The 106,103-nt window shown below is 42.4% G+C and overlaps 2 protein-coding genes across 2 annotated transcripts; both read left to right on the top strand.

Annotated features, from left to right (window-relative positions):
* The first annotated feature begins 23,423 nt into the window (after window positions 1–23,423).
* Window positions 23,424–60,470, top strand: YJEFN3 (YjeF N-terminal domain containing 3). Its single transcript, XM_034437670.3, has 6 exons — window positions 23,424–23,753; window positions 36,045–36,153; window positions 41,211–41,321; window positions 44,839–44,952; window positions 52,414–52,564; window positions 58,387–60,470. Exons 1-6 carry the CDS (start codon window positions 23,425–23,427, stop codon window positions 58,584–58,586), a joined length of 1,014 nt encoding a protein of 337 aa, XP_034293561.2. The 5' UTR covers window position 23,424; the 3' UTR covers window positions 58,587–60,470.
* Window positions 60,471–62,973: 2,503 nt separating this feature from the next.
* On the top strand, window positions 62,974–96,402 carry LOC117677469 (cartilage intermediate layer protein 2). The gene is made up of 9 exons (XM_034437671.3): window positions 62,974–63,150; window positions 72,621–72,722; window positions 74,524–74,787; window positions 77,128–77,319; window positions 82,771–82,929; window positions 85,818–86,132; window positions 88,086–88,194; window positions 91,233–91,390; window positions 92,351–96,402. The coding sequence occupies exons 1-9, from the start codon at window positions 63,087–63,089 to the stop codon at window positions 94,738–94,740; spliced, it is 3,753 nt and encodes a 1,250-aa protein (XP_034293562.2). The 5' UTR covers window positions 62,974–63,086; the 3' UTR covers window positions 94,741–96,402.
* The last annotated feature ends 9,701 nt before the right edge of the window (window positions 96,403–106,103 follow it).

Raw genomic sequence — 106,103 nt, 5'->3', positions numbered from 1 at the left:
GAGAAACATTGGTTTAATTCATCCTTGATCTACTGTTACAAAAAGGAGTTTGAACCCAGATGAAACCTCTCTCCATTGTCTGATATTCAGTTGTATCGAATCTGTTCGCCTTTCTGCAAGTAAATGATTGACCACTTTTTCAGAAGCTAGCTACTTGTTGATATCACAGGGGTGATGCTGGATTAGAATTTTTTCTTACTGTTTTTTATACTGGAAAACTAACAATATGTAGAAATCGGTCTTCATCATTTTAAAGATTTGATTCTGCAAGGGTCACTGTTACTCAAGCTACATCCATAGGGATGTAGAGATTTCATGTTGCAAGGATGGGGGTATCTAACCTGTAGAGGACTAGGAGCTTGAAAAAAAGCCTTCAGAAGTCAAGTCCTATTTTTCTCCTCTGGCCCTTCCTCAGTTTGATAGGGCTTAATATTCCTTTTTTTTCCCCCTGCTGCTATACAACGGATCAAGGGACCATGACTAAAATAAAGCTTTTAAGTCTAGGTACCTGGATACTACATAAAGGTCTTAGGGACTAGATACTTAGGGACTAATACATTTAAACATTGCTTTTTCAGACATTGGATAGTCGCCTTAATTTTTTTATATGCTGGGGAAAAAAAGAAATCATGATTTCTTTGCCATGCTAGCTTTCTTAGCAGAAATGAATGTTTCATTACTGTATTAGGTAACACTATCCATGCTGCCTAGCATGGATGATGTTACCTAGTAGGGTAATGAAACGTCTGCAGAAAACCCCACCAAGCTCAGAGAGCACCCAGGATCCCACAGTTCAACCCTGAGCTACAAATACTATTGCTTTCCAGCTGATGTGTCGGTCAAGAAGTAGAGATAGCTCTAATTTGCACACCCTTGTATTAGAAAATTTAGACTTTCAGGATGCCACAAAGCTTTTGACTGTGGACAATGTTTCTGTATGAATCGTCTCTGGCATTTTGACTTGCCCAGGGGTGCATTTTGTGAATGAAGGTATTTAAATCTCTTAAAAGCCTGTATTTTTAACCCAGCTTCCCTCTATTTTAATAATCAATGTTCTTTCTTTTAAATAAAAAAAACTGGATCTGCTCTTCTGTAACGACATAGATTGAGCTACAGTACAAACATTTCTCTGGCAGAGAAGCCGACGCAGAACGCATGCTGTCTTATCTTAGAAATAGTGGTAGGACTGATGGACAAAATGTGAACCTGCAATATTTGAATTTAAATAAAAGGGCTTCAAAAGCAAAAACACGTGTACATTTGTGGGGGTTTGTTTTCCTGTGGGATCCAAAATTAAGCAAACCAACAGAAAGGTATGCAGGGATTTATTTTTAAGAAATAAAGTTGTTTGTTGTAGGTATACGAAGTCCCATCTCTTTTCACCTGTGCCATAAAAAAGGAGGCACAGTTTGCGTTGTGTAGTTGCAGTTGCCAATGTGATTTTTTTTTTTTTTGACAGCTCCCACAAACAGCAGAGAGGTTCAGGGGTGAAATGCTCCAAGTTCGGACCAGATCTCTGGATCCGGTAGCAATGGCGGCGGGTGGTTCGGAGAACCGGTAGCAAAAATCCCTCCGCCCCCCCCCCCCATGCCCAGCTGAGCTGTGCGATCATCAGAGGCTGGTTTTTTTTACTTTTAAAAGCATTTTTTCTACAACCTCTTCAGCCGAAAAAATGCTTTTAAAAGAAAAAAAAAAGCCTCTGATGATCGTGCGGCTCAGCTGGGATCGCCAGAGGCTTTTAAAAACATTTTTTCTGCAACCTCTTCGGCCAAAGGGTTGTAGAGGGTTGTAGAGAAAAAATGCTTTTAAAAGCCTCTGACGATCCCAGCTGAGTTGCCTGATCGTCAGAGGCTTCTAAAAGCATTTTTTTCTGCAACCTGAAATCAAATAAAATAAATAAACCTCTTCGGCTAAAGAGGTTGTAGAAAAAATGCTTTTAAAAGTTAAAAAAAAAAAAAATTGGCCACGCCCACCCAGTCACATTACCCCACCACCAAGCACGCCCACTAGTAACAAATTTTAGATTTCACCCCTGGAGAGGTGGTTTTGTATGGGGATGTGAAAAAAGTACGCCCTATAACATTTCCTTTTGTAAGTCAGGCAGTTTCGTTCTGTGAGAGCAGAGCAGCTGAGAAAAATCTTGTGTTCATGACAACATGATAAGCAAAACACCAAACATCATATTGACTCAATATGAGTCAAATTATGAAAATCACAAAACACAGCCTTTACCTTTTAAGCTTCAATGAAATTTAAAACCCATGACTGAGCACAAAAGCAGTCCTGGTAGCAATCACAATGCTACACGGATAATCCTGATTTATGATCACAAGATGAACTAGAATTTCATTTGCTAAACAAAGATGCTATTAAGTGAATCACACTGGATTTTACAAACTTTTTTGCCACCATTCTTAAGTGAATCATTCAGCTGTTGAGCAAATCCGGCTTCCCTCACTAACTTTGCTTGTCGGAAGTCACACATGGCAATAGCAATAGCAACTTAGAGACTTATATACCGCTTCATAGTGCTTTACAGTCCTCTCTAAGCAGTTTACAGAATCAGCATGTTGCCCCCAACAATCTGGGTCCTCGTTTACTGACTTCAGAAGAATGGAAGGCTGAGTCAACCTTGAGCCGATGAGAATCGAACTGCTGGCAGTCGGCAGAATTACCCTGCAGTACTGCTAACGTCTGCCCCACCACAGCGATCACATAACTCTGGGAATCTACATCTATTGTAATTACATGCCGGTTGCCAAGCACCTGAATTTTCATTACCTGACCATGGGGATGCTGCATTGACCATAAGTGCAAGAACCAATTGCAAGTCACTTTTTCAGTGTTGTAACTTTGTGCAGTCACTAAACAAATGGTTGCAAGTCAAGGACTGCCTGTTGTATGCCACTTACCATACTTGATTTACTTAACCAGGGCTTATTCAATAATCCATTATGGAGCCTCCACCCAAACCCATCAATCATGGTTTACAACCCTAGCAGCTAAATTCCCAAAGCTTCTGAAGCCAAAAAACTGAACTGCATGATGTTTTGGACTGTCTTTCCTTCCGATGTTGCCGAACTACAGTTCTTGCTGTTTTATCTTGAGGAGCTTGGCAAGCTACAGCTGCCTGTTCCCTGCTTAAAAGTAGGGCAAGGCTTCGGGCAAGGCTCCAGCTTAATTGTGCCAGCAACTCCACCCTTTCAAATTTTAACAGGAGAAGCATCTGTCTCATAATTTGCAGCCGAGAAAGCAGGTATTGGAAGCTGTTCACCTGGGAGTGTTTTTCAGCAGCTCTATATTGAAGCAGCAGAGAGATTCTGGTTAACAACTGGGGGTTACTCCTGCTACATTTGTCTAACATGCTGGGCTAAATGATGGTTTGCTTGTTCGTGGCACTCTCTGCTTGATAAGCTTCACCATGCTAACAGCGCAATTTCTTAGCTTTCAACAGCACAAAACCATAAATTAATCACCCAGGCTGGGTTTCCAGAACACCCTGGGCTAAAGTATGCTTGGGAAGTTTCTGTGTTATGCAAAGACAGTGTTGTGTTGCATGAGCTCAGCCAAGTTGATTAAATCGGTAGACTTGTAACAATGCTTGTAAACTTTAGTTGCTGGACTGTGTTCACAAATTCAGCCAAGTGTCAGGCTTCGATGCTATCTCAAAATAAATGAATTTCAATTCATTTGAATTGAATTCATTTCAATTCAATGAATCGGTCAAGTTAACTGAGGAGGGGGGGTTCCCTTTGGTACTCTGGCATGGGGACAAAATCCATACCACTCACTATCTTAAATGGGGTTAGTCCTGTGGTACTGTGGATAGCATTGTTATATGCGACCTCCGCAAAGGATAGGAGGTCCGCCCAGTTCGATTGTTGGTAATCAATGTAGCACCTCAGGTACCGCTCTATCATGGCATTTAATCTCTCCGCCCCCCCATTGGTGCTCGGGTGAAATGCTGAGCTGAGGCCTTGGGATGATCCTATGGATCGGAGGAATTCCCTCCAGAATTTCGCTGTAAACTGGACACCTCGATCGGAGATGATTCTTCTGGGTACTCCGTGTAGGCGGTAGATGTGTTTCACGAACAGTTTGGTCAACTGGCGGGCTGAGGGTAGTCCCAGTGCGTCCCAACACTGACACCAAGTACATTTGAGTTTACTGAACGGACTCGGCCTTGGTGGTGGTTTATGGTCCAATGTGTTGTGCAAATCACACATCTGATTCAATCTATGAAAATAGACTGAGTCAGCCTTATCTCATGGAAAACAATGTGTTTATAAAACTGCAGGTTAGAAGGGACTTTGCAGATCATCCTTGCACTGTGCAGGAAATTTGTGTTGTATAAACACAGTCTTAATCCAGTGCGGAACAGTCTACTGGTATTTAGGGAGGTCTAGGGTTGCCAACTTTGCAAAGTAGTCCAGACAAGAAGCACACCCAGAATTACTAGCACTCTTTATTGGTACATTGATAATTAATGCACATTCTGTACATTAACATAATCTAGCAAACCTGTAAGTACATCTCTTCCCCCCTCACTTTTATAGTCCAAGAAACCAGGGAGGGTCTCTCATGAGATGTTTGCCATACCCTCATTCCTTTTGGGGACTCAGCCTTCATTTATCAGACTATTGTGCAATCTACAAGACTTCCATCAATCTCCTAAAATCATTTTCCACATACCATTACAGGTAATCCTCAATTTACAACCACAATTGAGCCCAACATTTCTGTTGTTAAGCGAGACCTTTGTTAAGCGAGTTTTGCCCCAGTTTACGACCTTTCTTGCCACCGTTGCTAAATGAATCATTACAATTGTTAAGTTAGTAATATGGTTGTTAAATGAAACTGGTTTGCCCATTGATTTCGCTTGCCACAAGGTTGCAAATGGGTGATCTCATGACCCCAGGACACTGCAACAGCCATCATAAATATCAGTCAGTTGGCAAGCATCTGAATTTTGAATGAAGTTTGTACAAAACTTAAATTTACTCAGTCTTTTCCAAACAAAGGCTCTTAATAAACTTCCTTAACAGCCTACAAGAAAACAAAGATAAAGTAATCACAATCTTACTAAGGTTGGCAGAAAGCCCAGAAACAATTTGCAGAGATACAGACGTGAAGGAGAATGAACTAAAGATGTTCCCTACAACTTGCTTCAGTCAGCGTTCCTCCTTAAATAGGCTAAGGGAGTGGCCAATTAGCCCCAAGCCTTACTCTCAAGGAGACTTCCTCCTGAGGAGCCACTCCTGCTTTTTGGCAGCTCTCCGTGCCCATGCATCGAGAAGAGGCTCCTCCTCTTCGTCCTCTTCACTTAAAGGAGCTTCTGGAGGTTCTGAAGGCCCTGGCTGAATCCCCGCCTCTGGCACCACATCTTCTCCAGCCTCCTCATTGTCTGACTCGGGTGCCAGCTGCACAGGCTACTGGCGCAACGCCACACCAGCCTCCTCACTGTCAGAATCAGCTACAATCCGCACAGGCCGCTGACGGGCCACAACAGTGTTCTCTGTCTCTGTAGGTTTTTAAAAAGAAGCTGGACCGCCATCTGTTATGGGTGGTTTAAATGATTTTCCTGCATATTGCAGAGGGTTGGATTAGATTAGTGTTTCTCAACTTTGACAAGCTGTGTAGACCAACTCCCAGAATTCCCAGCTTGCTGGCAGAGGAATTGTGGGAGTTGAAATCCGCACATCTGAAGTTGACAAGGTTCAGAAATACTGTTCTACATTATCATCTGGCTCTTTCAGCTCTTCAGCTCTTAAAACAGGGGTGTCAAACTCGTGGCTTGCGGGCCATATGTATCATGTGCTGGCCACCTCCACCCCCAGTTTAGCGAAGGGGGAAAAGTTGTGATATGTCACACGACAACAACGTGACGCCATGAGTTTGACACCTCTGCCTTAAAACATCTATTTTTGAGAGAAAAAATACTGAGTACAGATGTTATTGTATTAAAGTAATGTGTTGTTAGAATCCAGACATTGCTGATAAGCCATGGCTTATTACTTTCCATATTAAGCAAACCCAATCAGCAATCATGGGTGATAAACTAGGATTAAACAAACCATTGTTTAATAGTATGGGTGAATACCCTCAAAAAGAAGGACATACTTGAGCTTATTACAAATGTTTTACCAAGCTCTTTACCTCAAAAATCTTTCAGAAGAAAGTTTTCCATTACCATTTGTTGTTTACAACTCCTCTCAGAGATAAAAAGACTTTGGCCACTCTCTGCTTTTGAGACTTGGTGATAATGCAAATTAAAAAAAAACCACATGAAAATAAATATAATTTGGATGCTGTGCCTACGTTTGAGTCATGACTGGGCTCTGTTGATACATGAATCATGACAAAAGAGAGAAAAGAGAGAAAAATGAAGAAAAAAACAACATGGGGCACTTAGATATATTTTTATACCCAGATTTTTGCAGTGTTTGTATATTATTATACAAAACACATAAAGTCTTCAAACCACCAGCTGTGAATTCTCGAGCCATGACAATTTTCAATGGCTGGAGCCTTGTGGTTACTATATTGCCTATCAAACAATTGAACAAACCATCTATTGAACAATTAATCAGCGGAACAGCTTGCCTTCAGAAGTTGTGGGCGCCCCAGTGCTGGAGGCTTTTAAGAAGAGACTGGACAGCCATTTGTCTGAAGGGTCTACTGCTCTAGCAGAGGGTTGGACTAGAAGATCTCCAAGGTCCCTTCCAACTCTGCTATTTTATGTTCTTTTTTTTTTATTAAAAATTTATAAACTTTATTAACAAATAAATAAAACACGCACAAAACATATATAACAAAGCACAACAAAAAAAGTACATTATACAATAAAACAATTATATATATTCAATCATTTGAAGCGTCTGTTTCGTAGTGATGTATCCAATTACACAATTATACATATTCCCATAAATCTTAACTCACTGATTCCTTTTTACCTCTTTACCCTCTCCTCTCTTCTGCTCTCTAAGATTTCTTTATTTTTGTTCTGTATATTACCTTCACTTTCTGAGTTTCTCTCTAAATATTTTACCGCCCATAAGGAGGTGGTTACATGCACAATTATAGTTTTATTCTATCTGCTATTTTATGTTCTATTGGTCAAGTTCATATATCATGTAGGGTCATTGTTCAATCGTTGTTTAGAGAACAAACATAATTGCTTGGGTTAGTACAACATGCTAATCAATCAGTCAGCCCCAATAGCTCATTACATAGATATTCATGTTAAAACAAACTATACCTTACTAGATATGAGTCTGGTAATTTATAGTGTGTTTTAACATGAATATCTATTTAATCGCAAATGGTCCAATTGCATCTTTTAACTTAGCGTATTATAGGAACCTAACTGTCTTTTTAGTTTATGCTTTGGTGTGGGATGCAACCTGTGATTTAATTACAGGGGTGAAATCCAGCAGGTTCTGACAGGTTCTGGAGAACTGGTAGCGGAAATTTTGAGCAGTTTGGAGAACCGGTAGCGGAAATTTTGAGCAGTTTGGAGAACCGGGAAATACCACCTCTGGCTGGCCCCAGAGTGGGTGGGAATGAGGATTTTGCAGTATCCTTCCCCTGGAGTGGGGGGGAAATGGAGATTTTGCGGTATCCTTCCCCTGCCACGCCCACCAAGCCATACCACGCCCACCAAGCCACGCCCACAGAACCGGTAGTAAAAAAAATTGGATTTCACCACTGCTTAATTGGGTACATTATGATTAACTATGGAAATGTATTAATGTGCCTTGGTGGCACAGCAGACTAAAGTGCTGTTAAGTAGCACCAGCTGCCTGCAATTACTGCAAGTTCAAATTTCACCAGGCTCAAGGTTGACTCAGCCTTCCATCCTTTGAAGGTAGGTAAAATGAGGACCCGGATTGTGGGGGCAATAAGCTGACTTTGTATAAAAAGAACACCGCTGGGGGGGGGGACGAAAGCCCTACTAAGCAGGTATATACAAAAGTATGAAGGCTATTGCTTAATGCATTGTAAGCTGCCCTGAGTCTCCGGAGAAGGGCGGCATATAAATCGAACCAATAAATAAAATAAATAAATAAATAAAATCTAAGTGCAGCTGCTATGGCCTGATTCACATAACATGCTATGTCAAATATATACAACCCTACACAAGTCATGTGTGAATACAGTACAGCCTTGAGTCTTCTGGTTGAAGATGGGGTGGGAAAAAAGAAAGGATCTCGTTTGCAGATTTTTTAAAATTATACTTTACTAAATGTATACAGGTGCCCAATTCAGCATCACACCATTAAAATGAATTTCAACCAATTAAGCTTTTGAAAAGGCAAGGTAGGTGAGTCCTTTCATACAAATCTAGGTGTTTTTTTTTTTTTACTCTGCTGTGTTGGTCTTTTATTCGACTCAGCAACAATATGAAAAGGCTGGTTATCCTTTAACAGCAGAAATCGATTTGCATGCTTTGAATCAACTCTGCATTTTGGATCACACCTTCAAACATTCCTGATCGGCTTGTGTGTGAGAACTGGAAAGTTGCGTGCTTGATCATCCTTAAGGGTTTAGAGATATAAGTTGCTATTCCACATTCCAGTTCCTGCAAATCCAAAATGGTAATATACACATAAGCTTAGAACTTGATTAAAAACTCATTTAAACAAGAACTTGACTTTCTGTCTACGACAATGTTTCTCAATCTTGGCAACGTTAAGATTTCTGGACTTCAACTCCCAGAATCCCACAGCCAGCAGCTTTTAAAACTGCCAAAGCTGAAAAACATTGATCTGCAATGTAAAATGTAGGGTCTTAAAATCTGGGTTGCAAAGGTATCTAGTTGAGTAATAACATGCCTGCCAGAAAACAATCAAACTCAGAGAACATCAATAGGATTCTATATCGATTGCCATTAGAGGGCAGCACAGCAACAAATTAGAATTTTCTATATCACTTTGCTGCCCTTTAGTGGTCATTCAGATTGTTGCAGCCCAGACAGGACAGGTCTAAAATCATATACAACAATAAATGGGAACAACCTTGTGATTTAGCAACGTGTGAATCTAGCTCAGGAGTAGCATAATCTTTTCAAGCCTAGTACCAGTTGCTCCGCCATGCAACTTCCAGAATTCCCAGTCAGGTTTAGTCCCCATGCTTCTGGAAGACATTATGCTGAGAAACACCAGTTGAAAATAGTTCAAATATTTAATTACAAGATTACAAGTAGTCCTCAACTTACAACAGTTCATTTGGTGACCGTTTGAAGTTACGAAATCACTGAAAAAAAGACTTATTACCGTTTTTCACACTTATGACCGTTGCAGCATCTCCTTGGTCATGCGATCAAAGTTCAGATGCTTGGGCAACTGGTTCATATTTATGACAGTTGCAGTGTCCCAGTATCACGTGATCCCCTTTTGCGACCTTCTGACAAGCCAAGTCAATAGGGAAGCCGGATTCACTTAACGATAATGTTGTTAACTTAAGAACTTAACAACTGTGGCAAGAAAGGTCATAAAATGGGGCAAAACTCACTTAACAAATGTTTCACTTAGCAACATAAATTTGGGGCTCAATTGTGGTCGTAAGTGGAGGACTACCTGTATACCAACAGTGGCTGTATTGCGCACTAGTTACGAGCAGGGGTGGGTTCTACTTACCTTTACCACCGGTTTGTAACATGATCGCACACACGCACTCACTTTGCTCGTGTGTGCGCCTTGCTTCTGCGATGCACAGATCACTGATGATGACATCCGGGGAGGTGGGCGGGGCCTCCCACTGGTTTTACTACCGGTTCTTGTGAACCAGTCCGAACCGGGGGCAACCCACCACTGGTTACGGGCTATATCCGCAACTAACACGAGCACAGTTTTAAAGTCTTCTCCTTCTCCAAAAAGGGACAACACTAGGATAGCATCTCAGGATGGTCAGCAGAGGCATATTACTGCTGACATTTTAACAGCCTTCCAAAAACACAGAGAAGCAGATAAGATCAGTGTATTGCAATCATGCCTGTGCAAAGCATGATGAACACAGATCCATGCCTGGGAAACGCATCTAAAAACACCGAGATTCTAATCAGCAGGAATCCTATGTTGTCATTACCAAATGAATGGCTTTTCTGCAGCACTCAGGATATGGTGCACCTTTTTCCAAGTTTTTGTACACTTGGAAGGACAATTCACTTTTCCTGCTGATTGGGTGTGGGGAAGGGTTTCCTGTTTGCAGAGACACAACCCAGGGGGAAATAGTATTTCCTTTGTTTAAACACAGGCAAGGAGGTGGATTTTCCCATCAACTGTACTTGGTTGCTACCCTTTAATTATGGCAGAATGCCTCTACCATGGTTTCGCATAACAACCCAGAATAGGCTTTTGGTTACAGCACACGGTTATCATAGACAAGATCAGGGCAGGGGTGAAATCCAGTAGGTTCTGACAGGTTCTGGAGAACCGGTAGCAGAAATTTTGAGTAGTTCAGAGAACTGGGAAATATCACCTCTGGCTTGCCCCAGAGTGGGATGGGAATGGAGATTTTGCAATATCCTTCCCCCAGGAGTGGGGTGGGAATGTAGATTTTGCAGTATCCTTCCCCTGCCACGTCTACCAAGCCACGCCCACCAAGCTGCACCACGCCTACCAAGCCACGCCCACCAAGCTGCACCATGCCTACCAAGCCACGGCCACAGAATCGATAGTAAAAAAAATTGGATTTCACCACTGGATCAGGGGTCTCCAAACTTGGCCACTTACCTACTTATTTTACAGTGATCTTGGAGACTTAAGGGCCACAAGAGCTATCAAAATCTTATGGGGCTCAACAGTACCAACTGGGAGCTCAGCTAATTCCTGAGCAGTTCCTCCTTCTTCCTCCCTGGTGCCTCATTGCTTATCTTTATTGCACCGATGCGTCATTCTACTTTACCCTCAAAGTAGATTATATTCCCCAATGCTTGTTCTTTGACTTTTTTTTCCCTTTTACTAAAGGAAGTTAAGACATGTAGTGTTCTTGCTGTGCTTTACTAATGAAAGAGAAGATGAAAGGGCATTTTGTACAATATACGGGGACCCAGTTATATGAGGGCGACATCTGGAATTTGTCACGATACACTTATCTTTTCTGTATACTTTCTTTTTACTTCAAAGACTGTCTTCTGAGAGATTCAGCAGATGTTATCCAACGCTTTCGAATATACTTACACCCATGAGACCTCAGAAACTAGGATGTTTCTTTCAAAGAAATCCTGCGCTGACATAATACACTTGGTGGAATTGTTAATACAGAGAGTTATTAATGCCAGAGTTTACTGGCAAAACTCAATGTATTATAGCTGAGGAGATGCTTTTGACCCATTTTTAACTATTTGGGGGCATGTGTTGTAAGGCAGTATAACTTCTATATATAATAATAATGTAACGCACAAAATCCACCCATGCCTTCTATAATTTTGGAAACAACAAACTTAAAGACTCGAGATCCATCCCATCCCTAAAAGGACCAAACAACAAAGACTGTATTGACGAAACCGTTAAAGCCAATCTCTTTAACACGTTCTTTGGCTCAGTCTTTGTAAACAGAAACAACACATACCCAATATTTCTCAGTTGTACTACAGACAATTACAACAATTACGGTGATCTTATACATATCAATTTTACAGAAGACAACGTTGAAAAGGCACTACACAATCTGAAACCATCTCTATCTATTGGACCTGATGGACTATGTGCATACTTCTTAAAAAAGCTTTCCACTGCAATTGCAGAACCTCTAAGCATAATTTTTGAAAAATCTTTCAGTACCAGCTCCTTGCCCCACCAATGGTCACAAGCTATGGTCATTCCTATTTTCAAAAAGGGAGACCCTATCCTAGTTGAAAATTACAGACCAATCTCTTTATGTTGTGTCACCTGCAAAGTCATGGAATCAATCATTAACCAATCTATTACCCTCCACCTAGAGACAAACAACCTACTCTCCAACAAACAATTTGGTTTCAGAAAAAAATTATCCTGTAATCTGCAACTCCTACACTGCAAAAACATATGGACTACACATCTCAATTACGGCAAAGCAATAGATGCAATTTACATAGACTTCTGTAAAGCTTTTGATTCAGTGGTACACAACAAATTACTTCTAAAACTAAAATTCTATGGCATTTCTGGACTCCTACATAAATGGAAAGCTGCCTCCCTGTCAAACAGACAACAAATGGTCAAAATAGGAAGCGCTCTATCAAATCCTGTATCTGTTAATAGTGGTGTTCCCCAAGGCAGTGTTTTAGGTCCAACACTCTTCATACTTTACATAAATGACCTTTGCGATCATATTAAAAGCAACTGCGTTCTCTTCACTGATGATGTTAAACTATTCAACACCATTGACAATGCAACTACCCTACAAAAAGACCTTGATTATATGTCAGATAGGTCTAACAAGTGACAACTTCAAATCTCAACCAACAAATGCTCTGTCTTGCACATTGGCAAAAATCAAAACATAAAATACAAATTAGATGGACACGACCTAGCAGACGACCCTCACTCTGTCAAGGACCTTGGAGTACTCATTTCTAAAGATCTAAGTGCCAGAGCCCACTGTAACAACATTGCCAAAAAGGCATTAAGGCAGGGGTGAAATCTAAAATTTTTCCCTACTGGTTCTGTGGGCGTGGCTTGGTGGTGGGGGGTGTCCTGTGACTGAGTGGGCATGGCCAACTCGATGTCACTCACAGCCACGCCCACTCAGTCACAAGACCCCCTCCCACCAAGCCACGCCCACAGAACCCAGGAGGGAAAAAAAAATTAAATTTCTATTCTGCCGGTGTGTCCTTACCTTTCTCCTGCGGGTCCGCCCACCTGCCCCATTCCCCGGAGTCAGGGAATGCACCATTCCCCGACTCCGGCCTTTCCGCGGAGCCACTGCCTGCTCGCCCTTCGCCACGTGGCTCCGCCCACCCGCCCCATTCCCCGGAGTCGGGGAATACACCATTCCCCGACTCCTACTGCTCACCTTTCTCCCGTGGCTGGCTGTCAGGGAAGGCAAGCGCCTGAAAGATATCAAAGTCGCTCACTCTCCTTCTTGAATGAGCCGCTCTGGTCCATGCGCCCGCTGCGCAAGCGCACACCCAACCTGCCGCTGAATTAAATAAACGGTGCATGCTTGCACAGTCGGTGCGTGGACCAGAGCGGCTCATTCAAGAAGGAGAGTTTGATGATTGTGCGGCTCAGCTGGGCATGGTGGGGAGGGCAGGGATTTTTGCTACCAGTTCTCCAAACCACCCGCCGCCATTGTTACAGGATCGGGCGATCTGGTCTGAACCAGGAGCATTTCACCCCTGGTCTGTAAGGGGCGTGCATAAGTGCACCAGCGTGCCTACCATCCCTGTCCTAGTGTTCCTTTTTACTTACTCTTTTCATGTATTCAAATTATGTTTATACTTTTACTTGTTATCTTATATATGCTTGACAAATTAAATAAATAAATACAATAAAAATAAATATGGAATAATTGGGTTTTGATAGTGGTCAGAGTTTTATTCAGCAAAGTCTGGATTGGACTGCATATTCAGCAAAGTTGGACTGGGCTGGGCCTCAGCTTAATCATACCCTTATTTTTAGGAACAGTGTAGACACTTTCGAACTTTGGTGTTGGACAAGTCTCCTGAGAATATCATGGACCGCCATGAAAACAAATCATTGAACAAATCAACTCAAGAGTTCTCATTTAGAGGCACAAATGACCAGACTCAAAATTGTTCTACTTCAGACACATTATGCAAAGACTTAGGTCTCTGGAGAAGTCTATTCTATTGGGGAAAAGGAAGGAAAGAATGAGGCTAACCAGCAGCAAGCAGGAATGGAAATTGATTATAGGAGCAGTCGATGCATTACTGAAAGTTGGACCATAAGAAAGGCTGAGTGCCAAAGAATTGAGGCCTTTGAACTCTGGTGCTGGAGAAGACTCCTGCGAGTCCCTTGGGCTGCAAGGCAATCAAACCCGTCAGACCTAGAGGAGATCAACTCTGACTGCTCTTTAGAAGGCCAGATCCTGAAGATGAAACTCAAATACTTTGGCCACCTAATGAGAAGGAAGGACTCATGGGAGAAGAACCTAATGCTGGGAACGATTGAGGGCAAAAGAAGAATGGGACAGCAGAGAATGAGGTGGCTGGATGGAGTCACTGAAGCAGTAGGTGTGAGCTTAAATGGACTCCAGAGAATGGTAGAGGACAGGAAGGCCTGGAGGAACATTGTCCATGGGGTCACAATGGGTCGGACATGACTTTGCAACTAACAACAACAACAACAAAGATGCATTACTGGGAGACCTGAAGGACAGATTGGGAATAAATTATCCTATCTACAATCATATGAAAAAGAAAGTAAACCCTCTTTTAAATTCTATGCAGAGTGGATTTGATTTAAATCGAGTTGATTTAAATCACAATTTAAATCATGATTTAAATCACTAGTAAAAAGGCTTGATTTAAATCAACTCGATTTAAATCATAATTTTTAAAGAGCAACTGTCATCTCTGCTACTCCTTTGACCCACTGTTGACTCACCGATAGTCCCAGTGTTGCAGAATATACAGCCTCATGCTACATAACTAAGCTCCATTTCATGCTGAATAAACTAAATTATTTATGTATCTTAAATAAACTAAATTATTTATGTATCTTAAATTAAGATTTATGTATCTTACGATAGATTTTTACCCCAAAAGTTTTTTATTAAAATAAATTTGATAAAAATAAAAAAAATCCGATTTAAATCAAAAAAATCTGATTTAAATAAAAAAAATCTGATTTTTTTGATTTTTTAAAAAAAATCATTGATTTTTATCCACCCTGGTTCTATGGTTTTATGTATTAGGACACAGTAAAAATTACCAGGTCTTTAGCAGTTCTTAAAAGTAGGTAGATACAACCTCAGATACACAACAACACATGACATATGTCATCATTTACTTTACAACAAGAAAACTTGACAATGACTGTATGTGATTGCTAGGAGTCAACTTAGACTTGATATTCAAAAGCACTCAAGAGTTTGTTTGGACCCACTGTGTGGTGGGGCAGAATTTTCTTGCCATTCCTAGATTAGAGATCTTGAAAAGCCATTCCTGAATTGAGGATCTGGGAATACTTTCTACACCTTTTCTGAAGTGTCAACTCTCACAGACTGAAGGAATGGTTAGGTTCATGTGTTAGGCAAAACTATTATTTCTATTAGCCAGGGTATATTTGGCAAATCATAATGGATCTGATTCACACATAATACTAAGATGTACAGTAGTGTTGGAAGAAATGTCCATCTTGGTTCAGATCCAAGTGGGGAGAAAGACACTGGAAACATGGTGGCTGATTGGAAAGAAGGTTTTTAATGGTGGCCAGGATCACATGGTTTGAGATCCTGGGCAGAAAAAGGAAGAGATGCTGAGAGTGCCTGGATTTTATGCCCTCTCTGGGCTTTTGAATTTGAGCTTGCATTCTGATTGGTTGTCAAACTCCCATGGGGCCATGCAGGGATAACTTTGTAGGCTGTGTTTTTTGAGTCCCAAGCTTGGTTGAGCCTTGCTGGGTGATGATGTAATGAAAGGGCTTTGGGATTTCTATTATGGCTCTGCCTGAAGGAGGTAAATCTTTGTTATGTAGAATAGACTGGCCCAGGCCTTAATGGCCCATTGACAAAGGTGGGTGGGGGGGCTGAGTTTCTGCCTCCCTTTTAGGGAAAATATTCTGCCCTTTTAATATTTCCTAAAATATCTTATTTTCTTAGGAAAAGAGTTGATGCTAACTACCTAAATACAATACAATCTTGTTTGGAAATCAAACAAGGTACATGATGGGTTAAGCACAATATCTGAAGATAAGAAAAAGTCTAAGATAAATATGGGCTAATCCTATACCTGTTGGTGTATCCTATACACATATGGTGACCGTGGATAATTCTTGCTCGTGTACATCAGCATCAAGGAATTTAATCTGAGGAGAAAATAATAATAAAAAAACCAAAGAGAAATCATAATTGCAGCAAGGTGTATTATTTAATGCATTAAAGATCAGAACAGGCTCCGACAAGTATGTATTTTAGACAGTTAAGTCGAGATAATAATTGTCTATTTAGAGTGTAGGAAGTTAGCACCCACCCCTTTCCTAGAGGAATGAAATATTTTGGGAAATATTAAAAAGGCAGAATATTATGTTTCCCTGGATAAGAAATGGAGAAGCATGTTTTAAAGACGAAGCAACTCCCATCTTCCTGCCCCCATCCTTTGTCAATGGGCCAGAGGCAGAAACTCAATCTTTGTCAATGGACCATCATCTGCAACACAATAGGACCCATCTAGCAACAGAAACTCACCACATGGCACCTGGGAAGATTACATAAGCCAGCAAGGCTAGCTGAGACCCCAACCCCCTGGGAGTCTGACAACCAATCAGGATACTCTTTCTGGGCTCCAGGAAGTTCACTCACCCTCACCCTCTGCCTCTGTTGGATCACCCGGTCGCCGTTCGCTTACCGCGCCCACTCCCAATCTATTGCTGCCTCCGGAGTCCCAGCTGATGGGTAGAGGGAAAAAAACCTTTAAATTCTTGCCGCGGGGCTTCAAAGAACTAGCTGCAAAGAGGTAAATTCCTGGAGCAAGTTTTTTTCCCCCTAGCTATGCTGAAAAGAGAAAGCGAAAGCAGGGTCTTAGCTGCAACGTGACAAAATGAGGCAGAGATATTTCTTTTTCTTTTTCTTTTTCCTCACCAAAAAAGGTAGGTACAAAACTGAAAACAATGGGAAATTTAGGGCAAGAGGAGGTTCAAGATTTTAAAACACAAAAGAAAAAAAGCTCTATTTAATTAGGGAATTGTAATAATTGAGATACTATTAATTGTATATTGAATATTGTATATTGTGTTGAAAGCAGAAACGGTTAAGTTGTGGTTTGGAAGAATATATGGGGGAAATTATTTGGTTTATTATTATTGGTAAATATAATTAATTGATTTGTAAGAAATTGGATTGCATGGAAATAATTGGAATATTCATGTTCATATTGATTAATATACAAAAAAAGATAGTTATATAACTAATTGATTTATATTAAAATGTTGAATTTGTATTAAACAACTGTATTACATAATTAACCAATGTGAGGATGGATATGAAAATAGATGACAATGCGAAAGGGTATAATATAGAATAGAAGGGAAAAATTGAATTTGATTAAGATTAGAGATGAGGATGAAAAGGAAATATAGAAATTGTAAATTTAATTGAAATGACTAAATACTGTGTTGGAAGAAATATCCTTTTGGGTTCTGCTCCAAGTGGGGAAAAAGACACTGGAAACATGGAGACTGTTTGGAAAGATGTTTTAATGGTGGACAGGATCACATGGCTTGATGGGGCCCATTGTGTTAGTTTCTGTTGCTATTGTGTTGCAAATGTCCTTTGACAAAGGATTGACTTTCTGCCTCTGGCACATTAACAAAGGGTAGGGGGCAGGAAGGTGGGAGCTGCTTTGTCTGTAAAATATGCTTCTCCATTTCTCATCCAGGGAAATATAATATTCTGCCTTTTTAATATTTCCCAAAATATTTCATTCTTCTAGGAAAGGGGTAGGTGCTAACCTCCTACAACTGTTTAAATTTGTGGACCGGCCAAATACTCTGTTCAAAGAAAATACGTTGTATGTTTGTATGTGTGTTTCTAATTATTGCTATTTATTCCTATTTGTTCTCTTTTATTCTTTAAAGTTTAACAATTCATTCTTTATCTTAATATCTTTATATTTGTTTGGGGTTGGCTTTCTTCCCTTTCATCTTTTTTATTGTACAGCAATCTTTCTCCTCAAACCTACCACCTCTCTCTTTTCTTTCCTTCTTACTTTCTCTTCCTCCCCCTCTTCTTCTCCTCCCTACTTCCTCTTCCTTTCTCCTTCTCCTCCTCTCTTCCTCCCTCTCTTACCCTCCCTCCTACTCTAATTTCCCTTCCCTTCCTTCATCCCTCTCTATTGCTGTATCCTTTTATGCATATGGACTACTCAGAGGGCTGAAAAAGTTATTTTTGACTGGTCCCCGCACTTTTGACCAGTCCTCGAACTTACGACTGTCCTCACAATTTATGTTTGTGCCCTATCTTGTCACCATGGTGAAGAGAAGCAGTTGTGAAATGAGTGACACGGTTGTTAAGAATGGTACAATGGGCATAAATGATGACCAGTTATAACTGCGAAGACCGGTCAAAAGTGCGAGGACCTGTCAGAAATCACATTTTTCAGTCCTCTGGGTAGTCCTTTTGTGCACAGGGACTACTCAGAGGGCTGAAAAAGTTATTTTTGACTGGTCCTCGCACTTTTGACCAGTCCTCGAATTTACGACTGTCCTCACATTTTATGTTTTTTGCCCTATCTTATACCATGTTGAAGAGAAGCAGTTGTGAAATGAGTGACATGGTTGTTAAGAATGCTGCACAGGCATAAATGTGAGGATGGTCATAAGTGTGAGGACCAGGCAAAAGTGCGAGGACCTGTCAGAAATGACTTTTTTCAGCCCTCTGAGTAATCCCTATACACATAGCCATGGCCACCTGGTCACATGACCAGCTAGCCATGCCCACCCAGTCACATGACCTCCAAGCCACGCCCACAAAATAAGCCACACCCACAGAACCGGTAGTAAAAAAAATTTAGAACCCACCCCTGGTTGGGGGTCACCACAACATGAGGAACTGTATTAAAGGGTCGCGGCATTAGGAAGGTTGAGAACCACTGTTCTAACATATGTTCTTTGTGTGTTGTTTGTGACCTTGATAAGGGAGCTTATCTTGGTCCTCCTGTCTGGCTCCAGACAACACAGGTGGCTGATTTGCACAGAGACCATCATTGTTTCCTGCAGACACAGGGAGAGGTGGCCAAAATAGGCACAGATTGCAAAAGCTTTGCAACAGTAAAAGCAGATTACTTGCGAAGTCATGTCCGACCCATTGCGACCCCATGGACAATGTTCCTCCAGGCCTTCCTGTCCTCTACCATTCCCTGGAGTCCATTTAAGCTCACGCCTACTGCTTCAGTGACTCCATCCAGCCACCTTATTCTCTGTCATCCCCTTCTTCTTTTGCCCTCCATCTTTCCCAGCATTAGGCTCTTCTCCAGTGAGTCCTTCCTTCTCATTAGGTGGCCAAAGTATTTTGAGTTTCATCTTCAGGATCTGGCCTTCTAAAGAGCAATCAGGGTTGATCTCCTCTAGGACTAACCGGTTTGATTGCCTTGCAGTCCAAGGGACTCGCAGGAGTCTTCTCCAGCACCAGAGTTCAAAGGCCTCAATTCTTTGGCGCTCAGCCTTTCTTACCTGCTTACTTACTTACTTGCTTGCTTTCTTACTTACTTACTTGCAGATTACTAAAATAGCTTTTATGCAGAGAAAGGCTCGGATAAAGAACATGAAAGGTTTTGTGGGGAGATTTTTCCCCTCTCTGCATCTATGTATATTCTGAGACCTTTTGCAAACTGCCTACATGCAACAGATAGCAAGAGTGGGGTGGGTGACTGGGGAAGCTGAAGTGCGCACATCTCTTCAAAGAAATTATTTCTAAAGCTTTTCTCGTGCGCAAATGATCTTGTTTCCTTCCACCAGGAGTCACTCTCCATTCACAATTCTTTCTCCGCGGGTAGCGACTCATTGTCTGTGTCTCTCCTCTGAGCTGGGACTCAGCTGGAAAGAACAGGTTTGCAAGCGTTGCTCGTGCGGACAGAGTTGAGATTTTTCTGAATAAAATCCTGCAATGCTGTTGATGATTACCCTCACCTTTCTATTTTTAGGAAGTCCCTCTCCTTTTTAAAGTCCTAGCCGGCAACCTGTTGTAGGAACTGCCTAACAATGCCCCTCATTCATTGAATTTTAGAGAAGCGAAAAACCAGATTTCTCAGTTTGGAATAAATGCAAATGTATATTGCTGAACAAGAGCCCTAATTTATGAAGATTTCCCATGTTTTGAGCATGGGAAAAAGGTAAGCCATGTATTTTGATAGCAGTGTTCCAATATCTCAGGGGCTGCCACAAAGAAGAGGGAGTCAAACTATTCTCCAAAGCACCTGAGGGTAGGACAAGAAGCAATGGGTGGAAACTAATCAAGGAGAGAAGCAACTTAGAACTAAGGAGAAATTTCCTGACAGTTAGAACAATTAATCAGTGGGATGAACTCGCCTCCAGAAGTTGTGAATGCTCCAACACTGGAAGTTTTTAAGAAGTGGTTGGATAACCATTTGTCTGAAGTGGTGCAGGGTTTCCTGCCTAAGCAGGGGATTGGACTAGAAGACCTCCAAGGTCCCTCCCAACTCTTGTTATTCTCTATTTTGAAGCAAGAACATGTTCTGCTCAGCTCTGATTGGCATGGACCTCTGATGCCATTCATCCTTTTTTTAATCTTGCAGATTGTTTTTTGAGGCAAGTTGGCCCTTAAAAATACATTTTTGTTCAAGAAAGGAAGGAAGGAAGGAAAGGAAGGGAAAGGGAAGGGAAGGGAAGGGAAGGGAAGGGAAGGAAAGGAAGAAAGGAAAGGAAAGGAAGGGAAGGGAAAGGGAAGGGAAGGGAAGGAAAGGAAGGGAAGGGAAAGGGAAGGGAAGGGAAGGGAAAGGAAGGGAAGGAAAGGAAAGGAAAGGAAAGGGAAGGGAAGGGAAGGGAAGGGAAGGGAAGGAAAGGAAAGGAAAGGAAAGGAAGGGAAAGGAAGGGAAGGGAAGGGAAGGGAAGGGAAGGGAAGGGAAGGGAAGGAAAGGAAAGGAAAGGAAAGGAAAGGAAAGGAAAGGAAAGGAAGGGAAAGGGAAAGGGAAAGGGAAAGGGAAGGGAAGGGAAGGGAAGGAAAGGAAAGGAAAGGAAAGGAAAGGAAAGGAAAGGAAAGGAAAGGAAAGGAAAGGAAAGGAAAGGAAAGGAAAGATGATAAGCACTTTAAGTGGAAAGAACACATAAGGGATACCTGTAGATGGTGGGAATGGAGAAAAAAGTTTACCAATTGTACCAGCAGATAATTTACAAGTGAACCAAGTTAGATTAAAATATAAAAATTTGCTTCGGTGTCACATAGTTAGGCCAGGTGAATTGTGGACCATGTTCCATAACATTAATTTTCCATAACAGTTAATTTTCCTCCAGATTTATACAGACTGAGGAACACTTATACAGATATATAAAGACTGCCACATTCCCACCCACCCATCCTCATCACCACCCATGGTCATTGCATTTGGGGCATTTTACAGCAGACTCCTCTTTATGGCCGATTGCATTTAACGACCACCGCAAAAGAAAGTCAAAAAAGTGGATCCAGTAACATGATGCCTCATCTTAACAACTGCAAAGGCTTACATCTGTAATTCTGGGCTCAGTAATGGTCATGAGTTGAGGATTGTCTGTAACACGATCTCTGTTTGATGATTTTTGCAGTTGGTGACTGTGGGTGGTTGACCCGAATCTTTCTCTTTGCTTGGCTTCCCTGTTTTACTCCCTGTTGCAATGTTACATCATTCTTTTCCTTGAATCTTCTGACTAAGCAACGAGTTGGTTAAAAACTCCGCAGCAGAAACAAGAACAATACTTGTGATGACAAAGGTTGATGTTATAAACGAGCGTCTATTTACTTATTCTAATTTATTAACAATACAGTGGCATAGGAACAGAAGCACAATACATTCAGGGTTATTTAATTAATGGTCTTCTGGGTGTGCTTCAAGGTGTTGGTTATCACCTTTAAAGCGCTCCATGGCATAGGGCCTAGCTATCTTCGAGACCGCCTGCTGCCACCGACGATCTCCCATCGACCCGTGCGCTCCCACAGAGAGGGCCTCCTCGGGGTGCCATCAGCCAAACAGTGCAGGCTGGTGACCCCCAGGGGGAGGGCCTTCTCTGTGGGGGCTCCCACCCTCTGGAATCAGTTGCCCCCTGAGATAAGGAGAATCCATGACCTCAGTGCCTTCCGCCGTGCCCTTAAAACTTTCTTTTTTCAACAAGCCGGGCTGGCTTAATTTCTTTTTAAGGGTTTTTTTTTTAATTGTTTTGTTTGTTTATCGTTTTAATTAATGGGGCCAAATCTATATATATATTTTAACTGTGTTTTAATATTTGTATTTGATGTTTTTATTTGGCTGTTCACCGCCCTGAGTCCTCAGGGAGAAGGGCGGTATACAAATTCAAAAATAAAAAATAAAAAATAAAATTAGACTGACTATGTCGAATGTGGAACACCCAAACATTATGTCTTTGTTTACTGTAAATAAGTTTAAACCAGGTGAAGTAAAAAAATACGTTATCAAAAATTTCCATTTGGTGGGGGGTGTCAGTTTTTCCATTAGCACACTAGCCACACCTTATGGTGATATTCAAATCATTTCCTAGGTTCTTGCTGCAGCCGATCAGGTTGCCCCTAATTTAAAAAAAATCCTATCGATTCTTTATGTCTCAAAAATGCCATTTGGGTTACCAAGAAACCCTAGGCCAGTGACTCTCAACCTTCCTAATGCTGCGACCCTTTAATACAGTTCCTCATGTTGTGGTGACCCCCAACAATAAAATTATTCCTAAAACCATTGAAAATATATGTGTTTTCTGATGGTCTTAGGCGACCCCTGTGAAAGGGTCGTTCGACCCTCAAAGGGGTCCCGACCCACAGGTTAAGAACCACTGCCCTAGGCCAACGTAGGATTCAATATAATGGTCTAAGTGGCGCTTGGTATCTTATTTTCATTAAAAAAAAAAGTTATGGTTTGAAAAACCTGGACAACTTTCCAAGACTTTGATAGACAACTTTCTAAGAGCCTTGATAGTACAGTGGTTTAGTGCACCCTGTTATTAACACAGCTGCCTGCAATTTCTGCTGGTTCGAATCTCTCCAAGGCTCAAGGTTGACTCAGCCTTCCATCCTTTCTAAGGTAGGTGAAATGAGGACCCAGTTTGTGGGGGCAATAAGCTGACTTTGTATAAAATATACAAAAGAATGAAGGCTATTGCTTAACGCATTGTAAGCCGCCCTGAGTCTCCGGAGAAGGGCGGCATATAAATCAAATTAAAAAAAAAAAAAAAGACCACCCCATAAACTAGAGGTCTTCTGGGCATCTGCTATTCCACCTTCTCTTCCAAATCTTCCTTGCCAGCCTGAGTCAGAGAGCAGAGGATATAGAACAGTATTTCTCAACCTTGGTAGCTTGAAGATGGGTGGACGTCAACTCCCAGAATCCCCCAGCCAGCAGCGCTGGCTGGGGGTTTCTGGGAGTTGACGTCCACCCATCTTCAAGCTTCCAAGGTTGAGAAACACTGGTGTAGAAGATAAACCACCCTAATCCCCTCTCCTTTGAGAACAGAAAGAGTTAACCGCTCCTTCCCCCCCCCAGCTCTGCTTTTCCATTGGGTGACTGCAAATCTTTCTCTCTCCCCCCCCTCCCCTCTGTGATTTATGTTCTTTGGAAGAGCCAACCAATCAAGCTTCATCGTGCTCCTGGGGTGCCCACATTGGCGAAACTGCCAGCTGGGGAAAAATTGTTACCGCTGCCCATTTCATTTAATCTCTTCTCATTACTTCTCTCCCATCTTCTGTCAGCCCAAGAGGAGAGACAGGAGGAAGCTGTGTGGAGGGTCTTTTTGGGGGTGGGGGGTGGGAAAGCAGGGTCCCCCAGGTGTAAACTTGGTAAACCAGCCTCTCTTCCCTCCCTTCCTTGCCATGGAGAAACCCACTTGCAATTCGACGCACAGCAAGAAGGCGATCCAACCCCTTCATTATCTTAGGTAAGTGGCTGGGCACTGAAAAGGGGGTGAACCATTGCCATGTCTTCCCCTCCTGGCAGGACTCCTGTGCCTGCTGGGATGGGGGGCAGAGGTGAGTCACCCCTGTGCCCGTTTTTTTTTTCTGAGTTGAAAGGAACAGCCTTAGTTTGGATGCTAATTGTCCCAGGCAAAGCCAGTGTGGGAGAATCCTAGCTAGGAAGGAGCGTTCAGACACCAACTGGGTTATTGAGTTGCCAACTGATGGAAACAAGAGTTGGGCCAAAGAGGGAAACCCAGCCTGTGAACGTTGCACCCTATTTGCATAGGGGGGAAAGAATGTTATTTTGGGGGGGTTGCTGAGCAAGGATGGATAATATAGCTTGGGGTTTTAAATTGGGAGGCCGATTAATTTAATTTATTTTTAGTTATCTTAACTTTTATATTGTATGTTATTTTAATTTTCGGCTGTTCACCGCCCTGAGTCCCTTCGGGGAGAAGGGCGGGATATAAATTCAATAAATAATAATAATAAAAAAAATAATGCAGTGGCTGAGATGAACGAAGAGCGAAATTGTTGCTAGCTCCTCCAATACAAATGAGCAAATCAGAAAAACATGCTAGTACTAGTGCTGACCCACCCTTCTTTTCCCCCACCAACCCACCGCCCAACTTCCCCCCTCCCCACATGCAGTTGCATGCTGCAAGTGTCATTATTGTACAGCGTATAACATTTTCGAGTAGGACCGGGGAGATCCCTGCTTACCCCCTAAGTTTGTTGTTGAGTTTGGGGACCATCCCCACCTGACAGAGTAGAAAGGAAGGATGGGGACTAAAAATAAACCAGTTAAGTCTCTTTTGCACACCTGATACACATTTTGGCTGCACCTTCATGAGCGCCGCACGGCGCAGAGCAGAAGGATGCAGCGGTCGCTGTTTGCAAGTTTTCTTTCTCTGCCTCGGTCCACAAGCACATTCTCAAAAAACTCTAACCCCCCCCCCCAGCAGTGAGAAGAGGAGGTGGGGGTTTTAACACCCCTTCCTTTCCCCATTTCCTGGAGCAGGAATGGCAACCAAAATTGTTCCACCCTCTTTGCAATTTGACAGTGGAGTTGTGTGAATAGCTTGGTGTACCCCTTTGCCACCGATCACCATAGTGACCATCAGGGAGCCGCGTTCATGAGTGAAATGTGGGTGGTGAGGTGTGCAAGGAAGGGAGGGCATTTTCCTTCCCACGGTTAACGGTTTGATTGCTGGCAAAGGCTGGCGTCCTTCTGAATCCAAGCTTATAACGTCGGTTTTAATTTGACTGCTGGCTAGAATTTTAGTCTTCCACGGATTTCCCAGAATAAGAGGTTTCAAACCAGGAAGGAAAAAAAAAACCTGTAACGAGGGGAAAAAAACTGAAAAGAAAAGATCTTCCAAGGGAGGAGAAAAAAGGATGGATGCCCCAAAGCACATGCATTTATATAGAATAGGGCCAATGCACTTTCATGCATTTAGAAATCTCTAGGTTCTTTGCAGGACTGCCGTTTGCAAGAGGGCACAGCCGACTCTAAAGAATTCTCTGCCACTGAATCGTCTTGACAACAAAGCGTGAGGAAGATTCCTTTTTAGGAGAATTTATAAGATAGGATTCCCTGCTTTTGCTCCAAAATGGGGGTGGGGGGGTAAGAAACCCACTCGATATATACTCACAATCCTACAAAATAGCTTCTAGGGCTCAGGAAAGGAGACAATGTGGTGGAAGTTTTCTTTTTTAAAAATAAAAATGAAGTGTTGCCATTATGATGAGCAGCACGGGGATTAAATATCCAGAGGTAGAGAGAACCAGTGGCTTTAGGGCAAACAGAAGTCACCAGGATCTGCTTGTGCGCTGCTGTATTGTTTGAATCAGATTAGTTCTCTTGAACAAAATCCTCCTGTTTCCCCGTTACTGTAGCAACAGATCCAAAGGATCCATCAAGCTGGGAAGCTTGTTTTTTGGGGAGTCTCTTTCAGAAAGAAAAAGAGGGGGAAAAGTCTCTGGAAGTGCTTTCCAGCAAAGTGCCAACAATTCTTTTCCAATTGCATAGGCCGGGGATTATGGGAATGAAAGTCAGATAAGGGAAAACGGTGTAAAAATGAACATTAATGCAAGTAGGCTTTCATTCATGATCACAATTGGGACCAGAATTTCTGTTGATAAGCAAAGCAGTTGTTAAGTGAGTCGCAGCTGATTTTACCATCTTTTTTTGTCAGTGTTGTTAAGTGAATCTGGTGGTAGTTAAGCAAATCCAGGTTTTCCCATTGACCTTGCTTGTCAGAAGCTGGCTGGAAAAGTCATAAATGGTGATCATGTGACCCCCCCCCAGCCCCGAGACATTGCAACCATTGTAAGTACATGCCAATTGCCAAGCACCTGAATTTTGGTCACCTGACCTTGGGGATGTTGCAACTGTCATAAGTACGAGGAGCAGTCATAAGTCACTTTTTCCTTGCTGTTGTAACTTTGAATCATTACTAACTGAATTAGAGGTGGGACTGGAGAACCGGTAGCAGAAATTTTGAGTAGTTCGGAGAACCGGTAGTCAAAATTCTGACTGGCCCCGCCCCCATCTATTCTCTGCCTCCCGAGTCCCAGCTGATCGGGAGGAAATGGGGATTTTACAGTATCCTTCCCCTGGAGTGGGGTGGCAATGGAGATTTTGCAGTATCCATCCCCTGGAGTGGGGTAGGAATGGAGATTTTACAGTATCCTTCCCCTGCCATGTCCACCAAGCCATACCACACCCACCAAGCCACACCCACAGAACCGGTAGTAAAAATTTTTGAAACCCACCACTGAACTGAATGGTTAAAAGTCTGTAGAGATTCTCAGTCATTCAGGTCATGGTTATCCCCAAAGTGCTTTTTTTCAGGAGGCTGCTGGACTTTCTTGTTTTTTCTTTGAAGATCTTTCGTTTCTCATCCAAGAAGCTTCTTCAGCTCTGACTGGATGGTGGGGAATGGAAGGATTCGAAAAGGATTCAAAGAAAAAACAAGAAAGCCCAGTTGCCTCCTAAAAAAGGACCTTTGGGACAACAATGATCTGGATGACTGAGAATCTCTACAGACTTTCATATCATACATGGACTAACTAGATTTCTCCTAGATAAATAAAACACAATTAAATATGAATGTTAAAAGTATCTCTGTTAAAATACCAATGTCTAGGCCCGTGATGGCAAACCTATGGCACGCGTGCCACAGGTGGCACGTGGAGCCATATCTGTGGGAACGTGAGCATTGCCCTAGCTCAGCTCCAGCGTGTATGTGCGTGCCGGCCAGCTGACTTTTGGGCCTTCCGGTCCCACCGGAAGTTGGGAAATGGGCTGTTTCCGACCTCAGAAGGGCCTCCAAGGGGGTGGGGAAGGCTGTTTTTGCTCTCCCCACCTTTGGCGCCTCAGGAGAGTGAAAAACGGGCCTACCGGGCCCACCGGGCCATCACATGCCAAAAGCGGAGGGAGTGGGGTGTGTGTCATGCATGCATTGTATTATGGGTGTGGGCACACGCATGCGTGATCCCTCTGTGCTCCCCCCGCTTTTGGCACACGACGGCAAAAAGGTTAGCCATCCCTGGTCTAGGCCATCTAACCATTGAAGCGCAGCATTGTTTATATGAAAAAAAAATCAGATACTAGACCAGTATATGCCCTCAGCTTACAGCCAGTCATAATGTGATCTACAGCAGTGCCCCCCCCCAACCATTTGGGTCCCAGGGACGGGTTCTGTGGAAGGTGGTTTTTCTGTGGACTGGGGTGTGTGGGGGTTTTTTGTGCTGCCTGGATCCCACGCCTGCATGAATGGGGCTTTGCTTGCTTGTGCAGCCTGGTTCCTAGTGGGCCATGGACCAATGCCGGTCCATGCACGGGGGTTGGAGACTCCGATCTACAGTTGGCGTGGGACCCCACAGTCACACTAAGAGGATACTGTGCCCCATTTATACAGGGGGTCCTGGCAGACGCTGTGTGAGGTGCATATACAGGTACATATTATTATTATTATTATTATTATTATTATTATTATTATTATTATTATTATTATTATTAATTGGTTAATCTTTAGTGAGATTCACAGCCTTTGAGGCTGGTTAATAGCTCAGCAGCTCGAGTCCTAACCAAGGACCTAGGAACTGTTAAGGTATCGTCGGAGGATGTAAGCTGTTCCGAGTAAGGTGGTTTTTTTGTAGAGTCAAAATGTTCAAGTCCGGCAAATTTAGAATTTCTAAATAGCGGGGTAGCCCTTTGGGTATTGCTCCAAGGGCTCCAATTACAATCGGGACAACACACGATTTCTTTTTCCACAGTCGCTCAACTTCAATTTGCAAATCCCGGTACTTTGTGATTTTTTCTTGCTGCTTATCTTCAATCCGTGCATCACCAGGTATTGCAATGTCAATGAACCATACTTTTTTCTTTTCAACTATTGTTATGTCAGGTGTGTTGTGGACCAAGTGCCTGTCAGTCTGAATCCTAAAGTCCCACAAGATCTTGAGTTTCTCATTCTCTAAAACTTTCTCAACCTGATGTTCCCAGTGGTTTTTGCTGTACTCAAATCCAAACTTCTGGAACAATTTCCAGTGAATGATTTTAGCAACACGGTCATGGCGTTGTAGGTAGTCAGTTTGTGAAATTTTGCTGCACCCACTGATCAGGTGGTCAACTGTCTCTTCTTTTTCATTGCAGAGGCGGCATTTGCTGTTGGTGGTAACATGTTGAATTTTTGCCTTCATACAGTTTGTGGCTAGGGCTTGTTCTTGAGCTGCCAAAATAAAGCTTTCTGTTTCTTTTTTCAGTACTCCTGATCTTAACCAGTTCCAAGTTAGTTTCTGGTCAGCTTTGCCTTCAATACTTTTCAAGTATTGGCCATGCAGAGCTTTGTGTTTCCAATTTTCAGCTCGCTGCTCAGTTATTATTACATATTATTATTATTATTATTATTATTATTATTATTATTATTATTATTTATTGGTTAATCTTTAGTGAGATTCACAGCCTTTGAGGCTGGTTAATAGCTCAGCAGCTCGAGTCCTAACCAAGGACCTAGGAACTGTTAAGGTATCGTCGGAGGATGTAAGCTGTTCCGAGTAAGGTGGTTTTTTGTAGAGTCAAAATGTTCAAGTCCGGCAAATTTAGAATTTCTAAATAGCGGGGTAACCCTTTGGGGGTTGTTGTTGTTGTTGTTGTTGTTGTTATTATTATTATTATTATTATTATTATTATTATTATTAGTTGAATTTATATGCCGCCCTTCTCCGGAGACTCAGGGCGGCTTACAATGTGTTAAGCAATAGCCTTCATACTTTTGTATATACCTGCTTAGTAGGGCTTTTGCCCCCCCCCCCAGCAGTGTTCTTTTTTATACAAAGTCAGCTTATTGCCCCCACAATCCGGGTCTTCATTTTACCTACCTCGAAAGGGTGGAAGGCTGAGTCAATCTTGATCCTGGTGAGATTTGAACTTGCAGTAATTGCAGGCAGCTGGTGCTAGTTAACAGCACTTTAGTCTGCCGCGCCACCAAGGCTCTTACTGTCTGTCAAATTTCAGCTTACTATTTCTTGCAAAGTTCTGTAAGCTCCCAAGGCTTTTTAATTAGAAATATTAGAGTAGGCGTAATATTGGCTAAATGGCAAACATGCAGTGTGCATAGTCCAACCAACAGCTCTGCACATTCTGTACATTCCCTCCGGCCCTTTATGGGGAATGATAAATATTGTGCATAAAAAAAGAGAAATATGTTTACAGGTAGTCATTGACTTACGACCATTCATTTAAAAACCATTCCAAGTTACGACGGCGTTGAAAAAAGTGACTTGAGACTAGTCCTCACTTGATTGTTGTAGCATGTTTGCAGTAACATCAGTGGTGGGTTTCAAAATTTTTTACTACCGGTTCTGTGGGTATGGCTTGGTGGGAGTGGCATGGCATGGTGACCGTGACCGTGGCTTGGCGAGTGTGGCAGGGGAAGGATACTGTAAAATCTCCATTCTGTCCCCACTCCAGGGGAAGGTTACTGCAAAATCACCACTTCCTCCCGATCAGCTGGGACTTGGGAAGCAGAGAATAGATGGGGGCGGGGCCAGTCAGAATTTTTACTACCAGTTCTCCAAACTACTCAAAATTTCCACTAACAGTTCCCCAGAACCTGCTGAAACCCACCTCTGTGTAACATGGTCAAAATTTGACCACATGAAAACCAGCCTGTATTTAGTACGGTTGTGGCCTCCTGGGGGTCATCTGATCTCCATTTGTGACCTCTCCAGGGAGCTTCCGATGAGTAAAATCAGTGGGGACGCTGGATTTGCTTAACAGCCGTCTGACTTACCTAACAACTGTGGCAAAAAAAAGATTGCAAAATCAGGTGCAGCTCACTTAACAAGCTTAGCAATGGAAGTGCCATCTTAGTTGTGGTCGTAAGTCGAGGACTACCTGTACTTCCCAGTTAACTTCTGTCCCTCTAGGAAGCCTTGATGAATGTGCATATATCTCTGATACATTTTGTCCATAATGCAGGCAGTGTGCAGATTCCCTGGTTAACATATAATCTCCAGGAAATGTAACAACAAATTGCTGCAGGCTGGTTTTTCCGAGAGTGAGCAGGTTATAAATGCAATAAATAAATAATTGGTTTTGCCTCAGGCACAGAAGTAAGAACCACAGTAAACTCTGCAGTCTTTAACCAACCTCCAGCATCTCCTCTACCTCCTCTCATTCAGCTAAATAGCAGAGAAGGAACATCCATGACTACATGTTTCCCCGAAAATAAGACCCTGTCTTATATTTTTTTGAACCCTGAAATAAGCGCTTGGCCTTATTGCCATGCGCTCAAAAGCCCGATTGGGTTTATTATCAGAGGATGCCTTATTTTGGGGGAAACAGGGTAGCACCAGGGGTGAAATGCTCCCGGTTTGGACCGGATTGCCCGATCCGGTAGCGATGGAGGCGGGTGGTTCAGAGAACCGGTAGCAAAAATTCCTGCCCCCCCTCATGCCCAGCTGAGCCGCGCAATCATCAGAGGCTTTTTTTTTTTACTTTTAAAAGCATTTTTTCTACAACCTCTTTGGCCGAAAAGGTTGTAGGAAATAAAATGCCTTTAAAAGCCTCTGACGATCCCAGCTGAGTTGCCTGATCATCAGAGGTTTTTAAAAGCATTCTACAACCTCTTAAGGTTGTAGAAAAAATGCTTTTAAAAGTTAAAAAAATAAAGTTGGCCACGCCCACCCAGTCACATTACCCCCACCACCACCAAGCCAGGCCCACGGAATCGGTAGTAACGAATTTTACATTTCACCACTGGGTAGCACTTTAAAAAAAAAAAACCCTACTGCTTAGGGGTGCCTTGCCTGTCATCTGGACAATGTGCAGAATTTGAACCATCTGAGTGAAGAGATAAGATTTCATCTTTTGTTCCTGAAGCAACAGACCTGATGCTTAGAGGGAGGGGGGACAAGTTTCTTTTTCTGCTCTAATGTCTTAATGTTGTGAAAGGTGGAAGGAAAGATAAGAAGAAGATGACCAGCAGCAATTTGAACGGACTCAGTTACAGTGGCGGCGGGAGCATCGATAAGGGACTAGATCCGTGATGGCGAACCTATGGCACACGTGCCACAGGTGGCACGTGGAGCAATATCTGAGGGCACGCGAGCATTGCCCTAGCTCAGCTCCAGCGCACATGTACGTACCGGCCAGCTAATTTTCTGGCCTTCCGGGCCCACCGTTTCCAGCCTCAGGAGGGCCTCCAGGGGGCTTGGGAAGGCTGTTTTTGCCCTCCCCAGGCTCCAAGAAAGCCTCTGGAGCCTGGGGAGGGCAAAAAACAGGCCTACTGGGCCCATCGTGCCATCGCGTGCCAAAAGTGGGCGGGGCGCGGGGGTGGGGCGCATTGAATTATGGATGTGGGCATGGGAACGCATGACCCCCCCCACTCCCGGCAAACGATGGCAAAAAGATTAGCCATCACTGGCCTAGATAGATCGTCAGGGAGAAAATCTTTCTGTGTGGTTGCTAAGAGTTGGACTGACTTGATGGCACATAATTAATCTGCCAGTCAGTTAGTCAGTCAATCAATTACTCTGCTTAGTTGGTCATCGCAGAAAATAGCTGAGAAGAAGGAGACGGATGGTTTTCATCTGCTGCTTTGCCCCTTTCTTTCCACCTCAGTTGGCCTTTACGGAACAGCTGTGTAGGTGGAAAGAAAGGGGGGGGAAGGAGGAGGATGTGTGTGCCTTTTGTGACTCCATTCTCACACATGCATGCGTGTATCATTTTCATTCAATTCTTTAATATTAATGCACTTCCTACAGCATATCCACTTATTCGCAAACGAGTCAAATTAACCTTGCTCAAAAGCCAGCTCAGCACGCTCTGAAAATCTAGCTGCAAGGTTGGGTTGAGCAACTGGCAATTGCATGTCTTCCCTCCCCCGATGTTGAAGCCATTAGTGTCAGCCTTCCAAGGTAGACCAGACAAGAAACATAACCAGCTGAGGTAATTCTACTTTATTGTAAGGCTATATATTAATGGAATCTTGCAAGTCTGAAAGTACAAATCTCCCAGTGACACTTTTCACAGCCAGATAAGTTTTTTTTAAAAAAATTGATTTATATGCCGCCCTTCTCCGGAGACCCAGGGCGGCTTACAATGCGTTAAGCAATAGCCTTCATACTTTTGTATATTTTTACAAAGTCAGCTTATTGCCCCTACAAACTGGGTCCTCAATTTACCTACCTTAGAAAGGATGGAAGGCTGAGTCAACCTTGAGCCTGGCAAGATTCGAACTTACTAATTGCAGACAGCTGGAGTTAAATTACAACGCATTAGTCTGCTGAGCTATCCATCCAAGTTAGGGAGGATCGTCCCAAAGATGTTTTTCAAAAGGCAACTGGACTTACTTGGTTTTTTTTCCCCCTTGAAAACATTTCCCTTCTCATCCAAGAAGTTTCTTCAGTTCGGTTAGAACTAAAGAAGCTTCCTGGATGAGAAGGGAAATGTTTTCAAGGAAAAAAAACCCAAGGAAGTCCAGTTGCCTTTTGGAAAAGCACCTTTTGGGATAACCATAACTTGGATGATTGAGCATCTCCATAGATTGTTAGGAAGATTCTTTCCGAGTTTCTTTCTCTGTTCATTGTGCAGCTGAGGACTTCCCCACTCTTATCTGTTCATTCCCTAGGCATCATCTCTTTCTCCAACTCCCAAGGTCTTTCCCGCATACCATGACAATTAGAGCTCCCTGAAACCATGATGGCTGAAAACTGACAGCACCACTTTTTATGGTTCTGAATGGAAACTTCATGAAAACTATAGTGTAGACTTAAGAGAGATTTTGAGGTGGAAGTGGGGAAGGGGTGACGTTTAAGGGAGAAGAAGCAATAAACAAGCAGGGCCCTTAACATATTCAGCACCCCAGACACAGGAATATAGCCAGGTTTTTAGGGCCTTCTGAAAGGCTAATAGGATCGTGTCTTTCTGATTTCTGAAGGTTTGGTTAACTTATTCCTAAATAGCTGTTTTTCTTTTTTTTTTTTATTTCGAATTTATATACCGCACCTTCTCCCAAGGGACTCAGGGCAGTGTACAGCCAGATAAAAACATACAATACAAACATTAAAAACAAATAAAAAGATATATATTAATTTGGCCCCAATTTAAAATAACAAACCAATTAAAAATATTTTAAAAATATATTAAATTACCTCATAAATTACCTACATAAATTACCTCAAATACAGATCAACACCCTTTTTTATTTTTAAGCAATATGCACGTGTCTATTCTCTTCTCTGCTTCATTCTACCCACTTCCGTCCTCTTGGCCTTCCACCATCACAATTATGTTACCACTTAATCTCAGCCAGGGTGGATAAAAATCAATGGTGTTTTTAAAAAAAATCAAAAAAATCAGATTTTTTTTATTTAAATCGGATTTTTTTTATTTAAATCAGATTTTTTTGATTTTTATTGAATTTATTTTAATAAAAAACTTTTGAGGTAAAAATCTATCGTAAGATAGTTTTCTATTTAAGATACATAAATAATTTAGTTTATTCAGCATGAAATGGAGCTTAGTTATGTAGCACAAGGCTGTATATTCTGCAACACTGGGACTATCGGTGAGTCAACAGCGGGTCAAAGGAATAGCAGAGATGACAGTTGCTCTTTAAAATGTATGATTTAAATCGAGTTGATTTAAATCAAGTCTTTTTACTAGTTTACATGATTTATATCGACTCAATTTAAATTAAATCCACCCTGATCTCAGCACTTGTCTTCAGGCTAGTAGGCTCCTACCTCTGGCATGGTGGGCTCCTCTTATCTCTTCCTCCTCACAGTCTTTGACTTCTGCATCACTCAGTCTTGGCACCTTTTTGAAAGCTTGTGGTGTCCTCCTTGAGAAGTTCCTCAGTTCCACCACCCCCAAATCTCCCATAGGGAAGATCTATGACCGTGTTTCTCATCCTTGGCCACTTTAAGATGTGCAGACTTCAACTCCCAGAATTCTCCAGGCAGCTGGCTGGGGAACTCTGGGAGCTGAAGTTCGCAGATCTTCAAGTTGCCAAGATTAAGAATTACCAATCTATGCACATGGATGGAATTAGGGCCAGAGGTTTCTCCTACGAGTTCTGGAAGGAAAGCAAACGCAGCCAGCTTGGGGGAATCATATTTTTGAGATCAATGAAGTAATCTTCACTCCCAGATTTCCATTAGATCCTTACATCCAGTAACTTGCACTTATTTAACTACTATGCTGTCTGTTCCCAAAGATTAGAACACCAGGAGCAGATCCTCAAGGCTTCCTCCAGACCCACCTCACTCCACTTTTCCTTTTAACCACCAACAATGGTGGTCAGTAATATGACCTTTTCTCTCTCCTTTTTGATCCCTCGGGTTGAATGAACTGACGTACGTGAACAATTCTTTCCATCCCTCACCCCCGGCCCTCACACCGCCTGCCAGGGCTTTTGGAGGCTGTGAGCCAGAAGTAGAACAATTGGAGCATTGTCTCCATTTTTGCCATGTACAAATTCCTGTCTGTGGCTTCTCTCATTCCAGAATGGAAAGCCCAGAGGTAACTCTAAGGGAAGAAACATGGGGTGAGGGGAACAGTCTGTACCCGTTTTTGTCTGGAAGCCAGATGACCTGATTTTGGCTTGTGCAATTAAAATGAATATATGTATAATGTATTCACACACACATACTGCACGCACACACACATACACAGCCAAACACTTTTTATTGCCTAAATGCAAGCCTAATTAAAAGGTCAGTCTGTACAGGTTGAACAAAGAAACATGACAGATTGAGGGCATGTATATAGGAAGGCAGCCATTGCTGCATTTTCACACAGCGGTAAATGCCCAACTGTTTCAATAAGGGGGGAAAAAGTCTTCGGCTGTGTTATTTTAACATTCACTGAACAAAATTATCTTTGAACTATGGTGCTGGAGAAGACTCCTGCAAGTCCCTTGGACCCCAACGCGATCAAACCGGTCGGTCCTAGAGGAGATCAACCCTGACTGCTCTTTAGAAGGCCAGATCCTGAAGATGAAACTCAAATACTTTGGCCACCTAATGAGAAGGAAGGACTTACTGGAGAAGAGCCTAATGCTGGGAAAGATTGAGGGCAAAAGAAGACGGGGATGACAGAGAATAAGGTGGCTGGATGGAATCACCAAAGCAGTAGGCATGATCTTAAATGGACTCCAGAGGATGGTGGAGGACAGGAAGGCCTTGAGGAACATTGTCCGTGGGGTCGAGATGGGTTGGACACAACTTCACAACTAACAACAACAAAATTATATAGTATTGTATGTGAACATCTGGAGAGCTGGTGTAGAAATAGGTTATATACTGTAGGTAGTCCTCAATTTATCACAATTGAGCCCAACATTTCTCTTTGCTAAGCAAAACAGTTGCTGAGGGAATTTTGCTCCATTTTACGACCTTTCTTGTCACAGTTGTTAAGTAAATCACTGCAGTTCTTAATAGCATGGTTGTAGCAAGTGAATCTGGCTTCCCCGTTGACTTTGCTTGTCAGAAAGTCATAAAAGGTGATGATCACATAACCCCGGGACATTGCAACCGTCATAAATATGAGTCAGTCTAGTTACTGCCTATTATTTGTTCTTGCATCTGGAATTTAGATGTAAACTATAGTACCTCGGAATGTGGACATTCCATCAGGTAATTTGGTAAGAAATTCATCAGCGCTTGGATTACAGCCTAGCTTTTGAAACAACGTGCAAATGGAATTTTCAGGAGAAATGTAACTGTGGTTTCCCCTCCTCTTCCTTTTTCTGCAGCCGAGCGGAAGCCACATCTATTGAGAAGGAGCTGCTAGAAGAGTTTAAATTTGGCCATCAGCAGTTAATTGAGATCTGGGGTCATGCATCTGCCATGGCAGTGACCAAGGTGAGTTCATAGTATCCACGATAGCCAGTGAATGTTTTCCAGATTATCAAATATAATGTAAGGAACCTCATTATCAAGAAACTGCTTCAAAGAATTTCAGTTGGCTGCTGGATAGCTGGACATCTGGATCTAAGTTAGACTTTCCCAACTTCAGCAACTTTAAGATGGGTGGACTTCAACCAGGGGTGGGCTGCTGGGGGGTTCGCAGGGGTTCTGGAGAACCTCTAGCTAAGATTCTGTGCAGTTTGGAGAACCCCCAAATCCCACTCCTGGCTGGCCCCGCCCACCCCTCCCCTCCCAGGAGTCTCCAAATGGCCTGTTTGGATGCAGGTAAGTGCAGGGCGCACACGGAGACTCGGGGAGGGCAAAAAATGGGCCTACCAGAAGTTCGGGAAGGCTGGAAATGGGCCTGTTTCTGGCCTCCAGAGGGCTTCCGGAATCTGGGGAGACCGTTTTTGCCCTCCCGGAGGCTCGAGAAAAACCTCCGGAGCCTGGGGAGGGCAAAAACGCCCCCCCCATGGTGCAGGAGATTGACTAGGCCATGCCCACCATGGCCATGCGCATCCAGCAACCGGGCAGAGAACCCCTTGCTAAAATTTTTGAAGCCCACCCCTGACTTCAACTCCCAGATTTCCCCAGCCAGTCGATCAACTTCCTTTCTGGAAGCTGAAGTCCACATATTTTAAGGGGGAGGTGAGATTGAGAAGCACCAATCAAAGAAACAGCAACAGTGATTTCAGGCCAGGGTGATGGCGGAAATAGCTTTAGGTTTAAGAAGAAAAGTGACTGCATGTAGATAGAAGAGAATATTTGGATTTTTCTGTGGGAATCAATTTTTATTTCTTTACAGGTAGACCTTGACTTATAACCACAATTGGGGTTAGAATTTCCCATTGCTAAGCAAGGCAGTTGTTAATTGAGTTGTTGTGCCTGATTTTACAAGCTTTTTTTGCCAAGATTGTTAAGTGAATCACAGTAGCTGTTAAGTAAATCATGAGATCGTTAAGCAAATCTGTCTTCCCCCATTGACTTTGCTGGTTGGAAGCTGTCTGGGAACGTTACCAATGACAATCATATCCCCAGGATGCAACCATCGTAAATACATGCCATTTCCCAGTGCCCAAATTTTGATCACAAGTCTATGGGAATGCCACAATGGTTGTAAGTGTGAAAACTGGTTGTAAGTCACTTTTTTTTTTTAGTGCTGTTGTAACTTTGAATGGCCATGAAACAAATAGTTGTAAGTTGAGGACTACTTGTGTATCCTCCTAGTTCTGAATCCATGTTCCCTTGCTCTGTGCAATGTTCCTATCCCCTTGGATAAAATGTTCTAAAAATAATCTGAGGACTGGAGGAAACACAAACTGCAATTGCATTTTCCTCAGTTTCATAAAGCAAACAAAGAACACATTAAAAAAGATTTTCAATGACTAATTGAGATTCTAAAACAGGTGCACAAAAAAGGCTTCTGGAATTTTTTTCTGAACCTTTTAGCAGCCGCTGCCGCCGCTGCCGTAAAGAGGCATCTCCAGTTTCCACTGCATTACAAAGCTTCTGCAATCATGTTGCAGTCATGCAATCAAAGCTTCTGCCTACACTTTTCTTTCTAGGATCTAATCAAGGTTTATGCATATACCTTGCCTGTATGTGAGGATCTAATCAAGGCAGGTGTAGCATCAGTGTGGTGTGTGCTTGTGCAATACATGTGCACTGGGAAAGCAAGGTTTGGGCTGCGTTTACTATTTTTTGGTCACATGACTATAAGTGAGAGGGCTTGAAGCGATCAACAAAATCTCAAGCCACTGCTGTCAGAGAGAGGCATTGGTAATTCCTAGACTAGTTCTTAGACTAGTTCTTCCTCAAATTTAGCAACTTTTAAGACCCGTGTCAGGCCTGGAAGCCATCTTTTTTGTTGGATCTTCAGGCCTGCCACCTTTACTACTGTGGGAAACTGGGAGGGAGGAATAGTGTGGAGACAGGGTGATATATAGTCATAATAACATTCCTTTCCAAGAGACTCAAGGACATCTTGCCCTGCACCTGGATGGGTGTGGCTGGGAGGCATCTCCAGTTGGGACGGTGCTCTGATTGGACCATGTGATGGACTTGTGGGTGTTGGGCAGGGACTTGAACTTTCCTTTGGGTGGGGAAAACCTGGAAACTTTCAGATTCGGGTTTTCCCAGATGTGCCAATATGACATCTCTAATAAAATGGAACTTTGAGGAACTTCAGGCCTCGGAGTCTTATTTCGTTGGGCGTGTTTCTTGGAACCCTGACAACATGTGAACTTCAGCTCCCAGAATTCTCCAGCAGGGCATTGACAAGTTGGAGAAACACTGCTCTAGAGCAGGGGTGGGCAACTGTGGCCCTTTTACAACCTGTGGACTTCAACTCCAGAATTCCTGAGACAGCCAAGCTGTCTCAGGAATTCTGGGAGTTGAAGTCCACAGGTTGTAAAAGGGCCACAGTTGCCCACCCCTGCTCTAGACTGATCTACCCCATTTTTAAACTTACTGTTTAAACTGTTTACCCCATTTTTAAACTTACTGTTGCCAGATTTTCCTCCATACAGCAAATCTAGTCCACCTCAGGAGCGGTGGTCAAAAAAGGCAAGATGTCGGTCACAGCAATGTGATGAAGGCCCAGCCCCTTCATATGTTTGCTTGTTTAACCTACTGCACTAGAGAGGTTTTCAGCAGGTTACAATCTGAAGCACAAAACACTGCGAAGAATGTTTATAACCACTGGTAATAATTGAAAGTAAAATCATAATGCAGCCAGTCAAAAAGAAGGTGCCATCTCTAACTCAAAGCGCTTTTTAAAACCTCTGGTTTTTTTTATTTGAGTTTTATTGGGTTTTAACAATTAAACAATTCTTATTCAACTCTTGTGCATGACTGTGACCATTTACATATCATCACACTAATGTTCTCCTATGCTCTATATAATTTTACAAAATCTACTATGTGTTATTTCCCTTTTTTCTATCTTCAATAATACCATTTATCCCATATTACGTAAAAGTCCGAATCCATCTGTCCTTCCAGTTCCAATGTCATTTTTTTTAAAAAATTAGATTTATATGCCGCCCTTCTCCGGAGACTCAGGGCGGCTTACAATGCGCTAAGCAATAGCCTTCATACTTTTGTATATTTTATACAAAGTCAGCTTATTGCCCCCACAAACTGGGTCCTCAATTTACCTACCTTAGAAAGGATGGAAGGCTGAGTCAACCTTGAGCTTGGGGAGATTCGAACTTGCAATAATTGCAGACAGCTGAATGTTAATAACAGGCTTTTAGTCTGTTGAGCTATCCAGGCTCCTAGAGATTTTATCCATCTCGGCGCAATCTAATATCTTTCTAATTATTAAATCTTCGGAGGGTATGTTTGAACTTCTCCAACATTGCGCAAATGTCAATTTTGCCGCCGTTGTCATATGTAGAATAATATATGTTGTTGTTTTTTCATATTTCTTTTTCATTATTCCTAGAAGAAACAATTCTGGTGTATATTATATCTGGAAACCTGTTGCTTCCTGTATCCAACTATGTATTTTCATCCAATATTTTTTTGTTTCGGAGCATAACCACCACGTGTGAAAGAAGATACCTTGCTTTTGTCCACATTTCGAACAATTGGGGTTTAAATATGGATATATTTTTGCCAGTCTAGAGAGTGCCAAGTACCATAAAACCTCTGTTTTTAATCATCTCTTGAAGCCTACAAAGTAAGGGTTATTGGATTTTGGAGGGAGAGGCAGGGAAAGCTGTAGTCTTGACCCTGTCAGAGAATGACAATGTGTTGTTTTTTTCTGTACAGGATACAGAAACTGGGAGAACAAAATTGGAGGATACGTAGCACTGGCAAAATTGTCAGTTTATATATCCATAACAGAAGCTAACTCAATTTAAGCATGAATAGCTCCCATGGATGCAACACAGAGCAAGACAAATTGAGACATTTGGAGCATGATTTCTAGGAAGACAGTCGTGATGAGACCAATAAAAAATAATAGATGACATGATTTAAACAGATATTAGCTGCAACCCACAGCGCTCAATGCCCATTGCAAAGTACAAATATTTAGGTCAGCGGTTGGGAAACAAATGGAAGGGAAGGGAAGACAGCATCACTACAGAAACCTATTTTAAAAAATCAGAAAAAATTGCTGTAATCTTTCAGGGAAAAAAAGATGTATTGGGAAACTGCTACAGGTAGTCCTCTACATACAGTCATTCATATAGTGACCATTCAAAGTCACAACCCCACTGAAGAAAGTGACTTATTACTATTCTTCATATTTTACAACTGTTGCAGCATCCTCATGGTCACGTGATCAAATTCAGTTGCTTGGCAACTGGCATTTATTTATGATGTTCCCAGGATCATGTGATCACTTTTTGGGACCCTCTGACAAGCAAAGTCAATAGGGAAGCAAGATTCACTGTTACTAACTTAACAACTGCAGTGATTCACTTAACAACTGTGGCAAGGAAGGTCGTAAAATGGGGCAAAACGAATTTAACAACTGTCTCACTTAGCAACAGAAATTTGGGGCTCAGTTGTGGTCGTAAGTCAAGCCAAGCGTCCAACTTTTGATCACATAACCGCACAAACACTGCTATGGTTGTAAGTGTGAAAAACAGTCATAAGTCACTTCAAATGGTCGATAAACGAATGGTTATAAATTGAGGATTACCTGGTATCCAGTCAGCATTGCAATAGCATCATCTGTGTAGCCAGGACTGGAGAATGTATAACAGGGTATCATCATTTATTTAATGGCATAATTCAATTTGTTATACTTCCTGATTCCCAACGACACTGGGAGACTTTTTCTCAATTTAATGAACTTCTTTCATCCACTAAGTTGAAGAAATATATTATGTAGTTTGTGTGCTGTGAACTGTGTTGGAATTCTGCCCTCTTCCTGATCTAAGCTTTATTTTTAGGAACACTGTGAACCTGAACAATCTTCTTCTTTTCTTCTTCTTTTTTTTTTTTTTTGCTTGTCCACCTTCACTTGCTAGATTTTGTTTGTTTGTTTGTTTCAGGTTTTCCCCAGGCAGTCTCTCTCAAAGAAGCAGCCGACACTATTGGTGATTTGTGGTTGTGAACAGAATGGGGCAATTGGCCTAGTATGTGCCCGGCATTTGCGTGTATTTGTAAGTATCCAACTAACTCTGAATGCTGTGGGGATGGGCCATCTTTAGATCATGGAACTGATTTATTTATATCTTGCCTTTATTATTTTTATAAATAACTCAAGGTGGCGAACAGACCTATATATTGTCCTCCTTGTTCAGCCCCAACTATGGACCCCAAAGAACGCAGCACACACATAGTCCATACAAACCTTAGTTTACTAATTAAGGACTACTAATGAGCTTTCTTAGTAGTTGTTCGAACACAAGTACAGTTGAAATCAGTCTTTTCTGAACAAGAGCTGTTAATTTAACTTCATTAACAGCCGACAAGCATCCAAAGAATAATAACTCAATTCTGAGGCACAGTATTTCAGATAACAATAATCTTACTGTGGTTGGCAGAATGCCCAGAAGCAATTTGCAGGAAAACTGACAAGAGAGAAATAAGAGCCGATAAAATGTTTCTGGAATCAAAACGCGAAGGAATATAAATGAAGTTGTTTTCTGCAAATTGCATCCTTAAATAGGCTAGGGGAGTGGCCAATTAGCCCCAAGCCTTATTCTTGAGACCTCCTCCTGAGGAGCCACTCCTGCCTTTTAACAGCTTTGCGCGCTCGTGCATCGAGAAGAGGCTCCTCTTCTTCCTCTTCACTTATGGGAGCTTCTGGAGGTTCTGAAGGCCCTGGCTGAATCTCCACCTCTGGCACCACATCTTCTCCAGTCTCCTCATTGTCTGACTCGAGTGCCAGCTGCACAGGCTGCTGGTGCAGCACCACACCAGCCTCCTTGCTGTCGGAATCAGCTACTAGCTGCACAGGCTGCTGATGGGCCACAACACTCCTTCCTCCTGACAAAAACCCTGCAAGGTGGGTCTGAGAGAGAGTGACTGGCCCAAGGTCATCCAGTTGGCTTTCATGCCTAAGACGGAACTAGAACTCACAGTCTCCTGGTGATTGGCCCAAAGGCAGCCAGAAAGCTTTGTTGCCTGAGGTGGTACTAGAACTTACAGTCTCCTGGTTTCTAGCCTGGTTCCTTCATCAATAGACCAGTGAACGAATGGCTGCTGCCAAAGAGCATAGGTCTTGCCTTGCACAAGCTCAGGGAATTGATAGATTGGCTGTCCCCTTTGTAGACTATTTGCAAACAGTTCCCTTGGCCAAGTTTCTGCCCCACTAACTTGAGCTTTTTTAAACACAGATTCTTCCAATCAAGACTCCCTCCAAAGTCCTTTATCTCCAGTTATCTGCATTAAAGGCAACAATGCCACCGAGAAAGCTTGTCCAAGGCTTTCTGAATACTGTAGCAAACTTTGTAACTTGTTCAATGGCAAACATTTCTCACCCATCAGCAGGATTGCTACTATCTTGATGTCCATATACTGTATTCAGGGCCACCAAACATGATACATTCATTTTAATCATACATATTTTTCCTTAAAAACTACTGTATATTTGTACAGTTGCTATTAAGTCAAGAATTGTATCATATAATTCAGTGATTTGGCAATTGAATAGATCACTGTGTTCCCGTGCATTTAGTAACTCCAGAAGTGCAGAATTAGATTTATTTAATAAGAATAAGTATTAAACAAATGTTCCTGCCATCCTTCACAAGATTTAAAAATATATTTTAAACTGACAGATTTACAAAATTTGGATTACAGAATTTCTGAAGAACACCACCAACTTCCAATTGTTGGAAGAAATGTCCATCTGGGTTCAGTTCCAAGTGGGGAAAAAAGACCCTGGATTCATGGAAGTTGCTTGGAAAGAAGGTTTATTGATGAACAGGATCACATGGCTTGAAATCCTGGGCAGAAAAGGGCAGAGATGCTGAGAGTGCCTGGGTTTTATACCCTCTGTTGGGCTTTGAATTTGAGCTTGCATTCTGATTGGTTGTCAGACTCCCATGGGGCCATGCAGGGATAACTTTGTAGGTTGTGTTTTTTGAGTCCCAGGCTTGGTTGACTTTTACTGAGTGATGATATAATGAAAGGGCTTTGGGCAATTCCTACTATGGCTCTGCCTGAAGGAGGTAGGTGTTTGTTATGTAGAATAGACTGGCCCAGGTTTTAATGGCCCATTGACAAAGGTGGAGGGGATGAGTTTCTGCCTCCCTTTTAGGGGAAATATTCTGTCCTTTTAATATTTCCTACAAATATCTCATTTTCCTAGGAGAGGGGTGGGTGCTAACTTCCTACACTAGCTTTAAATGTCTTTACAGAATCTTATTTTCTGAGGTAAAGAGGTCTTCTTCTCTGCATTAAGGACCCAGATATATTTCAGAATCTATCACATAGATTTTGGATCATTGGATTAAAACCAACATGAGATTTTCAGGGTTTTATGTAACTGATAAAAAGTCCTGGAAATGAACTTCTGAACCTCTACCATGCCACCAATTACAAATTTTTAATGTGACACAAAGAAAAAAAAAATACACATGGAAACCAGCGTAAAATAATATCAGTTAAAGCAAATTTTGTTTTTCTTGTGGTCCCCTCTCACTTTCTGCTACTCTTTCTCCAAGTATTAACTAATCCATTTCCTGATTACATTTATGAGATTAGCCCTTCTTACATTTATGACATTAGCATTTAGATCAGTGTTTCCCAACCTTGGTGACTTTAAAACAAATAGAGTTCAACTCCCAGAATACCCTAGCCAACATGGCTGGCTGAGGAATTCTGAAATTCTTGATGTCCGCTAGTCTTAAACTTGCTAAGATTGAAACACCCTGGTTTAGATACTACCACCTACCAGGACTGGCATTCTTAATATATATTTCTATCATCAGAGTATTGATAAACTCATCTATCAACACAAAGCTTTGTTGATAGATAAGCAGTTATTATCAGGGGTGGGCTTCAAAACTTTTAGCAAGGGGATCTCTATTCAGTTGCTAGGTGGGTGTGGCCATGATGGGTGTGGCCTAATCAGCCTCCTGCACCACAGTGGGGCGGGGGGAGGCGTTTTTGCCCTCTCTGGGCTCTAGAGGTTTTTCTCGAGCCTCCGGGAGGGTGAAAATGGCCTCCCCAGGCTCTGGAGCCCCTCTGGAGGCTGGAAATGGGCCCATTTCTGGCCTTCCCAAACTTCCGATAGACCCATTTTTCATCTTCCCGGAGGCTCCACACGCACCCTGCACTTACCTGCATCCAAAACGGGCCGCGTGGGGACTCCTGGGAGGGGAGGGGAGGGGAGGGGTGGGCGGGGCCAGCCAGGAGTGGGATTTGTGGGTTCTCTGAACTGCACAGAATCTTAGCTAGAGGTTCTCCCAAACCCCTGCGAACCCCCAGCAGCCCACCTCTGGTTATTATATCTCTTTGAGATAAACTAAAGAGAATTTCCCAATAGCAGTTTGTAACTCTTCTTTCATTATTTCCTCACCTATGTTCTCTTCCGTGTCCTGCCTCTGGAATTTTAATTTAATTGGAGTGATTTCTGGGATTAAACACATTCACATTAGCTTTGGTTATAAGCAGGGAAGTGATTGCCCTTGATGCTTATCTACAGTCATCTCTTGTTTTCTCTTCCAGGAATACGAGCCGACCATTTTCTATCCCAAAAAGTCGTCTAATCCTCTCTACAGAGATTTCACCACGCAGTGTGAAAAGATCGACATTCCTTTCCTTTCCTACCTGCCAACAGAGGTAAGGCGAGATGCTTAATCGCATTTGGGAAAGGAAGCCGATTACAGTAAAAATCCTTTTATTTCCAGCTTTCACACGTATTAATGTTTCCATCCCACCTTCAGAACTATGTGGGCAGAGACTTATTGTATTTTTCGGACTATAAAACGCACCGGACAGTGGTGGGTTGCCCCCGGTAAAACTGACCGTGACATCATCAGAATCGATCTGTGCATGTGGTCCCGTTGTGAACTGGTAGTAAAGGTAAATAGAACCCACCCCTGGCATCGGAGTATAAGACGCACCAAGATTTTGAAGAGGTAAACAAGAAAAAAAAGTTTTTGCCCTCCTCAGCCCCCAGGAGCACTCTGCAGGCCTCCCATACCCTCTGCGTGTTCCATTTTTGCGAAAAACGGACCCATTTATGGCCTCCCCAACCCCCCATGCATCACGTTTTTGCCCTCCCCGGCCCCCAGGAGCACTCTGCAAGCCTCTCAAACCCTCTGCAGACCCCGTTTTTGCAAAAAACAGGCCTGTTTTTGGCGAAAACGGGACGTGCGGGGTGGGGTTTCAGGAAGCCAAAAATGGCTGTATTTGGTGTATAAGATGCACCAACATTTCCACCCTCTTTTAGGGGGGAAAAGGTGTGTCTTATACTCTGAAAAGCACGGTACATTTTAGCATCTCAGCTAGCACAGGCAGTCTTCGACTTACAAAAATTTGTTTAGGGACCGTTTAGAGCTACAACAGCAATGAAAAAAGATGACTTAACGACCATTTTTCACACCACCGTGGCAGCATCCCCATGGTCACGTGATCAAAATTTGGATGCTTGGCAACTGACTTGTATTTATGACAGTTGCAATGTGCCGTGATCACACGATCACCTTTTGAGACCTGACAAGCAAAGTCCATGGGGAAGCCAGATTCACTTAGCAACCATTTTACTAACTTAAACAACTGCAGTGATTCACTTAACAACTGCGGCAAGAAAAGTTGTAAAACAGGGCACACCTCCGTTAATAATTGTCTTGCTTAGCAACAAAAATTTGGGGCTCAATTGTGGTCATAAGTCAAGGACTACCTATAAAATGATCTAGATGTCTTTTTCAAAAGAACCACAGTTAGCTGCCCTTCTGTTTAGAAGGAGGTTAGGATGGATATCTCACCAGCTTTTGACCTCTGGATGTGTTTGGCTACAGTTCCCATAATCCTGTAGATGAAAGCTATGCAAATAAGCAGGGTGGATTTGATTTAAATCGAGTTGATTTAAATCACTAGTAAAAAGGCTTGATTTAAATCAACTCGATTTAAATCATAATTTTTAAAGAGCAACTGTCATCTCTGCTACTCCTTTGACCCGCTGTTGACTCACCGATAGTCCCAGTGTTGCAGAATATACAGCCTTGTGCTACATAACTAAGCTCCATTTCATGCTGAATAAACTAAATTATTTATGTATCTTAAATAGAAAACTACCTTACGATAGATTTTTAGCCCAAAAGTTTTTTATTAAAATAAATGCGATAAAAATAAAAAAAATCCGATTTAAATAAAAAAAATCCGATTTAAATAAAAAAAATCTGATTTTTTTGATTTTTTTAAAAAAATCATTGATTTTTATCCACCCTGAAAATAAGTCATAGTTGAAACACCAGATTGGGGAGGTACAGTATGTTTCTCTCTTTCTGTGTATAGTAGGAGCTCGTTATCTTAATTATCTATCCTTCCTGAGCCATCATTTCCACCTCTATCTGCAGTTTTCATGTGATTTGAATTTGAGGTTGACTCAAGAGTGTTTTGGTTATATTTTAGCATTGATTGCACATGTTTGATTCCCCCAAAGTATGGTGCCCACCTCAGCGCAATCATTCGTATGATGCCATCGTTGCTGTTTCAATGCATATTTCTGCATCGTTGAATCTATACTGCAGAGCACACTGTGAAATATGGGAGAAATACTTGAAAAGGGATTTCAAGAGAACTCTTAGCTTTCACCTCCATAATTAGTTTTATAAGTATTAAAGGATAAACACAGATAATCTAGTTATTATGATTATTCTGGGTTCTCAGTAATTCATCCGATTAAATCATTCTCAACATTTCTTTCTCTACATTTAATAAGGATATCATTTTACCCTATTAACAATGATAAGTTTATCCTTGTAGTACAGTGGTCTAAAGCACCCTGTTATTAAGACCAGCTGCCTGCAATTACTGCAGGTTCGAATCTCGCCAAGGCTCAAGGTTGACTCAGCCTTCCATCCTTTCTAAGGTAGGTAAAATGAGGACCCAGATTGTAGGGACAATAAGCTGACTTTGTATAAAATATACAAAAAGTATGAAGGCTATTGCTTAGCACATTGTAAGCCGCCCTGAGTCTCCGGAGAAGGGCAGCATATAAATCAAATTTTTTAAAAAAGTTGGCAGAACTTTGGAGGTCTTTGGGGGGGCCCTCGGCAGGCGAGGGATGGGATACGTGATTTAAATTATACATGCTTGGATTATATTTGAATTGTTTTCTTAGGGAAGGCAGTTGCAAATGTTTCTGATGAATTAGAAAAAGGTTTTAATACTTCTGCTAATGGCTTACATGGAGGTTGAAGGCATTGACAGTGCTGGTTGTATGGTTTTGGATGGTTTTCTGGAGTGTGCAATCTAGTAAATTCCTCCTGTTGGGTACAGATGCATGAGGATAATAAGGCTGAAACTGATATTAATATGCTGTTCAGTATACCTACTCTTTTATGCACGACAGCACAACACATCAGCAGTACAAGTACTCCTTATTTAGCAAAGGCCTTGTTTAGTGATTGTTCACAGTTACAACATGATGAAAAATAATTTTGAGACCAGTCCTTGAATGACTACCATTGCAGATCTGTAACGCACCCCTTTTTTTGAACTATTACCATCTGGCAAATGGTACCGGACAATAAAAACAAGGACAAATAGGCTGAAAAACAGCTTCTATCCCAGAGCAGTAACTATATTGAATTCTACTCTATAGTGCAATATTAATGCAAATAACAGGAGTTTTCAATTCAATTGCATAGAATGTGAAGGATGTGTGTTTTTGTTTTATTTTTTTTTTAATGTATAATGCACACTGAAGATGGCATTTAATTTCGTTGTACGAGGTGCAATGACAAAGTAAAGTAAACTACACTAAAGCAAAGGAAAGCTGAAATAAGATCATAAGCACAGTTGGCTTTTTCAAAAGACAACTGGACTGTTTTTTCATGAGGAAGACATTTCGCTTCTCATCCAAGAAGCTTCATTAGTTCTGGCAGGATGGTGGAGGCGATGGAAGGATTAGTTCTATTAAGATGGACCGGGGTAGGGAAAGATCATATTTCTTTGCAGTCATCTGGTTGTTAGTACTCTCCCTGGGAGCTCCTGAGGCAGTCCAGTTGCCTTTTGAAAAAGGACCTTTTAGACATCCTATGACCCGGATGACTGAGAATCTGGTCTACAGACATTAAGCACAGTTGTGGTTTCTCTTCGTGACTGTTTTGCTTAATGATCCAGTTGCCTGTGCCTATTGTGGTTGCTAAATGAGGACTACCTATAATGATTCTGATCTAGCATGATCTAATAATCTATACCTGATTCCTCTTAAAGTTGAAAAATATTTCTTGATACCAGAGTTATCTCTGATTTAGATTTTAATTCCATATATGTATTTTACACGAAGTTCTTTTTGTACCTAAGTTGGTCTCACCTGTAGGTCATCATTGGTCCAGATCTGCTGGGGAAAGGACCATTATAGAAAGCCTTCTTGACGTTAGCATGCCTCTACTTCTTCTTCTTCTTTTTCAAGTTTTTTATTTTATTTTATCCATACCATACATATTTTGTGGGCAGTGTATTGACTGGGTCAATATCCTTTTTAAACAATGTTAACAATAATAATACAAATAAGTATACATAGTCCTAATCTTCCAACTTCACCAATACTATTCTCTCTTTATAATTCTTTATCGTTTTTTCCCATTAATACATTTAAACTTAAATAACATTTCTTTGCACCATTTATTTGTTATCCCCTACTAAGTCACTAATATTTAATATTTAGAAATTACTCATTACTCCACCATAATTTTGATATCCCAAATGTCAAGGACTACTAATAAAGCCAAATATTAACGAAATGTAATCAATCCCAGGATTATGTCTTAAAATCCCCACAATTTCTAATCCTTAAAAGTTTGAATTCACAATATCTTTTAACACACTGTTAATCTCATAAACGTCCATCTTTTAACCTTAGCTTATTTTTAATTATAATATAATGCCTCTACTTCTCATGAACTTGAATTTTATGGGACCAGTAAAAAGAGGGAGAATGTGCTGGAAACAAATGAATATTATACAAATCGTATGGGATTTTAGCAACAGTAGAGAATTTTCATGACCTATTTTGCTCTGAGTAAGCTTTGTATTCTATTGCTCTCTAGATAATTTGTTAATTGCTCTGCATTCTTTGAAGAAATGGATGCCTTTTGTGAGAGGTATCCAGACGTGAGGATGTATAGCAGTTGCTTTCTTATCTTTTCTCTTTCTGCTATTAATTCAGGGTTATTATGTTAGCCTGACTGGTTCCTTTATGCTGCGCTGTGGTTAAGCCAGCACGTTCAATATTTATGCTACTGAAAAGTGTAAAATCGAAACCCATCCATTTTTAATGGGTATTTGTGATATGTGAGCCTATGTCCCTGTATACATTTGTGAGTTATATGATTTATCACTTAATTTTTATTTTTATTTATGTATTTAGAGAATTTACAGTGGTGGCCAAAATTGTGGAAACCTTTTGGGAAAAGTGTATTTTGGAGGTTTGATGGCTAATTACACCACTTTTTTTTTTGGAGTTTCAAGATAATCATATTCCACTGCTGGAATGGCCTGGGAATAGCCCAGACCTTAACCCAATTGAAAATCTATGGAGCTGACTAAAGAAACTTGTTCGTCAGAAGCGACCTAGCAATAAAACCCAGTTAATAGAAGCAATCATTCAATCTTGGTTTCACATTAGAACAGCTGCAGAACTAAAAGACTTGGTTCACTCCATGGGAAGACGTTGTAAGGCCGTAATTCATGCTAAAGGTTACCCAACTATTAACTGACATGATAATTTTTGTATATCTCATTTTTTCTATGGTGATAATTTTTGTATATCTCGATTTTTCTACGTATTTCACTTTTCTTCTTTATATTGTAACTGCTATTCTAATAGCAAATCCTTCATAAAAGTTATTGCATTACATTCTTGATTAAATTATCTTTCCATTAATATATTATTTTATTATACTACTAAAAACAAGTGGTGTTATTAGCTAGTTCTAGAAAATACACTTTTCCCAAAAGGTTTCTACAATTTTGGCCACTGCTGTATATGACCGCCCACTCACTCTCAGTTTTAATGTTGAGTTAATGTGTTTAAAACTTTTTTATGTCTTCTAAGAAATGCACACGGATATAAATCTATGTTATAAACATTGCATTCATTCTGTTATATATTATTTTGCAAGCTATTGTTTTTCCTGATGCTTATTGATTGTTTCCAATAATTGGTAAAATCATGTCCATTTAGGGCCTGAAATTTTATTATGCATCGAAAACAACCAAAACGAGCTAAGGAAATCCTTATCATTTCTTTGCATCTCCGTGCAAATATGGCACTTCCTTGAAAAATTTTGCCTGGGTAACCCAGAGTGGGATGGAGCCCATCAAGTGGCTTGTTTGACTGATTACTATCACCAAGGGGATGGCAGCAGAGGTGGTATTCAGCAGGTTCTGACCAGTTCTGGAGAACCGGTAGCGGAAATTTTGAGTAGTTCGGAGAACCGGTAAATACCACCTCTGACTGGCCCCGTCCCCATCTATTCTCTGCCTCCTGACTCCCAGCTGAACGGGAGGAAATGGGGATTTTGCAGTAACCTTCCCCTGGAGTGGGGAGGGAATGGAGATTTTACAGTATCCTTCCCCTGCCATGCCCACCAAGCCACGCCCACCAAGCCATGCTCACAGAACCGGCAGTATAAAATTTTGAATCCCACCACTGGATGGCAGATTATTGATTTTAAGGTTGCAAACTGGGATTTTATTTTTTGTAAGCTCTCCAGAGTCACCAAGAGTGAGTCGGCTGTGATATAAATTTTCTAAACAAATAAACAATTTTATGTGGCTTTCACTCAATACTTCTATTTCATCTTACAAACAAATCAGAGCCCAACCAGCTTCTTCAAATCATGTTTTCTAATACAGCTGCTCCTGCCTTCTTGGAAAGAAACTTCAGGAGAAATGAGTTTGGCTGGATTTCGGTTGAAGCTTTCCAAAAGCATTATCCTCTAAATTATTCCTGGATTCTAAAGTTTTCCTAATTTCAGTATGGATAGAGGCGGGGGGGGGGGAAGTAATTTTTTAAAAAGGTTTTGGCTTTGCAATTTGACTTCACCTCATGAAATTGAAGTTCCTTTCGTCAATCTTGCGGTATAGAAGCCACCCAGAAGTCAAGTGAAAAACAAAAAGTTTTGTGAGAATACAAAGATCTTAAATAAAAGCTTACAACTGAAACTCTAGTGGTAAATATAAGACGGGGCCATGCAAAACATTTGCTCTGTTTTTACCTCTTTTCCAAAGAGAGCTTCTGCTAAATATCCACGCCATTTAATTTATCACACTGGTTTCACTCATTGACAAGCTACTTTGATTATTATGCATTTCCCTGTTCATTTCTTCATTAGATTTATGTCCAATTTTCCTCTCAAGAGTTCGAAGCAGAGTACAATGACCAAGTTTTTCTGCATGTAAGGCTATTTGAGCTAAGTAATTAATGAAGGGCCTACAACAGCTGTGTTTTTCAACCTGGGCAACTTTAAGATGTACAGACTTCAATTCCCAGAATTCTGGAACTTGAAGTCTATGCATCTTAAAGTTGCCAAAGTTGAAAAACACTGGACACAGAGCTATCCGAGATAATCAGGAATCACAGATGTTCTCTTCATTCAGAGATGCTATTTCCTGCACTTTGTGGATGCATTTGGTCAAGTTACATTTTGTCTTCAGATAGTGCAGAAGAATTCAAGATATTTGGGGTAATGAGCTGTCAGAGTCTCCCTTCCACGGGAGATGTTACAATGCAAATAGTACATATGTGAATACCACAGCCCAAGAGAGAGATTCAGGTTTGGCTTGGTGATGATATCCCTGAGCAAATTAAATCTGATGAAGGCTAAACGGCAATATCAGAATTTATTTGTCACTTAGTTAGTGTAACACAATATAAAGGTAAGGAACAAACAGAAACAGATATTAAGCTTCCTGCGCAAAGGGCTAAATATAAAACTGGATGCATTTTAAAAATTCAAAACCTGCACAATGAATTCTGAGTAAGCTTGTTTCATTTTGGAAATAATAAGGAAACCTTTGGAAAGCTAATATAGCATTGAATGCAATTTTTCCCTTTCCTTCTGGCAGGTTCAGCTAATCAGTGATGCATACAACCTGGTAGTTGACGCCATGCTTGGCGTAGAAGACAGCCTGGGGGAACTGTCAGAGCCCTACTGCACAATCTTGGCAACGCTCAAACAAATTCGGATTCCTCTCGTCAGCCTGGATGTCCCATCAGGTGTGTAGATGAGAACTCTGATCTCCCCTTGCTCCTCTGCCCACACTTGGAATAGTGCATCCAGTTTTGGTCGCCACGATGTAAAAAAGATGTTGAGACTCTAGAAAGAGTGCAGAGAAGAGCAACAAAGATGATTAGGGGACTGGAGGCTAAAACATATGAAGAACTGTTGCAGGAACTGGGTATCTCTAGTTTAATGAAAAGAAGGACTAGGGGAGACATGATAGCAGTGTTCCAATATCTCAGGGGCTGCCACAAAGAAGAGGGAGTCAAGCTATTCTCCAAAGCACCTGAAGGTAGGACAAGAAGCAATGGGTGGAAACTAATCAAGGAGAGAAGCAACTAAGAACTAAGGAGAAATTTCCTGACAGTTAGAACAATTAAGCAGTGGAACTACTTGCCTCCAGAAGTTGTGAATGCTCCAACACTGGAAATTTTAAAGAAGAGGTTGGATAACCATTTGTCTGAAGTGGTGTAGGGTTTCCTGCCTGAACAGGAGGGTTGGACTAGAAGACCTCCAAGGTCCCTTCCAACCTCTATTCTATTCTATTCTATTCTATTCTATTCTATTCTATTCTATTCTATTCTATTCTATTCTATTCTATTCTATTTGCATTGGGCTGACCCTCCCATTAGGTAGAGGGAGGCAGCCACTATCCTAGGAATTGGCTTTTGATGTTGTGAAAGGGCAGCCACTTGCTGGTCATTACATAATGGAGGGGATGGGGGTCCCACTCAGGTACATTTGAGCCCTTTCAGATTCTTGGAGGTCAATTGAGCCTGTCTTTTGGGACGTAGGTGGCTATGTCCCAATTTTCCATCCCTCCCTTTGCTGCGAGATTCCTTCCTTCCTTCCTTCCTTCCTTCCTTCCTTCCTTCCTTCCTTCCTTCCTTCTTTCCTTCCTTCCTTCCTTCCTTCCTTCCTTCCTTCCTTCCTTCCTCCATTCATTTTGCTAGGCTTATGCAGGTAGTCCTCTACTTACATCCATCCTTTTAGTGACCATTTCAACTTACACATTTACGACTGTTGCAGCATCCCCATGGTCACATGATCAAAATCTGGCACTTGGCAACTGGTATTTATTTATAATGGTTGCAGTGTCCTGGAGCCATGTGATTGCCATTTGCAACCTTCCCAGCCTGCTTCTTCTGACAAGCAAGGTTAATGGGGGAAGCCGGATTCACTTAACAACTACTGCATGATTCATTTAACAAGTGCAGGGTTTCATTTAACAACCATGGCAACCACGGTTGTAAAATCAGGCACCAGTCACTTAGTCACTTAATAATTGCCTTGCTTAGCAACAGAAATGAGAACAGAATAGAATAAAAACTTTATTGTCACTTTAAATGTACACTAATCAGCATACATTAACATGCAATTTCGTTGCATTCAGCTCTCAAAAGATAACCATTATGCATGTACACCCCCCTACCACACACATATGACACAGAGAAACATCACAGTCTACTTTGAATGTATACATATACATGGCGGAAAAAAAATGCGAGTTTACCATAAGGAACAAAGCTGTTACAGAATCTAGCAGCCCTGCTATAAATACTTTGAAACCTCCTCCCAGAGGGGAACAACAGAAACAGACCGTGAAGTGAATGTGTGGGGTCTCTAACAATGCTTCAAGCTCTAAATTTGGGTCCTGTTCTGTCCCAGCTACGGACCCCAAAGAACGCAGCACACACAAAGTCAGTTCAAACCTTAGTTTACTAAATAAACCAATATTTTACAACAATGGCTGTTAATTAACTGCATTAACAGCCGCCAAGAATTCAAAGAATAATAACTGAAAGCTTACTATGGTTGGCAGAATGCCCAGAAGCAGTTTGCAGGAAGCTGATAAGATAAGCAAGACAAGACACAAAGGTACGTGAACTAAGTTGTTCCCTGCAAATTGCTTCAGTCGGCATTCCTCCTTAAATAGGCTAAGGGAATGGCCAATTAGCCCCAAGCCTTACTCTCGAGGAGACCTCCTCCTGAGGAACCACTCCTGCCTTCTGGCAGCTCTGCGTGCCCGTGCATCGAGAAGAGGCTCCTCCTCTTCTTCCTCTTCACTTATGGGAGCTTCTGGAGGTTCTGAAGGCCCTGGCTGAATCCCTGCCTCTGGCACCACACCTTCTCCAGCTTCCTCATTGTCTGACTTGAGTGCCAGCTGCACGGGCTGCTGGCGCAGCACCACACCAGCCTCCTCGCTGTCGGAATCAGCTACCAGCTGCACAGGCCGCATACGGGCCACAACACTGGTCCCAATTGTGGTTGTAAGTTGAGGACTACCTGTATGGTGAGTTCCTCTCATGTCTGGTTCTAAGCAGCATACAGATTTCCAGTCAACAATAATGTTAAAAACTAACAGGCACAAAGCCGCACAAAATATTAATATAAGTCACTCGACATCAAGGAACATACTTAATTCATATACCCTTTCAATGTCCTGCTGGAACAAAAACAACTCTTCAGAACCCAAAGTTTTGCTAAAACAACCAGGTCTTATTTATTTCATGAAAAGAAAATAATTTCAAAGCTTATGTTATTGGGAGCCTTCTTCTAGGTTGGCTCTAAACCACCGGTGAAAGCTAGTCCTGCAAGTAACCAGATCCTAAACAATAAAAAGCTTTAAAGGTGACAACTGCCAACTTGAATTGCAATGAAAAATCACTCTAAATGTTTGAGCCACTGCTTTTGGAAAAGATGCTAGTCTTCAAGGGTAGCCTCATTGTAATAATCCAAACTGGAGATGACTAAGACATAAAGACAAATATCATTTGTCTCCAATGTTTGATAACTGATGGTAGACTACTCCTGCACATGGAATTTCAGTTTTGCCATATTCACTGATGTCATTTGATAGATGTAGAAGAATTTAAGAGGATCCCAGATGAATCAGATTGAGCCCATTTATATCTACACTGCCTTCAGTGCCACAACTGTTCCTTTTAATCAAATATGTTTCAGGAGTTACGGGTACTTTCATAAAATGGAAATAACCCGCTCCCTTCAACTTAACTCCCAAACCTAAGCCTTGCCTAGGGAATTCTGGGAGTTGAAGTTCATATATAGGCTGAGTGGCGTAGGAGGCTAATGCCTCCTACTAAGGCAGCATTTAACATCCAGCTGCCTGCAATTACTGCGAGTTCAGTTCTCACCAGGCTCAAGGTCGACTCAGCCTTCCATCCTTTCTAAGGCGGGTAAAATGAGGACCCGGTTGTGGGGGCAATAAGCTGACTTTGTATAAAATATACAAAAGTATGAAGGCTATTGCTTAACGCATTGTAAGCCGCCCTGAGTCTCCGGAGAAGGGTGGCATATAAAAATAAATAAATAAATAAACAAATAAATAAATAAATAAATAAATAAATAAATAAAATAATATATCACAAAATTGCTGAGATTGACAAATGCTGATTTAGATAGATTAGAACATTTCTTGCATGCTATGTTTCCATGCATTCCTTAAAGCTTTGTGGGTGGAATATTTGTTATGTCATCATTAAAAAAACAAGACTAAACTAAATTAAATTAGGACAAAATGCTCACTGCTGGCTAGAGATTCTGAGAAGTAGTCTGAACACATCTGAATTCCAGGTAGGAGGAAAGCTGCTTGAGAGGATAAATTTCACAAACATGAAACCTCTATTAATGTCGCCCCCGCGCGTTGCCATCACCACTTCCCTGTTCTTTCAGAACATGACATTCCTTGGTTCTCCCTCATCTTCATTTTAATCCCTTCTCCACTTCTTCATACTTCCGTCCTCTTGCCAAGTTCCAGCTTGGCTCGTTGGCACCCGCGGTGGCTGTCTGAAGAGGCGGTTCTTTTGAACGGCAGAGCTTGCTGTAAGAAGGCATCAGTTTTCCTAAAACGAGACATGATGTCATCTTCAGACATGTTTTGCTGTGTCTAGAGAGTGTGGTAGCCTGAAACCTGCTTTCACCATCAAGGGAAGGAATTTCTTCTGTGGAAGAACAAACAGGCAGATGAGACATGAATGGGAATAAACTTCTCCTCCCCTAAATGTTCTAATTTCTTTCCACTGACAATGGCATAATCAGAACTTAATTTAATTTAAGTTAAATTAATGGAACAAGAAATGTGATATTTATCGGCACAAAGCATTGGTCTGTTTTCAAACAAGCTGGCCGGGGAATTCTGGGAGTTGAAGTCCACACATCTGGAAGTGGTCAAGAGTGAGAATCCCTACACTACACTATCCCTGCTATTCTGTTTGAAAATCTCCACTGAAGGGATAGAAACCATTCCATGCAATCATCAATTCTACTGTTCATCAGTTGTTACTGTCAAGGTCTTCCTAATCTCTCTTCTGTATCTACCTCCTTGACAATTCATCCCATTCGTTCTAGTTCTACCAGATAGAATCATGGGGTCAAAAGGGACCTTAGAAGGCCTCCTAGCCCAAACTTTGCCCAGGGCAGAATCCACAGACCATGCAGCTACCAAACATTTCTTGCAAATCTCCGGCGATAAAGACTCCATGATTCTAAGCAGCAAGTTGTTCCACTGCCTAATAACATTCATGGGCAGGAAATTCTTTAGTATGGGTTTGGATCTGCTTCTTGCCCTCCCTTCAAGAGTAATGACAAATAAGCCAGTTTGGTCTAGTGGTTAAGGCATCATACTAGAAACCAGGAGCTGTGAGTTCTAGTCCTGCCTTAGGCATGAAAGCCAGCTGGGTGACTTGGAGCCAATCACCAGAAGACTGTGAATTCAGGTCCTGTCTTAGGCATAAAGGTTGGCTTAGTGACTTTGGGCCAGTCACTCTCTCTCTCAGTCCAATCTACCTCACAGGGTTGCTGTTGAGAGGAAAATATGAGGAGGGAGGTGTATGAAGTACGTTTGTTGCCTTACATTATTTATAAGAACAATAAAGGTAGAAAACAAATAAAATGTTAGCACTCCAAGCTGCATTCACTCCAGTGCTGACATAAGAAGGAGAAGGTGGAGGCATCTGGCAAGAGGACGCTTGACTTTTCACCTACTTATTTTCCCTGGAGATACTATCCCCTAGGAGATGGGTTGGGAGAGGGAAATTCCTTTGAGCTGAAGTAGTAGAGAACAGCAGAGTGATTTGGAAGATGGCCAATGAGAAGCAGAGCAGTGGGGAAAGGAAAGGGAAGCTTTGGACCAGGAAGTCAGTGTTGGCTGCGACTGAGTCGGAGTTTTCGATTGTTGTGCCTAATAAATGAAAGATTTTGATCAAGGACTATTCGTTTGAAATGCAGTTTATTTGAGACGACACCGAATCCTGACAAAATATATATAAATAAAATCAGTCCCCGCCCTCTATCCTGGGACAGTCCTTCAAGTTTGGGAAGTCTGCTGCCATGTGGGATGTGCAAAGGCCAATAGTACCACAAAGCTTTATTATTATTATTATTATTATTATTATTATTATTATTATTATTATTAATTTTATTTCTATACCACCCTTCTCCCGAAGGACTCAGGGCGGTGTACAACCTGATTAAAAGTACAAAGCCAGACAAAATTTAAAAATAATTAAAATTATTAAATAATTGGCTCAATTATAAAACCCCCAAATTTAAAATCCCATATTTAAAACCAATTAAAATCTTTACACTGATAGCCCTTTAGCATCTAGAATTTCCTTTAATTAAAGCTGTAAAAATCTCTGAAAATGAATTATTGAAGGAGAAATAGAGAATACATCCCCCCCACACACACACACCCCACACCCCGCTGGGGACATCTGGATAATTAGAGCTCAGATCAGGCAGCATCCCTGTAATTATCCTGGAATTATTTTGCCTTATTTTTGCTCTTTCTTTGCAGGTTGGGATGTAGAGATGGGCAGCAGTGATGGAATCAGCCCTGATGTTCTTGTCTCCTTGGCGGCTCCAAAGCAATGTGCCACGAGATTTATGGGCAAGCATCACCTGGTGGCTGGGCGCTTCCTCCCCTACGACGTGCAGAAAAAATTCGAACTGAATTTGCCAGAATACCCTGGCACAGAGTGTGTGGTTTCTCTGTAGAGCAGGGGTGTCCAACCTTGGCAACTTTAAGACTTGTGGACTTCAACTCCCAGAATTCCCTAGCCAGCATGGAGAATTCTGGGGAGTTGAAGTCCACAGGTCTTAAAAGCTGCCAAGGTTGGACACCCATTGCTGTAGAGCTTGGAATCATCCAGCAGTTTGTGGCTTCTGGATATCTTGGCCCTGCTAAGAACTCCCTGGTTTGCTTCTCTTGAATGTCAAAACGAGATCCCCAGTATTAATCAGTTCCATGTCTAGGCTTTGGAATGTATAATAGTATTGTTTAATTCATTGTAAAAAATCTGGCAAAACCATTTGGAAGAAACAGAATGCTCAGACAACTGAGCCACCTAAGAGGACCCCTCTGGAAAACGTGAATTAAAAGAGACACACATACATTCTTCTTCAAATAACTGTTATGAAACCCATTAAAATTCAAGCCAATTTCTTTTTTTTTTAAATCTGCTGAAAGCTGATTTATGTCTAGGTTGTGTGTGCGTGCGTGCCTTTAGGAAAGAAGAGGGGTTTTTTTATGAAGGCACCGTCAATTTTTTAATTTTCCTTCTTTCTTCCCCGTCGACTCCTCAAAGCAGTTTTTAGCAATTTAAGGCCAAAAGCTGATCTAAATATATTTTATATGTCTTACAATACTTTTATGTTTATGTTCTCTCAAGATGGTCTCACCCAAATATTGCGCACTCCATCTGGGACTAGGCCATTGCAATCAAGGTAGGGGTGGCGGCAAGGGAAGGGGCTAATATGCCCACCTCTTGCAAATTTTAAATATCTCACCCCACCCTGCCTTCAGGTTAACACACTTCAATTGAAAGATCTCAATGTATAGGTGAGGTAAAGGTGCTGGGAAGAGGCATTCAAGTTTGCTAGGCCTTAAGGAACAGTTTGGGACAGGAGTTGGACCTTGGTGAAAAAGGGATGAGCAATGTTCTATTTATTTATCCTTATTTATATTAAAATTCTTCTCTGCCCTTCTAATGTATACACATCACGGAAAGCAGGAGGTGCTTAATATCAAAAAAGTGGAAGGACAACAGATAGAGCAATGCTGGGTACAATTGCAACTGGCATTTTTAAAGTTTTCTCTTCCCCCTCCCCCGCAGAGTTTGGCATCTGCCTTCCCTTCTGTTAAAATGGACACACAGGTAGTCTTCGACTTATGACTGTAATTGAGCCCAGAATTATGATTGTAAATCGTGCTAGTTGTTAAGCGGATCACCATATGTTCCTGAGCAGTTTTATGACCTTTTTTTGTTGAGGTTGTTAAGTGAATGGAGCGGTCGTTAAGCAAATCCATTGTCTGTAAGTAAACACAGGTTTCTGCCAAATACGCCATACATCATAGGCTGGTTGCCAAGCTCCCAAACTATGATCACATGACCACATGTGGGTGTGGCTGTCGGAACAGTATTGTAAATAACACTGGGTGGTCCATCATAGCTTCTAAAAGTCGCTAAGGAATCAGTCATAAGTCAAGGTCTACCTGTACCATTAGATGGCAGTAAAGATATAGCAAAAGACTTTTGCTTCCATCTAGTGATCGGTTAATTTTTTTTCCAAATGAATTTTTAGGCTTCCAGAATAGTTCTTTTAAGACTATCAACAACCCTTGTGGGTAAGGCATAATCTAAAGGTAATTTATCTGGAGTTTTAAAAGGCTTTCCAGAAATGTCCCTCAGTTGGCCAATTTTGGGATGATTTGCGTCTGTTTACATCTGTAACTCTCCCCAAAATATCAAAATATTTTTTGTACACAACCTTAATGTGCATGGTTTGTAATGGAATTTCCCAGAGAAACACTTTGTTAACACAAATGTTCCTGATGTCATATTTGTAAACTTTCCCCAATACAAGCTTTTAAAACATAAATATCACAGATGTGAGCTCTTCTCTTCTTGTTTTTTAGACAAAACAAAAGTCCTTTTTGTATAGAATTTACTGAATTACACATTTGGAAGTGGGAAAGCTGATCAAGACAACAACCAACAAAACATCCAGCACCAAGTCGAGTTGAGCAATGCAAGAAGCCATTAAACTGTGCAAAAAGTGGGAAAAGGGAGCTCTGGATTTAAATTGAAATGAGTATGAGAGAGAAACGGCATTCTCCCATAGACAGGGGCAACCAACCGCTTATTTTGGTATTCAATAGAGATTTTTGTCTAGATGCAACTTTGTCAAGCTTTGAGTAGCTGCTGCCAAAACCGAGCCAGAGAGTGTAAATTTTCCTCAAGGGTTTATAAGGGCTGTTGTTGGAGCGAGTGTTATGTGTGCTTTCTTGAGTTGTACAAATAATAAAGTTGGGGTAGGGACCTAATAAATAGACTAGTGCAAAATCTGTGTGTAGTTTATGCCAGAATGAGGAATATAGTAAGTCTAATAGATGTAACAGAACACTTATTCTCCTGAGGGATAATGAACAACAAGCTATTGTAAAAAGTGAATTTGGAGAATTTGAGTAGAAAATTACAACAACACTGAAAAAAGTGGCTTGCAATCACTCTTTGCACTTATGACCCTCACAGCTTCCCCCCAAATCATGTGATCAAAATTCAGGAGCTTGGCAACCGGCATGTATGCAGCATCTTGAGGTCACATGATCACCATTTGTGACCTCCCCAGCCTGCTTCCAACAAGCAAAGTCAATGGGGGAAGCCAGATTTGCTTAATGACCATCTGATTCTCTTAATAATAGAGCCTGACTGGGTGGTTCAGTGGCTAAGGCACTGAGCTTGTCGATCAGAAAGTTTGGCAATTCGATGGTTCGAATCCCTAGTACAGATCTCCTGCATGAGCAGGGGGTTGGACTAGATGACCTCCAAGGTCCCTTCCAGCTCTGTTACTGATTTGCTTAGTTGTAAAATCGAGTGTAACTCAACAACTGCTTTGCTTAGCAACAGAAATTCCGTTCCCACTTGTGGTTGTAAGTCGAGGTCTTACCTGTATCTCATCAAAGCGGGGAAGTTTTCTTGAGGAGCACTAATGATGTTACCTAGCCCGGTAATGAAAGATTTGCAAGAGAACAACCAAGCTCAGAGTGCATCAAGGAACCAATAATTCAAGCTTGATCTAGACATACTTTCTTCCACTGGAACAATTGTAGAGAGGCAGGCATTGCCACTTTGCTAGACAACCTAAAGAAGACTCAGAAGACGCAATTATGAGACTAAATATGGAAGGAGGGAAATCCTGGAGGTGGGGAGAAGAAAATCAAGATGGCGGCTGCAACTCTGCGAATAGCTGTAAGCAGTGATGAGTCCAGTGATGGTTGAGAGGGGGGGGTGCTATTTGAGGGACAGCTTATCTCTAATTGTCTCTGCCTGTCCAGTTGGTCCAGCAGGATGAGCCTAATAGTATGTGGGAATGACCTTGGAAGATGTAGGAAGAGCCGCAGACTAGTCAACTTTCAAGTTAAATAGAATCATAGAATAACTGAGGTGGAAGGGACCTTGGCGGTCTTCTACTCCAACCCCCTGCTTAGGCAGGAAACCCTACACCACTTCAGACAAATGATTATCTTAAAAACTTCTAGTGTTGGAGCATTTACAACTTCTGGAGGCAAGTTGTTCCACTGCTTAATTGTACTGTCAGGAAATTTCTCCTTAGTTCTAGGTTGCTTCTTTCCTTGATTAGTTTCCACCCATTGCTTCTTGTCCTACCCTCAGGTGCTTTGGAGAATAGCTTGACTCCCTCTTCTTTGTGGCAGCCCCTGAGATAGTTATCTCGGTCCACAGAAAGAGACAGGGGACTTGTGAAAAGCGTTTCGGAAGGGTCCATCCCTAATTTTCCAGAAAGTAAAAAGAATGGAGGGGGGAAAATCTTTCAGACTTGCAAGATGCTGTTAATATGGTCTTACAACAAAGACAGAACTAGCATTTATTGTCCTGCTTCTTCTCAATGAGGCTGTGCTTTCCAGATATTCTGACACAAACTTTTCAAAAACAGTTCCATTCCCCCACTAAAAATATTGGTGGGCAGGTTTGTAATAATGACAGGTTTTAACTGCGACTTCAAAAGGAATCCAAAGGAATCTCTATTCCCTCCTTCCGCCCCGGCACACAATTTAAAAGCCACCTCTATCAGGAGAACTCTTTAGCATGACCTCGCTTCACATTAGCTCATTTGTGGTTTCATTGCCTTCCAGCTTCTGTCCAATTTTAGAAGCCCACACTAGAATAGCTTCTGTTGAAGCCTTCCCAAAAACAATAATAATAACAGAAAAATCCCCTGATATTCTTCCAAGTGCTGCTCAGGTTGAAATGCTCTGGGTTCTTGCGTCTCTCTAATTTCTCCCGTCCAGGCAGTCTATCCAAGAAGGACTCCCAACCAATGAAGGCTGAAGGCTGAGTCCTATAAAAACCTGCTGTTCTGCACAGCCTAGGATCTTTCCAGCTCAGCTCAGGATCTCATCTTAGAAGTCCCTCCCCAGAGGTGCAGAGAGAAGCTTTCTGACCCCCACACCCCCCCAAAAAAGGACCTTCTGGAGCAATGACAGGACTCAAACTGGCCTTTGTCTTTGTTTCTTTTGTCTTCATCGACGTCTTGGCTCAAGGTATTGGTACCTCTAGATGTGTGCGTGTATTTGTGTGTATGTGGACAAAGAAAAAGAGAGGGTTTTTTTTTCTGTCCCTCCCCATATCACATGACAGCCTTTTTGTACATTTGCATAGCTACCTAGGAATTAAAATGGCAACGAGGTCCATAAATCTTCAAGAACAGGGAGGAGGACAGGCTTAATTAATGTCATTGTCTTCTGTCCCCAAGGCAGAATACCTCACCCTTTTGCTCCTCTCTTTCCCCACAGCAACAACCCTGTGTGACGTAGGTTGGGCTTGCAAGAGGGCTGAGGCTAATTTACCATGCAGCTGCAATTAATGGAGAGTTGATAATTGTCCATAATTGCTAGATGATATGTTACCGAGATCCAGAGAGAGAGAGAGAAAATCTTTTTCTTCCTTTCTAGTGAGATCAGATTTTGACGCTATATAAGGAAGGGGCCTCTTCTTCCTATGATTTGTGACCAGAAAAACTCACTACCGTACGAGATAATGAGAACGAGCTGTCATGTTGACAAAAGGCAAATATGCTCTTCAGGCAAGCTGTAGTTAACTTGAAATGGTGACTGGCCTTATTGGAGAAAGATCTAATAACACAATAATTAAACATGGCCTTGATAGAGACAGATAATTATTGAAGGTGGGATGAGGGGAATGTTCTACTGAACTTTGAAAAGGCATCTTGTTGCCCAGTCTATGAACTCAGATTGCTAGACTGGACAGATCTCCTGGTCTCTTCTCTGCAGATCACCTCCTATATTAAAAAAGAAAGAGCACAGAGAAGAGCAACAAAGATGATTAGGGGACTGGAGGCTAAAACATGAAGAACAGTTGCTGGAACTGGGTATGTCTAGTTTGATGGGAAGAAGGACTAGGGGTGACATGATAGCAGTGTTCCAGTATCTCAGGGGCTGCCACAAAGAAGAGGGAGTCAAGCAATTCTCCAAAGCACCTGAGGGTAGGACAAGAAGCAATGGGTGGAAACTAATCAAGGAGAGAAGCAACTTAGAACTAAGGAGAACTTTTCTGACAGTTAGAACAACTTGCCTCCAGAAGTTGTGAATGCTCCAACACTGGAAGTTTTAAAGAAGATGTTGGATAACCATTTGTCTGAAGTGGTGTAGGGTTTCCTGCCTAAACAGGGGGTTGGACTAGAAGACCTCCAAGGTCCCTTCCAGTTCTGTTATTATCCTATCCTATCCTATCCTATCCTATCCTATCCTATCCTATCCTATCCTATCCTATCCTATCCTATCCTATCCTATTTAGAACTATCCATATTTAGATCTATTTATTATAGACAAAGGGAAAGAACCCTATTTATTCCACAGATTATTTCCCAATTTGCATATGTCCATCCCTGGATTTCAAAAGTCAGATGCACCCTCCATGGGAACAGGTGGTCTAGTTCCAAATTTTTAAATACTGTAGTGGGGAAAATCAACCACAGATATCCTGGTCCATAGGACACACCAGTACAGACAGACCCATAATCTGATCCAGCCACTTTTAATGTTCTTACATGTAGCTTTCCCATCGTGATTTTAAGGCAGGTGATTGTTTAGTAAAGCTAAGCAAAGGGGAGCATTGAGGCACAGGCAGATGACATCTTAAACTGCTGAGCTCCAATCTATGAGACAGCAGAGAACTATGCTGGCATAAATTGCACTGCCTGAAGTCTGATCCCTCTTCTATCCGTAGAATCATGGTTGATGAATAGTGTTGCCTTTCCTGTTTTAATCTGGAAGATGTTAAGGAAATAACTGGTGGATATTTCAGGCATTCCCTCCTGCTGAGTGTCATCTGCTGACAGGGAAAACAACCACCAGTCAATATCTGTGTGGTGGGTCAGGCAAATGCAAGCAGGTATTTAGATGAGCTGGTTAAACCACCAGTCAAGTTGCCTAAGTAATCTGGGTCTAATACTCTTCTAAAAGAAACCCATCTCTAAAACTACCCCAGCTGCAGAGGCATTTAGCTCTGGCTTTTGGAAGGAAGAGGCGAAAAGTTGCTAAACCCTAGGAAAGCAGAAAGGGTGAGAAAGAATGTTAAATGTTAAATATTGTCCTTAGCAAAGGCTTTGAAGATATCCTACAATAAGGTAGCATGTCTGGAATCCCTCTGGTGTTTGTTTCTCGACCTGGCCTACCTTGAAAGACTGATGTGGCTTCCGTAGCAGTAGTGCTAGTGTAGGAGATGACCAGGCTGAGCCCAAGGGAGGGGTCAAACATGTCATCAGTCTCGACTCCCTTCATGCCCACACGAGATCTAACTCCAGCCCATCTTGAATTCCATTGACTCTTATCTACCACCAATTTGTTTTGACCGTTAGTAGTTTAGATTTTTGTAGAGACCAGTAGTGGGTTGTCCCCGGTTCGCACCGGTTCTATAGAACCGGTAGTAAAACCGGCAGGAGACTCCGCCCACCGAACCCAACGTCACTAAAATGCTTCTGCGCATGCGCGAGTGAAGCAAGCGTGAGCGCGTGGCCCCAATGCGAACCGGTAGTAAAGGTAAGTAGAACCCACCCCTGGTAGAGACTTTAAACTTGCAATAAACCTTTAAATTCATTTGAACTGCTGGATTTTCTGATTTCTTGTGCTTGACAGCTACACTGCCCAAAGAAATAAAACCAGTGAAGAAAGGACAATGCCTTTCTCAGGAAAAGCTGTATAAAAATGATAAATGATAATTGGTACCAGAATCAGCAATATGCAACTGGCAGAACTCAATTTTCTTTACCATTTTAATTTGACCTTCTATGCACACTCCCACTAAATTCTGATTTTAAAACTACTTTAGAGTTCTATCCAAAGAACACTAAGTCTGAGTATAGAAGGAGCCAGCGCGTGTCTTGATGGCCCCTTTAGAAAATGGTGAAAAGGTGCAGATGATCCCTCTGCAGAACCAGATGTTGTGAGTCCAGTGGGCAGAAGGGAGGAGGTAGGAGGAGCTGAGCTAATTAATTAATCAATGCCCATCTGCCAAAAACATCCACTAAGGACTGAAAGAAAGCTGGGATGGTAAAAAACTGCATTGTGTTCCACATTTGTTGGAATAAATTATAAAGCCATGAAAGATCGTGAAGCGCCCGCTTTCTCTTTGAATAAAATCCAAGTAATTTGTGATGTTGGATTCTGCCAAGATTTGTAAGCGATGCTCTCTCCATTTGTTAATATATTGGGTGGCACTGTGCAGATTGTCTTCTACCTCCCAAAAGAAAGGAAGCATATCGCACACATCCCAAAGCAAGAGGAACACAGAGAGAATGGTGGAAGGAGATTCAGCACACAGAGAAGCAAATGATAAACGATGGGATTTGCTATCAGCCGGTATGCTAAAGGCAGCATCTGGAGAGGTCTAGTTAAGTTCATGGAGGGTCAGGCTATGAATGTTCTTAATAATGACAGTTTACTGCCTTCTGACGCAGAGGCAGCAAGGCTTAAATATTGGTTGCTGGGAAGCAACATTTCAAGGGGGTTCTTGGCCTCCAACTTGGGTTGGCAAGTTTCCCAAATGCCTCCTTGAGGATGCAGGACCCAGATTGTTGGGGGCAATATGCTGACTCTCCCCGCACGGCAGGAGAGAAAGTTGAACACCTTTCATAAGCGCTGTCTCCAATGAATCCTTGGCATCACCTGGCAGGACAAAGTTCCAAATAACGCAGTCTTGGAACGTGCTGGAATTTCTAGCATGTATACACTATTGAAACAGCAACGTCTACGCTGGCTGGGGCATGTCGTGAGAATGGCTGAGGGTTGGATTCTGAAAGATCTCCTGTATGAGGAATTAGTGCAGGGAAAGCGCCTCAGAGGGAGACCACAGCTGCGATATAAGGGTATCTGCAAGAGGGACCTAAAGGCCCTGGGAATGGACATTAACAACTGGGAAAACTTGACCGCCGATCGTTCAGCTTGGAGGCTAAAGACGCAGCATGGCCTTCTCCAATTCGAAGAGACACTTGTTCGGCAGGCTGAGGCAAAGCGGCAGTCCCGTAACCAGCGAAATCTGGGGGCTGGGCAGGGGACAGAATGTATCTGCCCTCAGTGTGGAAGGGATTGCCACTCTCAAATTGGCCTTTTTAGTCACACTAGATGCTGTTTTAGGACCTCTTTCCAGAGCACGATACCATCGTCTCTTGAGACTGAAGGATGCCAATGAGATGCTGACACTGTAAATCGTTTAGAGAGGGCTGTAAAGCACTGTGAAGCAGTATATAAGTGCTATTGATATCCACTTGACCAGTGTGTGATGGCAGAGAATGGCAGATTAGATCAGTGGTGGGTTGTTACCGGTTCACCCCAGATCAGGCGAACCGGTAGCGGCGGCGGTGGAAGGCTCCACCCACCTGAACAAATGTTTCTGCACATGTGCAGAAGTGTCACACGTGCACACGGACACAAGCGAAACGGTAACAAACTAAATTGAAACCCACTACTTTATTAGATGGATCCAAGGCCTGTTCCACTAAGATTCTTCTTACCTCTGTATAATTTTGAATATAACATACAGGTAGTCCTTGACTTACATCTCTTTATTTAGAGACCATTCAAAGATACAATGGCAGTGAAAAAAGAGACTTACAACCTTGCACTCATGACTGTCATAGCATCCCCACAGTCACGTGATCAAAATTTGGGCACCTGGTAGCCAGTACGTATTTACTATAGTTGCTGTGTTTCAGGTACATGTCATCGCCGTTTGCAACCTTCCCATAAGCAAAGTCAATGGGGGAAGCTGGATACATTTAACAACTGCGTGATTCACTTAACAACTGTAGTGCTTCGCTTAACCTTTGGGGGGGAAAGGTCATAAAACTGTGCGCGACTCACTAACAACCACCTAGGTTAGCAACGAAAATCCTGGTCCCAACTGTGGTTGTGAGTCAAGGACTATGTGTATCTCATCATACCAGGGAAGGAAATGGCTGGATCATCTGTGTGTCTGCAGTTTTCTTGCCAAGATTTTAGAAGCGGTTTGCCATTGCCACCTTTCTAAGACTGAGAGAGAGTGACTGGCACAAGGTCACCCAGCTGACTTCATACCTTGGGTAGGACTCTAGGATGTAGCCTGGTACTTTAACCACTACCCCAAACTGGCTTCCCATCAAGCAGAATCCCCTTTCTGAATGAAGTTGGACAGCCATCGGCATCTAGATTTTTGCATAGTGAATAGTGGGTTGATCCTAACAGCCTTCAAGGGCCTTTTTGAACCTTGTAATTCTAGAATGATAGGGATGCTTGTCCATTCCTCCACACAGATGGTTGTCTGAGAAACAGCAACATGTTTAAGTATCTGTCTTGCAAACATTTCTCCAAAGAGCCATCTGTTTCCTACTTTGCATGGAGATGTGATCATATCAAGATCAAAGCTTTTTTTTAAAAAAAAAAATAGCAGTTGGAACCACAGTAGCACCCACAGGAGTCCAAAAAAGACAAAACAACAGCTTTAAAAATGTGGTCCCAGCAGTGGTGGGATTCAAATAATTTAACAACCGGTTCTCTGCCCAAATGACCAGCTGGGTGGGCGTGGCTCGGTGGTCATGTGACCATATAGGCGTGGCCAACTCAACGTCACTCATGTCGATGCGCGCGTCACCTTAGCTGTTACAATGTAATAAAGGTTAACCAGAGAGGCAGTTTCTGTAAGCAGGGCAATAAAGATTAGGCTAGAAACAACACCAGAATGTTTCCTTCCTGCCTTCCTTACAGGATTAGCTCTGTAAAGTGGAAAAAAACAAAATAAGATTTCTTCCAACAACCGATTCTCTGAACTGCTTAGAAAGTTAACAACTGGTTCTCCCGAATAGGTGTGAACTGGCTGAATCCCACCACTGGGTCCCAGCCACCATTGTGACTTTCCTGAACTCTCTGGGGATGCGAGTAGAGAGGGCAAAATAAAAAATATAGGACATTGAGGGGAAAAAGAAACATTTGCTTTTTCTTTTGGACGCTTTACTCTTCCTAGAGAGGTTTTTTTATTTTATTCTTTCTTCCCTCTGCTGACATTTGCTTAGTTTACATCTCTGAATTGTGTGACCTTCAAGGTGAGATAAATTTCAAATTCCCAGCACGAGGTTTAGCTGGTTCCGGAAGATTCCCAGCATGGCTGCACAGCAGGGAAAAGCTGTCTGATATGTGTAGGTCAGGAGCTCTGTTGCTTTCCTCGGCAGTCCTGCAATCTCTGCCACCTGAGTCATGTCCTTTCCTTCTTCCTTTTAATAATCAATAATGTCTGGGAAAGGAATATATAAGGAACCAACATTTAGCCTTTAAAGCAACGTTTCTCAAGTTTGCAATTTTAAAATGTGTGGATTTCAATTCTTAGAATTCCCCAGCCAGCATGAGAGAAACACAGTTTGAAATAATTATGGAATAAGCAAAGTAACTTTCCTCAGCCATTTAGTTAGTGAAGTTTAAATGACAGATATCTTTGCTGAAATCACTATTTACCATGATATCCTTAAAAAAAATTAAATTAAGGATTTAAAAAAATAACATTCCATAAATAATTTCTACATTAAAACCTTCCTATAACAAGCCCTTTCAATTTTCAATATATCCTTCAGTTTTCATTTTAATCTATTATGAAATAGATATTGTCCTGTCAATCTACATAAAATAATTATTTCTTTCTTTTTGAGCAACTGGATTTTGTCAGAGACATTCTCATTAAGATTATCAACCTTTTTTTTTTAGTAAGACATTATCCAAATATTTCCACTGGTGGGCATGTTGTGTCTTTGTAAAAAGATAGATTATAATTTGCTGTAAAGTAAATACAGGATACAGTAGCTGGGTCACATCATTTGGACTTTGGTCCAAATGGACATTTTGACTTTGTAATTAGGCTCTGTGATTTCAGCTGATGGGAATTGTAGTCCAATAGTATTGAAGGGGACAAGGGTAGAGATATACGTAAGATAACTGCATAAACCATAGTAGTTTTCTTCCGATTTATATGGCACTACAAAACAAACATGGCAGAAATGATGCCCAAATGCCAGGCTAATGGGTTTTTCAAAAGCCTCTTTGCAGGCTGTAGTTGGAAATCGGATGCTGGAGTAAATAGAGCAGGGGTGTCAAACTTGATTTCATTGAGGGCTGCATCAGGGTTATGTTTGACCTCAGGGGACTAGGGTGGGCATGGCTGGCTCGACGTCACTTGTGTCGGGGGCACCTGTGGTAGCCCGAGCGCTCTGCCAGCAAAAACAGCCTCCAGAGTTCCGTTTTCGGCTGGGACGGTCTCCTGCAACCCTCTGCCAGAGAAAATGGAGCTTGGGAGGGCCACTTGCTGGCAGAGGCACTGTGGGCCGGTCCTTTGCTGTTTCCAGGGTGGCCCTGGGGGCCAGATCTAAGCACCCCATGAGCCAGATCTGGCCCTCAGGCCTTGAATTTGACACATCTGAAATAGAGCATCTTGCTGAGATGGAGAGCAGCAGGCCCAGTAGCAATGCCTGATTTGCCAGGCGCAGAAAGAAAGGACGTTCAACTATATGCCATTGAGGCAGCTTTTGGAAGCCAGTGGGCATCCTTTAAGCAGACTTCAGGTCCTTTTTTTTTCTTATTTATCAGACGTAGCAGACTGAGCTTATTTATTAGAACTACTACACCTTGCCTTTATCAGGAGTGTACATAGTGCTCCCTCTCCACAACAACCTTGTAAGGTAAATTGTGCTGGGAGAGAAGGACAGGCCCTAATTCAGCCAATGAGCTTCCATGGCTGAGTGAGGATTAATACCTGGGTCTCCCTGCCTCTCTAGGGCAGGATCTACACCTGAGGGCTCCTGAGCAGAGAGGGAGGGAATGGGCCAAAATCAGCCAATGAGCTGTTACAGCATCTGCTTCTAGTCCAGCACTTTCCAGGGCCATCTTAACAGCATTATGGGCCCTGGGCAAAGCGCTGTACTGGGGCCCCTACGACAACTACTCACAGGAATAAAAATGTAAATGGTCGATAAAATTAAACATATATTTGCATGTTAGTATTAATTTAAAAAATGCAGTAAAATGTAATAAATATGTTGCTGTATTTATATGATACAAGGTGCATTGAAGGGTTAACATGCACAGATTAGTATGGTGCCCCTATGCTCATGGGGCCCACGGGCAAGTGCCCATCAGGCCCATGCATTAAGACAGCCCTGGCACTTTCACCACCACACCTGATTGACACTTGGACTGAGAGGGAGGGACTAGCCCAAAGTCAGCCAATGAGCTTCCACGGCTGAGGGGAGGGGGGGCAATTAGAGTTTCTCTGCTTCTTATCCAACATCTTCCTCAATACAGCTGGTGAAATTCCATTTCAGCCTGGCCAGTGGGCGCTGTTATTATTTTTAATGGCAGTGCTTTGATATAACGAGTTTTAAACGGCTGAGTTTTATAGTCTGCAATTTACCCGATTGATCCCTTGAGAGCTCTGTTTGGTAGCAAGAGAGCATTCTGGTTTAATAAATCAAGACTTCCCATGACTCCACTGATGGAGCAGGCAGCTTGCTAAAGGGGGGCCAATTTGTTTTAAATGTATACGTGTAAACATATTTTTATGACTGGAAGCCACCAAGAGTTACCCTATAGTAAGATTGGCAGCCAATAGATTTTATAAATAATAGATAGATAGATAGATAGATAGATAGATAGATAGATAGATAGATAGATAGATAGACAGACAGACAGACAGACAGACAGACAGACAGGCTGGCCGGCTGGCAGGCAGGCAGACAGATACATACATACATACATACATACATACATACATACATACATACATACATACATTTGTGATCCTATAATCAGCTTTGGTTGTTATCCTGAGGATGAATAAGGAGCCTTCAGAAAACTCCCTTTTAATTCCATCTCCACTTGGGGATTATAGCTCAGAGGTGGGTTTCAGCAGGTTCTGACCAGTTCTGGAGAACCGGTAGTGGAAATTTTGAGTAGTTCAGAGAACCGGTAGTAAAAATTCTGACTGGCCCTGCCCCCGTCTATTCTCTGCCTCCCAAGTCCCAGCTGATCGGGAGGAAATGGAGATTTTGCAGTAACCTTCCCCTGGATTGGGGAGGGAATGGAGATTTTGCAGTATCCTTCCCCCGGAGTGGAGTGGGAATGGAGATTTTACAGTATTCTTCCCCTGCAAATGCCTACCAAGCCACACCCACTAAGCCATGTCCTGCCCACCAAGCCACATCCACAGAACGGTAGTAAAAAATTTTGAAACCCACCACTGTTATAGCTCCTCATCTACCATATCTGCCAGTCAAAAACTGTAAAGCTATTTAATAAATAATGCAGCTGGATTTCCAACCAGGACTGAATAAGTTAGCTGAATAAGTAAGCCCAGTCAGAATATAGTTGGCCTAGGAGTGTTTTCTAGAGCCAGTGAGGTATATATTATTCAGTAAACCACTGCTTAACCACAAGGTATAAAAATATTCTTTTTTTATTTGAACTTGTGGTTCTCTTCACAGATCCGCAGATGAAAAACGACTCTGAGGCAGCCAAGACAAAGCAACTGAATAAACATAAAAAAAGGATAAAAGCCAGGATACGTCTTGATGAAAAAACAGTCGGTGGGTCATGATTTTAAAAATATGAAGGTTAATTCATGATTTGAAGACATAAGGATACACAGGGCTGCCCGCAAGGATGGCAAAGAGTCAATATGGTGGCTGTGACCGGCCAAGCAAAGCCCCACCCCTTTTTAATGTGTGTGATGTCATATGTATATAAAGGGGCGGGGTTTTGATTGCAGTTGTGGGCACCATCTTGACTTTTTTGACCACCCTGGTGGACACTCCTAGTGTTGCAAGCTACACTTCATCCCCAGCATTCCATTCTATTGACTTCTGTCTTTTGTTTAGTTCTTCTTAATTCTGCTTTGATTTCTTCTTAATTGTGCTTAGACTAGAAAGGAATATAAATAATTCCAAAATTGGAATTAATAGCTTTCTGGGTTTGTTTGTTTTTTACAACTCTCCTTCTCCTCTTATAAAACATAGCTCTGAAATCAACAAAAAGATGAAGCTTTATTTTCAACAAAAGCTTTACCACTGAAGTTTTAGTATTAGGAAAAATTTCATTACAGGTAATCCTCAATTTACAATCTCAATTGAGTCCAAAATTTCTGTTGCTAAGCAAGACAATTGGTAAGTGAGTTTTGTCCCATTTTATGACCCTTCTTGTCACAGTTCTTAAATGAATTACTCCAGTTGTTAAGTTACTAATATCGTTGTTAATATATCTGGCTTCCCCATTGACTTTGGTTGTCAAAAAGCTGCAAAAGATGATCACATGACTACAACCATCATAAATATGAGCCAGTTGTCAAGTGTCTGAATTTTGAACATGTGACCATAGGGATGCTGCAATGGCTGTGTGAAAAAGAGCCTTGGTAGTACAGTGGTCTAAAGCACCCTGTTATTAAGACCAGCTGCCTGCAATTACTGCAGGTTCAAATCTCGCCAGGCTCAAGGTTGACTCAGCCTTCCATCCTTTCTAAGGTAGGTAAATTGAGGACCCAGTTTGTGGGGGCAATAAGCTGACTTTGTATAAATATACAAAAGTATGAAGGCTATTGCTTAGCGCATTGTAAGCCACCCTGAGTCTCCAGAGAAGGGCGGCATATAAATCAATTTTTAAAAAAAACAAAAAAAAACGGTCATAAGTCAATTTTTTCAGTGACTTTTATAACTTTGAATGGTCACTAAATGGTTGATTGTAAGCCTGGCCTAAATCTTCTCCCCTTTTAAATATAAATTTTAAATACAAATTTTAATCTGTTTAAATTATGGGGTATTTTAAATTCAGCCAAATTATTTAATTCGTTTTTAATCGATTTTAAATTTTTGTATCTCTGTGTTTTATCTTCTGGCTGTTCACCGCCCTGAGTCCTTCGGGAGAAGGGCGGTATAGAAATTTTAAAAAAAAAAAAAAAGTCGAGGACTACCTGTACAGTAAGAATCTGGGTTAACAATTGTGTTTGCATAATATATGACTGAACCACAAGTGTCCTTATTTTATACAATTGATATAACAATGGATTTCTTTAGACATCATTGCTTATAATTCTATTTTCTTTATTTTAGTTGTGAAACACCCAAGTTGTGGGTAGCTAAGCATCATAGAAATTTGAAACAGAAATGAAGTGGAGAAAGTCATTTGAAAACTTCTGCCCTTCTCAGTGCATATTATGAATCTATTTTTTACCTCCCTTGTTTTGGTGTCTTGAAATCCATGTCCTAATAAATGGGGATTCTTGATTTCTTGATGTACCCATCTGTGAAATGGGCCTCTTTCTGGATGGCCTGGTGTGGAAAGACCTGTTGTAGGGTAGCAGCCATGGGAAAGTTTTTCCTCGTCTTCTACTTGCAGGGGAATGGACCTCTTGGTTCAATGTGGACCATCCTGGAGGCGAAGGGGATTTCGAGACGCTGGAGGCCATCCGGTTCTACTACCCTGAGCGCATCTGTGCCCGGCCCCTCTCTATCCAAGCCCGGACCACTAAGTGGGAGCTGCCCAAGGAAGTGGGGGAAGTTGTGCGCTTCAGCCCCCAAGAAGGCTTCCATTGCCTCAACAAAGAGCAGCTCAGCAATAGGACCTGCTCTAACTATCATGTCCGATTCCTCTGCCCTGTGGGTAAGTGTGAAATAACAATTTATCGGTGGAACAACTTGCCTCCAGAAGTTGTGTGTGCTCCAATACTGGAAGTTTCTCCTTAACTGGACAACTATTTGTCTGAAATGATACAGGAACCTTCAAATGTTGTGAGCGCTCCAACACTGGAGATTTTTAAGAAGAGACTGGACAACAATTTGTCTGAAATGTTATAGGGCCGTAATGGCGAACCTATGGCATGCGTGCCACAGGTGGCGTGCGGAGCCATATCTGTGGCCACGCGAGCGTTGCCCTAGCTCAGCTCCAGCGTGCATGCGTACGCCAGCCAGCTGATTTTCGGGCCTTCCGAGTCCACCGGAAGTTGGGAAATAGGCCATTTCCAGCCTCCGGAGGGCCTCGGGGGGTGGGGGGATGGAGGCCGTTGTCACCCTCCCCAGGCGCCAAGAAAGCCTCTGGAGCCTGGGAAGGATGAAAAACGAGCCTACTGGGCCCACGGGTAACCTTTTTACCATCGTGTGCCAAAAGCAGGGGGAGCGCAGAGGGGCTGCGCGGGCATGCGCAGGGGGGGCAGGGTGTGTGTGGGGGCATTGAATTATGGGTGTGGGCAGGTGTGTCTGCGACCCACCCCCACACTTCCCCCACTTTTGGCATGTGACGGCAAAAAGGTTAGCCATCCTTGTTATAGGGTTTCCTGCTTGAGCAGGAGGTTGGAGTAAAAGACCTCCAAGGTGGGGGTCCAGTGGTGGGATTCAATTTTTTTTACTACCAGTGGCTTGGTGGGCGTGGCAGGGAAGGATACTGCAAAATCTCCATTTCCACCCCACTCCAGGGGAAGGATACTGTAAAATCTCCATTTCCACCCCACCCCACTCCAGGGGAAGGTTACTGCAAAATCTCCATTCCCTTCCCACCCCACTAACCTGCTTTTCAGCTCCCTCTGCAGGGCAACAAAAGAAGACCCAGCCGATCAGCTGGGACTCGATCAGCTGGGACTCAGGAGGCAGTGAATAGATGGGGGCGGGCCCAGTCAGAGGTGGTATTTGCCAGTTCTCCGAACAACTCAAAATTTCCATTACTGGTTCTCCAGAACTGGTGAGAACCGGCTGAATATCACCTCTGGTCCCTTCCAATTCTGTTATTCTGTTATTAAGGATCTCCTGCTGGAGCACGGGGTTGGACTAGAAGACCTCCAAGGTCCCTTCCAACTCTGTTATTCTGTCATTCTGTCTGATTTTTATGGCCATGGTATAAAAAGTATGAAAAATCTAGGCTTTCTTGACCAGCCCAGGATATTGGCAAGTCAATGGATGACAGCCATTTAATTAGTCTTGTTATTAGTTCCCCAAATTCTGGCAACTCAGGGAGATCTGGAGGTACAGACATTTTTAAAAGCAGTTTTTGATTATTAAATTACCTACAAGCATCCCACTTTTTCTTGGATCTATGATGACAGCCAAATGTACCTCCTTCCTAATGGTAGAGTTAGGTAGTTGCCCCCCAAATAAACAAAGAAATATGGGTGAACGCCTCTTAGTTTTTTATTTGTACCCAAACAAACAAACAATATATCTAGCCTGCATTCTTTTCAATAAATAGTCCTCCTTCATGCCTCTTTATAAAGCTCACCTTGCCTTCAGAGCCAAAAACAGAGGATAAATAAATACTGTTTTTAGCAATTTTATTTTTTTGATGCTCTAAATGATATCCGTGATTATTATAATTTTGGGACTCTGTAAGCCACCCAGAGATAGAGCTGTCAGATAGGCAGCAAAAATAAAAATAAAATAATGAAATAAAATAAATAATAAAATAAAATGATAAAGTAAAATAAAATATATAAATAATAAAATATAAAAAAAATTAAAAATGATAAAATAAAATAATAAAATAAAAAATATAAATAATAAAATATAAAAAAATTAAAAATGATAAAATAAAATAATAAAATAAAAAATATAAAAAATAAAATATAAAAAATTAAAAATAATAAAATAAAATAATAAAATATAAAATAATAAAATATAAGATAGAAGATAGAAAATAGAAAACATAATAAAATAATAAATAAATAATAAAACAAATACATGATAAAATAAATAAAATAAAAGATATAATAAAATAAAATAAATGAAAATAAATAAAATAAAAATGATAATTAAACTAAACTAAACTAAACTAAACTAAACTAATAAAGTGATTGGATTCTAGGTCCCCACAAAAGAAGACATCTTCAACGTAACATAATCTCGGAAGAAAAGCCTTGGTCATCATTGGTAAAGAGTTTACTGCCCAAACCATCACACTTCTAGACACAATTCACTTCCTGAGTTTCTTTTTCCCTTAATTCGTTCTGCCCAACAGATCCTGTGCAGAAGCCGGGATGGTCAAGTTGGTCTCCCTGGAGTCCCTGTTCCCAGACAGCATGTGGCCTCAGCGGCATCCAAACCAGACACCGGACCTGTCTGAAGAACTCTGCACCAGTGCCGGGACAGCTGTCAAAATGCCCTGGGAAATCCATGGAACGTCGGACCTGCAGATCTGAACCCTGCCAAGGTTCGTTTTGGCCCTCAACCTACTTTAGTTTCATATTGGGGTCAGGGTGGGGAACATGGGGATCTGGTGGCAATTCAGATATTTCAGCTAATTTCTGACAAAGAATTTAGATAAAGTTGGTCCAAAAGGTGCTTTTTTGAAGACTTTCTAGAAAGTCACCTCTTGAAAAAAGCATCATTGGGATAACCATGACCTAGATGACTTAGGACAGTGATGGCTAACCTTTTCCGGACTGAGTGCCCAAAGCGTGCACCTGAGCCCCCAAAATGCAATGCGTACGCCCATTGAGCATGCACCCCTTCCCGCTGCACATGCGCAGCAGAGACCCAAAGACCAGCTGGCTGGTGGGAGGTGTGCTCATGTGCAGCAGAGCGGAACTGGAGCAATGGCTCGTGTGCCATCAGAGAGGGTGCTGCATGCCACCTCTGGCACGCATGCCATAGGTTCGCCATCACGGACTTAGGATCTCCGTAGACATTTAGACAAAGTTTGTATGTTTTTTTTTTAATTACCAAAACGGAGAAATATTTTATTAATGACTCTTCCCTCTCCTCCTTTTTATTTCACCCCCTGACATTTTCCCACCCACATCCTGTCTATGAATTCCAATACTTTTTTTGCTGCCTTCAGGTCAGTTTTGACTCCTGGCGACTGCACGGACAAGTCCCTGCAGTTTTCTTGGCAAGATTTTGCAAGTGGTTTGTCATTGTTTCGCTGCTAAAGCCGAGAGAGAATGACTGGGCCAAGGTCACCCAGCTGGCTTTGGGCCTAGGGCAGGACTAGAATTCAGAGCCTCCAAGTTTCTAGCCTGTTGGCTTAACCACTAGCCCAAATTGGCTGTCAAGGTCTGAAATGCCATCTAGATTATGTGAAGCCGCTGACATTTTTCAAGACAGGAGAACTCGCTACTTGCCTGGGCAGTGAACACAGTTCTACCACGCCCAGGCCTGGGGTCAAGACATCACTTGCAAGGAATGTTAGCAATGGCCTTGCGGTCTCCAAAGGGCCAGAGAGCTTCTGTTTTTATGGGCAAAGCAATTCCTTTTTAATGAACATCATCCCTGCCAAGGTTTTCTGCCAAGTACGTTTTTGGGTAAGCATTAAACATTTTTGTCCAGAAGATCTGACACTCGATCCTTTGTTCTGATGGGGCTAAGAGGTAAATTTGACCCTAAGTACATATACATCTATCAACTTTGCCTAAATTCTTTGTCAAAAAAAATAATGATTCAAAATATCAGCCCGGCACAGTGTGTTTTCTTGAGCTTGGTGATGGGAATTCCAGGGATGGCAGCTGACCTGTGATGCCCAATGAAGGGTTCCAAGTGAGAAAAGCATGTGCCACTAACAATAAAAAATTGAACAAATAAGGTTTTTCCCATTGCTGCCCTGTGTGATTTGCTACTCAGTCTTTCTTCCTTCTAAATCTCTGGAGGACAAGGGGTTTAATCCTGCCAGTGTGTTTATTTTATTTTATTAGATTTTTATCTCACCTTTATTACTTTATCAAGTTTAATTTGCCCAAGACAGCAAACATACCTACTTCTTCTTTGTTCCTCCTCCACAACAACAACCCTGTGAGATGGGTTGGGCTAAAAGAGAGTGACTAGCCAAAATCCTGCTATATTTGTGTAACGTAGCCAGTATGGAAGTGGATTTGCAGCACAACAACACTGCAAAAAGACAGCTGTGTTAATCTTTGGTAGCCAAAAATGAAGGAGCGGTTATATAGCATATAGCATATAGCATATGCTTTTTAATAAAATGTGTTGATCAGAAAGGATGCTACTGGACTGATTTGAGGGGATTTGAGGCCAGTTTCTCTCTCTCTCTCTCTGAAACTAATCTACATTATTGGATTAAATGAGGGACGCGGTAGCTCAGTGGCTAAGATGCTTCAGCTGTTCAAATCCCTAGTGCTGCGTAACAGGGTGAGCTCCCGTTACTTGTCCCAGCTTCTGTCAACCTAGCAGTTCAAAAGCACGTAAAAAATGCAAGTAGAAAAAATAGGGACCACGTTTGGTGGGAAGGTAATAGCGTTCCGTGCGCCTTTGGCATCTAGTCATGCCAGCCACATGACCACGGAGACGTCTTCGGACAGCGCTGGCTCTTCGGCTTTGAAACGGAGATGAACAACTAGCACATATGTGCGAGGGGAACCATTACCTTTACCTTTAAAGGTAAAAATTAGAAAGAATATTAGATAACCCTGCAGTTCCTAGAGCTAAGATGGTATATTGATCTAATGAATAAAGAAGTATCATTTTGCCAAAATGTATTTATTCCTATTTATTTGCTTCCCCTTCCTAAACTTATTTTAAATGGATTTTTTTAAATACATAATGTATCTTACATTATTCTTTTGTGGACTTAAGAGTTTGTCCCTTCCTCTTTTCCTACAGTCATTGTCATTTTTGCTACTACGTTATAGTCTTGCTCTTCAGCCTTAAAAAAAGCCTCCCAGAGTGGCATGCAAAGCCATGATTAAGGTACCTCCTGCTTTTAGATTTATACAAGAAAAGTCCCAACTCAAAAGGAAATGGAATTGGGAGCGCAGATGAAAAAAAAAGCAGAGTTGAGCACTCATTCCTCATTATGACTTTGTACCTCCTGCTTCTTCTCTACTCAAAAGTTGGTGCTAAATGTTCCTCTTTTTTGCTATTCCAATTTATCTGTCCAATGTATATCTATAAAGGGACAAAAATATATAAATAAATAAAAATTATATAAATAAACACTTTGGAAAAAGTGCAAAGAAGAGCAACTAAGATGATTAAGGGCCTGGAGACAAAAAAATACGAAGAATGGTTGCAGGTATTGGGTATGGCCAGTCTAGAAAAAGGAAACACTAGGGGTGACATGATAGCTATATTCCAGTATTTGAAGGGCTGCCACAAAGAAGAGGAGGGGTCAACCAGTGGTGGGATTCAAATAATTTAACAACCAGTTCTCTGCCGTAATGACCAGCTGGGTAGGCGTGGCTGGGTGGTCATGTGACCGTGTGGGTGTAGCCAACGCAACATCACTCACGTCGATGGGCGCTTCGCCTTAGCTGTTACAATGTAATAAGGGTTAACCAGAGAGGCAGTTTCTATAAGCAGGGCAATAAAGATTAGGCTAGAAACACCACCAGAATGTTTCCTTCTTGCCTTCCTTACAGGATTAGCCCTGTAAAGTGGGAAAAAAACAAAATAAGATTTCTTCCAACAACCGGTTCTCCGAACTGCTTAGAAAGTTAACAACCGGTTCTCCTGAATAGGTGCGAACTGGCTGAATCCCACCACTGGGGTCAACTTATTTTCCAAAGCACCAGAAAGCAACACAAGAAGCAATGGATGGAAACTAATCAAGTAGAGAAGCAACCTGGAGTTAAGGAAAAACTTCCTAACAGTGAGAACAATTAACCCGTGAAACAGCTTGCCTTCAGAAGTTGTAGGTGCTCCATCACTGGAGGCTTTTAAGAAGAGACTGGACAGTCACTTGTCTGAAATGGTATAGGGTCTCCTGCTTGAGCAGGGAGCTGGACTAGAAGACCTCCAAGGTCCCTTCCAGCTCTCCAGTGGCATTTAATAACTTGGTGGGCAGACATTCTTTTAGGGGGAAAACTCCACCGTTTTCTCTGTTCAAAATGTGAGTCTGGGGCTTTGGATTGGAGAAGCAGGCCAACTGCTTGTCTTTTTTTGCTTACCTTCTCAGGCACAAGAATTGCTGTTCTAAAATTGGTTGGAAGAGACCTTGAATTTTTACTTGGTGTAACGCACATGATTTTTTTTGCATAAGTCATAGAATAAATTTGTAACAAAAAAAGAAACCAGAAAAAGCGTTTGTGGTTTGGGAGCAGAGGCTGGAGAAGACAGAGAAGAAAAAAAATGGGACTTTTGTCAACAGTTCCAAAAGAGCTTTGCCAATGCAAGTCAGGGCAGGGTGCCTAAAAGCACCTTAATGTTCATGCTTTAAGAGGCAAAATGTTCCTTGTGTCAAGAGATCTGACCTTCCAAAGTAATTTTCACATCCTTCCTTGAGGTTGGATTAAAATCTGAAGAACATCAATCTAATATACATTTGCAAAAATTATAATAAACAGGGTTTTTTTAGTATTGAATACCCATGGATCTCTGTTTTGTTTAAGAGAAGTAAATATATACACAAAAATGGCATAGTATTACTGTATATGAAGACACACCTCAACTAAAACTCTTTCATGGGATTACTAAATAAAGGGGCACAAAGGTGATCCCCGAGTTTTCTTGTTCACAGATTTTGAAGCATAAACATAAGCATGTCTTCACAGGCATACAAGCTACAAGTAGTCCTCAACTTACGACCACAATTGAGCCCAAAATTTCTGTTGCTAAGTGAGAAATTTGTTAAGTGAGTTTTGCTTTTGCCCCATTTTACGACTTTTGTTGCCACATTTATTTTTTATTTTTTACTTTATTTGATTTATATGCCCCCCTTTTCCGGAGACTCAGGGCGGCTTACAATGTGTTAAGCAATAGCCTTGATACTTTTGTATATTTATACAAAGTCAGCTTATTGTCCCCACAATCTGGGTCCTCATTTTACCTACCTTAGAAAGGATGGAAGGCTGAGTCAACCTTGAGCCTGGTGAGATTTAAACTTGCAGTAATTGCAGGCAGCTGATGTTAATAACAGTGCTTTAGTCTGCTGCGCCACCAGGGCTCTTAACATTTGTTAAGTGAATCACTGCCGTGGTTAAATTAGTAACCCAGTTGTTAAATGAATCCTTCTTCTCCGTCGACTTTGCTTGTCAGAAGGTCGCAAAAGGGAATCACATGACCCCGGGACACTGCAACCGTCATAAATGTGAATCGGTTGTCAAGCATCCGAATGTAAATGCATCAGGTGACCATGGGGATGCTGCAATGGTCGTAAGTGTGAAGTCACTTTTTTCATTGCTGTTATAACTTCGAACAGTCACTAAATGAACTGATGTAAGTGGAGGACTACCTGTATTGATTGCCAATAGGAGAGACATCTGTAGCTCAAGGTTGAACTGTGGGGTCCTTGGCGTTATCTGAGTTGGGTTGTTTCTTGCAGAGGTTTCATTACCCAACTAGGTAACATCATCACTGCTAGCACTGATGATGTTACCTAGCAGGGTAATAAAATGTTTGCAAGAAAATAACCCTGCTTAGAGAGCACCAAAGCTATTGATTTCCAGAGGCCTCAGTCCAGTGGTGGGATTCAGCCAGTTCGCACCACTTCAGGAAAACCTAACTTTCTGAGCAGTTTGGCGAACTGCTTGTTGGAAGAAATCATTAGGGCAGAGAACCGGTTGTTAAATTATTTGAATCCCACCACTGCCTCAGTCCAAGTAAAAATATGTAGGGCTGATGTCAGCTATGCCAGTTTCAGAAACTGTTAGATAGGTTGTTCCATGAAGGCAAATGCACAGTTGTTAATGCCAGTGGCTTCTCTTGCCCTCAGAACTCAAATGGAGCCAATGGGGTGCTTGGAGTCCTTGCTCAAAAACATGCGGCAGTGGCGGGAAGCAAGTGCGGCGTCGAAGTTGTCAAAAAACTAAGCACTCACATTGTGTGGGGCGTCCCTTGGAGGTGAAGATATGTGCCAACATACCTTGTCCAGGTAATGAACCTCTCTGACTGTGTTTAACCTTTCTTCAATAGTTACAGTATGTGACTCGTATGCATATTTCTTGTGGCCCTCGCTGTCCCCGCCACAAATTCTTCAAGGCAACATTTCTGTTAATCTGCATGTCGAACACTGAATTTAGAATTTGCAGGATGAATACTGTTGGAAGAAATGTCCATCTGGGTTCAGTTCCAAGTGGGGAGAAAGACACTGGAAACATGGAGACTGCTTGAAAAGATGGTTTAATGGTGGATAGGATCACATGGTTTTGAGGTCCTGGGCAAAAAAGACACATGGGTGAGAGAGAGATTTATACCCTCTGTTGGGCTTTGAATTTGAGCTTGTATTCTGATTGGTTGTCAGACTCCCATGGGGCCATGCAGGGGTAACTTTGTAGGTTGTCTTTTGAATCCCAGGCTTGGTTGAGCCTTGCTGGGTGATGCAATCTCCCCAGGTGCCATGTGCTGAGTTCTGTTGCTAGATGGGTAGCAGGGGTAAAATCCAAAATTTTTCCCTACCGGTTCTGTGGGTGTGGCTTGGTGGGCGCAGCAGTGGAAGGATACTGCAAAATCTCCATTCCCACCCCACTCCAGGGGAAGGATATTGCAAAATCTCCATTCCCACCCCACTCTGAGGCCAACCAGAGGTGATATTTTCCGGTTCTCCGAACTACTCAAAATTTCCGCTACCGGTTCTCCAGAACCTGTTAGAACCTGCTGGATTTCACCCCTGGGTAGAGGGCTAATCCTATCTTTGTTGGATCTTGGGTGAGGGCATTTGCTTATGAATAGATCTAGAATAGATCTCTTAAGTGCGGACATCTGCTGTGGGCTATTGAGAGTGTGGGAGCTATTAAGAGTGAGTCTGCTTCCTGCCTAAAAAACATGTTCCTCCATTTCTCATCCAGGGAGATATAATATTCTGCCTTTTTAACATTTCCTAGAATATTTCATTCTTCTAGGAGAGGGGTGGGTGCTAACTTCCTACAATACCAAAGGAGGGAAGCGAGGACTTTAATAAATCTTATAAAAGATTAAGAAATGGCTTAACCATGTCAATCATGAGGATACAAGCCCAATTAGTCAGAGGAGCAGGGGAGGTTCATGTCCCCAAATTCAGTTCACCAGAAAGCTGGGGAAAGGGGGCCACTCTTAGAGGCCTTTTCCCCACTCCCCCCAGCCTTCCGAATCCTCACCTTGATTCAGGGGATAATTAGAAATCAGTGTTTATATTTCTGCTCATTGCAAAAGGAAGAGATTACAAGCACACAATGGCGAATACACATCGCAAGGCTTGCCTTGGTGCCAGCAAGCTTAGGATACAAAAGGAGGATCATGGCAATTTCAGATAGCAGCACAAGCTGGGCCTGGGTGCTAATTAACTAATCGTGATTACAGAGCTGAGCTGATTTGCAGCTTTCAGGGAAGCATAGCCTGTAGGCAAAAGAAAAGGAGTTTAGGAAGAGAGAGGTTGTCAAGCAATTTCTCCTCTGCAAGGGAAGAAATTCTCCCTGAACAGGAGGGGGAAAAAAGTACAAAAAATACAAGTTAGGCATAACAGGCAGTTTTCGGCTTTGGCTGAAGAAAGATACCCCAGCATTCCTTATTTTGCAATATTTACTAACTCACTGCTCCAGTGGTGGGTTTCAAATTTTTTTACTACCGGTTCTGTGGGTGTGACTTGGTGGGTGTGGCATAGTTTGGTAGGCACTGCAGGGATAGGATACTGTAAAATCTCCATTCCCACCCCACTCCAGGGGAAGGATACTGTAAAATCTCCATTCTGTCCCCAATCCAGGGGAAGTTTAATGCAAAATCCCCATTTCTTCCCGGTCAGCTGGGATTTGAGAGGCAGAGAATAGATGGGGGCAAATGGAATAGAATAGAATTTTTACTACCGGTTCTCCAAACTACTCAAAATTTCTACTACCAGTTCTCCAGAACTGGTCAGAACCTGCTGAAACCCACCTCTGCACTGCTCACTCCAGGAGTTTGAATCTGATATGGCTCAAGGTCGACTCAGCCTTCTATCCTTCCGAGGTGGGTAAAATGAGGACCCAGATTGTTGGGGGCAATAATGCTGACTCTGTAAAACTGCTGAGAGAGGTCTGTAAAGCACAGTGATGCGGTATATAAGTCTAAGTTCCATTGCTGTTGCTATGGAAGCCCCTCCCTCGAGATTGCTGCATCGCTCATAAAAACATAGCAGACCTCAATTCCTTATAAATCCTTGCTAGAAGAAATATCCATCTGGTTCAGTTCCAAGCTGGGAGAAAGACATGGAAACATGGAGGCTGATTGGAAAGATGGTTTAATGAAGCAGAATCACATGGGTGGTTCTGGTGCAGCTGACCACATGGAGTTGAGAGTGGGAGGTATTTATACCTTCTCTTGGGCTTTGCACTTGAACTTCCTGTTCCTGTACAAGAACATGTATTCTATTGGCTGTTGTCAGACTTCCATGGGGCCATTTACAAACCCTAGGAGATTGTCTGAGCTAAGCTTGGTTGAAGTTTGACAGATGCAATGAAGGGGCTTGTTGGGCAATTCCTATTGTGTCTGAGGGCTAATCCTACCTTTGTTGAGACCTTGCTGCAGGGAATTTTTGCCTATGAATAGAGCTACCTAGATCTCAATAAGCTTTTTATCTCTTAAGTGCTGACATCTGCTGAGGGCTATTAAAAAGGTGAGGTTGCTTTCCAAGAGCATGTTTCTCCATTTCTCAACCAGGGAAATATAATTATCTGCCTTCTTTAATATTTCTCAAAATGTTTCATTCTTCTAGGAGGGGTGTGGATGCTAACTTTTTACATCCTCATTTGCTCCTACCCTTCTGTAATAAGCCCTGACTCTTAATGCACCCTCTTGGTTCTCTCTTCCTAGCTTGCCAGCTTAGCTGCGCCATCGGCATCCCCAACAAGGACTGTACTGGCTGCATTTGTCCCAACCACACACTCTTGGGCACTGTACGGAGGGCCGATGGGATGCCCCTTGCCGATGCTCAGATATCCCTCGCAGACCAGCCTCTCGCCCCCTTGGCCCAAAGCAATCGTTGGGGTCAGTTCGCCATCCGTGGCATCTGTGCTGGCAATAGCACCAACGTCAGTGCTAAGCTTGAGCGCTTTGCACCAGGTAGTGCCTCACCTGTTGTCAATGGCTCTGGGACCTCTTTGGTGGAGATCATACTCCACAGACTGGGTAAGTGAACTGTGGAGACAGGCTGGGGGTGAGAAAATTGTGGTCATAAGTCAAGGACTACCTATTCCTGATCTGCAAGCTGAAGGAAGCCGCCCTCCCCCCCAATAAAATATGAGAAGATTGCTTTACTGTGCAGCTCCCACCCACCCTGTAGATTAGAATAGAATAGAATAACAGAGTTGGAAGGGACCTTGAAGGTCTTCTAGTCCAACCCTCTGCTTAGGCAGGAAATCCTATACCAGTGATGGTGAACCTTTTCAGCACCGAGTGCCAAAAAGGGAGCATGCGTGGCACCGAGTGCCAAAAAGGGAGCACTTTGTACATGCACACGTGCCAATCAGCTGGCCAGGGCACATGCTCACACTGGAAAATGGAAGACCAGCTCTTCCGATTTCCGACACTGATGCAAGCACAAAGGCCAGCTGATTGTCGTGTGCGCCTGCGCACCAGAAACCTGGAAGAGGAATGGGCACCGCCGCGCGTACCAGGCAACATCACAGCTCTATACCATTTCAGACAAATGATTATCCAATCTCTTCTTAAAAACTTCCAGTGTTGGAGCATTTACAGTTACATTTACAATTGACATTAGTTGGTTCCAGATTTTGATAAAGGGCTAAACCCATGGGTCTAATAATTAATGGTTAATTATTTGAATTTTTTAAATCTTATCTTTATTATGATTTATAAATAATGCAAGGCAGCAAACATACCTAATACACCTTCCTCCTCTTATTTTCCCCATAAAACAACCCTGTGGGTCAGGTTGGGCTGAGAGAGAGGGACTGGCCCAAAGTCACTCAGTTGGTTTTTCATGTCTAAGGCAGGACTAGAACTCATGGTCTCCTGGTTCCTAGGCCAGCATCTTCTTAACCAATAATATTCTCTGAATACAAAAAAATCAAGGCAGAAAAAATCTGGCAGAAAGCTGCAATAGACACTATAGAGCCGTGATGGCGAATCTATGGCACGCATGCCACAGGTGGCACGTGGAGCCATATCTGTGGGCACGCGAGCGTTGCCCTAGCTCAGCTCCAGCACGCCAGCTGATGTTTGGGCCTTCCAGGGAAACATCCAGGGAAATGGGCTGTTTCCGGCCTCCGGAGGCTCTCCGGGGCGGTGGGGAAGGCTGTTTTTGCCCTCCCCAGGCTCCAAGAAAGACTCTGGAGCCTGGGGAAGGTGAAAAACGGGCCCTGGGCCCACCATGCCATCGCGTGCCAAAAGCGGTGGAGGTGCGGGGGGTGGGAGCAGGGGGGCATTGAATTATAGGTGTGGGCACATGCGGGCGTGACCTTCCCGCACTCCCCCTGTTTTTGGCACGCAATGGCAAAAAGGTTAGCCATCACTGCTATAGAGGCAACACTGGAACTGGCACTGAGGGCAGCAGAGTTTATGCTCAGAGTTGGGTAGAGGGCATTTCAACTGAACCCTGGGTCAAAGACACTGAACCCGGCTAACTGAATTAACCCATTTTTTTTCAATTGATTGGCCAGTGAGGCAACCCTAAAAGCAGGCTGAATCCCCTGACCTTGTGAAACAGTATATGCTGTGACTGCATCTGCTAGATGTAAACTTTGTTGTGTAACACTTCCTTGAACGTCATAAAAACTGACAAATTACACATGGCTCAATTCTGGAATTAATGTTGGAAATGTCCCAGCTAAATTGGAAGTCGGCTAGCCAATTTGGAGGCATAGCAAACCCGTAAAACACTGAAGGAAGATGAAGGGAAAACTCATCATCCATAAATTGTCTGTTTTGGTGAGACAAACATACTTTTGTCAGATTAATATTTTTGTTTGTCCCTTCCCTTCCCTCTTTCATTCCCTTCTGTCTTCCTTTCCTTTCCTTTCCTTTCCTTTCCTTTCCTTTCCCTTCCCTTCCCTTCCGTTCCCTTCCCTTCCCTTCCCTTCCCTTCCCTTTCCCTTCCCTTTCCTTTCCCATCCATGGCAGAACAACTTTACATGGTGACCAGTCCTGAATCAAAAGTGAGGATGGTTGGAGAAAAAGTGAGGTTCTGCTGCAGAGCCCAAGGCACCCCTGAACCCCAAAAATATTACTGGTGAGTCATGCTGAAGGTGGAATTAAGGAGAGCAGAGGAAAAACTCATAGTGGAACTTGAACTTGTGTCTGGCTCATTCTCTGGGAATACCGTTTCCCCGAAAATAAGACCCAACTGGAAAATAAGCCCTAGCATGATTTTTCAGGATGCTCGTAATATAAGCCATATCCCTCAAAATAAGCCCCAGTTAAGATCGTCAGCAGACGGAGGCATTTAGTACTGTATTTCCCTCAAAATAAGACCTAACCGGAAAATAAACCATAATGCGTCTTTTGGAGAAAAAATTAATATAAGACCCGGTCTTATTTTGGGGGAAACATGGTAAAAAGCTGAAGTGATGAAGGGAATAAAAAAAGGAGTCCTCAACTACTTTCTCTTGCTATTATCATTTTTGCCGTACAGTCCTGTCTTTGTGAGAGGAAGTTGCAATCACAACCTTGGAACTTGCATTACTCGCTCTTGTTTTTAAACAGGAACTTCTTGTGTATTATCCAGCAATAATCCCAACAGACATCCCTGTATGATGTCAGTGCTATGCACCATTTTGCAGATGAGAAGACTGAGGCTGGTGCTAGCAAACAGGAAAAACTGGATCCCTTGACAGGTGGAAGCGAAGTTAGAGTTTTCTGCATCTCTTTGCTGCCATCTGGTGACCAACTGTTTTTTTGCAGCCCAGATTTCAGGCTGAGGAAGATTGGCAGGTCTAACATTTCATGGGGAAAGCAAAATTCAAATGTATTTCTTTTTTCAAATGTAAACTTGCCATTCTGAATCAAGACTCTCAGAAGTTTAAGAGCATCAGATTAGAAAACAAGCAAACAGAGTAGGATCAGGTCAATTAAACATAAGCCCCAAAATGAACTATTAAAAATTAATGTCAGTCTATCATGACACCTGTCACTCACCTGAGACCCTCTAGTCCAGGGGTCTCCAACCTTGGCAACTTTAAGACTTGAAGTTGAAGAGTTGAAGTCCACAAGTCTTTGCTGGCTGAGGAATTCTGAGAGTTGAAGTCCACAAGTCTTAAAGTTGCCAAGTTTGGAGACCCCTGCTCTAGTCTAAAACAACTTTTCAGTAGATGCCAGAAGACATTTGTGGAAACTTGGGACACCCTGATCAATCATTACATTTGTTGTCTCTGGCCTCAGCCACTTCTGAGTCCAATAAAGGCTGCCAGTAAGAACTGGCCTTTATCTCTCCAAAACCCAGCTAGGTTTTATAGGGCCAAATACATTAAACTATTCCATATAAACTTCTTTGAAAAACAAGACCATAAAAAGTTGAGATTATACAATTGGGGAACATGGATCAAAGCCTTTTTGAAAACGTCACCAAAACATCCCATGTAAAAAATAAAGGAACTCTTTATGTGTGCATTTGTGGCTACAAGCACGCACACACACACACACACACACACACACACACACACACACACAGGATTGGAGAACATTTCAAGTTGTAGGTTCAACTGAGGTAAAAGCAATTTCGAAGCCAGGATAACAAAAGACTGAAACACCTGGTTTTTTGGCTCTGTTCCTTTTCTGTTCAACCTGATCTGCCCTACTGCCATACCATCAATTTAGCAAGCTTTCTAAATGGAATGATGACTCTTTTTAAAAAAAAAATTCAAAACCAACAGCAGGGTGAGCTAAAGGTGAGGATGATGGGTGGAAATGAGGCTTTATCTAGATACATTTTTTTAGTCTGGAAAACATTACAGTCCAAGGACTGTTTTGGATTTGGGAAGTGAAATACATCCCAGAGAGCAGCGAATGACCCAAGCAGCTTTTGCTGCCAAGAATATACATATTCATATAGTCAGTAGGAGCGGAGCTTTTTTCTATTAGAGTTTACCAATTCAAAGATAAAAGGCTAATACAAATGAAGAAAAATGTAAAAAGTGAAGAAAAAGAAGTGCAAAGAGAAAAAAATAGAAAATATATAAAATATGACTGCCCACTCCCTCCAGACAAGTACTCTGTTTTCCCGAAAATAAGACATCCCCTGATAATAAGCCAAATTGGCCTTTTGAGGGCATGCGCTAAAATATGCCCCTCCCTGAAAATAAGCCCTCCCCAAAAATATTTAAATGCATGCGCAGCTGGTCCCCACCATTTCCTCTGGTTAGGGTTAGGGAGACAGAGCTGGAAATCAAGTAAGACAGCAAGAGGAGCCCCATCTTGCTCCACGCGCCCCAAAATAATAAGACCTCCCCAAAAATAAGGTCAAGCACATAGTTCACGGTTCAAAAAAATATAAGGCTGTCTTATTTTCGGGGAAACACAGGTATAAATTTCAGAAACTTAAAACCCTCTCTAATATTTTAATAAGAAGGTCTCTTCTTCCCATATCACCCCTTATAATAAAAAATCAAATTATAAAAACTCATAAAGATGCTTTTTCAAAAGGCAACTGGACTTTGTTTTTCCTTGAAGATGTTTCGCTTCTCTTCCAAGAAGCTTCTTCAGTTCTGACTTCAGTGAAACTAAAGAAGCTTCTTGGATGAGAAGCAAAATGTCTTCAAGGAAAAACAAAGTCCAGTTGCCTTTTGAAAAAGCCCTTTGGGGACAACCATGATTGGGATGATTGAGAATCTCCATAGACATAAAAACTCATAATTCAGCCCTAATGTGCAAAAGTCTATTAAGAGTTACTAGAAATAGTAACATACTGTATTTTAAACTTATTTAACAGATTAACAGAGTTGGAAGGGACCTTATAGGTCATCTAGTCCAACCCCCTTAAATGTAATAAATCTATTTTGTATTCCAACTTATCACTTTCTCTCAAAAATAAAGGAAAGATTGCTTAAGTAGGAACTCGATTGTGTCAATCCTTACATTTATTTGCCTCATCCTAAAATCTCAGTGTGTCATGCACAAAAAAGTGATGGTTTAATGAAAACTTACTTTTGAAGTTTTGGGAATGGAAACAGTGTATGGAACTGACCAAGGAAGAAATTAATTGCTGCCAATTCAAATATAAGTGGTTTTTTTTTTCTTTCCGCCTCTTTCCATCCCCTTCTTCTGTTTCTCTAGGTATCACAATGGAACGCTTCTGAACTGGAAAACATACAATTACAGCAGGAGCTTAGTGTTACGTGATTTGAGAACTCACCAAGCTGGCTTATACCACTGCAAAGCCAGCAATGACCACAGTTCAATCAAATCCTCTGCTGCCCATTTGACAGTAATAAGTAAGTAGCTGCATTTTTTTGTGACAGGGCCTTCTTGAAATATCTGCTTTCGGGATAGTGTGGTTTGTTTGAGCTTGGCTCAGTATTGGGTGAATATAGCCACTGTGGTATAATATGAATCATAATGCGTGCCTTATTTATTTTGATTCCTAAAGTTGCCCACCCACCTGCAACTCTGGGCAGCTCATAAAGAAAAATCATAATAATTTTTGTGTGTTTGTGCCTTTGAGTTCAGTGTTGAATTTTACAGGATTCCCATAAATCTTTAGATTGAAATCTTTCTTGGTGCTGGAGGTAATATGCAGTATTAAGAACAGTTGCAAGAACTGGGTATGTCTAGTTTAATGAAAAGAAGGACTAGGGGTGACATGATATCAGTGTTCCAATACCTCAGGGGTTGCCACAAAGAAGAGGGAGTCAAACTATTCTCCAAAGTACCTGAGGGCAGGACAAGAAGCAATGGGTGGAAACTAAGCAAGGAGAGAAGCAACCTAGAACTAAGGAGAAATTTCCTGATAGTTAGAACAATTAATCAGTGGAACAACTTGCCTCCAGAAGTTGTGAATGCTCCAACACTGGAAGTTTTTAAGAAGATGTTGGATAACCATTTGTCTGAAGTGGTGTAGGGTTTCCTGCCTAAGCAGGGGGCTGGATTAGAAGACCTCCAAGGTCCCTTCCAACTCTGTTATTCTATTCTATTCTATTCTATTCTATTCTATTCTATTCTATTCTATTCTATTCTATTCTATTCTATTCTATTCTATTCTATTCTATTCTATTCCCTTCTCAGGAACAAAAGATGGACTGAGAAGCCTCTCTGCCAAGATGGATTCTTTGCTACCTACCTCTTTGTGATATCACAGCAGCCCCTTTTTGCCTGTTATTCATATGCTAAACATCACAAATCTAGTATAACTGGGTCTTAGCAGTTCTAATCTCATCCTCTCATTCTTCTTTCAGGTCCAGATGTTCCAGCATGTAGAGCCCGGCCAGAGGAATACCTCATAAAACTCCCTGATGATTGTTTTCAAGAGGCAACAGGTTCCCACTTTTACAATGTTGGTCATTGCCCCAGTACTCCCTGTGCTGGAAACTCTTCAGATGGCCTGAGGTGCCAGGAAGATGCTACTCAGCACTGTTGTGGGACACAACGCATGGAAGTGAAGGAGATCCATTGCACGGGTTACATCCTTCCCGTCAAAGTGGTTGCAGAGTGTGGTTGTACCATTTGTACTCGGCCCAAAGTCCTGGTTCGGGGCAAAGCATCAGCCGCTGACGATGGCGAACCTCTCCGCTTTGGTGAGATCTATCTGGGTGCAGAGAAAATTGGCTTCACTGGGTATAAAGGCACATTCACCATAGAGGTGCCACCCGACACAGAGAGACTTGTGGTCAGGTTTGTGGATCGGCTGCAGAAATTTGTAGACGCTGTCAAGGTTTTCCCACTTGACCAACGTGGAGGGGCTGTTTACCAAGAAGTCAAACTGATGAGGAAGAAGAAGCCCGTTGACCTGCCATCATTGGAATCTAATACTATTCCATTGGGAGAAGTAGCTGGAGAAAATCCTATTGGGGAGATAGTCATCCCACCTGGCTCTTTCTTCAGATCTGATGGGCAGGTGTACAATGGGACTGTCAAGGCAAGCATTACTTTTGTGGATCCACGGGACATTGGTACAGTGAGCACTGCCTCCAGTGACCTGAATTTCATCAATGCCGAAGGAGATCTCTTCCCTCTCAGGACATATGGCATGTTTTCAATGGATTTCTGGGAAGAAGAAACACGCCGGGGCTTAGAAATCGGGCGGGTGGAGATAAAGATGGACACTGACCTCATCAAAACTCTGGAACATACAGAGAAAATGAAACTCTGGTCCCTCAATCCTATAACAGGCCTGTGGGAGGAAGAAGCATCTCTCAAGCTGGCCAAGAAGAAACGCAAGAAACGGGAGGAGAGAAATTTCTTGATTGGCAACTTGGAAGTCCGGGAAAGGCGCCTATTCAATCTGGATGTTGCAGAAAGCCGTCGCTGCTTCGTCAAAGTCAGAACATACATCAATGAAAAGTTCTACCCTAGTGAGCAGCTAGAGGGAGTGGTTGTGACTCTCGTCAATCTTGAGCCCAGACCTGGTTACCCTTCTAATCCTCGGGCCTGGGGTCGATTTGACAGTGTGGTGACAGGTCCCAATGGTGCATGTTTACCTGCTTTCTGCGATAGCGAGAGGGCTGATGCCTACACGGCCTATGTCACAGCAACCATGGGAGGAGAGGAACTGGAGGCTGTTCCTTCAAGCCCAACGCTCAACCCTCGAGCTATAGGAGTTTCTCAGCCTTACCTCAACAAGCTTGGCTACCAGAGAGCCGACCATGAGGACCCTGCCCTAAAGAAGACAGCTTTCAGGATCAATCTTGCCAAACCCAACCAGAACAATATCGATGAGACCAATGGGCCCATTTATGCCTATCGAAATCTGAAGGATTGTGATCAGGCTCCCGTCACAGCCAACCACTTCCGATTTTACCGAGTGGAGGTGGACAAGTATGAATATAACGTTGTGCCTTTTAAAGAGACTGACCTGACCACTTGGACGGGAGACTACCTCTCCTGGTGGCCGAACCCTCAAGAATTCCGGGCCTGCTACATCAAAGTGAAGATTAATGGGCCATACGAATACATGGTGAGGTCACGAAATGTGGGTGGCAGTCATCCAATGACTCGGGGACAACTGTATGGCCTAAGAGATTCCCGTAGCATCCGGGACGTGGAGATACATAACAGCTCGGCAGCCTGCGTTGAATTCAAATGCAGTGGGATGTTGTTTGACCAAGGAATGGTGGACAGGACTATAGTATCTGTCATCCCACAAGGGAGCTGCCACCGGACATCTGTCAACAGCTACTTGAGGGAGTATCTAAGCCGTCACCCGCCTGTAGTGGAAAATAATGACACTATGGCTTTCACCATGTTGGCGCCAGTGGATCCCTTGGGGCACAACTATGGCATCTACACCGTGACTGACCAGAATCCACACCTTGCCAAGGAGATTGCAATTGGGCGCTGCTTTGCTGGCGCCTCGGACGGCTTTTCACGTGAGATGAAGTCCGATCAGGGCACAGCTCTGACTTTTACCTGTTACGAAAAGCCAGTTGGGACAAAGAGCTTCTTCCAACGCCTGCTTGAATCCCCGTCCCAGACGCTGACTGAGATGCGTCGCGAGATGAGCGCCAACGAACAACTCCGGGGCCCTTCTCAAGTGGTGGCTTACCCAACTGGATTACGGACCGTGTTTTCTACACAGCGCCGTCCCAGCCGCCGAAGAAGGGTGGGTACTTCTCTGATCCAACAGTGAGCAGCAAGAAGAAACATTTGTTAATCTTTGTGATCCAACCGCACTCTGCAGCTCCTCAGGATGGGTATCTAAGTGGGCAAGACTCACTGTAGCAGGTTTTATTCTCACAGCCTTCAGAATTCATCTTAAAATGTACCACATCATAAAGTACTTTCTGCCAATCTCCATAATCCGATGTGATAAACCTTCCTTCCAGGTCCCAATTGTAGACCTGCTGTGTCCTGAGACTTCTAAACTACTACTATACCACCTGCAGGGGCATTCATAGGGGGTCAAAGTCAAGATGGCTCCCATCCCTATGCAATCAAAGCCCAGCCCCTTTTATGCATATTGTAAAACGGGTGGAGTTTCAACTGGACAGTCCCATCCTGGGTGAAGTGTATGCTATTGTACTCTACATTTTTCTAAGGAAAATGGTTTCTCATGTAACATTCCTTTATCCGTTCTCTTTTCTGCTCTGCTCACCATTTTTCCTGGATTACAATTTAGCTGCAGCCTGATTCAGAACCGAAGTACGCACGACTAGCTCTTTTCATTTTTGTTTCTACTATTGGCACATTTCTTTGCCTTCTTTTGCATCACTGCTCAATGGACATTCCTAGAGATTTAACACACACGGAGCATCTCTTGCCTTTGCAGTTTAACAATCTTCCTGTCAGTCCCATGTCATCAACACAAAGCAGCAGTGAAGCACTCTACAAGCAGTCCTTGACTTATGACTGGCTGCTTAGCGATTGTTTGAAGTTACGATAGCAACAGCAATAGCACTTAAGACTTATATACCGCTTCACAGTGCTTTACGGCCCTCTCTAAGCGGTTTACAGAATCAGCATACAAACACCACGCCGGACTCTGAAAAGGGGAATTAAGACCCAGATTCAAAATTCTAACGCCCAGGACACTCACCACAATCATGTGACCGCATTTTGGGCCCTTTGCAACTGACTGGCATTTATGGCCATTTGCAGCATTCTGTGGCCACATGACTATAATTTACATTCCCCATCCACCCACCCACCCACCAGTATTTACTTCCAGGATGCTGCAAACACTGCAATGGGTTCGCTTAAAAACCACAGCATTTCCTTGTTATTAAACTCAAATGTCTATTTCTCAGAAAAGGTCTAAATTAATATCAGAACGTATGCATTGTTGGACCATTTCCAAGGTTCTTTTTTGTGTTGTTGTGTTTTAGTAATGTGGGTGAATACCACACACAAAAAAGATTCTTATCATATAGCACTTACACTGATCTTCTCAGCCTGAGGATATTTGGAAAGCGCACAAAGAATCTCCACAGGAAAGTGTTGGGAATTGTCCACTTTTTTGTTCTTTGAGGTTCTTTGTGCACTTTTCAGATAGCCTCATGCTGAGAAAAACCAATGTATGTGCTATTTGGCAAGAATCTTTTTTGTGTGGTGTTTAACCACACAGCTAAAACACAACAACAACAACAAAAGAATCTTAATATGGACCATCATACGATACCAAAATTGCCTTTTTTTTGTAATGTTTTATTAACAAATGCATACCTATAATAGGTATTATGGATGGGGATGTGGGAAAGTATAATAAAATATTGAAAAAACACACTACAGTACTTATTCATCCTGCTCTGTTATGTCTTTAGATATTAATAAAATAAGAGAGGGTTGCTCATAATATTTCATCTTTGGACCATCTGATTTGGGAACCCAAAATTTGGGTCAAGGTTTGGATTTGAAGATGGAGAATTGAAGGGGCAGGAGGCAAGGAGAAGCAATGGGATGATAAGCATTTCCTTCACAAGAGGTTCCTGCTTCTCTGCAGCCAGGAAGCTATGTTAGAGCTTTAAGTTATTTATTGCAAAATATATGGTCCTGTTTTATTCATTACTAGCTGATAACCCGGCATTGCCTGGGTATTTATTTATCCCAATCCTTTATTAGACAGGAAGAGCAACTTCACCCTGAGCCCTGATTTCGGCGAGAATTAAATTAGTTAATTGTGCCCCCAGAAGCATCAAGTAAAATGATACCACCTTGTTGTTTTGGTAGTTGATCCATGATCATTTGGTGTGCTTTTTTAAAATCTTGATTTAGAAATGGCTTCTTGTCCGCGATATATGCACTAAGCTGTTCGACGTTGTAGTTCTTTTCTCGTATGTAATCTGCGTGAAGTACGTCATGTCGGTTTTGTAGTGGTACAGGCAGGCCGAGTTGCAGTAATGTTTTATTGATCATGGCCATACATTTGTCCTCAAGAATAATCAAAGCCTTGTTGAAAATGTCTGGAGCAAATGTAATTTCTAATGTTGGATTTTCCCCCTTACCAGAGGGAGCCCCCTTGTGGAGTACTGTGAAGCCGTTACCATGGCAACTTCACTGTGCTGTACAGTAGAAGCCATTTTAAGGCAGGACAGTAGAAGCCATTTTAAGGCACTTAAAATGTATCTTAACAGAACACACACCGCGAGGGGTGATGGAGTGTCTTCCCCCCCCCCAATATTTTTTTCTACACACACACACATAGACACACACAGAGCCATTTATAGATAGATAAATAGAAGATTAGTAGACCTGTGTTTACGGTAATTTTTTTCCTTGTTTCCACAAGAGTAAACCAAATGTTATCAAGGAGGACATGTGACTGGATTGTTTGGACATGAGAGGCGGTGGCAATTTCTTAATTCTCCGCTTTTTGCAGTTAAAGGTAGTCCTTGATTGACAACTGTTGGGTGACCAGTCAAGGTCACAGCACTGAAAAAAGTGACTTATGATCATTTTTCACACTTACGACCGTTGCAACATCCCCATGGTCATGTGATCAAAATTCAGACACTTGGCAACTGACTCATATTTATGACGGTTACAGTGTCCTGGGGTCATGCCATCCCAGAGGGATAGAATCAAGATCACGTGAAGTGTTAATACCACTTTATAATGCTTTGGTAAGGCCACACTTGGAATACTGCATTCAGTTTTGGTTGCCACGATGTAAAAAAGATGTGGAGACTCTAGAAAGAGTGCAGAGAAGGGCAACAAAGATGATTAGGGGACTGGAGACTAAAACAAATAAAGAACGGTTGCTGGAATTGGGTATGTCCAATTTAATGAAAAGAAGGACTAGGGGTGACATGATAGCAGTATTCCAATATCTCAGGGGCTGCCACAAAGAAGAGGGAGTCAAGCTATTCTCCAAAGCACCTGAGGGCAGGACAAGAAGCAACGGGTGGAAATCATCAAGGAGAGAAGCAACTTAGAACTAAGGAGAAATTTCCTGACAGTTAGAACAATTAATCAGTGGAGAACTTGCCTCCAGAAGTTGTGAATTCTCCAACACTGGAAGTTTTTAAGAAGATGTTGGATTTGTCTGAAATGGCATAGGGTCTGAGAAGGGGGTTGGACTAGAAGACCTCCAAGGTCCCTTCCAACTCTGTTATTCTATTCTATTCCTTTTGCAACCTTCTCACAAGCAAAGTCAAGGGGGAAACCAGATTCACTTAACAAGTGTGCTACTAACTTAACGGCTGCAGTGATTCGCTTAACTTGAAGTGTGGCAAGAAAGCTGGTCAAATGAGGCAAAATTCACTTAACAGCTGTCTCGCTTAGCAACGGAAAATTTGGGTTCAATTGTGGTCGTAAGTCGAGGACCACCTGTATACGTCCAGCTATCTTTGGTCCCCTAGCTTTAGGCTTTTCAATCAGTAAAAAAAAAAAAAAAAGTCAGTTTTGTTTCTTTTTTTAATATTATTCATGGAAAAAAGTCCCAACAGAGACTTGCTCTCTTCCAAAAAAACCTGTTTAGGCTACATTTGGAGGAAAAAAAAGTAAGCATGGATTGGTTTCAGCTAGACATTTTCCTCCCTGGAAATTCAGCACAACTGAACACCCCCCACTTCCAAACAGAGGAACGTGCCTGCTTGTCCACCTCGGCCGGGTGGAAGGAACCGAGCTTTACAAGACACCTCTAAGCTCAGAGCCTGTGGTTTGGCATCCTCCGTGCCTCCGTTTCTCCATCCTGCTCTGTTTATCCAGGAGCAGTAATGAGAAAAGCAGGCCAGGGTGTTAAGAGGAAGAAGGCAGCAAATTCCTGGTGCTTGGAAAGCTCTTGAGTTGGCCTCAGCTGCTCTTGTACCTACAATAGCACAAAAGAGGAGGAAGGACCAAAATCAACCACTCGCTCCATTCCAGCTTCCCCATTGTTCTTGCCAAATGCTAACCGCTATTACCTGCCTTGACATGTGGCCTAAACCCAATACAAATGTACAAGTTGTTGGCTGCCTTCGGTTGCTGGCATTCTTTGTCGCCACAAAGGAACAACGGCTCACCCAGATGCCAACAATGCTTGCTGGTTTCTGAAGGCCAGGTGGTGCTTGCTAGCTGAGAGAGGAGGCTAAAAAGAGAAGAAAAGAGAACACACAGTGGTGGGGACTCACAAATATTGCCCTTTTATGCAGCACGGGCAGATATTTCAATGCCCAGGTGTGCAAAGATGCTTTTGGATACCTCCCTTAGGGGTTTGCTGTGCTTTCTGCCCTTATCTCTCTTTATAGATAGTCCTTGACTCACAACCATTTGTTTAGTGACCATTCGAAGTTACAGCATCACTGAAAAAAGTGGTTTATAACCAGTCCTCACACTTACAACCACCACGGCATCCCCACAGTCACATGATCCACGGTCACATGGGTGCTCGGCAACTGCCATGTGTTTACAACTGTTGGAAGAAATATCCATCTGGTTCAGTTCCAAGCCAGGAGAAAGACACTGGAGACAAAATGGAGGCTGGAGGCTGATTGGAAAGAGGGTCCATTTATTGATGAAGCAAAAGGACATGGATGGTTCTGGGCAGCTGACCACATGAAGTTGAGAATGAGAGTTATATATACCTTCTCTTGGGCCTTGCCCTTGAGCTTCCTGTTTCTGGGCAAGAACATGTATTCTATTGGCTGTTGTCAGATTCCCACGAGGCCATGTACAAATCCTAGGAGCTTGTCTGGGATAAGTTTGGTTGAAGCTTGGGCTGATGCAATGTCCTTAGGAGATTTTGTAATGCAGTAAGCCCTGCTGCTAGATAATCCTATTATGTCCTGGAGGGTCATGTCTTAATCCCATCACCCTAGAGCTGAAGGTCTTTTGTCTTGTAGATAGGCTGGCCCAGTCCTGCTGGGGCTATTAAGAAAGGTGGGGGCTGCTTTCCAGGAGCATCTTTCTCCTTTAGGGAGATATAACATTCTGCCTTTTTTAAAATATTTCTCAAAATATTTAATTCTTCTAGGAGAGGGGTGGGTGCTAACTTTATACACAACAGTTGTAGCATCCTGGGTCACATGATTTCCATTTGTGACCTTCCCAGCTGGCTTCCGACAAGCAAAGTCAACGTGGGTGGGTGGGGGAAATCAGGTTATTCACTTAACAACTGCAGTGATTTCCTGAACAACTGTGGCAAAACAGGTTGTAAAGTTGGGCACCATTCCCTTAACAACTGCCTTGTTTAGCGATGGAACTATGGTCATAAGTTGAGGACTATCTGTGTTTATTTGAAGAGGCTTCCAAATACATTTTAAAACACTTTTGTGCTACAGTACGAGCAAAACATTGTGTTCCAAGATCATGTAAGAAGCAGTAAATAGGGAAATGGGCTGGGCAGATGGCGACTATTATCTCAGTAACAACCCCATGCAATGCTCATCTTCTTCCACAGATAAAGTTTATGCAGTCACAGACCAGTTCAAAATAAAAATGCTAAAAATAAAATTATAAAAACACAATCAATGACGGCCAGCTACAACTGAAACTAGTTCTAGAAATTTCCCCCACCCATCAAAGAAATGTGTACATCAGTAGTGGGTTGCCCCCAGTTCAGACCGGTTCACAAGAACCGGTAGTAAAACCGGTGGGAGGCTCTGCCCACCGACCCCGATGTCATCAGGAAGCTTCTGCGCATGTGTGCGGTCCCGTTGCGAACCGGTAGTAAAGGTAAGTAGAACCCACCCCTGGTATACATGTGACACACTTGTGTATGTGTGTACATATATGCACCAGTGGTGGGTTGCCCCCGATTCGCACCGGTTCTATAGAACCGGTAGTAAAACCGGTGGGAGGCTCCGCCCACTGACCCTCACGTCATCAAAATGGTTCTGCGAATGCGCAGAAGAGCGTGCACGCAAGCGAGCAAAGCAAGCGCGCGTGCGCTGCCCCATTGCGAACTGGTAGTAAAGGTAAGTAGAACCCACCCCTGATATGCACACGTACAGCCTGCCAGAAGCTGTGGAAGACCAGGATAAGGCAAAATTCTGTCGACTTAATAGTGACACAAGTGCTAATTATCCGAAAATGAAAATATCCATTTTATAACATCAATTTTCCCTCTGTCATCTACAGTATATCAATCCCTTTCTCACACACAAAACCATTCTTATAGACTGAAATATAAATTTCCTTCCGAGAGAAACAGCAAAAAAAAAAAAAAAAGAGCAGGATTTACATTGGCAAGTGAAAGGATTAATTGGAGGGAGACGGAAGAGATGAATGGAAGGAATGCAGAGAGAGAAAAAACCTGATTTAAGTTTGGACAGAAAGGGTTAAATTCACTAGGCAAGCATCTCTGCTCCATTCTCAATTCAATTTCCTTTGGCAGCTGTCATCCGCAGCCAACTGTATTTCCACCAACTCCCTTGTTTCCTTCTCAGTAAATTCATAATAATGCCCATTTGCTCCCGCAATTGACAGCTAATTATGGGCAGCACAAAGAAACACGTTTTTCTGATTGAGAATATACCAGTTCTCCACAGCAAGATATGCATCCTTAACAAGTAGAAATGGCTCTATAAACACACTGACAATCTTTCAGATTTCAGACCAATATGGCAGCTTGAGGAGACGAGCTCAAAGTTGAAGCTGTTCTCTGAATTTTTTTTCGAAGCTGTGAAGCATCATGAAAAGTTCCTCCAGAATTGTTTATCCTTATTTCCTTAATTCCCCCATGTTCTGGGATGCAGCGTTGTCATGGTTTCATCTTGGTAGAACAGTAGGTAGGTCATTTTGGTCTAGTGGTTAAGGCACAAAGCTAGAAACTAGGAGAGTGTGAATTCTAGTCCTGCCTTAAGCATAAAAGCCAGCCGAGTATCTCTGGACCAATCACAAGGAGATTGTGAGTTCTATTCCCACCTTAGGTATGAAAGCCAACTAGGAGACCTTAGGCCTGTGATGGCGAACCTATGGCACGGTGCCACAGGTGGCACACGTAGCCGTATCGGTGGGCCCGCAAGCTCAGCTCCGGTGTGCATGCGCATGTTGGACAGCTGATTTTTGGGCCTTCTGGGCCCACCAGAAGTAGGGAAGCAGGCTGTTTCCTGCTTCCGGAGGGCCTTGGATGGTGGTGGGGAAGGCCCGTTTTTCTCTCTCTCCAGCCTCCAGAGCCTTTCTAGGAGTCTGGGGAGGGCAAAAACGGCCTCCCTCCCCCGGAGGCCCTCCGGAGGCCGGAAATGGCCCGTTTGGCAAACAGCAACCTGTTTGGTTGTTTCCGGCCTCCAGAGGGCCTCTGAGGGGGTGGGGAAGGCCATTTTTGCCTCCCCAGACTCCTAGAAAGGCTCTGGAGGCTGGGGAGAGCAAAAAACGGGCCTACCATGCCATTGCGTGCCAGGAGCGTGGGGAACGGGGGAGGGTTCCGCGTGCATGAGTGGGGGCAGGGCGCATAGAATTATGGGTGTGGGCACACGCATGCGCGACACACACCCCCGCTCCTGACACGCAGTGGCAAAAAGGTTAGCCATCATTGCCTTAGGCCAATCACAAGGAGATTGCGAGTCCTAGTACCACTTTAGGCATGAAAATCAACTGGGTGACTTTGAGCCAATCACTCTCTCCCAACCCAACCCAACTCTTCTCACAGGGTTGTTGTTATGGGGAAAACAGAAGGAGGAAGGAATATTTGATATGTTCACTGGCTTGAGTTATTTATAAAAAAACAATAAAGGTGAGATAATCAATAAAATAAATAAACATAAAATAAAATAAATAAACATACTGACAATTGCCAAGAATGCGGTGGTTCAGATTTTATTTATTTATTTATTTATTTTATTTTTGAATTTGTATACCGCCCTTCTCCCTAAGGACACAGGGTGGTGTACAGCCACGTAAAAACAAGGACTACAAATATTAAAATACCATTAAAAGATATATATAAATTTGGTCCCATAATTAAAAACAGTAACAAACCAATTAAAACATTTAAAAAGTGTTAGGCCAGCCCGGCTTGCTGGAAAAAGAAAGGTTAAGGGCACGGCGGAAGGCACCGAGGGCATGATGGAAGGCACCGAGGAGATTTTACAGATGTCCCTAGCATTCTGGTGCTTGAAATTTCCAGGCAGGGCCTGGAAAAACAATATTCTTCCTATGCCTCATTTCCCGATGCCAGGTATCTGCAGGTCCTGCTCCCACCCGCAGCTTTTCCATTGGAAATCCTGGAATTTTCGGTAAGAGAAAATGATCAAGAAAAAGCACTTATGTTACAAGGCCCTAACTGACTTCCCTGGTTGTAAGTCACTCTGAAGTCAATACAACTGCAGGCAATGGAATGAAATGCTCGACCTTGCCTGTAACTCCCAAAGGTGCTTTTTTCAAGAGGCAACCGGACTTTCTGGTTTTTCTTTGAAGATGTTTCACTTCTCATCCAAGAAGCTTCTTCAGCTCTGACTGGATGGTGTGGAATGGAAGGATTTATACTTCTTACAGACAGCTGGACATTTGCATTCTTTTAGCGGGCCATTAAGGTCCTTCCACTCCACACTATCCTGTCAGAGCTGAAGAAGCTTCTTGGATGACAAGCGAAACGTCTTCAAAGAAAAACCAGAAAGTCCGGTTGCCTCTTGAAAAAAGCACCTTTGGGACAACCAATACCTGGATGACTGAGAATCGCCATAGACACTTGCCTGTAACTGTTTTGGTCCATGATCTGCTACCTAAGATAGGATGAATTGGACTTCCTCACACCTGGTGGGCTCTAAGAGAATTAATTTGGTCCAGTGATTAAGGTACCAGGCTAGAAAGTGGGAGACTGAAAGTTCTAGTCCCACCTTAGGCATGAAAGCTGGCTGAGGGACTTTGGGTCATGACCAGGAGACTGTGGTGTTTTAGTCCTGCTTTTGTCATAAAAATTGGTTGGGGGACTTTAGATCAGTCATTCTTTCTCAACCCAACTCACCTCACAAGGTTGTTGTTGCGGACACAACATGAGGAGGAGAAGAACGAGGAAGCATATTGCCGCCAACAAATTGGGTCCTCATTTTACTGACCTCGGAAGGATGGAAGTCAACCTTTAGCCCTGTCGCGATTGAACTCCAGGCTGTGGGCAGAGTTAGTCTGCAGCACTGCATTCTAACCACGGTGCCACCAGAGCTCTGTATGCCTCGATTAATTTTTAACAATTTCAAAGCCGGATTACATAAAAAATAAATGGGAGTGAGAAGGCTACTCTGGAAGATTTGGAACGGAGCTGTATCACCATGCCTTGGGAGTGCATTGTTTTCCCAGTCAACCATTAAAATAGACCCAGGCTTTGCTCTGTTCTGTGTGAATTCCATGTGGTTGTCTGGCCAAAGCCTGACAGTAAAACACCCATGTCTCACCTCTGGACAAAAGATCACACAACGAACGACAAAGAAGCCCTTCAAGATGAAATGAACTGGGAAACATTGAACATTCTTTCTTCTCCCGGGGAACGTGATTTGAGTTTAAATGGATGGGTGTGCAGACATGCTGATATTTCAGTTTGTGATTCAGCTTCTCTTTATTAGAAGAGGAAGTCCTTGTGGGAAGAGAACAGGCCCATGGAGGGCAGGCAATTGGCCCAGACACTGTGTATGAGTGTTTTTGTGTGTGTATGTGTGTGTGTGTAGTCCTTATGAAGTAGCTTTCTGCAGTTACAACGATCAAATAGATCAGAACAAGACAGTAAAATGAATCAGCGGGAACAGAATCACAATATTTATTTAAATACTAGCTGATAACCCGGCATTGCCCGGATATTTATTTATCCCAATCCTGCCTTTGAGGTGATTATCTGAATTAGCAGGCACCTCCCCTGACAACTTGCCCTCTTTGCTTGAAGCTGAGGGCCTGGGCAGTGGTGAAATCTAAAATTTGTTACTACCGGTTCTGTGGGTGTGGCTTGGTGGTGGTGGTGGGGTAATGTGACTGGGTGGGCATGGCCAATTTTTTTTTTTTTACTTTTAAAACCATTTTTTCTACCTCTTCGGCAAAGAGGTTGTAAAAAAATGCTTTCAAAAGGCTCTGACGATCCCAGCTGAGTTGCCTGATTGGCAGAGGCTTTTTTAAAAGTCCCTGCCGATCAGGCAACTCACCTGGGATCATCAGAGGCTTTTAAAACCATTTTTTCTACAACCTCTTCAGAGTTTGTAGAAAAAAATGCTTTTAAAAGCCTTTGATGATCCTAGCTGAGCCGCGCGATCATCAGAGGCTTTTTTTTACTTTTAAAAGCATTTTTTCGGCCAAAGAGGTTGTAGAAAAAATGCTTTTAAAAATAATTTAAAAAAGCCTCTGATGATTGTGCGGCTCAGCTGGGCATGGGGGGGAGGGACAGGGATTTTTGCTACCGGTTCTCCAAACCACCCACCTCCATCACTACCCGATCGGGCAATCCAGTCCGAACCAGGAGCATTTCACCCCTGGGCCTAGGGTGCTTTTTTTTTTTTTAAAGAACCAATCCCCCTTACCAGAGTACTTCCCCCTTGTGAAGTAATATGAAGCCGTTACCATGGCAACTCCACTGTGTTGTACAGTAGAAGCCATTTTAAGGCACAACAGGCTGTATCTTAACAGAACTTGAATCCAAAATGCACACTATCACTGTCAAAAGTACTGTGATTTGACACTATAGATATAATGCATTCCTTTTCATTTCAGTGGCCCAGGCATTCCAGAGTTATGCTGGAACATACACACACAGAGACACTCCCACACACATCCCAAGTATTTTTTTTCCAGAGAGTAAGTCATCTGTGTACCAAGTTTGGTTGAAATTGCTCGAGGCATTCCAGAGTTATGCTGGAACATACACACACACACACAGAGCCATTTTTATATAGAGAGAGATTTTGGGTTTCCTGGACCATGGGTTTCAGTGAAGGAAAAAAAACTGGAGAAAGCACATTGCTATTGGAGTCAAAGAATATTGAGTTTTTTCATACACTCCCATTTCCTGGATTTCTGATTTAACTTGATGAAAAACCCAAGAGAAAATTAAATTGAAAGAAACGGAAACTAGAAGAAAGTTTCAGAATACGAATGAACATCCTGCCCTCGTCTAGTCAAGAGGCTTTTAAAAACTCTAGGAAACAACCAAATGCATTTCTCTTT

Source organism: Pantherophis guttatus, chromosome 1 (genome assembly GCF_059756535.1).
Source record: "Pantherophis guttatus breed Tessera chromosome 1, ASM5975653v1, whole genome shotgun sequence".
Classification (NCBI taxonomy): Eukaryota; Metazoa; Chordata; class Lepidosauria; order Squamata; family Colubridae; genus Pantherophis; species Pantherophis guttatus.
This window is presented reverse-complemented; position numbering and strand designations above follow the sequence as displayed.

Bases quoted from the DNA above. Each gene is read 5' to 3' on its own strand.
- YJEFN3 (XM_034437670.3), top strand. From the start codon at position 23,425: ATGTTCTTTGGAAGAGCCAACCAATCAAGCTTCATCGTGCTCCTGGGG. The intron at 41,322-44,838 runs GTAAGTATCCAA...TTTCTCTTCCAG, and splicing joins CCCGGCATTTGCGTGTATTT to GAATACGAGCCGACCATTTT. The intron at 44,953-52,413 runs GTAAGGCGAGAT...TCCTTCTGGCAG, and splicing joins TTTCCTACCTGCCAACAGAG to GTTCAGCTAATCAGTGATGC.
- LOC117677469 (XM_034437671.3), top strand. From the start codon at position 63,087: ATGACAGGACTCAAACTGGCCTTTGTCTTTGTTTCTTTTGTCTTCATC. The intron at 74,788-77,127 runs GTAAGTGTGAAA...TCTGCCCAACAG, and splicing joins CCGATTCCTCTGCCCTGTGG to ATCCTGTGCAGAAGCCGGGA. The intron at 88,195-91,232 runs GTGAGTCATGCT...CTGTTTCTCTAG, and splicing joins GAACCCCAAAAATATTACTG to GTATCACAATGGAACGCTTC.